The sequence below is a fragment of the Pleuronectes platessa genome, chromosome 20 (assembly GCF_947347685.1).
Source record: "Pleuronectes platessa chromosome 20, fPlePla1.1, whole genome shotgun sequence".
Classification (NCBI taxonomy): domain Eukaryota; kingdom Metazoa; phylum Chordata; class Actinopteri; order Pleuronectiformes; family Pleuronectidae; genus Pleuronectes; species Pleuronectes platessa.
In genome coordinates, this window is record NC_070645.1 from 12,675,959 (window position 1) to 12,817,865 (window position 141,907).

General features: G+C 42.3%; 10 protein-coding genes across 11 annotated transcripts in view; 6 read left to right on the forward strand and 4 right to left on the reverse strand.

Moving 5' to 3' along the window:
- Window positions 1–8,761: 8,761 nt before the first annotated feature.
- On the forward strand, window positions 8,762–15,652 carry txndc5 (thioredoxin domain containing 5). Its single transcript, XM_053412132.1, has 10 exons — window positions 8,762–9,020; window positions 10,856–11,008; window positions 11,398–11,503; window positions 11,605–11,701; window positions 12,494–12,609; window positions 13,169–13,255; window positions 13,428–13,580; window positions 13,918–14,000; window positions 14,465–14,594; window positions 15,177–15,652. Exons 1-10 carry the CDS (start codon window positions 8,833–8,835, stop codon window positions 15,297–15,299), a joined length of 1,236 nt encoding a protein of 411 aa, XP_053268107.1. The 5' UTR covers window positions 8,762–8,832; the 3' UTR covers window positions 15,300–15,652.
- Window positions 15,653–18,461: 2,809 nt separating this feature from the next.
- On the reverse strand, window positions 18,462–58,431 carry bmp6 (bone morphogenetic protein 6). Its single transcript, XM_053412131.1, has 7 exons — window positions 57,483–58,431; window positions 34,174–34,366; window positions 30,128–30,276; window positions 28,427–28,624; window positions 20,199–20,275; window positions 19,030–19,140; window positions 18,462–18,661 (listed from the first exon to the last, which is right to left on the reverse strand). Exons 1-7 carry the CDS (start codon window positions 57,889–57,891, stop codon window positions 18,512–18,514), a joined length of 1,287 nt encoding a protein of 428 aa, XP_053268106.1. The 5' UTR covers window positions 57,892–58,431; the 3' UTR covers window positions 18,462–18,511.
- An 18,738-nt stretch (window positions 58,432–77,169) lies between these two features.
- On the reverse strand, window positions 77,170–92,207 carry pdcd6 (programmed cell death 6). 2 transcript variants are annotated; one of them, XM_053412527.1, is made up of 6 exons: window positions 91,961–92,207; window positions 88,150–88,211; window positions 81,115–81,159; window positions 80,047–80,217; window positions 79,556–79,665; window positions 77,170–78,386 (listed from the first exon to the last, which is right to left on the reverse strand). In XM_053412527.1, exons 1-6 carry the CDS (start codon window positions 92,041–92,043, stop codon window positions 78,288–78,290), a joined length of 570 nt encoding a protein of 189 aa, XP_053268502.1. In that variant the 5' UTR covers window positions 92,044–92,207; the 3' UTR covers window positions 77,170–78,287. The 2 variants fall into 2 exon arrangements, with proteins under 2 accessions (XP_053268502.1, XP_053268503.1); XM_053412528.1 differs by having other exon boundaries at window positions 80,059–80,217; window positions 91,961–92,204.
- Window positions 92,208–93,362: 1,155 nt separating this feature from the next.
- On the forward strand, window positions 93,363–103,152 carry rec8b (REC8 meiotic recombination protein b). Its single transcript, XM_053412758.1, has 18 exons — window positions 93,363–93,418; window positions 93,545–93,613; window positions 93,936–94,078; window positions 94,820–94,895; window positions 95,063–95,180; window positions 96,163–96,238; window positions 96,707–96,774; window positions 97,654–97,735; window positions 98,171–98,237; window positions 99,361–99,553; window positions 100,198–100,332; window positions 100,880–100,955; window positions 101,653–101,822; window positions 102,133–102,172; window positions 102,290–102,365; window positions 102,450–102,551; window positions 102,717–102,823; window positions 103,020–103,152. Exons 1-18 carry the CDS (start codon window positions 93,363–93,365, stop codon window positions 103,091–103,093), a joined length of 1,728 nt encoding a protein of 575 aa, XP_053268733.1. The 3' UTR covers window positions 103,094–103,152.
- A 1,818-nt stretch (window positions 103,153–104,970) lies between these two features.
- Window positions 104,971–106,404, forward strand: si:ch211-196f5.2 (uncharacterized protein LOC556372 homolog). The gene is made up of 4 exons (XM_053413063.1): window positions 104,971–105,170; window positions 105,259–105,358; window positions 105,441–105,570; window positions 106,307–106,404. The coding sequence occupies exons 1-4, from the start codon at window positions 104,971–104,973 to the stop codon at window positions 106,402–106,404; spliced, it is 528 nt and encodes a 175-aa protein (XP_053269038.1).
- Window positions 106,405–107,506: 1,102 nt separating this feature from the next.
- ipo4 (importin 4) lies at window positions 107,507–117,776 on the reverse strand. Its single transcript, XM_053412911.1, has 30 exons — window positions 117,423–117,776; window positions 117,068–117,154; window positions 116,846–116,925; window positions 116,702–116,743; window positions 116,335–116,464; window positions 115,821–116,000; window positions 115,585–115,650; window positions 115,362–115,463; window positions 115,154–115,237; window positions 114,866–115,018; window positions 114,718–114,771; window positions 114,399–114,508; window positions 113,994–114,102; window positions 113,619–113,748; window positions 113,386–113,499; window positions 113,000–113,113; window positions 112,790–112,913; window positions 112,564–112,675; window positions 112,352–112,479; window positions 111,890–111,967; window positions 111,614–111,671; window positions 111,065–111,170; window positions 110,687–110,880; window positions 110,544–110,594; window positions 110,145–110,270; window positions 109,818–110,044; window positions 109,596–109,728; window positions 109,365–109,469; window positions 108,703–108,772; window positions 107,507–108,008 (listed from the first exon to the last, which is right to left on the reverse strand). The coding sequence occupies exons 1-30, from the start codon at window positions 117,486–117,488 to the stop codon at window positions 107,878–107,880; spliced, it is 3,264 nt and encodes a 1,087-aa protein (XP_053268886.1). The 5' UTR covers window positions 117,489–117,776; the 3' UTR covers window positions 107,507–107,877.
- A 3,529-nt stretch (window positions 117,777–121,305) lies between these two features.
- On the forward strand, window positions 121,306–123,364 carry nanog (nanog homeobox). Its single transcript, XM_053412861.1, has 4 exons — window positions 121,306–121,717; window positions 122,258–122,649; window positions 122,744–122,887; window positions 123,056–123,364. Exons 1-4 carry the CDS (start codon window positions 121,306–121,308, stop codon window positions 123,362–123,364), a joined length of 1,257 nt encoding a protein of 418 aa, XP_053268836.1.
- Window positions 123,365–124,144: 780 nt separating this feature from the next.
- Window positions 124,145–130,735, reverse strand: tm9sf1 (transmembrane 9 superfamily member 1). The gene is made up of 9 exons (XM_053412705.1): window positions 130,212–130,735; window positions 128,704–128,915; window positions 128,193–128,324; window positions 127,498–127,620; window positions 127,048–127,406; window positions 126,298–126,452; window positions 125,875–126,060; window positions 125,334–125,607; window positions 124,145–125,095 (listed from the first exon to the last, which is right to left on the reverse strand). The coding sequence occupies exons 2-9, from the start codon at window positions 128,908–128,910 to the stop codon at window positions 124,702–124,704; spliced, it is 1,830 nt and encodes a 609-aa protein (XP_053268680.1). The 5' UTR covers window positions 128,911–128,915; window positions 130,212–130,735; the 3' UTR covers window positions 124,145–124,701.
- On the forward strand, window positions 130,545–136,147 carry fen1 (flap structure-specific endonuclease 1). The gene is made up of 12 exons (XM_053412706.1): window positions 130,545–130,926; window positions 131,190–131,284; window positions 132,295–132,397; window positions 132,555–132,657; window positions 133,047–133,110; window positions 133,283–133,392; window positions 133,649–133,785; window positions 134,291–134,357; window positions 134,605–134,736; window positions 134,826–134,977; window positions 135,454–135,568; window positions 135,858–136,147. Exons 2-12 carry the CDS (start codon window positions 131,203–131,205, stop codon window positions 135,933–135,935), a joined length of 1,143 nt encoding a protein of 380 aa, XP_053268681.1. The 5' UTR covers window positions 130,545–130,926; window positions 131,190–131,202; the 3' UTR covers window positions 135,936–136,147.
- Window positions 136,148–136,633: 486 nt separating this feature from the next.
- Window positions 136,634–141,907, forward strand: part of itprid1 (ITPR interacting domain containing 1) — an 8,274-nt gene continuing 3,000 nt past the window's right edge. The window contains exons 1-4 of the mRNA XM_053412711.1: window positions 136,634–136,746; window positions 138,738–138,940; window positions 139,046–139,563; window positions 139,670–141,907. The exon at window positions 139,670–141,907 is cut by the window's right edge and continues 120 nt beyond it. Of these exons, the coding sequence (XP_053268686.1) occupies window positions 138,739–138,940; window positions 139,046–139,563; window positions 139,670–141,907 (2,958 nt within the window). The 5' untranslated portion in view covers window positions 136,634–136,746; window position 138,738. The remainder of the gene's footprint in view (window positions 136,747–138,737; window positions 138,941–139,045; window positions 139,564–139,669) is intronic.

The window sequence follows — 141,907 nt, forward strand, 5'->3', positions numbered from 1 at the left end:
ATCTTCCTCACCAGCTACGTAATCTCTTTGACACGTGTTTGTTCAGCTCCCTGGACGATTTGTGACATTACACAAAACAAGCAACAGCCATGTGTGTCAGGTGCAGGGTGACACCAACTCTCCACTGCATCAGGCTCAGGTTTGGTCTGGACACAAAAAACACGACGCCTGTTGGGTTCGGTTGCATTTCTCTCATGCTCAGATGGGTTCGGACAGAAAAATGTGTCCCGAGCTGTAGACCTACAGTTTTTAGGTCTTTCCTTCAGCGGATACTTGAGATAAACATGAATAAATCCGAAAATATAAAGGTCCAAGTAAGTCAAAGTCTTCCAAAGGTTTAAAGGGAACAGATATGGTTGCTTGAATGTAGTCCGAATCTTTTCTTGACTCTCATTTATGAATTCACTTAATAGATTTTTACTTAGAACCTCTGCACTAAGTAGTGTCATTGTCTAACAGGCAGATTTGTTCGGAGTACAACAAAGCTCTTTAACAGCTAGGTCAGGAACAGGAGAAGGGGAAAGATGGGAAAGAAGAGAAAATACCTGATAAAGGAGGAAATTAGGAAAGGAAGACAGAAACATCTGCAGAGAGCGATACATAAAGAGACGTAGCAAATGGCAGCAATTACACCAGAAAACTTGGAAGGAAATGAAAGAAGGGAAGAAAAACAAGAGAGGAGGAGGACAGAGCCTTGATGAGAAGTAAAGACACAGAGAAAGGGTTGACTGCTCCCGGGTCTGCAGATGCCGGCAGTGAGCAGCAGCTCCAGGCCGGTCCTCCCAGCACCTGCTGCGGCCCTGCAGCCAATTCAAACACATTATTCCAACAGACGCACCAGTTAATGGCTTCTGTGGAGAGACCTGTACCAGGACCCTGACTGCCTCTGCAGACGCTCTGAGGTGCAGCCTGCAGTGACACATACACACACAGAGGCCTCCTGAAGCTTGTTTATGCTCAGTGCTTACACAGGATGACACATTCGGGAGAGCACACACATAAGCACAACTTTCCTACGTGTGATCCATCAGATCATTTTATTACACACCTGCTTCAGGACAGACAAATCCAGACACCTGTCAGAATCATAAACTCAGTTAAAGGACCAGAGGACCTCGGGAGCACGCATACAATAAGACCCAAGTTCACGATAAAACACTCGATTGCACATATTTTACTCCAGTCTGCCCACTTTAACTCTGGACTCCGTTAAAGGGACCCCGGTTATGCTTGGACCGATATTGCGCAGAGAACCAATCATCCTTAGAAAAACAGCAAACATCTGTTTTGTGACTTGGCCACCTCTCACTGGCAATGTCAGCCTGACCTCAACGAGGCTGGGCCTCTTTTACATTTTCCATGAGAGCCAGCGCAAGTGCCAGTAAGTGGGTGACAGCATCTGTCTCAAAATGAGAAAATAAAAACAAGCCTTGACACAATGAAGGCAGCAGGTACTGGGGTGTATGTATTTTGCTTAGGAAAAGTAAGGCCTCATTGGTTATTGATGGCATTTATGGCTTGCCTCATATAAAATACAGTCCTGCTGAAATATCCCTTTAGTCTCCTACTTGCCTTGTAGCGTGACGCCTGCAGGTGGACGGCGCATGTGAGAGAAACTTTTCCTTGGACACAAACTGTTTGTCATTCTCTATTTAGGAAATGCTGCTTCTTTTCATGTACAAAGAGGAGATGGAAGCATGTCCGTGACTTGCTCAAGGACACTTCAGCAGAGTGGATGCTCTCCATTGTAAGAGCTGTCTATTATTATTTATACCAATGGATGGAGAGTCCTCTAAACGTCTCTTATAACTGGGCTTTGTGAGACCTAAGAGATCTCCAACAAACAAACAGTCCTTTAAATGATTATAAATTAAGATGTTGCATAAAGGCTTAATAAATATATCATGTTGAGGTTCCAAAGTCATCAAATTCAAATGACTCATTTGCAGGTTTTTCTCAGAAAATGTAACCGCTGCCGTGCCAAGAGACTGAAGGCATGTAATTTGGAAACACCGGGATATTCATAAGTTCACTTCACCTTTTCTCAAACTCCCTTGTTCTCTCTACTTTCCTCTCCTCCATCCACACTATTCTCCCTCTCTCCCTGCCCCACATCAACCCCCTCACACTCTGGCCACTACATCCTGATGGTTTTACCAGCAGGAAGTGGGGCTTTTACAGCGATGGCACCGGCCCAAGAAGCATCTGTGAAAGGCGGCCTCTGAGTCGAGTTTGGTCCTGTCACCACCTGTGAAGTCTCACATGTTTGAATGTTCAACAAAGTGCAGGGCTCTGCTACTTTTTGGCTCAGTGCAGAGACCAGACGGCAAGTGATAGCCTGGAGTCTCATGACAGGGATTCTTACAACTGTATTATGATCAGTAATAGCCTTATGTAAACATTAACAAGAAATCTATTTAAGATATAATATGTGATGAGTATTTATTAAAAAGTGTCAAATCAACTAGAACTATTTACTTGACATGTTTTCTTACATTATCTAAAATGTTCCCAACAATGTTTAAACTAAGAGAAATCTTTATTTCATTCAAGGTAATGGGACGTTTCATTTTTGTCGCCTTTTATTTGTGTCATATCAGCTGTACTCATGGCTTTGTCCATCACGGCCATAATGTCCTAGTAAAAACGTAATGGCTCAAGATTATTCATTGGCATACATTGTACATTTGAGAAATATATAAGTAAAAAAAAGATCTAACATCCAACCCTTGCTCTTTTCGACCTAATCTATTTTACTCGTGGCTAAATTTCGTCAAATGTCTCCGGGAAATCAGAATCTTCATAGAGAAGACCAGTTTATTGCACATCAGAGATTTATGGTGAAAACAGGACCAAAGAGACACAAGACAAGTGGATGCAAACAAGCCAAGTCTCCAAAGAATGAAAACGGTTTCAAGAAGACCTCATCTCTGATTCATATTGACTGTTTTGCTTCTCCGGGGAAGGTAACTATTACAGCTGTGCCGTTCCAGTGGTTCTTCTGTTTTTGTCCTTTTTCCATTTGGTTTCCATGTGTTTCCAGCATTTCCTCCTCCCTGATTCCAATGTGTCTGATTGTCCCTCGAAACCTTTTCACACCAGTTATCATTTAATGCAGAGTTTTTAAACATGTGTTAGCACGATAGACTGTATACAAAGATGGATGATGTGACAGCTCCCTTAAAGCTCAAAACTCATTAATCTTACCTCCTCCGTCTATTTCAAAACCATTTCACATCTATGGCTGTTATTCATACTTGAGGTTTTGGGGATTTAACTTCATGACAAGTTAAAACACTAAATATCAATGTTTCTATTTGGTGACAAAACAAATGTGCCACAGGGTCATTTTTGAAGGAATTAGCTTTGTCTTTCAATATGCAACTTGTGTGCAGCGTCTGTGAGGGGTTTCCTGCAGTGGGACGCAGCTGACCCTCTGAGCACAGTGGCCCTGTGGAAAATCATGGTCATTCCAATTGTGTGGATACCTCAGGATAAATGGCACAGACTAAGTCATCTGGCTGAATCCAGCAGAACGTGGTAGAACATAACACTAGGGATCCAGCAGGAGCTCTCAAGGTTATCCACAGCCAATGTAGCCGCCTCATATCATTCCGCCTCCTTCTGCTTTTGTCCACTCTCTAAATATCCCACAGCTTTCTTTACTTTTATTAAACATGACCACTGTTTCTTTCTTTCCCTCTTTTCCTCACACTCTTCCCTTCTTTCACTCAGCTCTTACACTGTCTAACTTCATCTGGCCCTCTTTTAGCCAGCCAGATGAAAAGACAAGGTGCGTCCCCATTTCCATCCTTTGAATTTTTTTTTCTGGGATTTCTCCAAATATGTGGGAGAGTCCTCTCTCCGCTGTCGTTTCCCAGCACAGGTGCCGGCTGAAGTGGATCCAGAAAGCTGTCTGCAAATGACATTGGTTCTCCTCTGTTGGTCACATCCTGTGTCCCGGATATGATACTCACGGCCATGACTCGTCTATGTATTCCTAATGGAAACAAGTCTGGCTTTGGATTTGATGACGCCCAGTTGCATGGAGACAGCTCTGAACAGGAGCTTTGCACCCGTGGGTGTCAAGGTTGTTGTAACACCCGCACTTTAACGGAAACTGGAATCCACACGCTACCCTTCAACACAACTGACATCCAATGACATTTTTCAACATTTTTACTGTTTCCTTTTGTTCTGGAAAGGAAAAGGCAGAAGAAGATTGATTCCTTCTTCAAGTATATGTACACATGTTATTAAAATGTGTTATTGAGGTGTCAATGCACATATGAATACACAAGGACAGATTGTGATCCAATCAGTGTCTTCAGGGACAAATTGTCCTCATATTATTCAACATACCTCTAGATGGAGTGAGGATGAGACCAATCTACAAGCTTCGCTAATGGAGACCATCTACTGTTGCTATCTGTGAGCAGGATGAAGTGTGAGCAGGACGGAGCCATCTGATCCCAGTGGGGAGTCACTGCGTCACCCTAATGTATGTGAATGCTTGTGAGAAAAGTATCTTGGAGTGAAGAGTGGTCCTACAATGTACATATTAAATTTAGTATTATTTGCATAAAGTGAAGAAAATGTACATTCACCTTGAAATGGTATGTTGTGGGTTGAAGGCAGTTATTTGTTGTGCTCACAACCCTCCCTATGACCCCCTCACCTTTGCAGCTCCACGCCTGGTATTTCCCATATGTCTAGAATGACACAATTAGATTTGGTGAGAAATATTCCCTGAGAAATATGCCAGAAAGTTGGAGTTGGAGTTTTTCTGTGGTTTCTTTGGCCGTGTTGAAAAGCAGATTAAAATTACAACATAATACATTAGATAGAGATCTATCTACAACCCACTGCTGCTGTAGCATAATATTTAATGGGTGTTGAGGAAGCGATATCAATGTTCTAAACAGCAAAAACATATACTTTATGATGTTCTCACTAAACAAACAAAGGGGTCAAAATATGGAAATAAATCAGAAAGAATTTGGAAATTTTGTCTTCTCTATGTTTTGTACCTGACCAGTCAGATAAAAACGCATTTTCCATTGATTCTTCAGTTGTGGACTAGGTCATTGACACATTTTCTTTCAACTCTCAAAGACCCATAATATGATGGAAACTACGGCATGGGCTGTTTTTTTTAATTCACACACATGAACAAAGAGCTCCTCACCTGTCACTTCAGACAATTAAGAAAATATTCAGAATGCCCTCAGTTTCCCGGGGTCCATAAATCTCTTCTTTTCTTTTTTTACGCCACAGTACAGCAGGCCTGGCAAGGTGCCTATCCATCAACAATGGGTAACCAGTAGACGCCCACAACTATGCGACCTCCACTTCACTGGGACAAATGTAAAACGTGTCAGTGGCAATTTGGTCATAATCATCACAGCTATATGACATGTTGAGATTAAATAGTGATGGGTGGTTATTGACTTGCCATGGCAACTATAAAGCCCCCCCGTGGAAGACTCTGGCCTGTGGGATACCTTTTGTCATGTGGGGGGAATTAATCTCAAATAAAATGTTCACCCATATTCCACTTGCACTGCGGGACGGATCCAGAATGGATAAGGTTTCTGGATCTAGTCAAGATCTGGTTCAGATCCTATTTGTATGTGAAGCATATGAAGCAGCACATCCAGCCTGGGTCCGATAAGTGCCATCAGTCTTATCCTGTAACTCTCTGTAAATAACATTTACATTTCTCTATTTTTCCCGAAACATCAACCTTTGTCCTGTCTCCCAGTGGCGTTCTTGAGAAAATTTTGGGATTAAGTGTTGAATTTGTGTCGTTGGCTCTCTGTAATTGAGGTCACGGCCAAAAGGTAGAACATTTCATGAAGTTCTTCAAAGAGAAAATACATTTGAGTTTTTACAGCCACAGGTTAAAGATCATTGCATGTCAGCCTTGGGGTCATTGTAGCATCATCTATCTCTGAGAAGGAGTCTCTTACAAGTATATTGCTTCTCGACTGAATGCCTGTACTCCCTGTGGACAAAAGTGTGTGTGTGTGTGTGTGTGTGTGTGTGTGTTTAACGGAGGAATTTTAATGGTTGTCTAGGGAACATGCGGGACATCTCCTGACACTAGGTGCCTTAGACACACACTCATCTACACACAGAGCACATAAACACCTCGGCCTGTAACACACATATATATATATGTTACTCGAGACACCGAGGGTGCATGGTAGGATCATTTTCACCCGCTTTTAGAATATAGACATTCAAGAGCCGCTTTTATGAAAGAGCTTCCACAGTCTGGAAAGTGTTACCATAGTGCCGCTCGGGGTGACACCTCCGTTTCCATGCCGTAACCTCCTCAGTCCCTCTTCCCACTCTTCCTGTTGTCCACATGAAAGGAAAAGGGGGACGATTAAAGAGAAATTCTGTACATATTTGGTTTCATGAAATCACGTCTATATTAAAGAGGAAAGGAAAAGTGAGGACTTGCCAAAGAGCTTTGAATCCAGCGAGGGAGCAGGTACTTGGAACGCTGGGAACCGTCGCACACAAACACATTTAATCGTGGGAATAGACACACGATTTATATTCACTGTCCCCATTGCACAAGGCTAAAGCCCCCACAAGAGGCACTATTTATCCAATGTAATAAATTGGATTGATTGCATTTGCTGAAAAATGTTCTCCAGATGTGATGAGGAGGCTAAGTGACTCATACCTGACCATCGGTGTTGAAAAGCAACTATCATGTGAACCGGCACTAATGGGACTCCCGAGTGCCCATATTTTCACAGCTAATGTAAAATGTTAACTTTGTGCTCTCCAGAGTCTGTTTTCATAATATTTCATTTTCTCCTGGATGTCTTAATAAATTTATAACATTACCTATAACAGGCCAATTTGTTGTAAAAAAGACAGTTTTAGGTGTGAAGGAAAATTACGCTGCCGGCCAAAGAGCCCCGGCCAGCTGGAATTTACCGAACCATTTATAATCAACGAGTTTGGCTTTGTGCTACTACAAGCTCCTAAATGTCTCTCACATTACATCCCAATTATGTTTTTCTCACTAACCTTCCTAGAATGACCTCATTGGCTTTGCTTTAGGATTTCAAGTAATATTTCACATTTGAAGTTTGGTTAACTTCACATTCATAATCTTGATTGTGGTCTTAATTAATTAAGTCCCATGCTAATGAGCTGTGAATCAAGTCAGTCGAGTCGGGTGCCTGTTATAAATCAAGCAGAACGAGTGAAGTCATTGCGAAGGTCAAGTGAGATATATCCCAGTTTCCACAATTAAGCCAGTTAAAAGACAGTGATCAAGGAAAGTTGGGTTGAATTTCAACGGAAAACCGCCGGCAGCTTTAAAACCTGGGCAATCTGGTTGTGTTTGATATTTCACGGCAATCAATAACAAGCCAATGTGTTAATGTGCAATGTCAGATGTGAAACAAATGGTCACAGTTGAACGGTTACATCTGTGGTAACCATCTCGTCTCACTTCCGCTTGCCAGCGTTATAGATTTCAGTAGCATATTCGTGCGCTCGCTCAACCAAGTCACTTTTGTTACATTCTTCATCAGAGCGTCTCAAAGTCCTTTTCATGGCAGCCATTTTGACAGGAAATAGAAGGTAAACACAGGTGCTAGGAATCATATGAATTGATGAAGGTTAAGTCGTAGTTGTGTGTGTCTTTCTAGCTGCTGTCAGACTTGACTCCAGAGATCCTCCAGAGTTTCTGCAGACTTTCTCCGCCCGGCTCCCTAGTCTAAGATCTGCAGAAATTCCAGAGGTGCCGATGTCAGAACACAGCGGGAGATCCTCTGACGGATTCACTGCAACAGGTTGGAGGGGGAGAAGAAAATATCTACTGGAGCAGTGCCACACTCGATACAGACGAAGATGCAGAGAGAGGGATCTCTGCAGCTCTTCTTCCTCAGCCTGCTGCTCCGGCCCTCACCTGAATCCTAGAGGATTTGTTAGTGTTGTGAATGTGTCTGAGGAGAGAATCTCCTGCTGCATTGTACATGTGGGAAAGGCAAATCACAGAAAAAAGGTCCAGACTCAATTCTCTGGAGCTCTTCTGAAGGACATGCTGAGAACAGCTTTTATTTGAAAAATGTTACATCTGTTACAATATCAGGAGATGATCCGGAGTTCTGTGTCTGTCTGAAAACAGCTTGTGATTACTTGCCACATATAATTGACTTGACTGGGTATTTTTACTGGATAAATCTTTGTCTCAGTCTTTGTACTTCCCCCATCATAACTGATGAGTAGCAGACTCCAATAACTTCAGAAAGCATTGAACTACTCCCAGGCTCATAATTATTTCGGTCGTTTTTTCGGTGTCATTTTCGCAACTTGCAGCTCGTTCCATAATTTGCATGTGTGGGGACTTTTTGCAGCACGTTTCGTTAAATCTTGATGAAGCTGTTTGTTAAAACTGAGTTGTTTTTCCATTGAGCATTGAGCTCTCTCGGCCGCCGTACTTCTTTCATGTGGAAAAATATATTTGTTACATGAAATGTCAGATGAGAGTTATTATTATCATCTTTATTTTTAGTAAAACATAGGCAATACAGATTGACCAAACAGGCTTCCGTACTCTCGAGAATGCCGGCACTTGAGTGAGCCTGGACGCGGATCCGCAGATCTACACAACATGCTGACTGCGCTCACAGCTGTTTCTGCACTGATCTCCATGTCTGCTCCTCATCCACAGCGTGCCTGCCTCTAGACTGACTCTGCCGGAGGGGGCGTGCACGAGGACAGTCGGTCTTTTTTTTTTTTTACAGTACACCAGCAGGGACACACACACACACACTCACACACACACACACCCTCACCATGGCTCCTGCACTGAACCGCACACCGGCGTTGTTGTCGTGTATTTATTTAGCTTCGCTGCTTTTCTCCGGTGTGTTCTGCGACGCGGAGGCAGAAGAAGATGAACACGCCAAGCACTCGTACACGGTGGAGATGTTCAACGAGGCGGTGCCCACCGCTCCACACTTTGTCATGTTTTACGCCCCGTGGTAAGTGAACAGTCACCAAGTTTTTCACAACGACGTTAACACGTTGACTTCACGTGTTGACAACAGCCATGCACTCTGAGTTGTGTGTCCCTCACGTGCACAGAACATGTGAACTTGAGGGACTTCTGAAGTTGCAGCTAACCGGTTCGTTAGCACGCAAGCTAGTTAGCACACAAGCTAGTTGGCTTCACAGTCATTTCCCTACCGGCGTCGTTAGCTCAGCTGCTAACTAGCATAGACGGTTTGCATAGCCAACTGCAGCGTACCGGGTTGGGGTACTTCTACACGTCGGGCCTCGGTGCTACCACTTTTCTCTCTGGTGGAATTTATTGAAACTTTCTAGAGAATCTTGATCCACAAACTGAAACAACCAATAGTGTTTGTCATTAGTTGATTCACTTTGACTTGCTACTGTCAGTCACTGTGCAGAGTTGTAAAGTTTGGGGAGCTGCGCTTACGTGGCAAGCACTGATTGACTAGTGAAGTGTCAGCGGTAACAAAAGTGGGGTCCACGGACCCTCCAGAGGTCCCGGATGAGGAACTTGGTCTAGTTTAGTGGGATCTTCTTCTGTAATGGAAGAGACAGGAGATGGTGATAAAGACAGAGTGAAGATGGAGATAAGATCAGCTGATCGACACGTTCTTTTATTGTCAAACCCTGAATACAGGTCATGAGTTTCCCACATCTCAGGTAGCTCCACTACCAAACCTTTGTCTAAAACTCAATACTACTGTCTAAGACTGGTGTTCCCGACATGGATTATGTAACCTTTAGAGTTTATGTAATATATTTATTTAATTAATTAGTAGTAGAACCTGTTGTACTCCTTTTCAAAAAGGCTAAGAATTACAAAACATTTAGCATAAAGACAATACACAATATGTCAGGCAAGTTTTTCCTCCATCACTTTATGATTAATACCGCTCTTATTTTACCATTATTTAATCCAATTTGCCTTGATTCTCTCAGCAGTTATATTAGATCTAATGCAACAGCTTCTATCATATATGTATTGTCAGTTGTCCAAATGCTTCAGCCATCCTCTGAGTGTATGGGAATTGAATATCAATTAAAAATATGTTTGTGTTCCACCCCAATATCGCCCACTATATAAAGCAATATACCCTCATAAGGACTCACCTTGCATGGTCTTGCATTGAATGTTGGCAAATGTGAGAATTGCATCACACTTGTCTGTATCTTCAGAACCAGAAACATGGAAGTGATATTATTGATTTACATGTATACAGTTTAAAGTTTTGCACAGATGACTGATCTGATTTTGATAGATCTCACTGCAACCTAAGTTAATTGGACGATGACGTGGATTGCGGAGATATTCTGGAGAATCATGACTCCAAGGCTTACTCGGGAGCCACAATACCACCATGTAAACAATATCAATTGGGGAACAGGCAGGAAAACATGGACAGAAAGCCTGTTAACATCAACAACAGCTGGATTACTAAGGCAGCGAATCACAGTAGCAGATGACGGGGGAAGGAGACCACCTGTGAAGCCCCTGTTGGTTAATGCTCTTGGCTTCTTGAATACAAATTGCATCAGGGTGCTTGGACCCTGTTATACTTGCCTGCAAGTCTATTTATTCCTTTGTTTCATTCAGAGGAGAGTGGAGAAAGCAGATGTTTGTGCAGTAGGCCACCATCTGCACTGGGATATTTCCAGGAATAGCACGCCTCATATATGCTACCATAAACCAATCAAACCATCATATATGATTGTTATCACAGGGCTATAATGCATGTAATTCTTTAGGAAGTGGGGTCAGTTGAAAAATATATTTTTTGAGAGTGTATACCACTGTTGTGTCCAGGTGCGGCCATTGCCAGAGATTACAGCCGGCATGGAATGAACTGGGAGACAAATACAACAGCATGGATGATCCTCAGGTGTACGTGGTGAAGGTAGACTGCGTCCAGGACACCAAGTTCTGCTCCAATGAACATGGAATTAGAGGCTACCCCACGTAAGTATTTGGCATGGATGAGTCAGTTTAGACAACTGGAATTTTTCATTCACAAACAGAAACTGAAAACTCAATGAAAAATTAGGCACTAGCTGTTATATTTAGTAGAAAAACAAGACTTACATAAAACTAAACAATTATCTTCATCCCTTATTGACAGACTTGACACATTGACCTGCATTTAGTTAATTATTCTCTTTGTATCTTAATGACATCCTCTTATATCTTGGCTATTGCTCACTGCCATACAACACCTGCAAACACAGCAGACAATGGATAATGATTTACAAAACTTTTAAAACAGCTGATTTGTGTATGCATGGAGTAAATCTTCTTACGTAACTTAAGATGGGAATAAAAAAAATGGAAATACTTTGTGTTCTGTGTAGGCTTAAATTGTTCAGGCCAGACCAGGAGGCAGTGAAATACCAGGGGTCCAGAGATCTGCAGTCCATGGAGACGTGGATGCTGCAGACACTCCAGGAGCAGCCTGGGGTGAATTGTTTTCTTTAACTTAAGTTCATAAACTATAGTGACCCTGAACAGTGGTTGAGAACAGTGGTGTTCATAGGTGGTTATTTTTGTGTGTTCTCCAGGAACCAGAGACTGAACTGGAGCCCCCCAAAGCCCCAGAGCCCAAACAGGGCATGTATGAGCTCACTGCTCTGAACTTCAAGGCCCATATAGCCAAAGGTAAAGATCCAGTATAAAATCTGCTGTTTAATGCTTCACTTGAGTACTGTTGTAACAGGGAACTAGGCAAATGAATAGGTAACTTCTTCTTGTGTATTTACACAGCTGTATCCTGCCTCAACAGATAAACTTGTTCTGTTTTGTCTTCATTTTGAAACCTACTTTCGGTTCTTGGCCACACTGTGCAGTGTTTGTGGATCATTCGTTAGTGAATGGAAACTCTTCATTGCCATGATTTACATAACTGACAGTTCAACACAAATAACTGAATCACAACCAGTCATGCATTACCAACTGTAACACCTGTCTCTTGTCACCTCAAGTTTCTGGATTTTCAGAAATAAACAGTGCTTGCAATACTTTTCTCCTTGAAATGATGTTTCTCCAGCTCTGCCTAAGTTGAATATTTGGACTTTTTATGAAAAATAAATGAAAAAGAAAAGCTGATTATGGCAACTGCATGTTGAAACAGCGTTTACATATTTTGGGAACAGCTGCAATAAACGTGGAACTGATTGTGTATAATCTCAGTGTAAGAGGTGCATAATTTCATTTATGGCAGCTGTCAGGAATTTGTCGTGGAGTCAACCTTTTGCCTTGCTCCTTCAGATGAATAATATGAACCCATAAAGTTGTTCAGCCTCATTTTAGTACAGAATTCTGTACTTTTATTGGTCAGTGCACACTAAAAGGTATTTTATGTTTACTCTATATTCTTCTTTTGCCATTTGTGTGGAAATTTCTGGTTTATTATCTGCAATTTCTTATCTTGCTTTTCTCTTCTTGCTGCAGGTGCTCATTTCGTTAAGTTCTTTGCTCCGTGGTGCGGCCACTGCAAAGCCATGGTACCAACCTGGGAACAGCTGGCCAACACCTTAGAGCACACCGATGATGTCAAGATCGGGAAGGTGGGTCCTGCGGATTGTGTAAAGGTTCACAAGATCATACTGCAATGTAACATGGGTTATATCCAGAAAAATATGGACACTGCTTAAAGCACAAATACAACAGAATGTGATAATTTGCAAATTTTGGTTCAAACTGATACACTTTTGTTTTAAAAATACATTTATTCGAACTTGGATGTCTGCAGCACATTCCTGAAAATGTCACATTTTCCACTGTGTTACATCACCTTTTCTTTTAGCAACACTCATTTGGGAAATAAAGACACTTATTATCAAGGTTTGGAAAGTGAAACTTTCTCCTATTCTTGCCTGATATACTTTGTCTTATCTAGTAGTTGCACTCCTACCATCAAACTACACTGTAATAACATTTGCAGAGTGTGACGTGGCATCGTCTTGTTTGAATAATCAGGGATAAAAAAACAGGACATGTGGATGACAGCCTATGTTGCAATAGCCACGTAATCAATTTACATTTCACACAGCGTCTCAACTTCCTGGAATCGGTTGTTTGTACCATTCTACTTTAACAACCCATGTTCTTGTATTCATGTCACAGGTGGACTGTACACAGCACTATGAGGTGTGTTCTGACAACGGAGTGCGGGGGTATCCCACACTGCTCTTCTTCAACAATGGCCAGAAGGTGAGGAAGACGTTTTTTACTTTTAAATTAACTCTGCATCCAATGACATTCAGCTCAAGTTTTTGCCACATCCCGCATCCATCTGCCCTGCAAAATAATTCTGCAATTATATTTATTATTTTTATTATTGATCTCTTCCTAAAAATGCTTGTGTGTCTGTGTCTTTTTGTAGACGGAACAGTACAAAGGAAAAAGAGACTTGGACTCTTTCAAAGACTTTGTGGACAATCAGCTGAAGGCTGCCACTGCTGAGGAGCCAGAGCAGGAACCAAGCGACGAACAAATGGCAAACGAGATCCCCACCGATGAGCCGGCCAAAGAGGAGGTAAAGCTGGACTGCGCCAACAGGAAACATGACACACAAGATCCTTTTCATGTCACTGTTAATGTAGCTACTGGTTTTTGGTGGTGGTTTATTTGTAAAGCATGTTGAAGCTGGATCTACAGAAATCTTTAAGGCAGGATTGAGCAGAAATTCATACATTCTAAATAAAATGGCAATTTTTTTCGATTACTATAGTCCAATCAATATAATCCTACATTCCTACCAATTCCAGGTTATATACAAGCGTTATTTAAAGTGCTTGGCAGATTCTTCATGCAACAACCAAACTCAAAATAATTTAGCACTGTTTAATGTGAGAATCTTTCCCTTCCCACAGACCAGCGTGTTGGACCTGACAGAGACTAACTTTGATGAGTCAGTGGCAAAGGGCCTCACCTTTATCAAGTTCTATGCTCCATGGTAAGGTCACATTTTAAGAAACTTTATTTGCCTGTAACTAAATGAATGCGTCATTATTTACAAGTTATTTTATGCTTTTTGAATTTTGTGTGCTTCATCACCTAGAGGCAAGTTTCCTGAAACCTTAAGAGTCCTATATAGGCTTGTCTCTTTGAGTAATTATTAACAGTTGTAATTTTAACGTTGGAATATCAGTGTGAAGCCCAGAGTGTGTGATGGGCGGATTAACTTCACGTTTTGTGAAATTCAAACTATCGGTAGCCCACCATCATAAAACAAAGTAGTGGTAGGACTTGATGAGTTGCCCTAAATTCTGTTGTATATGATTCTTTAAATGCCTGAAAGGAATTTGAGTCAAACGTCAAGAGTCTGAATCTTGAATTGGGTCAAACCCTCAACTTAAAGTCTCCAAAGTATTTCTGACTGTTCAAATGATGTAATTGCTTTATTGTCCTCCCCTCTAGGTGCGGCCACTGTAAGAATCTTGCTCCAACATGGGAGGATCTTTCCAAGAAGGAGTTTCCTGGATTCACTGATGTCAAGATAGCCAAAGTGGACTGCACCGTTGAGCGCACGCTCTGCAACAAGTATTCTGTAAGTATGTGGACGTCTCACTGTGTAAATTGCATTACTGCCATCAGTGGTTCTCAACTTTGATAAATTCCTTATCTTCATGTGCAGTGTTTTTGAATAAGCCTCTAGTTGCTTCCATGTGCACAATGCAGGGAATTGTGTATTGTCTAAACCAGGTACACAAACACAGCCGTTTTTTCTCAGTACATTTTTTATGGATAGCACATGGTGGAATTTTTTCCCCTCGTGGGTCATGTTTGTGCCGTACCAATGGATTGCAAGTTGCATTAGATTACATAATAATCACAAAAAAAACAAGTTTGTTTTTCCATCTGTCTTTGTCATTAAGGAATAGGATTTACATTTTTTTTGTAAAGAGTAAAATAGCCATGTGAGGTATTTAGATTTTTATTGGTATTAGTTTTTCATTGTAATCCCCCTAGATGCTTATAAAGTGCGACCTCTCTCCCTGCTAAAAATAGACTTCGTAAACTTTTATGGATCTTTCCGAAAGACCTGCCCTAGTTTGCTCCTGTTTAATTTTTTTTCTCCATCTGAGTAAGCACATGGAAAAGCATTTTGTTGTTTTCCCTCTCCTCCCAGGTACGAGGTTACCCCACGCTGATCATCTTCAGGGCAGGGAACCAGGGAGACGAGCACCACGGAGGACGGGACCTGGAGAGCCTGCACAGCTTCATCATGAGGCAGGCGAGAGACGAGCTGTAGAAAAACTGTGAAGTCCGCGCCCACACTGCATATCTGACCAGTAGGACACCACTCTCTCTCTCTCGCTCGCTCTCATACAGAAGCAAGCTCTCCCTTTATCTCTCTCCACTCGGGTTTGGTGGTCTGCTCTATCTCCAGTGTTCAAGGAGAGAATGATTCGGTTTGGGATCTGATGTATTTGTCATTGCTGTTATTCAACCTCAAGTCTCCTAATGGGGAGAATAATGTTTCAGTTGGGTCTGCACATGAAGTAATACTGTGTCTGACATTCACTTGCTGCAAGCACTGCTCAATTGATCGGAAACCAGAATTCCTCAGACAGGTAATGTTTATTAAAAAGGTAACACTGAAAATGTTCCTGGTAAAAAATCAATTGTTTCTGACTTAAACTTCTGTTGCCATTTGACTTTTTATTTTTATTTTTTAAGTACATGAATTTTCTTATACATGGGATCTGTTGTTAAATCATGAGCCATTAAGCTTACGTCACCCGAATGTGATTTTTTTTTTTTTTCTTTTGAGTTAAGTTGCAGGAACCTCATATTCACTCCACTAATGGCTCGTCTGACTTAACTCTCAGGGAAACCCAGGCTAGAGGGCGTTTTAAACTGAGGCTTTGTTGCTGTTAAGGGAGTCGGACATGGCACAGGGACGCAACTTCATTTTTGTCTTTGTGATCAAGAGAAAATAAAGATCTGATTAATTTCTCTTGCTTGTTGGAAAGTACAGAAAATTAGCAAAGATCTAAGTCATGCACCCGACTTCGTTTCCGACTCCTCCAGCCCTCTGCTCCTCCTAGCATTCAGCCTGTCAGGCCTGGACCATGTCGCTCCATATCTCTGTTACTGAACATCTGTAGACTCACTGCTTCTTCTGTTCATTCAGAAACGCCCATCAGACACCGTCAAATGTTTCTGTAGAACTGTCCTCTCAAAATATCGCCAAATTTATGAATGTAATTTTTCCCTGGCACTGTTTTCTAACTCATCTTTACAAGAAAAAGCGTGACAGCTTTTACGAGCTTTCCTCTGCAGTCAGACATTTTTATAAAGCAATGTTATTACTGAAAGAACGTAAGCTCAAAGCCAGCCAGGCTATCTAGCATCACATCACTTCTCTTAAGATGATTTAGTTTTTGTGGTTGAACCAGCTGCATCTACCATCTTTATCATTTGTCCCTAATAGGGGCAGCCTGTCGCATTAGTTTTCCGGAATGCTTGGAACCTTCTGTGTGTATCTCGCACTATCTTGGAGATCCTGAATTGGACGTAGGTGTGATCAGTTGAGTGTAAATACCTGTTTGTGTCTGTGTGTCGGGGTTTTCCCGTCTCTTGACCTGTGTCAGATGGGATTGGCTCCTGCCCCCTCGTTCCCCTCAAGGATAAGCAGTATAGATAATAGATGAATGGTTCTCAATAATCATTCTGATGTTATATTTTCTGTCAGTGGCTGTGAGACCAGTATCTTGACTAAACAGGTGACTGTGTTTAATCATGTAGCGATGTAACAAACTGCATCCATCCACAAGGCCGTGCCCATACCATGCAAAGGCACAATGCAGGGTGCCATTTATTGTCCAAACCAGGTACACAAACAGTGAGACACAGCAGTTCTTTGTCAGTAAAAGTTTTTATGGATAGCACATGGTCTTAAAAAAGAGAACTCCAGTGAGAAGTTTTGTTTCCTTGTGAGTCATGGGTTGTGCTCTTCCCATGGATTTTGTACAAAAAAAGAGTAAATAATGGCAAGTTGTAACATGAGATTTCATAATAAATTTTTTCAAAAATAAGTTTTCATTGTGTTTTTGCATCTGTCTTTGTTATTAAGGTATGTGATTTTTCTTTTTTAATAAAAGGTGCAATAAATAAGCTGAGAATGTACAAGTATTTACAATAAAACAGTCTAAACATGATCACAAATGTAAACAGCAGCTTACCAGAGGTATATTTTGTAATTTTATAGTTGGTTAGTCATGTAATGTAATTTGATTCTTTACTGGTATTAGTTTTTCATTATAATATGGTCTCTAAAAGTCATTCAAAGCTCACAGTAACATGTTCAAATGGAGAGAGTGTTTGCTACTGGACACACATCTCAACATAATTCTACCCTCCAGGTTGAAAAAGCAAAGGGCTAATTTCAGACAGCTGGCCCAGGAATGGTTCTGTCGGCCGGTGTATGCCTCGCTAAATGTTTTTCCATGATGTCTCCCGAGCTGTCCGGGGTGGAACGTTTGTTAACTTTCGGAGGGATAAGGCTGTAGTCTTCAGTTCTTTGGAGGAAAAACACCAGTTTAGCCAGAACATGCATCGGGAGCTGAACCGGCCCGGCGAGTCGCAGCCCAGCGTGAGCCCGGCAAATATTGACATGGAGCGGATATTCGCAGCGGTGCACTGCTAAAATAGTGTGCGGTTACTTTGGTTTGGTCCATATTATATTCTAGGAAGGCAAATATGGCTTGAGAAGAAAATACATCAGTTAAAGAGGAAGGAAATATGAAACAAATGAGTCCAATTGTCAGTCAGTATTAGATTTTTTGGGTTGAAGGCATCTGAAGAGGAAACTGCTCTTGTGTTTTTTTCCATCTGACTCAAACCATTTATTTTATGTCATTGACTACAGTTGAGCCACTTGGTTTTAAATATATATATATAATGTATATATATTTGTATGGGAGAAGGGAAAGTAAGCAGCACTTAGACTGGTCCCCCAACAGTTCAGGTTTGCCCTCGCCCTCTCAGTGAGGGAGAAGGTGCAGTAGCCTCTTCGGCGTCCATACACACTCTTCCATTTCATAAACACTTAATACGCAGAGAGACTGACGCCCTCGCAACACACACACACATGATCATTCATTCACCTGCAGACCCCTGGAGGAAAGACTCCACTCCGGAGCCAGTAAAGAGGGCGATTGACCCTTTGGTGACTCAGCAATGGAGTAGGGGGAAGTCAGACGTTTTCTCAATGGTCCCTACTTAGTTTGATGCCTTGTTGACAAATGAGCTTTTGAGCTGTCCAGGATTATTGGAATACAACGCATAAGGGGCGGACGTTCCTTGCAGGCTGAGGATTTGTGCAGAAAACTGGTGTCTACTGGAGGTCAAACTCACTCAGGAGTCGCTGGTGCAGTTGCAGCCCTTTGCCAACCCCCCCACCCCCCCCCCACCCCTTTTTTTTTATATCAGTTCAAATATTATTGGTCCTTGAATTAGTCAGTGGCAGCCACAGGCCCGTACCACCATATTTTTGTATTTCTTCAGTATGACGTTGGAGTTGTCGTCAAAGTAGAGCACCGAGATGGCGTGCAGCTTGGTGGGGGCGCAGCACGGCTTCGGTACGTTCTCGGGGTTCATTAGGTGCACCTGAAAAACACAGGAAATAATGAAAACATCTTCCTGTAGATGTATGTGTGATACAGCAGGACTCCATCAATCCACGAATAATTCACTTTATTAAAAAACTGTTTTTAATACGTTTTTAAATAAATACGTTTTTACCATCACTTCTACCTGCTTTGTATCCTTAAAAAATCCAGACCAAATAAACAAATATAAGAAGTGCTTCATATAAGAATAAAAAAACAATATAATTACATAAAAATGAAGTAACATGAAACTAATTAAAACTCACAGAGATAAAAGCTTTTTAAAGAAGGAACGTAAAACCCTGTGTGAGTCCTCAAATGTTAGGAGATATTTGGTAGTGGTAACCTCCTGTATATTGGCCTTACCAGTGTCTGCACAATGGCGTGGTTGGTGGCGTTCATGTGGGCGTTCAGGGGGAAGGAGCACTCTCCATCACAGTAGTTGGCTGCGTAGCCTTCCGGAGCAATGATCCAGTCCTGAGACACGCAATGATTAAAAAAATGAGATTAAATCAATCACATCCAGCAAAATCTTTCTGAAATCTGACTAATCAAAGCAGTACTAGGTGATATTCATACTGAGTTTTATTTTAATATTTAGTAGGCCTTCATTTACATGAATGGGATGGAACAAATATCAGTTTTCTCCAATGCAGTTCAACAGCAGCACAAATTTAAAAGGCTCCAAAATAAACGGTCTCTTTTTAAACTGATTAAAAAAAAGTGAATATTATCATCTTCATATAAGAGGATCTGTTATAATGCATCAGTTTAATCTAAATTAAACCTCATAAATTGAGAAAGTGAATGTGTATCAATGCAATCCTTTAGAAATTAATTTGGGTCCAGTGCTGTCTCATCAGGTATCTGATAAATAGGGTCTATTATTATTAATATTTATAATAATAAAAGTTTTAACCTCTAAATTGAGGATGTGGTATTTAACATCTTCTTCAGGAGTCTACCTGACCTCGATGCCTCAGGACACATTTCTGTTCAAACACTAGTGTCTGTGGAATCGCTCGGAAAAGCCATATTTCTCTCCTCCTTCCTCCCTTACTCTGTCGCTCTTTCTCTTCTCACTCATCTGCTTCTCCTCTTTCTGCACAGCTCCCTCCCATTGCCCCCCCCCCCCCCCCCCCCTCCCAATTTGTCCTCTTCTATTTCTTCCTCTGTACATTTCCTCATAACACACACGTACCTGATGCTTAATCTACCCCCTCCTCCTACTCAGGATACTTTAACAGACTTTCTCCCAGCTTTGCTCAGCCTGGTTTGTTAGTACCAGCTTCATATCAGCCACACAGTGGGGTTGATGTGTGCGTATCTTATGCAGTGAGCTGGTCAAATAGCACTGAAAATGGTGTCTGAATATAGAAAAATATGTCATGTATCATGTGTCTATGGATCTGCAATATGACATAAACCAAACTTTATTTTGAAAACTGAAATGTTTTAGCTTTGAGCAAACACAGATAAAGAGAGTCACTGTGAGGATCACTGGTTCATCATGTATACATTAGTATGTTTGCTACCTGCCAGCCCAGCTCCCGGAAGCTGACGTAGAGCTCGTGCCGTCTGCAGGCTGTTTTCTGATCGCTGCTGTTGTAATCTGCAACAAAAGAACAGACATCCTCAGGAAACTGCTTTTTTTATTCTATGAATGAATGTGTGATTCTACATGAACGTCAACTGTCTGGGGCCCTCGGCTGATAGGGGGCCCCTGAGAACGGCCAACTTCGTTTGTCCACAGCAGCAACAGTTTAGTTAGGACCTTCAGAAGCCCATGAGGTACAGGGGGCAAAGTGCAAATAATAATAATTAAATGATAAAATGACAAATACAAAGTAAAACGATAATTAATATAGTGCATTGTTCAGCTCTATTACTCCTGGGATGATGTTCTGGGTTTGCACTTTGCTTCAGTTTGACGTTGGGCCCTGCAGGTCCCTTTTGCCTGGGTCCCACAAAGTCCCTTAAAACAATGCTAATGGGAGGTCACACAGCAATTCAAAATAAAAAATCCAATTAAACCATGTGAAAGTGCCACATTACACTCAGAATCTGCATTTGAATGTTGCATGGCAGGAGCACAAGCAGTGACGCAGTGACGTGTGTGTTTATGGGCTCTCCCGCTCGGCACTTTCTTCTCAATTATGTCTGTTCCACTCTGCAGCTGCCCGGCAGCCGGGGCGGTCAGTCCCAGGTATACGTTTGGTTTTTACAGTCGAGAAGGTCATTGCTGGCATCAGTCAACACACTGTGACACCAACTTTCCACTGACTTTCCGAGGACTCTCTCTCTCTCACTCACTTTCACTGTCTGGCCTTTATAGTTTTGAAAACTTTTTTTTCTTCCTCACAAACCATCCCAGAGAAAAATAAAGAGAGAGAGAAAATGTAGTTTATGGCAGCGACTAAGGTCGTGTATTGTTAAAAGACTGTAATCCAGGAGGGAGTTGTCCTCTGACGACCTTGACCACCTGGAGTCATAAGCAAACCAAGTGTCTTGGTGGCCCTACAATGCCTTAAATAATACTTCAGCCTTGGGCACACAAGAGATTTTATTGAATTGGATTTTTGGACGACACGTCCCCAAAGTTCAAAGTTAATGAAAAAGCTAAAAACTAATGTTTTGGTAGAATAATATGGTTTTATGACTACTGCTTAGGTTGTTGAGTACAAAGGGGGAAATGATCTGATCTAAGCCTAAAATGATGACTTGATTCATTCATTTTATTTGTAATATTGTTTTTTTCGTATAATTTCTTTGTTGTAAATTAGCAATTTAGCTATTTTAGCGACCGTAATCACCTTCTCACAAGTATTTCCACCGACATCTAATTACCCAGACACAATTTTGAAGGGCCACCATCCCTTTATCCAGAGCTTAGAGCCACCACAGACAATTCTGATGGTTTAAAGACATACAAACAAGCTGGAGAGTTTTTATTCCCCCTGTAGCCGAGTCATAATGCATGAAGTCTGACCGCTGTCCACTTCAGTCTGGCTATGCAAGACGAGTGGCGGGCAGAGGTCAAAGGGTCGTATATAACCGTCGCATGCAATCAGGTGTTTCCCCCAGTTTCAGGTTCCTTCCTTTCTGAAAGGAAAGAGAGTTCCCTGGACGTGTGCTAATGTGGAAACACAGGGATTAAATGTGCAAGAGTGTGTATGGTCAAATGTGTGCATGTGCTTATGATGCACATGGATACTGGGTCACATGTTTTCGTCCTCCCTCCCTATGGACTGACTGACCGGCCCCTTCAACAGCTGTAAGAGCCGTATGAACAGATTTACTGTACTGATATCTTCACCAATGAGGAAACAGACTGGTCCCAGACCAGCTGCTGCAGGATTCCACTGATCTTGCCTATAACTATTACACTAAAAATATGTTTCTATTGCAGTGTAAGGTGCATTCTTCAGTTTGTAAAGTGTTTGTATAGGAGGAAGCAGGAAACATTGAAAGAACAAGGCGGTGCGACTTGGCCTGACATGAACTTGAGGTGATGTTTATAGAGAGAGGAAGTGACGCTCTGAGATAATGTCACCTCCGACTTCTTTTCTTTTCTACTGGAAAAGGAATTTCAGTAAAAGTGACTGATATTCAATATTTATGAGCTTCTACTCCATCATGACATGCATCTCTTTAAACTTAACTTATAACTGCTTCATTTAATGCTGTTTTATCCGCATGCTTTAATGAGTCTAATGGGTTTGTGCACCTTTATTGTGTATATGGGTCTGGGTAGAAAACAGGGTCTCTATTTTCTTATTACTTTTAAAACAATATATTTTTTTCTTTAAATCTTTGACCCAAACACACTTTCTTCAGGGTTTTGTTGGCTGAGCACCTGCTTGTCCCATGTGGCCATTTTGGCTGGGTCACTAGAATTCGCTACTAACAGTATTATAGGAATATCTTGTTTTACTTTACCCTGTACAGTACAAGGTATAACATTTAGCAATACATCCCCTTTTCATCTTATTCTCCCTGCACCTCTTAGCCTTCTAGGCCGTCAGCGTTCACAGTTTGTCGGCGTAAGGCTGATATTTACTGTGGGCTTTCATTGAGTGTAAAGGCTCAGATTTGCGGTGCCCATAAACCACATCTCTCCTTCCTGGCTGTAAAAATGTTAAGCCACATGTTACTGCTGAGCTCCGGCTCCCATCAGGATACCACTCGTTTCTTTTTCCTTGACAGAGGGCGAAGGTGGGAAGGAACTTGAAATACTGACTGATAGTGAGGTGAATACTTACATTAACTATGATGCTGATTAAAATGTCCTCCTGTCTATACTTCACCCATTCACCTGGTTCTCATAAAAGTTTAGTAAACATCACAATGTTGACAAAGAGTTGTTAAAAGAGTTTAGAAGACAATCTGTTTTGAAATTAAAAAACATGTTTAAACCTGTGTCTTAAGGTTACAGTTATAAATAGTCTTAATTTTTTGATGCAACTGTGATAAGCCTGTGTTCGGCTGCATTGTCCTTGCGTCGCCACACGGTCTTGAGATGTTCTGCCTCCAGGGGGAACTGCAGAATACAAATTTGCAGCTTTTTTCGGTTGCATGGATTTGCTCAATAAAATGCTTGTTTCTAAAATACTGATCAACTCATGAAGCATCGTCAGAACCATGAACTCTCATTTCACCCCTTTCTTACACTAACGTCCAGACCAAATATTTGTATATTAAATGAAAAGAAAGCAGCGTTGGCACTGAGCTCCACTCCCCCACCGCAGCAGCTTACCTAACTGTGTTTTACCTGGAAATGTTTCCCTGTGAGTGGGCAAACATCCGCTTGGCCGTGTGAAACTAAAAAAGAAACGTCGCACTCGAACCCATTCACATTGAATTCACTGAGGTGGGACACCGGCGGCCCGTTCCCACCCTGTCTATTCAATGGCAGGGGAAACATTACTCATTACTGAACGTAAGCACTGAGGCTCTTTAACACTGAGACTTTTGATGTGCGGCACGGTTTGAGTGTCGGGCTGATATTAACCCTTCGCTGCACTGCGTACCATTCATGAAACACCTGAAACCCTTTCAGCAGCCTCTCTGACGGGAGGAGAAGTAGAACTCTACCACACGTCGTCTGGAAAACACTGGAATCAGATGACGCCAACACAGACGTTATGGTCTGGGTGTTCCACGTAGGAAGTGTGTGTGTGTGTGTGTGTGTGTGTGTGTGTGTGACGTCTGACAGGCCACAATCTCCCAAACCACTTTACTGTAAGTCTATAGTTTGCCCTACAAATTTCTCATATCATTACTCATTCTAGAGAAAAGATTGCAGCTTTTACTGTAGAAATTACATGAACTCCCATCGGGGCTGGTCGGGCGGCGAGAGGAAACCTTCGGGTTCAGACTGTTTAAAATAAAATCTGGGTCCTCGTCACCCGGAAGGAGGAAGGAGAGAGTCCCGCCGGCGAAGAGGACATGAAAGCAGAATGTCACTGTTGTCTCTCGTCTCCCTCCCACCAGCCACTATATACCACTGAAGCTTTATCTTTCTTCCTGTCTTTCATCACAGAGGTTATTAAACCCTGCGAGGGAGCTCCACTACGTCTAATTACTCCAACAGTAAACAAAAGGAGGTCGGGCGGGGATGGAGCGTGGAGAATGAGGAGGAGGGAGGAGAGACAGATGAAAAAACACAGCTGGCGGAGTGCTGTGTTATTATAATTCTTTAAGCGATATTGTTAGCGTGGTCAGTCTTTTAGCCGTGCAGCTAATGACTGGATAGGCCTAATTACAGGCCTCGCAGGCAGCCTGCGCTGCGCTGGGACGTGATATTCCTTCCCTGGATGGTTGTTAACTTCCCCCGCAGCCAGAGCCCAGCCCGACTCCCAGTACCTCCCCGGACTGCCTTTCCCATAAAACCCTAAATTACCTTTTAAAAGGTGTTTCATTGTTCTTTTAGAGGGGCCTGATGTGCAAGCAGGAGAAATCCCTGCCCGGCATCACAATCAGAGGTTTTGGACGCCATGAAAATATCCCTGCATTCTCCTCATCGCTCCAAAGAGAAAATGGAATTTGTAAAAGACAAAAAAGGAGAAGTTCCCCTTTCAAAATTGTCTGTTTAGTGGGTAAAACATGAGACGTGCAGTTGATTCATTACCTCCTTCAGGGAGGTTATGTCTTGTTTTGTCCGTCTGTTAGTTTGCAGGATTATGCAAAAACTACTGACCTGCCTAAAAATGTGGTTTAGGTGAGGAGAGAACCTCTAATCCAGATCTGGATTAGGGGGCGGAAACAGGATTAGCTTTTTCCTTTCTTTAACATTGCAAGATAGGATGTTTTTCAACATTTCCCTTGATTTCTCAGAGACAAAAATAAGGTTTACTTAGCGGCCTGTGTGTGAAATGTGGTGCAGCTCCAAAATAAAACTGCGGAGCTAGTGAATTTAAATGTGGTTTCATAAGGGGACTGTAGGTCCTTGGCACAGGTACATCCCACAGTTCTCTTCTACTGCCCTAGTTGTTGTCCCTATAATCACATTATTAAGACAAATGCTGTAGAAACTTATATGGCAGAATGTTAACTCTTATGACATCTGGAAGACATTTAATATCACGTCATATTGCATCTAAGTCATTAACACTGCGAAATCGAGGAAGACACAAAACCTCACGTGGGTTTGGTGAAATAAGGTTTCTCCGTTGATGCTGAGCTGACACTTAGCTGTGTCAAAGCAAAGCTCTATTGCCAAATTTATAAAAAATCTGAATCACAAAAATAGCTCTGACGGACAAAATGGCAACAAACTCTGTAAAAAAAGTTGCATTAAATTTAGTGCAGTGGTTGACCACAGGTCAGGAGTGTGCAATTTAGCCAGAGGAGAGAAATTATTTTTAGAAAACACACAGTCAAGTAACAGAACGCTGACTGTGTGGAAGGTAGCATGCTGCCGTAATTAAAAACAAACAGATCGCTGCCTCTCCGCCTCAGATCTTCATGTGTTTTTGGAGAAAGTGAATTATCAGTGACACGCTCTTTTTAGCTGGAGTTGTGGTGGTCTGAAGGGGGGGGGACAGTCCACGTTTTGCTTCTCCCCCCATGAGCGCTCCACAAGACGGATGCTCTCCCCATCCATCCTGTCCTCCTCCCTGTCTCTGGAGTGAGTGATGCGGTATTGAAACCATATGCCCTCCTGAATTCCTGGCGGATCCTCCCATCCCGTCCAGTCCCAGCAGCGCTCTCGCTGGCCGCGGACACTCGGCCGCGGCGAGGGGGGCCTCCACGCTTCCTGTGTCGGATCTAAATATTTACACTCCGCATCGTCCCGAGTGGCGAGGTGGAGAGGTCTTGATGTTTTGGGTTATGTAAAGTCCAGTCCTCCAGGATGCGTATTTAACAGATTGTCCTTGTTAGAGCAGATTTCTTTTTTTTTCGATGGAGGGGGGGCAGATTCACTTTGCAGAACGTTTTCTCTCTCATCAAGCAGATACAGTTTGATTCATGGGGTAAAAGTTCACTTTCTTGCAAAATCCCGGCAGGAATTCATTTGACAGCAGTGCAGTGTAACCCACCGGGGATAAAGATGCTCGTAACAAACAGAAAATAGAGGCAACAAATCCAAAGCGGAGGACTTTCGGGGAGCAGCAGTGAAAACAATCCCGACTTGTCCAACAAATACGTCTGTGTGCCACACAGATGGTGGAGCCATTAAACACACGTAGCAGGAGAAGCAGAGCAGAGGTAAATCGTTTCTCAGGTGGTCTGCCAAGTCGGGCCGTTCGTGGCTGTGTCAGTGTACTGAGCCAGCTATGACCCAGATTTGGCTGTGGGTCTAGAGGGAACAGACGTGTGTGTCTTTGGTCGAAGCATCAGCTCCGGTTAACAGAAACCCAAGTTTGTTTATGGTCATTTATCGTAACTCTGACATGGGTCTAGAAAACAGGTGAGCTGAAGGTAAGCTGCTGCTGGGTAAGAAATGTCAAACAATCAATTATCAAATCCAAAGAAATGTCATTGAGGCTTAATATTTGAAACACTAAACTTTATAATATGAATGAAAGGAAAACAGAAAGACAACCACATGTGAATAAATATAGATCATTTTACATAAACTATAAAGATAAATTCCCATCTTCTGTGTTTATAGGTTTTCAGATCAGCAAACTTACACACAGGAACCGATCTGTTGGTGAAAGACGATTTTCAATAGCCAACTAATAAACTGGTAAATAAAATGCAAACTTTGTTGCACTCAGTTTTACTGATCTTACTTGTTAACATAAGAACTGCTTTGACCCAAGAAACATTTAAATCATTGCTGAAGATCCACTTCGTCTGACTGGCCTTCAATTTGATTATTGTGCAACATTTGAATCCATAAAAAATATCAATATTTTCATTGCTTTTTCTATTTTGTATTTATTCTTTGTTGTATATCTTACACATATTTTACTTTGACCAACTGTGTTTTTTTTAAACATGCCATATCAATAACGTATACTTAGGAGCTTATTTCAGCAATAAATCCATCTCGTAAACTGTTAAAGCGTCTTCTCAGCAAATGAAGTGAAGTTTATTGAGTTAAGTTATATTTAATATTATGACCCTAGAGTCAAATATCTGTAGGAATTATGTCTATGTTGGGCAGTTCTATACCACATCATTTTTATCCAGTGTGAATGTTACCGACACAGGATGTAGTGTGAAAGGTGAAAAGCTTTTATTTGTTACAACTGCTCTCTCATTAAACCGAAACCTTTTTAAGGCTTTTAATGAAATCACTGAAGTTTGAATGTATTAACATGTCGAATAATACAGATATTTAACATAAACAGGTGGTTGCCTGCAGGAGACATTTTCTTGACTGCTCCACACAGGGCTCAGCTCTGATACAAAGGCTTAATATTATTAACACTGTGCTTCATCTGTCAAGTTAGCCAGGGATTAGGCTTCATATTAACAGCAGGCGCACTGAGTAGCAGCTTTATGTACAGCGGGAGTCACACAATGAAGCCTCACAGCAGCGTCGAGGCTTTAAGAGATGGAAAGTCTTGCCAGAGTTACACAGCAGGTGATGGGTGAGTGGATTAAGGTTTGATTTAATTTGAAAAGCGTGCAGAGCTCATAACATCAGGCTTAAACCTGCTCTTTGTATGAGCTGCTAAATAGCGAGAGAATGGGGAAGGAGTATAGTCTTTATGTTAAATTATATAATATTCACGCTTTTTTAGCACTGTCTACTTCTTTTCCTATCATACACATTATGTTTCATTTTGGCTGACCCTGATTCTTAAAGTATTTTCTCTACTAAACTTAATCTGACACAATCTATTTTATACTGAAGGTTACTGGTTAAATTTGAAGCCAACCCTCCATCCATCGATCAATCCCCTTCATAATACACATATTTTTTATATTGCAATTTAAAAACTATATTTTGTGTTCAAGATGTAGGTTTCAGGTTACACTTCCAAAGATGGTAAAATCTTTATGGATCGAATAGGACAAGCAACACAGGTAGGATTTTTTCTCCTGTAGAACTGCAGGAACCACACAGACTTAGCCCACACTATAGTACAACAGATTTTGGATGTTACCCCGAGGCTTTAATTTGTTGTTCAATGGGGGGTGATGTTTAATAACAACTAATAACACAATAAAAACTTAATAGGGAGGACTATGCATAACTGAAGGCAAAATATCCCTGAAGCGGGCACTGCCATCCTCGTCTGTCCAGGCACTTTGAGAAGAGGTTGATTAAATTCAAGGTATGTTTAGTTGATGTCAGACTGACCTGTGAGGCTGAGCCCTCTGGATCCGTCCGGTGGTTGCGTGGACCGGTTGCGTTGCTGCTGGCGACGTTTGCCGCCAGTGGAGCGGGCGGTGCGGATGTACACTTCACTGACTTTGAAGAACGCCACCATGAAAGGCTGCTTCTCCAGGGCACCATCGCGTCCTACGAGCCCCGCCTCTTTAGAAGTGATGCTCTGTCCTGTTAGAAAAAGAACAGCAACGTAAAATTAGGTAACAAAAAGTCAATCTTTGAGAAAAACTTGTTGAAGGAGACATGTTCTGCTTTTCAATGTTTCTTTCCTCTAGTTTTTGGTAAGGGTTTTTTTGTGTCCGTAAAAGTCCTGAAAAGTGAAAAACCCCAAGTCTCAGAGTGGGTCAGCTGGCCAATCAGAGGAGAATTGGACTTATCATGGGGGGGCCTTAAAGAGACAGGAGCTTCAACTAAGTGTTTCAGACAGAGGCTGAAACGAGGAGTGGCAGCAATGGACATTATGGAGAAGGTTTTTCTGACCATTAGAGCATTTAATCCTTTTCACGTTATGACTCAAATAAAAATTATGAAGCTAAATATGAGCATAATATTTCTCATTTAATAAAATGTTGCTCACAGTGCTTTGAAAGAAAACAACAAAAAAAGCAAAACTAAAGGAACATGCTGTCCTAAAGTAACTTTCAATAAATAACATATATGTGGTGGAACCCTAACCCTTGCATGCGAGACCTGCATTAAGCCTGTCACCCTGAGACATAACGTGCCTTGTGATGCTTTTACCACAGCTCCTCTCAGCTCTTGTTTCTTTCAGGGGGTTTCTCCCTTCAGTCTCCTCTTCAGGGGCTGACATGTTGTTTTAAACCTTCCACTTTTCGCTCTCGATGATTTGAGTCATTGTTTTGATGTATGATTACATTTATCTCCCCGTTAGCGTGGATCCATTTCTCTGTAAATTGGCACGCAAGAACGTTTCTGTGGACCTCTGAATTCAGTCTGCTGCAGCCATCACCAGTTACATCATCAATACAGATTAGTGAGCACGTTCCAGGAGCAGCCATGACACCACCTCCGCCGTGCTCCACAGATGAGCTTGTATGTTTTGGCTCGTGCGCACATCCTTTCTGCGGTTTATCTTGCTCTCATCCAGAGCTCCCGCGGCTCGTCTCTGTGCTTTCAAATGTAAATTCCAGTCTGGCCCTCTGATGCTTTCTGCTGATGAGTGGTTTGGGTCCTGCGGCGCGGCCTCTGTAGTCCTGCTCTCTCGCTCCTCTTCAAACGATGGATTGTGACACCCTCACCCCTGCCCCGTGGAGATTTGTGGTGATGTCACTGACTGTTTTTGGTTTCTCTCCACAGCTCTCTTTATGTCATCAGCTGCTGTTGTTGTCCTTGGCCGACCTGCTCGATGGCTGCTTGCTCAGTTCACCAGTAGTTTATTTCTTTTTCAGGACATTCCATATAGTATTGACCACACCCAATGTTTGTGTCATGGCTCAAATAGTCTTTTTCCTAGTTTTTTTTCTCACATTGGTTTTCATGTTGTTTCATCCTACTCCAGTCTACACAGGTGAAACCCTAGGTTCAAACTAAGAGTGAAACCAATGGGATTTACCTTATTGTCCCAATAGTTTTTGAGGGGACTGTGTATCCACGTAACTCAGAAATAACTTGAAAACAACACATCTGGACATATGAAACCATTTCTCTTACCGCTGCTGGTCTCCAGGCTGATCTGGAGGCCCAGGTTGTGCATTGGGCTCATCACCCACAGGTTACTGGTGGCGGTGATGTCAAACTCCAGCCAGCCCTCCTCAGCCGCCCACAGGTTGCGAGATTCCAGCAAGAACAGGTCTGGCTCTCTGGAAGAACAAAAGAAACAGATATTACATTAAAACATAGTTTAGCTATAAGAACTTTCCTCTTAGTACTTCGTAGGATGATATGATATGATGTAATTGTAAAAGTCAAACTGCGCTGAGCTAATTAACTAAAGATGCTTTTTTGGCTACTTGCAATTAATACAGAAATATTATGAAAAATATGATGAATAGAAGAGAAATAAGCATATTTCAACAAACCAAGGACTTTAATGTCTAACTGAAGAAATGCACAAGAATTACTCTGTTAACGTTTATAGTTTAATTTAATAGTTAAGGTGATCTTCAAGTTGGTAGGTAATGATTCTGAGATGTCAAGTCATTGACATTTTTAACACCTAAAGATTTTGGAGGTAAAAAACTATGAAGCTGAATGTAGCATTAAATGTTTGGCAACCCAGAAAGTCCGTGGGTCATTATAAACAAGCCAATTTTTTAAAAATATTTTAGTTAAGTTTACAATTTTTTGCTATTGCATTTCCCCAAAGATAAAAGAAAACAGTCAATGTAAAAGAGAGAGGTTGTTTTCAAACTAACCACTGTGAGTTGACTAGTTTATCGAGTTATCTAAGGTGACCTTTAAAGCTCAGAACAGCCGGGCCTCTGAGTAAGTAAAAGACCCCCCGTATTTAATGAAGACAGAGCTGAGGACGTGTAAGGAAAAGACAGAGTGTGAGTGATAAGAGGACACGTCCTTCGGCTGTCCCATTACAGTAGTAATAACATAGCATCGCCTCTGTCGGACCCTCCTACACAGCCGACATCAAAGCCTCGCCATCGTCCAGGTGTTCGGAGAATGCCCCTGCAGTGATGCACCGGCAGCCTCTCCTTATTGCTCATTAATGACAGTGCTTCTCATGGCTTCCGCATGAGCCTCTACCCAAACACAGACACACACACACACACAAACACGCATAAACACACACAGACACACACACACACACACACACAAACACACAAAACCTTGTACTTCTATCTTAGAAGTATGATGACTGCTATGATATGGACCCTAACCCCTTAACAATCTTTTGTGTGTAAACCATTATTTATAAATTATATTTTTATATTTTTATAATTCATCTTATTTATTGGCAGCTATAAATCACAAAGGCAAATGACACAGTGTTCATTCAAAAAGCCTATTTTTTTTTAACAACTGAAAGAAAAGGGGAAGACAAAAGAAAGAGAGAAAAAAAACATATTTCTATTTTTATTTATACTGTTATTCTTACAAAATGTTCCCCTTGCGCTTCTACTTTCTTGTGCTGCTGTATTATTTGTGAATAACACACAAATAACTGTACAAGTACACACACACGAATACACATACACAGTTGTGTCTCCATGACTTCAGAGGAAATAACATTGGCTTGACCATTGATTTAGAGACTTAGTCTAACCTTGACTTGCTTTTAGTCCCCATAATCTAACTGTGTAAAAAGATTTAGGTCCGCACAACATGAGTAACACCTGGACCACACACACACACACACACACACACACACACACACACACCATATCTAAGTGTCCTTGGTCAGGATACTGAACACCAAATAGACAATGACGGTTGAACCATCATTGTGTGTGTGTGTGTGTGTGCATGTGTGCACGTGCAGGCGTGCCTGTGTGTGAATGGCATGTAGTGTGAAGCTCTTTGCATCGTCTATTAGACTAGATAAGTACAATAATAAGATCAGTACATGAACCATTTACACAAACACACACACACACACACACACACACACATACACACACACACACACACACACACACACACACACAGACACACACAGACAGACACAGACACACACAGCCGGGCTGACGGAGTCCGGACGGTAAGAGCCCCGTGCACAGGTTGAAAACTACCTACAGCCTACTGTAAAACCTCTTATTGACTGACTGCTTAAATGAACTGGAATAATGAGGTCAGGGGTCACAGTTGTGTTTTTTGCTACAATAAATCTCCTTTATAAGACTTGTCGGCAGCTGTTGTTAAAATGTGCGGCGGGAGAGCGGAGTTCACAGCAGGCCTGGTTATTGGGAAGGCTTTCATCTTTTTGAGGAGCTTGACAAGCCTATTTGTAAGACTGTTAAACGAATATGTAAGTCGGGCATGTAGGAAGGAAGGATTACAGAAGCTCTTCATACCAGGAGATTCAAACTCATTCATAACTTTATTACAACCATAAATTATCAGATCGTAATGTTAGCGACAGCATCACCGCTGGCTAAATATCCCAGGCCCGCCACATTTTTGACATTGTATTCTCTCACATTCCTTGTCAGCTATTCGGTGAAACCTCCCCAGTCTAATTAGAAGTACAAAGGGTGTCGGGCTAATTAGTGCTCTATCATTACGCCTCAGAGTCAAAGCAGGAGTCAGCCCTTTAACGGGAAAGAGAAATGAGAAAGTTACCCTGCTCCCCGCTGGCTGCCTTATTACCTTAGATGCACAGGGCGAAAAAAATGGGGAAAAACAACGACAAATATTTTATAGTATTGTCTCAAAACCAAACCTCAGTCAAACCAGTGCTTTCACCGCTGAGGAGGATGTAGATAAGAACACGGCAGTTTTTCCCCCCAACCTGACAGAACACCATCCACGCTGTAATTTTCTTCTAGGTAAGAAAAAAACATGCCCTGTAATAATAAAGAAATTGGAGACATATGGGCCCTTTAATCTCCAAATATCTGTACAAATAAAAGGCTTTACCTCCAGGCTGGGGAGCACAAACCACACATTGAAGGGATAAGGGAGCGCAGCAGAAATACACAGCTCTTGATTCTCCAAATATATCTCGCTAGCATCTAGATCTGAGGTTCTCAAAGGACATAAAGTGGATCAGCTTGAACCTGGATCTTCAGAGTGCACAGCTGGTGTTAGAGAGAGCACCTTAAGGTGTTAGGTGGTCTCTCTCTAAACATAAACAGCTTTAAGGGAGAATGCTCGGTGAATAACCATTGATCATCAAATTACACAGGGTTATATATAAGCTGTTAGTCTAAAAATATAAATCATAAACTTTTTCTCACTGGGCACCCGGCTCCATTAAACACAAATATCATTCAGAATCCTTGCCGGATGTTTATCTACCCCTGCGGATGTAATGTAAATGTTTGGCGTGCATTAGCTGTGCTCATTTAGGGGGCTGGGAGGATTTTTTGAAGCTGTGCTATTTCTGTAAGATGTGGTTATGCTTGATTTTACATTATAAACATAGCATGAGCACAGCATCTGTAACACACAGGAAGAATGACAGAGATAGATGGAAACACACACAGAGAGGCAACCTTTTAAATGTTCACATCCTCATACATATCAGTTCCCCTAATTGTGCCTGGTACATGAATTCTTCCCTGAAAGAATAGTGAAAATGTAGAAAAACTCCCTATATCTAACACTGTCCTAGATCTTCCCCCTAATGAACATCCACACCAAACCTTAATGGGTTTTTCCCTGGGCCTTCCCCCAAGGTTTGTGCAAGTACGTGCAGTAGCTTTTGCGTGACCTTGCTTACGAAACAAAACAAAAACACACATGGGAGAAAACATCACCTCCTTGGCGGAGGTGATCATAATCCACAACGCCTTGTGTCCTGACAAAAGTCATGAGCTTGTTTTCATTAACTCCCTGTGTCTTGTTTGTACAAACCTACTGGACCCACCCAAGGGTGGATTAATGCACACGCATGTAGTCGCCTACGGCCAAGCTACGTCAAAGCCTGATGATTTCACTCCAGTTTCCAGTGACGTACAAGTATGAGTATAAAATTATTTAGTGTAAATAAAAATGATGACAAACTGTGATGCTGAGAATAATGTGTGTTTGTGTGTTTGTGTGTTTGTGTGTGTGTGTGTGTGTGTGTGTGTGTGTGTTACCTGTCAGGGTGCTCCTTGACCACCTGGTAGACTTTGAGTAGGAAGGTGTCGTTGCGGAAGGTGCGGCTCACGCACTCCTTGTAGAGACGGAACTCCGCCGCGGTGACGGCCTCGCCCTCGGGGATCTGCGAGAGGTTGAACTTGAACTCCTTGTGGTGACGCCGCTGTGGGGAGAGCTCGCTGTCGTGCTCCACTGCGGGGTGAACACACACAAACACTGAGCGTCACAACATTATCCACACACAGAGAGTGAGAGAGAGAGAAACTACTTATTTACTCTCTCTGCTCTAAATATGATGCTTTTCCAATGGCTCCTCTCACATTCATGGTTCCTTTACCTCAACAAGGATGAAGCTGCATATGTACAAACAGGGCTTCAGTCTAAAAATAGACAGTAGTGATTGATGAGCGGGTATTCTTTTCACACACTGCGCTGAGGTCAACCAAAGAAGCCTTTAAAACGATCACATGATTTATACTTAAGGTCTAATAGGTTCCATGGCTTCCTGTTTCCCTAAATAAACCCCCGTTATCATCAGTCCAAAGCAAAAGCCCATGATTTTTTCAGCGGCAGCGAATTTAAGAGACGTTGTGCGACCACTTCTGACAGAGTGAAATGACAAAAAACCAACACAAGTGTTCCCCTCTATGCTTTTAACTGCAATATGCACCATAATGATACTGTGCTCTACGGGGAATTGGTTTATTTCCTGGCTAGAGGTTTGTTCTCCCACGGCAAACGGCCTGCAGAACCATACCATTTGTACCTCTGTCAAGGAGGTTATGTTTCCTTTATATTTGTTTTTCTATTATTGAGCGGGATTGTGCAAAAACGACAGAACAGATTACCACGTGACTGGGTGGAAGGATGCGATATGGCTCAGGGAAGAAATCATGGAATTTTGGTGCAGATCTAGATAAATGAGCGGATCCAGAAAAATTGTTTTACTTTCTCTGCAACGGTAGCCGGGGTGAAGATGCACGTGCAGGAAGGTCACTCTCACTCGCAATGATTCTACTGTCTGCGTGTAGGGTAAAAACTTAATGGATGATAGTGCAAGCGAGCATGCAGCTATACAATGCAGCAAAGGAGCAAACACTTCGAGATCTCTTTTGTAACCGTCTAGTTTCATGTTTGTTGGTCAGCCACAGCTTTTGTATTTTGTTATCTGGTTAAATTTCCTTCCTGATAAACATAATGACCAAATGTCTAACTAGTCTCGTACCCCTTATATCAACTAATAGGATAAGCCTATAGATAAGCAGACTGTTAAATTGTGAGTGTGTCCTAACGAGAACAAAATCCAAACACAAAACAATTGCAAACACCCCAACAAGCATGCCAGGCCAGTAGGTGGCCATAAAGTCAACACCAATGATCTGTCAAATACTAGGGAAGAACATTGTGAGCTTGGTTTCCCAAACAAATTGTTTTACAATTACATTTGGATACACATAAACTGCAGTTTTTGAAAATGTGCCTTTTGAAAGTCTCTGTCTTACTGACTTAGTGATGAGAGGCCAGAACACGTACAAAGATAATTTTTCAATTTTTGCACCTATGTATACAGAGTGTGAGACGTTGAAGTGAGCAGATATCTGAGATACTCCAAAAAGTAAAGTAGTGATCTATCAGGACAATATATTTATAATTTTCTTTTAAACATTTCATATTATTTTGAAGATTTATTCAGAAACGTTTACAGCCCAAACCTGAGGAGACTGAAATTGAGTTTTGTGCCTCAGCCAGGCTTGTTAAAAACCTCTGGTAATTTTATGATGTGGGGACCAACCCAAAATGGACCAATGACACATTTTATTCCCTGAGTCATAGCCGAAAAGAAAATTGTGTTGATGTGGGAACACTAGAACCAATCAGACTCTCCCAAAAGTGCCGGCCCCACCTTGTACCCACACTCAGGAAGGTCAGAGCTGCCCTTATCCCCCGGACCTTCCCAAACTGTATACACACCGAACCTATATGTAACAAAGACTGCTGTGTGGAGGAGGCAGGGAAAGACAAGATTTGTCGCATTACTGAGAGAATTCAAAATGTGTGTGTGCGTGTGTGTGCGTGTGTGTGCGTGCGTGTGTGTGCTGTGACTTGGTCAAAACAACTGGTGATGATTACAGGCTCTCAGTTCTCAGCCAGTTCTTCTTCTTTGTTCTTCAAACACTTTCCACTGAAGCAGAGGAAACCACCTATAGCGGAGGACATGTTATTCACATCAGCCTAACTGGGACTTCTATCAGACGCGACAGTGACCATTTCATCATCTCGCTCCACGAGCCGCCCACACACACACACACACACACACACACACACACACGCAGATGTCGCAGTGACTGGTCTGGTCTTGTGTTGAAGGGTAGATCGATCAGCTAAGCTTCTGTGAGTCTGTGTGTGTGTGTGTGTATGTGTGTGTGTGGAGGCAGAGGTCATGGAACTCTAAATGACTTTACAACGCTCCCTTCAACACCCCCGAGCTCAAAGACCAACAGCTTTAAATTACATATTCCCTATATGGGAATCTACTGACTTTTTGGCAAAAAGATTCAGGAGGAGTTCCACATGTTTCAAATATTTATTACGTTTACTGTGTTGTGCGTTCATTGTAGAAAATCTCAGAGACCTTTACATAAAAGCTGAAATGCTGGCTTTTGGATTTACCTTTGCTTAGAACTATGAGGATGATGTGAGTCATTTTCCCCACTAGACAGCCCATTAGTACAATGGATCATTAAGGTCATTGTGATGAAAAAAATTCTTGAGATTTGATAATCTAAGTAATATAAAAAGTCATGGTATTCCAAGAAATATGTTATTAAGAAGCGAGTAATATTACAAGAATCAAGCTGTAATTGAAACTCATAATATTACAAGAATAAAGTCATAATCTAATAACAAATGAATGCCTACTTGAAAATAAATGTTATGTTAAGGTGTAATTTAATAAGGATAAAGTCATAATGTTATAGAAACTGTCGTAGTTAAGAATGAAGTCATAACGTAATGGAAAATATTTCATAATGCCTCAACAATAAAGTCATAAATGAGATTATATATAATAATGTCATCATAGACTTCTTAAATAAATGAGAACTAAGGGTTATTGAGAGGAAAGTAGTAATATTACAAGCACAAAGTCCTAATTTAATGAGATGGAATTCTCGTGTGTTTTTCTCAGAATCTCTTTTCTCTCTCAGTTGCCCTAATAGTTTGTCACACGTCTGTACTGTCTGTATAACGTTGTATAAATGCAGCCAGTGCATTCCTCTTCGTCACAGACGTTTTTATTTGTGTAGCCACCACACAAAGTTAAAACTGTGTCTGTTTCAAACACACACACACACACTCACACTCACATACACACAATCTGGGAGTTGTCCAGTGTCACCACAGTCTTCCTGTTCCAGTTCCAGTGAGGTAACAAGGCTGTAAACAGCCTGGTCCCAGAATTCAACTGGCATCGTCTAATACTTTGCATTTCTTTAAAAGAAATGGTACAAATCCTCATAGAGTCATACTAGTGGACTGAGAGAGATTCTGGCTGAGGAGAGAAATGTTTTCACTGAGGTGAAAAATGTATTCACTCAGGTTTTTAAGGAAATCCACAGAATATTTCTGTCAACACAAGAGCTCTTTTTACAACTCACGAGCCGGTTCAAGTAAAAATCAACCAGTTTTTATCATCTCTGACAAGGGAGTCGCTTCGAACAACCAGATGAGGACAAACAATTACTGTAGTACTGTGAAGTCTGAAGAAAACCACAGTCTGACAGTCTGAGGCCTGAGAGCCGCACTAACAAGGATTCCAGCTACGTCTCTGCGTCATCAGCTTGAACTTCAATTGAAAAGGTTTAGTATCTTTAATCAAAGGGAAGTCTTTACACAGGGAGCATAAACACTATGCTAATCCACCATGATGTGAGCTTTGAGATAGGAACAACCACAAGGGAAAGGGCTTTTACTGTGTGTTCAGACGGTTTGTTCAAGTCTTTGAGTGTCCACACGGAGCCCTGACCTGAACCCAAACCCGAATATGGGTTAAGATGACCAGAGGAGATGAAAAAAAAACTGTCACAGAGGAAGACAGAGGGACCGAAGAGAAGGAACAGGAGGTAAAAAGGGAAAGACGCGTCACGATGAGAGGAAGAGAGATGGAGACAGAGACAGACAGAGTGATATCTATGCTGTCATAGGAGTTATTCTCTCATTTCCACCTGAACAACAGATGCTGTTCTGTCCCTGCAGCCACCAAACAAGCTGCCCAGTATTTCATGTGTACATGTTTCATGGGTTAGGGTTAGGGTTAGGGTTAGGGAAAAGGAGCCGGCAACCTCAGAAATCAAAGAACCATGGTGACGTACAGAAAACCCTAACACAAAAAGAGTGAATAGGAGGGGCTGTAAATACCCTGTGCAGCATATAGGCTAATATATATATTCACTATATAAGCTATCATTGCCACATCATTGTTCCATAATTATACTAAAGTGACAGTTGTTGGCAGCAGCAGGACAAATGGCCTTTCAAACATCCATAAAGTTTTTTACCATCCTCTGCAGGCTGGCAGGATTCTGTATGCATGCCTGGACATCTACCCTCCGGAGAATTAACCAGATCAGCATCTGTCCTACATCTTTTTGCCTCATTTAGCTCTTACCAATGAGTAAAAGCCGGTCCATTAATTACTAAGTCCCAAGTGTTCCTGCACAACACACCAGAGTCACACAGTGCAATTCCATGCTTTCCAGGAACACTGTGACCCAATGACAGCGATGCCTTTCTTCCTATTACGCGTTTGTGTACCAGCACACAATATAAATATATTTTTTCTGCATAAAAGTCCAATAAGTAAAACAGTAACACCATTCAACCTTTTCATCATATCTTAGTAAATACTATACTTGCTGAACAATATACAAATTAAAAGGCAATGATCTAAAGAAAACTAAATCAGTACCCCGTTTTCAACCAACTACATTATAACGATTTAAATCTACGACAAACCATTCTGCAGACATGAAACTTAAGCTTTTCATTGACTGAGAGACATTCCCCTTTAAGAGGCAAAGCAAGGACAAAGGTGCTGAAAGAAAGATAAGTGAGTGAAAGTCAGAGCCAGAAGGCTGCATGTGCTGAGGCTGGACGAGTGCACAAACAGGCAAGAAGAAGAAAGATGAAGAAGAGGAGTCTGACAGTGAATGATAATCGCAATCTCTGGATTACCAATAAAATAAGAGAAATTGATAAATAAAATGGGGCGACTTTGGAGGTTTGATGGAAAAGTAAGAATAAAAACAGAGCAGAGAGTGGGATGAAAGCTATAAGTAGAAGAAGGAAGGAAGGAAGGAAGACAGACAAACTCAAATCTTGGACGTGACGCAAAAAAAGCAGGAGAGGCCTGGCGGTGGTTGACTGGCTGGCTTGTATGTGGTCTGTGGTTAGTGGTCAGTGCTTTCGCTCACACTCCTGATGTCGTCCAACCAATCCCTCCGAGAGACAGCTGGCGAACGGCCGTCTCGCATCAAATCCCTCCCTCTTTCTGACACACGCACCACAACCGCAGAGCAAAACAACCAACAACCGCCTCGCCAAAATACTTTTTCACCCTTCATCAACATTAAGTTGTTAAAATTAACTTAAGGGATCGTTATGGATGGTTTTCACAAAGATGATGATGCCGTCCTCTACTGTCCATTTTAAAGGAGGGGTTATTGAGTTGTTGTTTTTTTAAATGAACTTCTCCATTGTGGTGTTGTTGTCGTGTGACACATTCCCACAAAATAAACTGGAATTCAAATAGAAATTGCATGTTCAATTCATTAATTCTATTATTTCTATTCTAATTTTATTCTTTCGTCAAATCTTATTGATAAAATGATTGATAAAGAAAGGTTTCGGTGTTACGGACAGCAGGTCCTTATCTTTCATATGCTTTTTTTGAAATTCATCATGTAACAAAACTGGTGACACACAGAAACCTTGCATTGCGTCTGATTTATTTTTATTACGTATTCAAAATTTGCAATCGAGAAGTGAGGATGATTTTGTGGTCCATCAGGAACAAGGAGAATTGAATCTTCTGATCACGGAACTGTGAAATGATCCTGTTTGACGTGTATTTCCGGATGTCAGCGGTCCAGTTGGACACGCTACCAGCACAGAGGGCACATAGGAAAAAGAAGAAAAACTCCAACCAACAAACAAACAAACGGAAATAAAGAAATAAAGAAAACTGAAGAAAACATCAATATTGGACGACCCCCTGCAAAACCCAAGTTTAAAATTCATCGCCAACATTTCCTTTTGACAGTATGAGCTCATGGAAACTACAGTAGGGTTAATATCAGGGAGAGACCATGGGTGTGCTGAATAAAAAAAAATCCCTAATGTTAAATGCAGGTTTGTGACAGGAGGTGAACCCTGATCTGCCGCTGCACGAAAGTCAGACATGCTTACACAGCCGACCCGCCCGCCACCGCGATCTCCACGGCCCCTATTTTTCCAGAAGCCACATCCTCATCAATCTTTTTACCTCCCTGCTCTATCTCATAATGCACACAAGCCCAGGGTTTACTCTGCCTCTTCCTCTTCATCCGAACAGGAAAGAGTGGATGTTGACATTTGGTTTTGCGAGATGGGTTGAACGCCCGCGCTCGGGTTTACTGTCACCGTAGCGGGCATTTCATTTTTTCCCCTCAGTGTCTCCTGGAAGCAATGGGATGATTGCTGCACTACTGGAGAGAAGGAACCAGTGACCCTGTTGAACCACCATGACAGCAAGACGCCAGTGGAGCTGAAAAAACAAGAGCTTTCTCTGCTGTGCAGCAAACATTCCTGTACCTTCTCTATAACCACTCTGCGTGGGGGTTTTATGCATAAAGCATGCCAAAAACTGAATTCCAAAGACCCTCGTAAAAAAAAGAAAATCTCTGCTTTCTAATTAAATCTGTAATTTAGACGCTATGAAACGGAGACAAATTAAAGTGAATGAGGGAAATGAAAGGCAATGAAAGAAAGGAGACATTTTCACAAACACCTCTCAATTTAACTTTTGCGCACCAAGAAGCTGTCAACAGTGTTAAAGACTTTGCAGATGGCGATAATAAAAAAAAACAAGCTCTGGATGTGAAAGGCATGAGAAGAATCCGTGTTTATGTAATTACGGTCTGTAATCGGTCTGGTTTCTCTCCCGTGATGGTTTTCTGAGGATAGGTCAGAAGCGTCCATGTCTTTTATTTATTGTTAATTCATCTGAAGTCCCATCTCATTAAGGGTTTGGCCTTTCCGGAAAGTTTTGCAGTCGGTCCCGATTCGTCACCGACTGTCACTATTTTATCAAGAGAGGAAAACATCTGGAAATGTTCATTCTGTAATCAACGGTCTTTAGTAAAAAGACTCAAGACAGATTCTATGTTTCAAACCTTTTAACCTTTCGCATTGATGTAGTGAGGAAAGATGGGCACAGCTGTTGATCTTGGCAAAACAGATGGATACTGGCAGGTTATAGTACTCGAACACAGACACACACACATAGACACAAACACACACACACACACACACACACACACACACACACAAGTAGTTGCCACTAGGCTCAGCTGCTACCAGGAGCTTTTTCTACCTTCTGCTTAGTGTTTTTTGGCTCTTTGTAATCCGGCAGCTGGAAGGGTAGCTACTGGGGTCAAGGTACAGACGAAGGTGCTTGTGTAGTCTACTGGGAGTCATTATTAGCAGTGTGTGTGCTTGTGTGTGTGTGTGTGTGTGTGTGTGTGTGTGTGTGTGTGTGTGTGTGTGTGTGTGTGTGTGTGTGTGTGTGTGTGTGTGTGTGTGTGTGTGTGTGTGTGTGTGTGTGTGTGTGAGTCATCCTGTGCTCTGATCTTCTCCCCTGACCCAGCATCAAAGCCGACACACTGAGCACCACAGGTCCAGCCAAGGGCCACTGGCAGGAGTGACAGTTTATGTTCGATGCATTTCAGCAGCACACACACACACACACACAACCACACACACACACCGAAATATCCACAGGCACAGATGTAAAAGTCAAAGCAAAGAATTAGACTTCACACGTACACGAGAGAAGATGTGCACAGTAGGGCCCACACGCACGTGGTGATGCTTCCTGATGCAAACACAGTCCCAGAGGTCAGTGGAGCGTCAGTCCAGAGCGACACCGGTCAATTTGCTCACTGTCAGGTCCCGTTAGCAAACAGAGAACAGAAGCCAACAGCTCTACTGTGTGTGTTCAGCAGAAATCAGTAGAGATATTTTCTACTGTCACGTGTCCCTGACACACAGCTGGGAAAACACGAGTTACCAAAGACACTCATAATTCACGTTAAAGTAACAATGGACAACAGTTTTAGATAAGAACGAAATGTCTGTGATTTAATGTGCAGACTCTTCTGGGGGTATCTCTCCAGGGGAAATTCCTCTGGTGCACAGGAAGTGTGTTTAATGTTTCCAGCATGTTTATTATGATAAATACAAGAAGACCCTAGTACTTAGAGTGAAGAGTAAGAAAGAGCGCCACATAGTGACAATAAACAACATCATCAGCATCATCAGATCACAGCATTGCAATTTTAGCAGTGGTGGAGGAAGCCCTCAAACATTCTACTTGAGTAGGAGTACAAATAAATGGATATATATGTACTCAAGTAACAGTTAAAATACCACATTCACTTTAATACTAGAAAAGTAAAAGTTTACCACTTCCTCTCTCATTATTGACCACTTTTAAGTGAAAAGAACACGAAAATCCATCTACCTAAGTAAAGACACATGAAAAAAATGTACTTATGAAGGTTAATGAAGTAATTGTACTTTGTCACATTCCACCACAGTACTTCAGTTTGATAAGTTACGTAGAAATTCAAGATCCAAGCATCCAAGCACTTTGTATTTCAGATGTGGCGACTAGATCACAGGAGCTCTTAATTTGCAAATAGGTAACACGTTTACTAGCACAGATAGACCAAACATTGGTGTCAGAGTACACAGACTGCTCCACCGGCGTTTGAGAACAAATACCACACGAATGCTGGGCTCAGTCCACAGCCTCTGTGGGAATCTGGGAAGAAATCTGATCTGGAACCTGGATCAGCACTGACGTTCAGCCCAAATGATCTGATAGTGGCCGCAGAGTCGTCGGGGCCATGTTTGATATTTCAGATTAAAAGCGGTGTGATTTCCATCAGTACTTTCCAAGCGGAACTGAGGAGGTGAAGATGGAGCCAAGTGCAAAGGACAGACGAGTTGGAGGAAAGGATTGCTGCTGTGTGTTGACGATTAAAATCTCACCTTGAGTTCTTGTGAAGAATACACAGGCCATGTTGATCCTGTCTAGTGAACATTTCTCTTTCTCTTTGGTGTTGTGTCAAGCAGTATCACGTACTGCACCAGACTCCATCGTGTTTGTTTTGTTTGCAACTTCATCCTCACGAGATCACGTCCGAGAGGTGACGTGAGGTGCTGTGTCGATAATCTCAACAATATCCTGTTGTGTGGGATGTGCCATTATTTTCAAATATTTATAGTGTGTGCGTGTTTGAAATGAGTTAGAACATCTGCAAAGTTTCTCCTCTTGTGCGTGATGCAACCTGATTTCAAACTCGGTCAGGATTTTAAAACTCCTGTAGCCTGAGCCCAGCTTAACAAGGGACTTCCTCAAAGTGTAGAACTCAGGCTGTATTTTCTCCTTCAGCACACGGACACACATGAATCCATGGCCTGGTTATCCAGCCTGCTCTTCTTCCACTACCTCCCACAGGTTACGATACATAATGATCTCACTGGACAGGCATCCCCACAACCAAAGGCCCCATTTGAACCATATAATCACATTTTTCATCCTCCATATAATGCCTGAAAATCCATTTGGCCTCTTCTAAATACCCCTCGAAAACCATGACAGATAATGTCAGACGCACTGTCCCAGGCGCACACAAGCACACACAAATCAGGCGCGTCCAAAGAGGTGGTGCATTGGAGTTTTGTTTCCACCACCCTGAGCTCCATCACCACTGAGCTGCATTCCACGCCAGATGATAAAATGAGGTCTGGATACACATCTATCTTTTGTCATTTTCAGATGTTTAGCCAGTGTGCAATGTGTGTGGGTTTCTGAGTGTGTGTGTGTCTAACCTTGAGGGCGGATAATTAGCTGTAATTGCACCCCTACTGGAGCTTTGCTAACAGATAGATACCCATGGAATGGCTGTTGTACTGTGCAGTATCAGTACTTGCCATCGATGGACTGACAGCTGAGTGGTAGCAGTCGTCAGCTTGTCCTCCAGGTAGCTGGATATGTCATACCTGTGTGTCAAGAGGAGATTTTATTCTAGCTACTGTTTCCAGGGATTAAGATGTGGACCCACTAACTCAGCTCAGACATTTAAACACCAAGTATGTTAATGTCCGTGTTTTGCCCCTTTTCTCTTCCATACAGGAATGTACGGTACCATAATAAGGGTTGGTAACATATTGTGTATTTTATTAACAAAGCATACAGAAATGTCGTGTGAGGTTGAGGTAAGGTAGCATAAGATATGGTAGCATGACGTTATAAGGACAGGTAAGGTTGCATAAGGTAATGACGCCTAAATTCTAGATCGCCACCTGGTGCCTGCCTTCAGTATAGGTCATAAACCTATTCTATGTTAGTGGATCGAACAGTACTAATGGTAGTAGTACTAAAGAAAAAAAAAAAAAAATCGAGTATGAGTTGAGGTTCAGGATAAGAGTTAAGGATCAGTTGCCCAGTTAAAAATCATGATTTTGGAATCATTGCTTGAGGGTCGGAAGGCTCTTGCATTCTAATCCTTTGGTGGCAAATACACCAATGGTTTGATTTCGTGCTTTCATGTTACAACTGCAACAACTTGGGTCAGTTGTAGGAGTGTAGGAGAAGAGCCATGTTGGTGCACAAGTGTTTCAAACCAATAAATGTACAACAGATTAACAACACATGTCTGCCTGACAACTTACAGAAGTTCTGGGTGTGATTTCACCCAAGGCCCCTTTAAAAACAACTGTTTGTTTCACTGGACACCATCCGAGCCAATGAGCTGTCCACAGAAGACGTTGACACATCTTTTTCACATTTATAAGGACATGCCATGAAATCAGGATGGAAATGAGCTGGAAAATAAGCAACGCAGCCATTCCCCTTTTTCCACTTTATGGGATGTTCATAAAAATGGGATTCTGGAGTAGCAGTAGCAGCTGTCACAACAGCCTCTGGTCAGGCGAATATTGGCGTACATTATAAAAACTTCACTTTGAATTAAGTCAGTGGTCTTAAAACAAGAAGTGGTCTCGTGGATGGATTCATATCCTCAGCGGACAGAATACTCTTTACAATCCTTCAGCATCAAACAAAAATTAAGATTGAGTCCTGCTCTGTCGGTCACATAATGGTGACTATACTTAATTTTAAATTGGAAAGGCAGGTTTGGCTTGGTGCATGAGTCCATTTTGTTCCTCTTCCGACATCTTGTTCTCTTTGGGGGCTGCAGATTTTGGCAGAAAAAAATGACTGGCTTTTTCATTTAGACATGAAACAAGAAAATAAACACAACCAAACACTGCAGTCATAAACAAAACCCAAACACTTGCTGCATAACGTACGTGGCTAACGTCAACAGTCCTACAACAGAGTCATTAATCTCACAGTACACTAAATGATACAGTACATGGATTTGCTGTCCCACGGTTCTCATGTGATACGGGGGGGAAACCTTTGGATGACCAGTAGAGGAGAGCTTGTGTGGGTTTGTCACTCTAGTAAAGAAGTGTTGAGCTGTCAGTCACTATTCCCTGGTTACTTTACAGATAGCTAACTAGCGATTCAGACAGTTAATTCCTTAGGACTGACGTTGACAAATGAGAAGTAGGGTCGTTTTATCATAGACTTAGAAAAAGTGTACTTCTTAATGCAACTGCTGGTCATTTCAGAGAATGCAGGTGTCAGGTACTTCTGCATTGGCTTCACTTTCTGGACTACGACTGTTTGTTCATCGGCTAAAATCTGTTTTTCTTTCCGGTGACTGTGATTAGTCTTCAAATATCACAAAAGTCATGTTAATCTTTTTGCACAAATCATATAAGTACGATAAACTTGTGCTTATCACAGATCAATTTATGCAATAATCCCAAACCCAGGAGGAAAATCTCATTGGCTTTTTGTTGAGGGAACCTGGAAAATGCTAAAGTCCAGGTTGGTTGACAAATATCATCCCTTAGTCCCCGCAGCACACTAGAACTCTTTGGTTGCTTGAGTCCTCCGGCAGCAGCCGCGTTTTTTTTTTAGACCCGGCCCTTTGCTGTGTGTTTGCCCATCCTCCCGCCCTATTCAATGATGCACTGTTCTATGAATAAGGGCAAAAATGTCTTTAAATATAAAAGAACCATGTGGTTAATGTCTGCTTTTGGGCAGCAGGTGTGCATGTCAGCGTGTGTATACGTGTTAGTCTGGACTCGGCTGGTCTGGTCCCAGATTTAGAGGAGGAAGCCGGTGTCAGGGCCAGGAGATGGATCTCTCCTGAGGGATCCGATAAATAAGGAAAAAATATCTTTGAAAAAGGGAAACGCAGCTGTTGCCAAAGGAGAAGTCAAAATATTGGTGGCTTTGCATTCCACAGCGGCAAGGTGGGCCAGCTCGCTCTGAGATTCTGCTTGAGTCTCGATTTTCCCCTCGTTCCCACAATTAACATCTCAGTTTCTCTTCCATCTCCACATCTCGGCACATCCTTTCCTCTCTACCTCCCTATCCTCACCTCTGCATCAGACTTCACATGTAGACAGTTGAACCTCAGTGGGATTCCCTTTGGAAAGTCGACGGTGACCACAATGCCTTTCACTGGCTTAGAGTAAGAGCACACGATCCGGTGTAGCCCGGCTTCAATCATCCCCCTGGGCTGAAATATATGTTAGACCCACTGCTTGTTTTACACACAGGCACAGCTCCAACAATAGCGGCGGTAACCAGATACCTGCATGTTGAAAAACAGGTGGAGGAAAATCATAAGAAAAATAATCAATGTTCCTAATAATACATCTGTGTGTAAGGTCAACACAGTACTGGGGAGATGAAAGCGTAGAGGAATTTGGGTTTCTTCATGTCGGGTTTTTCGCTGAAAGCAAGAATAACCACAACTTGAAAAATGGTTTTTCAGTATTATGACATTGAGTGGGAACTTGTTTCATAAACCTACAAAAACACTGCATTAACAGAGGAAATCGGTGTTGAAATCCATTAGAATGTTTTCTCATTTAGGGATTTTAGCATCTCTTTGTCACTACAGGTGGATCTATAGGATCTATATAGGAAACTGGAAAACTAAAGTATGCCGTCTTCAGAAAAGGATTCAGTCCTTTTAAATAAAATGTGTATAAATCATTAACACTGCCTTTGTGTCCATCAGATTATGCCAAAAAACCTATATAAAGATGGATCACATGGCATCTCCAAGAAACTCAAGCTAAACTAACTGAGACAATCATGCCCGCCAGGAAGAAACAAAAAAAATAGGTGATTTCTAAATAAAAAAAGGAACACTGAAAGTATTTGACAAAACCAATGTGATACCCAAAGGAGCAGGGTGGGACATAACCACACACCCTCTTAAAGGGACGGTTTTCAGGTGTCCCTCGAAAATAAAACTTAAAAGTCCGAGCCAAGCAGGGCAGGTGGAAGGTGTCCACAGGCCAGGATGCCGTTGAGCAGACTTGGGGATGAAGACTTCGATAGTTCAAGATCTTCAATGCAATGTAACATTTATAGTAAAAATCATTCATTTAACTGGCTGGATGTTCACATCCTAATTGCTGAAACATGAATCTCACGGCCCTTGGGACAAGTAATTCTGGACCACAACCTGGCCATTATGTGATTTTTCCATTTGGAGCTAATGCAGCAGATAACCAGCAAAACCTATGAAAAGACACTATTCTCATTGATCCTATAACCTGAATGAAGTTATTCATGGGATGGATGTCAGAGTTACATTCCACTGAGAGTGTACACAACACCAGCTGAGCTTAGACAGCAGCTATTCTCACCCGGTTTATTCAGCACATCTGTGAGTATAAATATCTGTTCTGTCCATACCAACCATCACACAACATTCATAACAAAGACACTGGCAAAGAGAAGCAGGCACAAGTCTGAGGGATAAGAGGCTTCCTGTAGGAAAAGGATTCATGTTGGACTCTTAAACACCCGTTCAGATAAGGCATCCCGGAGACTGGTCTGCCTGGAGGTGTGGAAAGGAAGCAGTGGGCAGAGTTTCCCCTGCACATCCTTAGTGATAAGATCCTTTTATCCAGAGCAGCTCACGTCACCAGGAGTGGAGACATTTTTGTTTTGGGTGGTCTCACTGGCAGTCATCCCCGAAACCTCTGGACATATTAGTGTGACGTAGTTCCAACGGGGATAAGAGCACCACAATCTTATTTTAATGGCATCTACATCTTTATTTTCTTGTTAAGTTATACTGATGATATCTCCTCCTTGTGTTTTTTTCATCACCCTATATTTATTTTTCTGGTATGAGTCCTAAATTGTCTCTTTCTGTATTCCACAACTTTTTTCCAAACAATGATGAATTGAAGGAAAATAGTACAAATTTAAATCCAGTTATATAAATCCAAATACTTGGTCCAAGCCAATATAACTGTTAGTTGAATTATGAAATATTTTTATGATTTTAATCTGACATATATATTGGTCTCTGATGAAAACATAATGCATCTTGCGTCTCTTCCTCCGTCTCCTCGTCTTACTCTTCTCATCTCTCTTCCTCCGTGCCTGCCTCCATCCCTCCCATCCCATACTGTTTTCCTGAGTATCATGTTTGGAAAGTCAGCCCGCGGGTCAGCCGAGGGCTTGTAAATTTGTCAGCGGCAGCGCGGTTGAAAGGGAGGCGACTCGCTCGGGAGGGTCAGGGGCGCATCGGCTCTCACACTGGGCCTTTTCTCTCACCGTGAGACCTCTGGTTGTTTCAGGCACGTCCTCTTTGGAGACACAACCGGCCAGGGAAAGTTCGAGGGGCCGAGGGTCGGCGGCTTTCTCCGTGACGCCATGGAGACTTCTTGTATAACAAGGTGGGAGTACCTCGCTGGCTGACGAGTATATTTCAAGCATGCACAGATTATCAGCGCAGACACGCATAAGTCAAGTGTCACATCTGTATTTGTGTACGGCATGAATGAGTGACTACATCCATTCCTTAACCCTTGACCCAGGCCTGAAAGGAAAACTCCACCCTAACACACTTGTCATTGTTAAATAAACATCTATTCTTTGACGTTTACACAAAGAGGTGAAATTTATTTAAGAGCCGCCCACTCACTGAAACAGATTTTTACTTTTGTAACTATTTGGAAACATTCTGAAGGAGCTAGCAGATCTGGAAACATTCAATTAACCTGTTTACATGGACTCCAATATTCTGATATAAGATCATAGTCAGACAAGTGTAGAGTGGAGTATTGTGAACGTAGTCACATTATGTAGATATGTATATGTCCTAATGACATTATAATGGCCTATGGGAGTTTTCACAGCATCTTGCGACTTCCACATACAGAAGTTATCAACTGCTTAACCACCTTTGACCATTTATCGATTACTAATCAGTTCATCTTTGAAGGTTTGGGCTAAATTTGTTGCAATTCCCTCAAGGCGGCCCTGAGATTACAATATCGAGAATAGGACAGAAGCACAGTCTTACTGATGGACAACCTAGAAACATAACTCCTCTGGTCACAACATGGTGGCATTTATATGTATTCTGGCCTGAGGAATCTCCATTTCTCCTCAGGCACGTACCTGGTAGGGTCTGAATCCAGGGACCCTCGAGCTTCCTCAGGTTGTGCCTTTTTGTCTTTCTTTTCTTCCCTCCTTTCTCTCTCTTCTTCTTTTTATTTGAAGAAAGCTAAATCCCAGCAGGCTTGCCAATTGCATCGCAGAAGAATGTGACAGCAGGAATGTTTACCGTGATTTTTACGCCATTCCTGTCAGCCATGGTCATCTCCATTACCAGAGCGAGCAAATGACCGGGTCATTATGATAATTAATGGAGTTTACGTGGCACACAAGGACATGCTGGGTCCGAGTTCAGCGGTTCATGGGTTCACAACCTCTTTTAACACCAGGGCAGGCCGTAAATTCCACAGACATACCGACCAGTGTTTACAAAAAGGTTTGCCTCCTGCGCTGTGTAACCTGACATTAAATGTATCATCATGAAAGCATCTGAGGCTGCAGACCTAAAACACTGTAGCCATGACAGCACATCAACCAGCGCTGTGCTCATAAGGGTTACACAATTCACGGTGGAGATCGGAAATGTTAAGTTAATTATGTTTCACATCAACAGTTCATGTTTATTCAGTTTCCACTAATACCACCTGCTCCTACTTCCTCTCTCTCTGTGTGTGTGTGTGTGTGCGTGCGTGTGTGTGTGTGGGGGGTTGCAATCAAACTTCGGCTAGGGCGGGCGGCTCTGGCTCAGGAGGGAGAGTGTGTTGCCTTCACATATCCTTGGACAAGATACTTGACCAAAAAAGTTGTGCCATCAGTATTGTTATGTTTTGTCTTGTATTGTACTGGAATTTGTCATTAAAAATATTTTAAAAAACTGCTATATGAGTGGGGTCAATTTAATATTCACCCCAAACCACCTGACAGAAACACACCGAAATGCAATTCTTAATATTGACGAAAAAGAAAAGCCATGCACGTAGAAGACACCAGCGAAGACGTCAACTTGTCAATGAGATTCGAGAGCTTGTGGTGATAAGGACGAACACCAGTGATTTGCAGTAAACAAGAACACTGTGCTCTTCATATCAGAGATTAACTGTGAAGTCCTGAAGGCACCGCCCCTCACCTGGATGTTCTGGCAAATCTCCTGTTGTTGTGAACGTGTCTAAAACAATACCATCATTAATATGTTTATAACAGGGTCTATGGCCCAACATACAGTATATTCTCCTTCAGGAGTTCATGGCCTGTTTCTGATCAGCTGCCTCTGGTTGCACAGCATGTAGTCAAGACTCCTGAAGTTTTTATGATGCACTTTGAAATCGAGGACATGCGGTGAGAACGAAATAGAGCAACAGTGTGTGGGGGGGCAAAACTAAAAAAAGTGCAGAGACACAACAGAGCAGGAGAGAACAACAGACGTGAGAGAAGACGGTGCAGCTCTGCCCCGTCCTAACCCCGACGCTCTGCAGAGCCATCAGAGCGAATCCCCCCCCGCCGGCACCCAGAGGTGATAAGTGGGAGTATCGGGTCCTAATCAGATGTTCCGCCAGGGTTATGGTCCAGTGCCCATCACCTCCCCTATCGACTTATCGTCACACTCATCCATCTCACGCCAACTATGACTCCGAAGAGGAATGAAGACGGTGGACGGGAGAACAAACGAAGACAGAGATTTGTAAAAAAAAAAAGCTGTCAAGAAATGTAATCTCTGTACTTAGGCTCCAATCTCAGCCGCCATCTCGTCAAGTCAGACAGCTATGGCTCGAGAGGGCAAGATATGATCAGAGTGGAGGGGCTGGCGGGTGGAGGATTGATATTGTGTGCGTAGTGGGATGTTCTTGCGGGGGGTGTGTGACGGAGATGACTTAGGTGTAAATGGATTGGGTGGATTTAAATGGTAATTCGCCGACCAAGCGTGTGTGTACATCTACATCAATGTAAACACCAATATTTGTGTCACTTGCACTCCTTATTGAGGATAATACAGTTAGGAGGCACTCATACAAATTGTAAGGCCTGTGGATAGAAGTCAGAGAAACAATAGAGACGTCCAGTAACACCTCGTCTTTTATGACAGACTGGAAAAGACATAATCTGGTTAACCGGATATGTTTTTCCCATCAACCCCTGTTTGTTTCTCGGGGCCGCTGTATGTTTTGCCAGGGAGCCTGACAACCAATACAATCCAAACACAAGAAAAAGGAAGCACTTTAAAACACTGTAACTCAATAAGCTGAATTATTTGTATATCTTGGGCCATTCTTGAACGTTGTTGCGAGTTCTGGTGAACTCGCTGCGGCGGTGAAATATCTGATCCCGTAAACAGACGAGAACAGACCTTTGTAGTTTGTTAATGTCGTTTTTTTTCTCACCGTCGCGAGTCTCCAAGTTTCTGTCCCTGTGAAGATTCCTTTACTCAGCTTCAGCATATCTTGAATTCCTCGCTAAACTGCTGGCTAATGCTGTTTATGGTATACTCCGAGGTGGAGTGACGGGTGGTCCTCCGTTCTGGTTTCTGAGGCTTTACAGGAAATATCTCAGGATGGATTTGTGAATTTATTTTTCCAAATTTCATGCTGAAACTCTCCCCTGCATCAAACAATTGACTCTTTGATTTAATACGACTCATTGCTTGATCATACCGGGGCTTTGGGACATGTTTTGCTGCAAAGAAAGCGGCTTATCCAGGCTTAGGCACTCAGAAATGCAACCAGGCATCTTAAGACCAAGAAAAATACATTTAAAGGGCCCTTCGATTCAGAGGGAGCCCAGGGACGACTGAACCCTACTAAGCTCCTGAAAACCCACTTCTTAGAGCTTTCTGGCTTGTTTGCCTTCAGAGTGTGGGAGGTAGGTTGACTGTTGAGGTAAGAGAGTTCGTGACAGCTCAGCTAGAGCCATATGAGAAAAAAGAAAATCAGGAAGGTCACGGTGGCAGACAAGTAGATAAAAGCACAAAATGACTTAATAATATTTGAGGTAGAGGAGGCAGGCGTGATTTAAGTTTCCAGACACCGAAACAGCTTTGAAGTGACAGCCAGAATAAATCCCAGGTGTAAATGCAACCAACGGCACCACCAGCTCATCCGCAGGGAAAGAGAAGCGTCACTATCCGATGGTCTAGATTGCCAGTCCGGCGATGTGCATTGGTGAGAGAAGGATGCAAACGCCTGTGAGGACAAGGAAGACATATTTGCTTATTGTCCTTCTAAAGTCAATCTTAATCTAAACTGCAGAGAGGCGAGAGGAGAGAGGCGGGGTGCACCCTGAACAGGTCTCCAGCTTATTGCACGGCCAACACACAGAGACAGACAACCATTCACACTCACATGCCAACCTACAGTCACTTTAGAGTCTACAGTTAACCTAATCCCATACCTGGAGAAAACCGACAAAAACTCATGGGGAGAAAATGAAAACTCCACAGAGAAAGAACTGGGATTTAAACCGGGAACCTTCTTGCTGTGAGGCGACAGTTCTAACCACTGTCCACTGGGGCAAAACCACCTACTTGATTGGAATTGCATCAGGCGTGTCTATTTTAGGAGTAGCCAAGGAAAATAAAGACACATAGGATAAAATGTGATTGTGATAGAAATATGAGGCAAAGTGTGAACAAAATGAAAGTCATCTGGATTTAATCTGCCTTTCAGTTTGGTGGGCAGGGTAAAGCTCACCTGTTAATCATGAGAGATTTATTCAAGTCAAACGAGAATGACTCTAAAACCGCAGAAGCATTTTCCTGGGTTATTATGGGATCTTTCCTCTGCTGAAACCCAGCGAACAAACAGAAAAGGACAGAAGAGCAAACAAGTGCCCTGATCCCCTGAGCGGCCCTTGAGTGGCCCCTGGACACTTGTCGATCTGCCTGGCACGGCTGAGCTTTAGTGAAGCCAACTCATCACAGTTAAATGGAGATGACACAGGTAACATGCTGGGAGATCCCGTTCTGTGACCCGTGAAACCGAAACCATTTCTGTGCATCCTTCCCTCACCGCAACCACAAGCTAACAGCTCGAACCACAAAACACCAGACCTGATCAGAATAGCGAAATTTCTCCCTCTGGCTATTAAAGCTCTCACAGTGAAGCTTTGGATATTTGTAGAGCAAAACGTCTCTGCCCGTTCATTTACAGAGCACGGAGCACTTGGATTTGTTTTCCACCGGGATGCACCTTTAAAAATATTGGGTTAGGATTTGGGTTAGGATTTCCCATACTTAATATATGACCTTGTAAAAAGGACAAATCAGTAAGTGGAAAGTAAAAAGATGAGATTCTATCTTTTCAACAAATGACGTATTTTTCAATATAAAAAATAAATAAAACTGGACTTTAAACACCACACTGACTATTCAGGTTAAGTTTCGTTTAAGTTCCTTTTTTCATGTGTCACTTCACCTCCAGCTCTGAGCCCATTATCTAAAGTAGTGGGCAGAGGAATGAGGAGGAGAGGGAGGCGATGCTCGATGTGAGACAAACATTTTAAGGCCATTAAAAAGTGCGACACACAATGTCAAGGCACCTCTACTGCAGAGAGCTCCTTAGAAGTTGAGGACTTTCCCCCTCCAGGATCCCCTGAAGTGGGCATTACTGTGGTGGAGGACCATGGTGGTCCCGAGCCACATCAGCTCGAGACCTTGGATCCAGATCAGTTATGCTCAAAGCCGGATCTCTCAGAGCCGAGGCCATGCAAGTGGGAGAGAGAGCAGGGAACGAAGATTATTTGTTAGAATGCTTATAGGTCAAGGTTGATCTTTGTCAAACTATATAATAACATAACAGAAAATGAGCGACATACCCAGGTGTGTTGGTCGGCACCTCAGGGAATGTGTCATGTTCAACCCCACAAAGATTTGTTTTAATAAATTAGGGCAAGAATGTGATATTAAAAACAGGATTAATGTGTTTCATCACAGTACAGTCATAATATGTATACACATTTAAGTGTCTAGTATCACTAATGATAGTGTTCTATATTAAAAGTAAAATATTGGAGTTGCTGGATGTTGTGCTCAAGTTGTGTCTCTCTGAGCCACAAGGAAAACAAAAATCTAAGTTAACAAGTGGGAACAAGCCCTAAACTGTAGTTAACAGTAACTGTTGCCATTACTCGATGTTCACCACTGTGCATTACAGGACATGTTGGAAGCTGCAGCGTGTCACACAGCGTGAGTCATACGGCAGCGCGGTGACACTCCACCTCTGTGGGAAGGGGCAGCGGGGCAGTGATGAACGCGCTATTCTAGGAATGAAGATGAAAAAGGAGCTGGAAAGTATGCTTCTGGTTTTTTCGCTGGATGATTCTGAACAAATGATGAAAGCAAAGCAGAACAGATGAGCGAGCAAGAGGTCTACATGAATCACGCAGATAGGTGGATGGGGTGAGGGGGGTGAAGAGGCACAAGGTTGGGAGAGTGAGCACTTGAGACTGGATGTAACGCAGGGGCTCTTAAATCTGTCCGTGTCCCGAGGGAGCACCCTGAGAAAATGAGCTCTCTATCTGTGCTACTGCTGCAGCTGGCTGTGAAAGACATCAGCGCGGCCCGACGTTTAAATCACTGTCACCGCTTTATTTGCTATAGGTCACTTTAAAGTTTTGCGATCCCGCGTCGACATGTACGGAGAATCTGCTCGTGCAAAAGAGGTGAATCATTTCTAAACCAGATCACCGGTGGAGGAAGAGCGGGCTTCCTCACTCTGATTCGACTTGACAAACAGGGAAAGTGCTTTCTCATGACTAGGTCTGTCGGTTAATCTTACCCGATGTTTTTTCCAATTGTTTCAGACATCTTGTTTGGCCTCCTTTCATTCATCTCGATTCTGATTTCTACTTCGGCCACACGTGATATCCACATTTTTAGGCCGCTTTCTAAACAAGCAGGACCACCCAAGAGCGTTTCAGGCATCTTTCTACTCTTAACATCCTGGGTTCCTGCACACAAACTGCTGCGATGGAGCAAGAGGCACATTAAAAACTAATTGGACGGCGATGACACACGGTAGTCGCACAAGGCCCTTATTCGCAAAGCAGATGGAAAGCCTTGGCCTGGTCCTACATTAATTACAATCACATTCGGGGAGGAAGCCATTCCTCCTGCAGGGAGGCGGTTAGGACTCCGTGTACAGCTGGAAGAGATGGCAACCTAATCCCCCCCGGCCGCCACAGAAATCTGAGGGAATCGTCAAAAGATGCACAGGACGTGATTAATCAAAGTGGAGCGCCAGATGTGCACCATCACAGGAGTCTGAACCCCAAACTGACACAGAAACCACAGACACACAAACACCACGCCATCGCCATCACACTCCCCCAGAGGGAAGCCGACAGAGGATGCTCGGGGCCAGATCCTCAAGCACCTTCTGTCTGAATATCTGCTTTCATCACTACGCGTTGCAACACCGACACCCGGAGGAGCGATAACCGGAGAAGCACGGTCACTCCAACCTGACTCTCCTTCTCATATGTGGCACTGAGTGACTATTAAATGGTTTATAAAGGTGAGGAGTAAAAACACATCAGAGGACTTCCTGTCTCGAGAGCAGAGGAAAAAACATGAGACCTCATACTTCAATGACACATTCCCACATGTTCTCATGACAATGGCCTCAGCTCCCAAGATGGATGACTGTCAATCTGGATTTAAGCCTCCTTGTCCAGCGGCCCCTGACTCTGTTTATCTTCAGGCGCTCTGTTTAGACTCTCCCAGTAAACACACGGAGCTGCTAATGGAAGGAAGAGGCTTCTTTTTTTTTTTTGCTTTTCATGTTCCCAACTCGTTTAAGTGTCGCTCTTCATCGTCACTGGAGCTAATTAAAAGACGGCACTTCCTCGGGTGAAAGGCAAACAATGCGACGCAGAGTTTTTACGCACAGCAACCGCAGCTCGACGCATGGAGGTCAGCGGCAGGAATAGCTGGCTTTTATATACAGATAAATACCAGCGGTGGTGGTGGATGGTTTGCGCTGAGGATATAAGTCTATTTTTCTCGCACTAAAGACATAAATCATTGAGTATATTGCGCTGCAAAAAAATTTGACCGCATGAATTTCACTCCTATAAATGAGCCGGGCTGTGCCAATACGCGGTGAGAGGACGTGTGACAATAAATAACTCGGAAACAAAACGAGCCTCGCAGTTTTTCCAACCCACAGAGCAGATAAGGAAGTTATGTGACCTCTCACAATGAGCTACTTCTTGAACCAACACTACACGTGCGTAATAGACCTGTTGTGCGCTATAGTTGTCTGGTGTGTGCGTAAACACGGATCCAGATGGGGGAAATGGTCGCATTTCAAGATAAGCACAATGCCCTATTCATGCGTAATTAAAAATACACACATTAATAATAATACTCCGATAGAGTTGACATACTTTAGTCAAATCTGTCAGACAAAGTTTAGAGGAGTTTCGACTTCGCTCTTGTTCCGAACACCTGTTCACGCTTAGGCTCAAACACAACAACTGAGATTTTCCACTTCGCATGAAAGTGGAACCCACCTCACAGAAGAACACATCTCTTACCTAAATTGACGAAGCTCATCACCATATCCGCGTCATTCAGAAAGGCAGTTTCTTGATATGTGGCCAGATGAGGGCTCTGCGTCGACCGCGCGGACTGATACCGCTCCAGCATGCCCTCCACCTGGCTCTTCTCGTCGCTGGAGATCGTGTTGTACAAGTCCAACATGAAAAGCGGAGCGGAGTTGTACTTCCCGAGCGACAGATGCGGTCTCGGTCGCTGCGGCAGCCCGAGGATGGACAGGATCTCCTTCTGCATCTCCCGCTTCTCGTGCGTCCGCAGCCGCCGGTGGATGAACCCCGGGTGCACCTCGTTGTTCCCATCCAGCGAATAATTACTCCCCGCCACCGGGAACATGCAGTTATACGCGCTCCACCACAATCCGATCAGGGCGAGCCAGCAGCTGGTCATGGTGCTGTCCCTGCTGTCCCCGCTGAGATCTCGCTCCGGAGTCCCGAGTGTGTCCGAGTCGACTGATCCAAACCCGAAATGAGCGTAACAACGAACAAAAGTCCGTCCAAAGCTGTTGTCCGTCCCAGCCACAGATCAGAAGTGTGGAAAGAGTTGCGTGTCAAGCCATTTGAAAAGCTTCCTAAAGCCAAATGCGCACAGGAGGGTCGGTGATGCTTTCATTTCGGATTCCCGTAGCGCGCTGCCGTGGTGCTTCGGGATAAAGTGCACCATGTGAAAGTGTGGAGAGCGCCCGCGGGGAAGTCGGTCAAAAGACACCGTTTGATACGAAGTTCACCAATAAAAGAATAACGACTCCACTAAAATGGGCCATTTTACGCAAACAGCTCTCCAAGCGAAGCGATTATCCCAAATTGCGCACCGCCTTCTGAAAGCTGAACTGGTCTCAATCACAGCCACCTTCTCCTGCAGGCTGCGTGTGACGGTCTAACAGGAATCAGCAGGTTGCAGTTCATATGTGTGTGCGCGCGTGTGCGTCTGTGTTTGCCTCTACTTGTGTGCGCGCACACACACCGCCCACTCCGCGCGTATTTAACCAGAGGTGGAGCTCTTTTGGCTTCAGGGGCGACTTCAACATCATATTTCCCGTCTATTCTAATAAACACGTCAGTTTAAGTCCTGGCATTTGTATTGGACATAATGTGCATGTGGCTTTATCTCACCTTTTATGCGATACGACTCCATCGGTGCCTTGTTTTGATATTTTGGCCAAATCCAAATAGTAATGTTGATGTATAATTAAAAAAAATGTAGACTAATAATGTTTGTTCTCTCTGCTTCATATTCTAATTTATCACCCGACTATAGAATAACGAGCACTCACATGAATTTGGGCTTTAGATCCTGACTCGTCCTGGATCACCGAGGTGTGTGTCCTCCTCTCATGCAGAATGAATGTCCAGTTGAGGCACGACCCCTGACGATGGAGTGGGAAACAGCAAGCAGTGACCGAACGAGAGGAGATCTGATCCGACTGAATACACTGAAAATAGCCCCAGGTAACCAGATTAACTGTTTGACTAAACAGTGGAAAGGTTAAAGAAGGTACATGATGAGGCCGGGCCATCATTGTCCTTGTAGATGTGGACAAATCTGAGTCAAATGCCTTGTAACGTAGGCTGTACCACACTTCTCCATGCATACATATTTCTAACATTCTGACAATATAATAATATAATATTAAACTTGAGTTGTATCGCACTTTTTAAAAGACAGTTTGAAAGTGATTCACAAATATCATAAACGGTCCAGATGAAATAAAAAGCTTTCTAGAAGTATTGAGGTATGTCTATCTTTGCCTGCAAGAAATAAAAGAGTTGATTAAAAATGAGTAAATAACTTGCATTAAATCAATAAAGGGCTTTCTAGTAGAAATACATTCTGAGGTACTTCTACCAGAACCAGTAAAGTAATTTAAATTTAAATGATTTGAGTAAACAAACAGCTTTTCTCAGAACTTAACCCTTAAAAACCAAAGAAGAAGTTGGATGAGGAGTCCATTTTTAGGACTTTTTTACCCAATTTTACCCTAAATTCAGCTAAATGTAGTATACTTATAATTTAAGAAGCGACTTAAAGATGGCGCTGTCTCTGACAGTTTCACCAAGCATGTCATTCCAGAGCTTCAGGGCCCTGACTGCAATTGTTTATTCCATTAAGTTACTGGTCTCTGGAACAGAGAGAAGGCCTGAGGATCTCCAGCTATGCTAAAGATTCGTCAGCGATTACAAGGTCTAAAATTGTAATAATTATAATTATAAAGAAGTGCCAGGCCATGAAGTTCATTTCAATAATATCTTAAAATCAATTCCTTAAACAAACAGGGATCCAGTGTAACATGGGTGAAACAGATGAATATGATCAAGCTTCTTCGTCCCAGTTAGAAGTCGAGCAGCTGAGTTCTGGACAATCTGAAGTTGTGTCAGGGTTCTTTGGTTAAACCATGAGCAGGAATGGAAAGTATGTGCGCAACGTTTTTTGCATCATCATCTGGGTCTAATTTCGGTAAAATTTCCAAAGTGATCAAAACAAGATTGGACAAGCTCGGTGACATGTTGCTCCCAGCACAAGTGGCTATCAAACAGAACCCCTAGATTCTGCAGGTCTGATGGAATACCAGAGCCTAGTTTAATAGATAAAAGAATGCTGATAAAGGAATTCTTCACAATCCTTATTCCTCTCTCTCCTTCCTCTTCCTCCCTGGATTCTTTTCACCCCGACACGTGTTATGTCTTCATGCGGCCTCGAGACTGCGATGGGCCTGGTGATAAGGCCCCTGAGGTGTCCGTATCTCCCCGTCTCCCTGCCACCGCTGCCACCGCTGCTATCGTGTCTGTATGTGACGAGTGAGATGCAGCATCAAAGAGGCACATACCAAACACACACCTACACACACACTCACGCAGAGAGAGGGCTGAGTGGCTTCCCGACTACACTCCTGCTTCCTGTTTCTCAGTGTGTGGTACTCGCTGCTAAAATCCCTTTATCTTAGACCAGAGCATTAGCCTCAACTCTTTTATTGTCTTGTTTTTTTCACTTAACAGATTTTTTTTTTTCCTTTAGTGATCTTCAGACAGTGATTTATGCTTTTATTACATCTCAACTGGGTTATTGTGATGCTGTATGCATGTGGCTTCACCAAAATGTGGTTACTCTGCTTCAGGGGGTTCAAAATGCAGTTTCCTCAACCAAATCACATCAGCATGGTCTTGTCTCCCTTATATTAGCTTCCCTTCATTGGCAGCCTGTGCGTTTTGGAATTGATTTCAAAATATTGCTGTTCACTTCTAAGGCTCTGCAGGGTTCGGCACCAAGCTAGTAGGTTTGTTTCTAAATCGCCTAATAGGCTGAGATCTTCTGATAAGGCCCTGTTAGATATTCCGGAGTCAAGACTGAAGACCAAAGCTGACTTGGCTGTCAGAGCCTCAACCCACTGGAATAATTCATTTATCTTTTTAAATCACCTCTGAAAATATACTTTTACCAAATAGCTTCTTCTTCTTTGTTCTGTTTATTCGCGGTTGGCAACAAACATCAAGGTGCATTACCACCACCAACTACATTTCTTCTTCACCTTCTTTACTCGGTCTGTCCGCTGGTCTTCTTCATCTTCTTTGTACCAAATAGCTTTTAATTGATTGTTCTTCACTTTTGCTTTTGTTTCTTTTCAATTATGTTGTGCAATTTGCTACCCATGATGCTGTTGTGTTTTTTTTAGGTGTTGTATTTTATGTTGAGTATTCCTGTTTTATTTGTTTTGAAAAGTACTTTACAAATAAAGTTATTGTTCTAAATAGTAGTAGTAGTAATATGAGTAGTAGTAGTCATAATGCTAGTAGTTATACTAGCAGTTGTTGTATTCACGTTCACATTCATATACCATCAACTAAATTCCAGGTCATTGGACTTTCACTTAAAATCTTGCTTTCTTTTCTTCAATAAGTTGCATAGACTTTCAGCATTTTAATACCTGTACTTGTCCTTCACATTTTCGCTTGACATTAAGCAACTGTCTGTGTTTCCCTGAACGCTGAGCAGGTGATGTGTGTGCATGCTGGGTGAAATGGAGGCAAAGGGAGGGGGAGGAAACATTAAACAGAGGTTCTGTGTCCTGTCATCAAACTGTCTAGACAGGACACCTCCTAGACCTAATGAGGTCTTTGTCTGTCTGTATCTATCCCGCGTACACACACACACACACACACAAACACACAAACACACACACACACACACACACACACACACACACACACACACACACACACACACACATACACACACACACAATCGTAATACTCACTATACAACTTGGTTTTAGTTTTTCCTCGGAAAACTTTTTTCTTAAAGAGCTTTAAAAGGTCACAGAGGAGTCCACGGAAAATTGCACGAAGACAACCCAGTCCTGTGTGTGCACGTACGCTTTGTGTGTGTGTTTTATGTGCCTAAGTAGGATGACACACATACACATCTCTCTAACACACAAAATTAAGGGTAAGTGTGCTCCAAACCCATAGGAATTCCTCCACCTGGCACGGATCTGACAGGAGGTGCTGAACCCTCTGCCATAATTATATTCCTACGGATATTAAGTCCCACTCACACACGGGCACGCACGCACATGTACACAGGCCCATACGTCTTATCCCACTTATCAAGTGTTTTTCACTCAGTCAGATGAACAATGGCGAGCCGCTGCAGGTTTTGCTGCTTTTGATGCCTCTGCAGTCTTTTATGATGAATTGCTTTTGTGCCGGCGTCTTTCCTACAGCTCTGCATTATACTGAGCATAAAGATGTGGGAGGGATTTTCCCTAAGGGGGACTGACTTTAAAATACTGAATAAATTAATTTGGTTAAAAGGGTTAAACACAATATCAAATCAAATGTATTTATTTAAATCATTTAAATGTATTTTATGTATTTATAATTCACAAATTTAGAAATTCAGATATTCAAATGTGTGTGTTTTGCATGGAGACATGAAAATGAACGAAGAGGAAATGTCGAGAACAAATGAAGATGTTGAGAATAACGTTTTTTTGGCATTGCGAGTTTTAATTTGACCGGCAGTTACGTGAGCTATGAACTTAAATCCTTGAAAAGTTAGTGTTACAATCCATAACCTTGTAATTGTCCATAACCAGTTAAAATGTAAAGTTAATTACAATATGCAAAATCGTAAAATAACATTTTAATAAATCCTATCCTATTATTATATTCACAACATTAAATTGACAGGGATACGAAATGGACAAAACTAGTCAGATAATTTTACCTACCAAAGCTTATATCCAATAAAAAATACAGCACTGATGTCACAGAAATTTTGAAAATAGAGTAGAAAAATAATAATAAATTTACTCTTCACACACACACTTTTACCCCTGACTCAGACTGATTCTCTACAGAGGAGCACACAAGTCAGAGAAACGTTTAAACACCTATTTTGCTCTGACGTTCATCTGGGTCCTGACATCAGGGGAAACTTTGGTTTCATGGAGAGAAGCCATTATTCCAGTTGTACCTAAGGGAGGGAAAGACTCTCTCAATTACAGTGTGCAAATTACAGAGTGCTCCAAACTCTAAATAAAAATTGTTTACTTTGGTCTTTGCCAAAAGACTTGAAAATTCTTGCCTAAATAATCAAAATGGATCAAACAGGATTTGTTCTGTCACGTCTGTGTTGTTGCCACGGTCGTATCATATCATTATGGTATAACTACCAACACCCTCTTCAGGGGCGCCACGGTATTTTGAATTCATCATGACTATCCGCCTCACTCAAATATTATATTGAGTTGAAGACAGCAAACTATCCTGTGAGTTGCTATTTATTCTTCTTCTGTTGTTTTATGCAGTCTCAACTTTCAGCAAATGGTCCAAAAGTCCAAACTTTCCCAAAAACTGTTGTCACGCAGCAAACGAACCAAACTATGGTTCAGTTTGATCCAAACAGAGAGATCACCTCTTTCTGTTCATTGGTCCGGACCTGGAAGCGTGGCACCTTCACACCTGTTATTTTGGTTCGGACTAAAGTGAAACGTCTGAAGCACCAGACCAAACAAGGCGGGCATAATAACCTTCAAAGTTAAAGACCGTTTCAAACATTATTTAATTTGACTTCTTGAATGCTGATTTTCATCATTATAGACCAATGATCTGGGATATTTGAAGTGATGCAAATCAAACAAATTGCCACGTTTGAGCAACAGGAAAAATGTGGTAAGAGACATTCATGTTTTTTGTTTGCAGCTGAAAACGAACCAAAAAAATGAAAGTAATTCTTAATTGCAGCCACATCTTGCAGAACAGCCGTCTGAGTTACAGTTCTCACTCATTGAAACTCTCTACACCCTCCTGCTGCACTATTGCTCCACCACATTTTGAAATTCCTGCTCCAATGAAGAATATAACCAGACCGTGGGGGTGGGGGACTTACTTAGATTACTTAACAGTGCGAGGTCAGAGGAAGCGTAGGCCACTGTGCCAGTGTGTTGCGTTCAGGTCACTTCAACTGGGTGAAAACAGTTTAAAGAAACACAATAACACGCTCCCTGCATTGATGACGGTTACAGCTGCCCGGGGAGCGACACCCTTCGCTTCACTTCTGCTTTCTTTCCATCGGTGCAGCTCCTCCTTCCTCTCGGCCTCCCTGGACATATTTGCATTATTATTGTGTCTACCAGGGAGAAAGACGGAGGGGAGGGTTGCACGAGGAAAAAAAAAAGAAGAGTGCACTGCAGAGTACGGTAAAGCTTCTGGCATCTGTCCTAATTTCTAAAGAGGACCAGCTGCGACTGGCATACTTTCTTCTGTTCAGCGCTCCCAAGCTCCACGCCGCAATCCCGACTCCCCAATTCCTCCAAGTCGCTGATTCTGTTTGACCGCCCCTCGGGAGCACATGTGTCAGACATGTTTTCATAACCTCGAATCATCGTACTCACTCTCTTTTTTCTCTCCCCCCCCTCCACCACCCCAACCCTCTCTCAGTCTGGCGGGAGTCGTGGAATTGCCGAGATTCTATTCATAATCTGCAAGTTAGTCTTTCTCTCAAATAAATTCAATGGGGATACGTGGAATACCAGTGTTAATGCGCGTGCGGCCGAACCCGGGGCCTGGTCTGGGATCTGACAGTCGGCACAGATGGCTCCATGACGGACAGAACGCTGTGATTAGGTGGGGGAGGGGAGGGTGGGGGTGTTCCGCCGTCTGCAAAATACTAGATTTCACTCAATTTCTCAGTTGTCCCACATTGCAGCACTGTATCCTGCCTAAATATGAATTACTTGTTACACGTCGAGCCGATGAAATGTAAAATAGTTGACACTTTAATTCCTTTTGGTGTAGTTCAGTTCTAAAAAAAAAAAAATAGGCGGGATACTTGTAGCGCAGATGTGTGTACATGTGTGTCTGATTCAAGGTCTTTTCAATATTGACTGAGACAACAACTGAGAGTGTTTCAGCTGCGGTTGCGCTCTGTGGAGCTTTGTCTTGCACCTCATGTTACTACAAGGATGTCTGTTCAGCACAGTCACACAGTCACACACACACACACACACACACACACACACACACACAGAGGCATGGCTTCAGAGGACATTACATTGACTTACGTTGATTTCCTGGAGACTAACTTTAACCTTAACCATAGCTGTCACTTGTCTAACCCTTAACCTAACCTTAACCTAAACCTGATCATAACCTAACCTTAAATCATGTCTTCACCTTAAAATGTTCAAAGGAAGACAAGAGCACAAAATGTGACCGTGTCAACAGCATCCTATTGTTCACTGCTTATCCTTCAGAACTTTGATTTGTCAGCATCTACATTGGCCTTAGACACAGCAATAAAAAGTTTCAAAACACCTTTATCTTATTTTCCATGAAGTTACTGGAAATAGAATTGTGAAGAAAAAGATTTCAGTGGCAAAATTTGACAAATCTTAGACTAAAAGTCCAATGGAGCACAGATGATTTAACAAATTTTGAAAAAAGAAACAAAGAAAGAATAATGGGAATGGAAGTTTTTGACAATCTATAGTTTTTGCCCCTGGCAAACTATTTAGCCGTCTCCGCCCCCGTGTTGATTTTTCACTAACTCTCAATCAAGCACTTAATATTCAGGGGATGTGTCTGACTCTAATACTCACTAATACTGAATCAGTATCTGGATTAATTTGTTTGTCAAAGTTTATTTCAATTTTTAACCACAGTCTTTCAACATAACCCCTGGCAGTTGCAGGATAACCCCACCCATCCCCCTGGTGTGCATGTGTATCCCTGGTTGGGAATCAATCAGCACTGGAGCTCTGACTGGTGCAAAGAGCTTCTCTCTGTTGTGTCCAAATCTCCAACCCCTGATTGCAGCCAAACGCAGTGCGAGGATGAGAGAGGAGGTTTGTCTGTGGAGACAGTAAGAGGCACACAGAGCCGGAATGAAGTAACAAAGACAGAGCCAAGACAGATAAAGAGCCAGGTCGACCCCCCGCCAGTCTGCCTTCGGTGCTGTTGTTGGCACCACCGCTATCAGCTCCCAGAAAGATCTCCCCTCTTATCCACAGCTCTCGTCTCTACTACTTCCACTTCTCTCTCTCTCTCTGTCTCTCCGTCTCTGATGTGTCCCTTCAGCAGGAATCTACACAGACCAGCGCCCACATAAACGGGAGCTGAAAGGTTGCAGGGCACCTCCTTGAAGTAGTTTTAACTCAGAAGGCGTGTTTGGCCTGAAAAGGCAGGCGTAGCTGCAGAGACCCGTGGTTTTCCGATTCCTTGCAGAGGGAAATATTTGGCAGTGATTTGAATTATAATAATGGAACAAGATAATCAGTCAGCGTCTGCAGAACTAAAGTGAGGGTTTGTCTCCTCTGGTCTCCAGGAATCAGCTCAACACGTGGAGAGGAACCCTGCCTCATTGTTCCAGACGGATGAGCTCATTGTCAGGACGGAGGGGTGTTATTAACGGGGATGTACGTGACGCATCAAAGACTAGTGTGTATTAATGCAGTATAAGAGACGCTGCTTCCTGCATCATGGGGCCATTACAGTTTATCTGACTTAAAGTTAGGAGGAATCTGGAAAAGAAAAAGAAAACTGTTTGCATTTGTCTACTCGGTCTGTTAAGTACGGTTTCCAGATCCTTAGCTAGAAATTAACTTGAAAAAATTACATGTTTCCCTCATACCCGGGCCGAAGTGTCCATAGGCAAGATAGGTGTGTGTGTGTGTTTGTGTGTGTGTGTGTGTGTGTGTGTGTGTGTGTTTGTGTGTTTGTGTGTGTGTGTGCGAGCAGCAAAAAACTTTAAAGCACTCTGAGTGGTCATCAAGATTAGGAAAGCGCTTTATAAAACAAATCTTTTACCATCTACATTTGATTTGATGGGAGTGGTAATGGACTTTTATCGTTGATACGGAGCCAGTTGAGAATCACTGATCTACAGGGTCTAATAATGTGAGAACAGAGTGTGAAACAGGACACACACTGAGGTGTAGTGGTTTGCTGCTGGTGCTGCTGCTGGTGCTGCTGGTGCTGCTGGCGTCCTCACCACATCAAAGTGAGACCCACTGAGACCCCCCCACCCCCCCCCCATGAGGGTAATGTGATTTAGTTTGATGTGGAATAACGGTTTCCGGACGACTGCAGACTAAAGGGACAGAGGGAAATGAGCAAACCCTCAGTGTGGAGCTCGCTTTGAAACGGGGGGAAATCAAGGAAATGGGTTGAGTGAGGATGGGTCAGAGATGAGCGCCACGCACTTAATGTGATTTTGTGTATTTAGCTCACTGAGGTAATGACAGGGCTGTGTCTTCTAGTGTTTGCAGGAAACCATAATATATGAGTCCGGGAGGGTTGCTAACAGCCTCAACCCTTTAAAATGGCAGAGTCGTAAAAGTTTTAACATGATGGGACTATCGAGCAAAAACATGTGAACAAGAGTCACTACAATTTGAGCTCAAACATTTTTAATTGATTTTGGCAAACATTTGTTATGCTGAAGCTTTATATGAAGCTACTTTACGTATAACATCCACTTTTAATGTTAATTTCTTTGCTGCGTCTTAATTGGAAACTCAGACGTCCCTGAACTCCGGGCAATCTCCTAAACTTTCGCGAAGAAAAAAGTTGAGAACGCCAACGTTTTTTTCTTCCAGCCGTCCAGAAAGAAACAAAAAAAAATGGCCGGATTAGCTCAAGTGAGACTCACCATGAGCGAGTGGCTGGGTTGATGACATTTCTATGACATTGTATCGGTGGATGCAATTTTTTTTTTCTCAGAATGGAAAAGAGAAGCCATGCACGTAAAAGACGGAGATGTCAGATTGGAAAGACAATCACGAGATTTCACAGCTTTTGGTGATATGGGTCGACGTCAATGTTGACGTCCAGTAAAAAACACGATTGCAAAGGGTCGTGTCGTGTATATTCGTTAGAGTAGATCATGTTGGTATGTGCTAAAAACACAATGACAGGCTTATATTTATGATCCCTGCCTGTTGGACTCTCAGACAGAGTGTCCTCAAGATGCTTGCCTTGTTTGGTGTTCTACCTTTTGGGAATGATCTTTGACTTAGTGTGTTGTTTCTGTCCAACTGGTGGATGGATGCAGAGAGAATGTTTTTGACCAATGTGTTTTTATCTTCGAACACAAAAACGTGCCCTTATTTAGTAAATCATGGGAATAACCAACGTCCCTATTTAAATGTGTGTAAGACCCCAGCACAGCAGATTTCACTATTTGGCTTGTGTATCTCCGGGTTTCTAGATGCCCGTCCTGACCTGTAATTTCTTGTAATAAAAATTCTGTTATACTGAAAGTACTTGGTCCTCGGAGTCCTTCCCTCATCATCAACAACTTCGACAACACTCGGCTGCTTGAAAGATACGACAGTAGGTTCTGGCCAGATGCCCCCCCCCCCCCCCCCTCGCCTTAACCCTCCAGAGATATTCCTGTTGTTGTGAACACGACTAACTCGGACAATCTCCTGTTCTTCGTGGAAAGACTGTCCGCACAATTGGGACAGATTTCCCAGAATTTGCCTTCACAAGCTCTTTCACTTTCTCATTGACCAGATGTTACATCAGCGTTGGATTGAAGTTCATTTTCAATTCAATATGTTCGTTTTTCTTCATGTATCTCTCACCCAGGTTTGAGACAGGCCTCCCAAATGATATCAAGAGGAAAACAGGAGAAACGAATTGAAGGAAGTGGTCTAACAAATGTGAAGTATTGTGAAGCTGCTTCTCTGTTGCCAGCTCTTGTTTTTGCGCTGTGTGATGTTCCAAAGAAACTTCGATAACATGAGGAAATAAGTTAAACATGGTGGTTTTTAATTCACCTCGATCAAAATTCTAAAAGTATTAAACACTGATACCAGTCCCCCCGTGACGCAACCATCCCCGTGCTTCTCATTTCCTTCTTGGCGGGGCAGCGGGACCCCAGACAGGAAGCCGCAGGTTCAGCAGCCAATCGCATGTCAGTAAGCTGTCAGATCCTTGTGGTTGCCATTAGCCCACATCAGAGCGCAGTGCGGAGCGAGTCTGTGAGGTTGTTTTTTTTCTCTGACTCCGCCAGGGATTCCCTCCGGCTGCTGCCATCTGTGCCCAACCCAAGAACAGCTCCAGGATTTAACCATTAAAAAGGAAGTAATCTGTAAGAAACACAGAATCTTTAAATAAACGGTGCATCCCGCAGAGCAGCGTTAAACAGGGGAGAGAATTCACGTCTGCAACCGTGTAAATGTTGGGGAAATTAAGTACATTTAAATCCAGGCTGTGTCTTTTTCCGCTTTAATGGTCATGGTCCAGTGATACATCCCCAAATCCCACCTTTTGTTGGCTAGCCATGTTTTGGGAGTTTCCCTTTTCAGCCATCGCTCGCTCATGATGACTTGGCACAAACTTTTTCTATCATTGGACTCAAAAAAAGCACCTAGCAACAGACGGAGGGACATTTTGGACAAACCATATCTACTTTCCACAGAGGACAGTGACACATCACTCTGCGTCCTCTCTGCTCAGTGAGTGGCAGAGACGCGGAGACAGGACACTGCAGTGTGAGAGACCAAAGCTGCTTTCACACAGGCACCGCAACCCTGAAGGTTTCCAGAGGAGCTGCGAGTGTGAAGGAAAATGTTTAAAAGTAGTCGGGTCGGACACCAAGCCAGCTTTCCTCCCTCGTACAAATCTGTGTAACGTCCCATTGAGCCGATTGAGACAAAGAGCCGTTTCCACCGTTTTCAAATACAACCTTAATTTCACAGGGTGACCATAAACATGTTCCAGATATAAACCAGGTTTTGACCATAGACTGTCTATAAAGATGGACGTCATGTCACCCAGGTCATAAGTCCTGCGTAGTGGGTGGGATATGGAACTAGTTGGTTATTTGATGTCATATAAGCAGGGTAGACCTTGTGATTGACAGTTGACTCCGCTCCATTCCCCCAGAGCTTCTGCAAAGACTCTAAATACGCACGATGGTGGCGTTCGTTTCCAGGATATTCCCACTATCTCTGGAAGGTGGGAGGAAGTGGAGACGTGTCGTGGAAAGGAGAAGATGCTGGTTGGGCAGCATACAACTACACAGCCTATGGGTTTACAAAGTCGTAACCTCTCTGCTAAATGCAGAGCCGAATGAAAAGCTACAGAGGCTTCGACCGGGCTGAGGGAATTTGCTAAAACGTGTTGACAAACAAAACTTGAAGATGTGAGGCAATCAAGAGGCTGTGAATTAATTACAGGGAGGAAATGTGCAGCTTGATTTGTGAAACCACGGTGGTGCCCGTCTCTCCCTCCTAAACTTAGCTTCAAGCCGATGGAGGAGGTTTGAGTGCATCTATTGGATCGACTGCAGAGTGAAGACTAAGACGTTTGCATCTGTTGCAAGATGTTTGTCAGTTTGTGTGCACAATAAACTAGTGGTACCTTGTTTTGTCTGCCTGTATTTTTTTTGAGTTAGTTTGCAGGATCACTCAAAAACTATTCGACCCATTTCCATGCAATTCTATGGAGGGACATGAACTAAGGAAGATCTCCTTGAATTTTGCTGCAGGGGAGTGGATGCAGGATTCCCTTTCTTAAACATTGTGACAGGGCATGATTCAACATTTCAATTGATTTTTTGTTAATAGAATAGTTCATGGTACTTAAAGAAAAATATCGAACATTTTAAGAGGACTAATATTTATGTGTATGTGCACTATGGTGCAGATCCAAATAAGAATCCAGATGTAGTGTTTAGATTAAATCGGGTTTCATAAGGTGAATGCTTTGCCTTGGTGGAGGTATGCACTCTATACTGACTGCTGTATCGAGTGACTTTGATTCTCTTAAATTCGTCCTCTGATCATTTTGTTTTTGCCAGTGATCTATAATAAACTCTTTATTTATTGTAAACAATACTCCTTGATCATTCAACCAGAACATCAAGAGAAGATATTCTTAAAAATTAAAGTGAAAGTAGTAAACATCTAGAAAAACATCATAAGCTCTAATTGCACAAATAAATGACAATATAAATATATTATAATATATCTAAAAATTTGAGTAGTGTCTTGAATAATGATGGAGTGGAACATCCTCGAGCAGTGAGGATTTGCCACTACACAGTTTTGGGTGAATGGACCGATAGACGGGCGAGGGCACTGCCAGGATGTTCTCCTGTTAAATTACAGGCCTGGGATGATAAGCCCTCCATGTTTACACTCTACATCTAGCACTGACCGTAAACTATAATACAACAGCTGTATTTATAAACAACATGGTCATATCTTAAGCCCCCGAGCAGCACGGCTGGAGCAGCGACAGCTATATGCAATGGTTCAGTGCAAGCCACTTTTACGTAGTGAGGCCAAGCACGACTCACTGAGATCAGGATTAGCTTAAAATGTTTACAGCAGAAGATCCAAAGTACTACTTGTTCGTCTGAAGACTATAGCTGAGTCAGCGAGCGAGCCGTGCCAGTGAGCTGCGAGACGCCAAAAAAGGAAAATGTTGTTTATGAGGGAAATTGTGTGACATAAATAATATGTAAGCTGTGTTTGGTCCTGCAGTGGAAACCTGGCAGTCGGATGCTTCCTCTTGGACTTATCAAGACTGCCCAGCAGACTCTCGCCGCGATGCCAAAAGGTCACGGTCGCTGGCGTTATCTCGCCTCGACTCCGTCCTACACTCACAAACTCACAAACAGGAGGAGGATGGGGGGGAGATAACGGAGGACAGATTAACAAAGCCCGAAAAATAGAAACAGTGTGGACTTCCTGGCATCGGGAGACAGATGATCTGTGTCCGGACGCAAAGGAAAGCACAAGGGGTGCTTTCATGGACAGATATATAACTGGCTAAGCAAATACAGACATGCAAAGGGAGCAGCAAAACAGAAAATAAGGCGGAACATGCAGAGATGGTTTAAAAAAAGGCTCCTGGCTCTTCTGCAGCACCAGTGTGAAGCAGCAGAGTTATACTCCTATTATCAGTGCCAACAGCTGAAGGCTTGTAACAGCAATATTAACAGTCGCGGTATTAAAAGAGAAACAGAATGCCAATTACTTTCATTATTTTTATATTCAGGTTCATGATTTTTTTATATATATATATTTTTGAGAATGATGGCTCGAGCCTCCATATGTGGTTCATAATTTCATATACTCATAATCCTGGTTCTTGATTTTCATGGAGGTCATGAGTACTGAGGAGCTGTTGCAGGAATGTTGGGAGCAGTGTTTTCTGTTGAGGACAGAACAGTTCCCTTAACCCCAGACTTACGACCTTTTAACTCTGCGTAACTTTTACCTTTAGTCTATGCAACAAACTAAAGTAAAGGGGAAAAGTGAAAAATCTAATGTCTCCTTAAAAGAAAGAATAAAGAAAGAGCAAAGAGCAGCAGTAGGACTATTGGAAGAGGACGAGCCACTGAACTCACGACTGGACAACACTTTTCATACTTCTGTGCCTCTCTGATTTCCTTTGGTTTATCCACTAAAATGTTCCACATTCAATATCCTGACTCATTTATAAAAAGTGTCAAACAAAAGAGAAACAAATGATCCAAGTTGTAGCCGAGTCTTAACCCCTACCTGATTTGTACATTTTATGGAAACCATGAGCCTCCACTAACATCATGAGGAAGCATAGATATATCCCTCACACACACACACACACACACACACACACAGATCTAACAGCACTCACGATCAGACCGGGACCCTTGGTGACATCTTGCTCCAATTTGAGGGAGGCTGTGTGATTGGCCAGCTCCGTCAGATCATAACCAGCACAGAAATTCCCTCCTGGAGGAGACCACAAAATTACAAAGTAAGGCAGTTGGAAAGTCAGAGAGGAAGGGAAAATGATGAGGATGTAAAAAGCAACAAGTTGAGCTGGAGTCTGAGGGCTGCAATTTGGACAGAAGCTTGCTCTGGGCTGGCTGGCAGCTTCTCTTCCCTTAAAGAGCCGAAGTCCAATGTACCGTCACACATCATCATGCATGTGCAGATCACAAACGCAGATGCACAATAATCTCATTAATGCAAGACTAACATACTCCGACCACAGCCCCTTCCACTGAATTCATGTGGTAATTACAGCATTGCCCAAGAGCCTGACAAACACTATGTCACAGGCTCAGGCGGGGACTCATAAAAATCCTCCTCCCTCTGTAATGTAGCAGGAATTAAATTGGAATGAAATTAATACCGTGAAAACATGTGCCAGCAACACCCATCAGCTGGGAGCTTTGATTACAGCTGTGGGTCAGTGCAGGGCAGTTGTAGAACAACAGTGTGTCATGCAGTTTATCGGCATCGCAATGTGACGGAGCGCCCAAAACTCCCCATGTCCTTAGGGAGAAGAGAAGAAGAGAAGAAGAGCAGAAGAGCAGAAGAGAAGAAGAGCAGAAGAGTAGAAGAGAAGAAGAGCAGAAGAGCAGAAGCTATGCAGAGCTGGTTCAAACCTGCAGGATCTTTAAGCATATTTTAGAGTTTTAGTTTGATTTCAGACGTGAACTCCGGAAAAATGTCCACAAAGTTGCAGCGGGAGACTGTCTGACGAATACAGGACAGTGTTCAGAACATTCAGGTGCTGGACAGTGCCTGCAGAAGAGAGAGCACAATGTATCACAGGTCTTTGTTTACAGAACATCGGGCAAAGGCATCGGGCCCCATCACCAGAAGCTCAAATCTGGTCTTTCCTATAGTTCATCATCTTTTACGTGTATGGCCCAATTGAGATATTTGTCTTCTCCTTCTTTCCCTTTTGCTTCTGTTGCATGTCCGAAGCGTCGTTAACACGCCCACTCACTCGCCGGGGATTTTCGTGCTGTACTTCTTGACATTTTATTTGTGGGCTGGTAGAAAAAGGAACAACTGACTCAGACGTTTGCGTTCTCACATGCTCTCTGAAAGATTACAAGTGCACGGCTGAAAGCAGCTTGAGAGGGATCAATAGGTCTAATCTTATCATATTTGAGGCCTTTATTATTTTACGCTTTATGTTATCCGTTCAATAGTCACTCCTGTACTCTCCACAAGGGGGCAGGTGACCCTTTGTGTTGGCAGGTTGCCCCTGCAGACATGATCAGAAGACCCTGTGTATGAATGCACCTGCCCCTAATTCCCTGATTAGGATCGTGACACTGGAAACTATGATAGAAACTTGTCTGTTCTAATTTCTAATGATGTTTCTGACTCTTATTTTATTAAAATGAGCTGAGATTTGGTTTTATTCTTCACTGGTTCTAGTCCTCAAATGTAATTTGATAACTCACTGTTTTTAGTTGTAGGCTAATTCCTTTGTTTAAATCTTTGTGTGGGTTTTTATAGTATTTTTCTAATGTATGTATCTTTATAGTTTTCACATTGTTTCACGATGTTGCAGTGTGTGGATGATTTTTAATGACCATTTAAATAAAAAGGTTGTGAATCTTCAGACTGGGACTCTACGAATCTTCTTAAAAGCCAAGGGTTGATACACATACTATTTTCCTCCTATTTATTTATTTCTCTCTACTACTTCTACTCCTGCTCCAACTGCTGCTACAGCCTCTTCTCCTTTGAGTCATGCAAATAATATTAATAAAACCACATCAGCTTTTATTCCAGCTAATATCACTCCTTAAAGAAAGACTATGTAACGTGTGCTGTGGCAACAGCGGCCTCTGCAGCCACAAGAGGTAATTACAGAAAGACTTGAGACAATTTCACCTCGGGAAATAGATGGTGTCCCTGCAGTCGTTGTTTTCCACAGCTGGCTGAGAGGAAAACTTTTTGATCCCCAAAAGGGAAGCCAAACCATCTAGGATGACTCCTGGTGGCTTGCTGCAGTACGAGTACTAAATTCAGCCTCTTCCATGTGGCTCGACTGGACATGGGCCAAGCTAAGAAGTCAAAGTACACGTTAAATAAACTTCTCAAGGTTGGTTTGTCATTTTAACTAGTTTTTTACAACATGATGTGTCTAAGAGCTCATTTATTCCAGTAAGTTTGTTGAAAGCTATAAAAACAGACTGTGCAGAGGGATGTTGATAGCTCAGCTCCAGTCCACGATCACTGTTGCAGCTCCAAATGTGGTTAAAAGCGTAAAATGGTGGAACCCGTATCCAAGACTTTAACTTTTTGCAAAACTGGAGGAATTGGAGATCTCTATAGGCAGTCGATATGAACCTGAGTGTTGTGGTATTCTTATCTGATGGTGTAATACTTGTTTTTAAGACCATGGTGTGACTAGTGAACTCTTTACTATGTCGATTTAGTGAAGAGCCCATGAGCAAGTCACTAAATCCTTCAAATCCATTGGTAAAAGGTAAAACCGGATTTTCCTCCATCCTGTCCTTCACAATCCTCTTACCTGTCCCATACAGGACAAACATTTCCAAGTCTTTGTCCAACAGATCCCTCGCTGTCTCCTTCTACGCTGCATAGCACAACTCTGGATGCTTTACCACCACGGTAACCACAGACCCCCTTCAACCCTGAGACCACATTCTGACCTGCAGCTAATGACGGAGATGCACAGACAGAAACCAATATGGACCACAACACTCAAGAGAGGCTGACCCAGAGACACGAGGTTAAAACCTCACAGTGGGAGGGACGGAGGTGGAATGTGGATCGTCTTATGTGGGTGAAAGAAAAGAGGGAAATTAGACAGTGAGAGAAAAGGTGTGGGTTAAGGGGGAATGGCCTCGGCTCCCGCTCCATCTCCGAGTGTCTGTGAGTGTGTCTGTGGTTGTGGCAGTTGACCCTGACATTGTTCAGAGTCGTCTCAGGGAATCCAGCTGCAGCCAGAAGCAACAGCATCCAAGATAGCAGAGCGTGGAAAACAGATTCAGTGGATTCGCTCACACAGGCTGTTCCGAGAGGTGAGGCTGCAGGGTCACGCAGATTAAACATGATGATCACAGCTGTAGCATTTCATTTAAATACATTTACAATCAACCTTTTAATCAAAAATTTTAAAGTTAAAAAATGTATTACTTATGAAATTGGTCAATTTCAAATAACCAGCTATTAAGATATTTCAGTGTTTGTTTTTTATAGCACTTTTCTAAAAGTTAAAAAACAATTTACTCATATGTCCGAATCAGAGATGAAGCCATAAAATGACAGACAAAATTCCCAAAGCGGAAAAAACAAATGTGAATCAAACGTTCCCTAAGAAGAATAAAAAAGACAGCATTACGTAAAAGCTGAAAATACAAATAAAAGGAATGGAACTATAAAATGAAAAGGACGATGTAACAAAAGCAACTAAATGCTAGTAAAAAGTATAGAGGCAATAAAACACAAAGATAACAAAAGATTAAGATGGCATCACATTAAGAAAAGTCTAGAATCTGCCTCTTCTCATCTGGCAGCATCTCTCCTACTTGATCCAAACATTTTTTGGTTTCAGCTCAAGATGTGAAAATTTTAATTTTTTTCCTAATCTATATAATTGTCAAATTGAATCTCTTAGCTTTAGACTGTTGGCAGAGTTTCTCACTGTATTCTTGACATTTATGGAAACTAAATCAATAAAAGGAGAGTATTGGCTGTTTATAATTTAGTTTTACTACTTTCCTGACCTTGTTGTCCATATAAGCTTAATGGAGCTGAACACCAAGGTCCAACCTGTCTCATACATATTATGAGTGAAATCTTATTGTAAAAATTGTTATGTTTAAATTATAAACTTTGTAAATGTTTAATGAGGTTTATTTTATGCTGTGCTGACTCTAAATTATGTTATTTTGCTTGTGCTGACAGTATGACAGCCTCTACTGCCTCCTATAGACATTACTGCGCCACTACCCTGATGACTATATTGGTGTAGTCACCCTTTTCTTTCTTGTCAGTTTCCTCTCAAATAGTTGTATACCTCTTGTTTTTATTCTGATCTATTTTAACTCATATGTAAAACCATGTCATGTATTTTTTTTATCTATGCTTTTTGTCATGAAGCACATTGAGTCTTGTTACATGAAATGTGCTGTATAAATAAACTTTACCCTGACTTCTCCATCTGTTTTAGTGTTGCGGGATTTTACTGTAAACCAAACTAACCAAAGCAAACCTAAGCTTAAAAAATAAAATGAAAACAATTTGCAATATTCTGTGATAGGTGCACTGCAGTGGAAAAGACCGCAAATATACAGCAGAGGGCGACGTTTAGCTGCGTTGACTCCCTGGCTTCCCCCTGAAAGGCAACGTGACTTTAATGTCCCAAATAATAAAAAACAGACTCCACATCAGATGTTCTTACTTTTTTTTTTAATAAAAGATTTCTCTTTTGTGTTGTTTTTACACATTTTAAGGCATCATGCACAAAAAATAAGCCATACTAAAGGCATTATGCTCAACCGCTACCAAAAAATCCTATGTTCTAACATTTGGAGATTTGCAGTTAAAAATGTTTGTACAAATATGGCATGTAAGCTGGCATGTTAGTGAATCTCAAAGCAGAGCGTCACCTGCTTTCACAGTTTTTGTAAACATGGCTTTGAGCAAAATAGGGCTGAGGAAAAAAGACGAGAGATAAAGGGAAAGCATGCTTCAAAGTGGGGATAAATTTCCCTGATAAGCATGCAATGCATCTGAAATCATATTTACAATGCACCATTTATATTTTTCATCAATTTAAAGTTAAGACATTAAAAGGTTTGTTGACAATAACACTTAGACTGACAAGAAAGACAGATGTGTCCATAAAGATTCCCCCCCACCGAGTCCCCAACACGGACATCGTTCATGTCGGTGAACGAACTAAACACTACAAGGTTTTTTTTAAACTTCAAGTTTTAGATTCCCGGACAAATCTGTTCATCAGGAGGGTTTCGAAAAAGAAAATTTGCAAAGAAATTGGCGTACCTGTTTTATTGAGATAGGTTCCAGGGTTCCCACATATTCTGCACATCACATTTAAGGACTTTTCCCAATTCCCTCAAATTAAAAGGACTCAACCTGCAGAGTTTGAGTTAAAGGATAAAGGTATCCAAAGGTATATGAGAACTAGCAGCTCACAGAAACCAATGTAAAAGAGACAGCTTATGTGTCGAGGACCCGAGAGATGGTGGGAGACGCACATGCATTTATCCTGTTTACTTCCATAAACTATTTATTTATTTTTACATAATTAATGTATTTTCATAAAATACATTAATTTAAGCACCTACAATAACCTATTGGAGGCCTCCCTTTTCTCCCCTGGGAACCCTAAGGTTTTTTAATTTTGTGTGAAACAGCCCAACTGTTCTGAAAACCCGGTTTAAAAAAAAAACTTGTAGTGTCCACCATGGCAGACATTCGGTTGCCGGGAGCTTTGGCACAGTTGGGTCCAGTTGTGCTCTTCTGTTGTGCTCCGTGTGCGTTATACGATATTGAAGACCATGGAAAGATACTGTTCATATGAAACCTGGATCCAGCCGTCTTGGTCTGTATCGTACCGCCTGAACACGTCAGTCAACCTCTGTGAAAAGACAGGAAAAGACATCATTTACTTTTTGAATATTACAAAACCAAACTGCTCTAAAGCCTCAAATTCTACATCAGCATACTGCATGGATTTAATAGCAAACCAAGGTGATTAGCTGACACGTGTTGAGATGTTAAATGTTAAACTACGTACCTGAAGGGTTTATTGATCATATCTTTAACAGTTAAAGGCTGCAGTTACATTACACTGCCTTGATGCAAATGCTAAGAACATCCTTTATTCATGATATCCTCCATTACATCATTCGAGTATTTCTAATTATGTGGTGGTCAGTGTTGATATTGTGGCGGTAGGCCGTCCTTCATATGTGGCTCAGGACACATTTACGTTAACTTCACACAGCTAAAGAGGGTGTGGCCAAATGCGTCCAAGACCACCCCAGAATATGTTTTTGGTCTCAGGACGCATTGAGGATGCATTTAGCTGCGTTCACACAAGGGGAAACCTCCTCAGCATCCCTCCACTCATCGGGCCTTTCTGGTTGAGTAGCTACACTGAAGTCACTTTGTGTAAAAGGAACATGACAGCCTGTTTGGAGTTTGCCAAACACCATTTAACGAACAGAGCATGAGGACAAACATTCTCTTCTCTGCTCTAATGGGACAAATATTGAAGCCGTTGGGCAGAAACACCCGACACGGCTCATCAACTGGTTAATACCATCCCTGTGGTAAAGCATAGTAGTGGCAGTGTCATTCTAAGGGGGGCAGGGACAGGAAGCTGGGTCAGAATTAAAGAGAGAGTGAAGGCAGCATGTGAAAAAAACCTGCTCCCTAGCACATATGACCTGAGACTACTTGCAGCAGGACAATGACACAACTGAATCTACTGTGGGACGAGTCCCTCACTGTGCTATAGTGGCTGAGCCGACGCCCAGACTTAAACCCCCATTGAACATCCAGACACCGAGACTTCAATTTGACAGTTCAAATATGCTTTCCATTATATATGACAGCTTGAGAGGATCTGCCAGGAAAAATAGAGTTAACTACCCAGATCCATAAGTGCAAACCTTATTGAGGCTTTCCCGAGAAGATTCAAAGCTTTAAGTGCTTCCAAAAGGGCTTCTACAAAGTGAATTAATAGCCTGGATACTTTTGAGAATGAGATCCATTTTTTATACATTTGCATAAATGTGTCACCTGTAGTACAATACAGCACTGGATGAAGTCATCGAAGGCCACCTGTCCCTTCCTCTGGCGGTCGAACTTCTCTATCAACGTGCTGTAGAACTGGTCTGATAGACGATAACCTGTACATGACAACAAATATGATGTTTTAAACATTTCAGAAATGTTTTAACATTCCGTGTACGCTCTGTAAATTTTCCATAAGTTAATGCTCACTAATCGTTTTGGTCAACAATAAGTGCTGTAGATTCCAGCCAGGAGCTGCTTGTCAAATACAAATAATAGGATTCATGAGAGTGAAAGTAAAGCTTTAGCAGCGTATTTACTACACAATGAAGTATAAAGTAGATATAGAGTGTTCTAATAGCATGCTGGTCCATACAAACGCACAGAGGAATTGAAAGGACAGAATCTGACCTTCTAATTCAGAGAAATGATTAGTCATCTAAACAGCCACGCAGCCCACCACCACAGCGATTCAGTGTAATTATATACCAGCATACTTCGTGTCTCACCGAATCCAGTCAGCGCCTGTTTAAGCTCGTTCTTATCAATGAAGCCGGAGTTGTCCCTGTCGTAGTTCCTGAAGATGTTCTGCCAGTCCGTGATGTACTTCCACACACCAGCAAACTCGTTGAAGTTCACGCCGCCTTTATTTTCCCTATCGAACATGGCTGAATGAAAAAGGGAGAGAAATATGAGAATAAAATATAAAATGTAGTATTCACTTGATGTCTCTCTCACACCCACTCATACATTTACTCAAAAGTCTAGAAGTGATGGATGAAACATGTCCTGAAAGCAATCATGCTAATACATATGATCAGGAAGGGACGCCCCACACTCGACTAACTCCTGTTTCATAAGATTCAAAACACCACAACACTGGAAGAAGACAGTTTGATCCCCCTCAACTTTAATCCACTCCTCACTCCCCTGTGGTTCAATCCAATTACCTCCACACAAAGGGAGTGCTATCACAGGATAGGCTTCTTGCGGGGGACTTTTAAACAAAATGATTGACTGAGCATGGCCCTGTGAGAACGGGAGGCAATGGAATTATAGAGATTTACTCTGCAAGTCACACAGCAAAAACATACCAGGTTATGCTATGCTATGTTATATTAAGAAACAAAAGCATATTAAAAACCAGAGCGAGATATCATGTTCACAAGATGACATTGTTATGGTGGCGTAATAAATTCAATGTTTGTAGTTTATGTGTATGGTGAAGTTAAGTCTGACCTACAGCACTGAAGCTGCCAACAGAGAACTGAACTAAAATGTATTTAGACGTATTCAACATCAAATGCATAATGCAACTGCCTTGAAAGTGGAACCGGGTCAATATTTGGCGTCTGAGGCCACCGACAGGTTCCTTACGATACAAGCTTCCCCACTTCCTTCTTGGTGCTCTCTCGTCCTCCCTTTAGTGTTGGCTGCAGGTTTCCACTTGAGCAACACCGAGGTCTTTGTTTGAGCCTTCGTTTTTTTCTCAAAACGTAATCCATTTATCCGATCGTCATGGAGAGGAAACAAACAAACAAGTGTCAATCTGAGAATTTACTTACATATGATGGAGCGGACTGTCACCGGGTTGAAAGGAGTCCATGTGCCTGCAGACAGAAAAAATACCGGTCACATACCAATGCAATGTGGGCTGTTTTGGTATGTGAGCACTAGAATTATCGCACTTCAGTTGTATGCCTCCAACAGTGCTGTTTCAGTCCACATATCTTTCTATGACAAGACTCATATGAGGTCACTGTGAATTATTAATTTTTTTAATCAAATCTTTTGAATTTTGAATACATTTCCTAAAGGCAGACTTGAGTTCAAAAGGCCCAAAAAAACAATGTTTAGGCTACAAGAAGAATTGGAAGTACAGCTGGATAGACAACCCAAAAACATAATGACTTAAACAATGATGATAAAAACATCTAAACTAAATTATCTGGAAGTTAAAAATACATGAGTGGTACAGGCAAACAGATCATAGAACTACAAAAGTATGAGTGAATAAAGGCTTTACAGTGCTGGAAGCTTGTCAGAGAAAATGCTGTTGTCAAAGTACAGAAGCTGAGAGGAGCTACAGCCTTAATTATTTTCCTCAAGGTATTGACAGCATCTCCAGTAAATAATCTGTTTTATTCTCATCATGACTTTGTCACCAGATTCTCTTAGGATAATTTCTGTGTCTATATCTATTTTTAGAAGGGACCACTACTGTATCTCATAATAATAATTTAGGGATATCATCTACAGTTTTTTAGCCCTGGATTATTCACTTTACTATCTTGGGATAAGAAAATGCCACCATGTTAATATAGTGATCTTGAGATTAACAATATTGGTATTAATATTGTCAGATCAACTCTCTATGTTCCATTTGTACTGTGTCAGTTTGTGGGACAGGATGGACCCATAATCAGAAACCATTTGCACAGATAGAACACTACTTGAGATGTTTTGACACGTCACACTAGGTAGTGCACTACAGTTCATTTGAGTTTCCAAGTTCTATTGTTCTGATCAGGAAAGAATAGTCCTTTAGTTTTTAATTATAGAAACTGAAAATATTCAGTGTCCTTCCACATTTAGGGGTTTAAAAGTGATCAGCAACATCCTAAGATAGTTGTTGATGTCCAATGGACACCAGCGCAAAGAAGATCAAGAACAAACAAAAAAAAGAAATTCATGATTCCATTTTTATCTCGCATCAAACGTCTTTCACAGAGAAGTCTTCTTAAAAAGGAAAGAAACAGTCTTGAAGGCAGTTCTGTGACAGGCCCTTTTTTCCCCAAACACAAGAGAAATAGTTATTTTTCATCTACAGGACAAACTGCTGTCATCTCTATGGCCAGAAAACGACTGATGGGTACTGAGTTGAGCAGGGTGTCTATACTTTACAGCCTTTCTTCACACACTCAGTTCTCAACACACTGAGATCTATCGGGCCATCTAAATCCTTGCTGACTCACCATCTCACTTCATTACAGAGGCCCACAGTTCACGGCGAGAAACAAAGGAGAGTGACTGAGGGAGGATGCAGAGAAGGGAAGAGACAAGAGAGAAGAAATAAGGAAAAGAGCAAGAGGGAAGATAATGAACAAAGGGAACAAAAGAGTAGGGACACAAGGAAATGAGAAGGCCCACATAACATTTGCAGATTGTTTTTTGTTGCCATTACTTGAACTCTTTGGCCTACTTGTGATTGCTCCCTCAAGCTCTATCTGCAGCTTTGTAACACCTTGATGGCATAGTGTGGAGCCTTTTTCACACCGTGCTGTTCATGACTGGTAGATTTTCTTTTCCCTTGCTCTGGCAGCAGTGAGCAGGTTTCCAGTGAAACAAGATTAGATGGTTCTGTTTAAAACCGTACAACTAAATAAAAAGGTATATTTTATCTCAAGCAAACTCCATAAATGATAGCCAAGATTTTGGCACAGAAATATGTCCCGCAGTGTTTCAGAGTTCAGAGGAGATACTCGACAGCTCCTCTCTCTGCCTCCGTTTGTTTTATTGATGGGTGAGGCTGTCTGGGACAGTGGGTGGAGCTGTTCTGGGACCACATGCAAGGTCTTACTGGAGACAGCGTTCAAGCCAAAATCTATATCCCGATAATGCTGCTCTCAAGCAAAAAACAAAGCGATTCATATGCGTATTGATGTGGAATTAATTTGCAGAACCCCTGTCACAGAGTGCTGTGTTTTTGTCTTCAGCTGTGCAGACCGATTAAAGGCTCGTCTCCCTAAGCATTTTAGAGACTGGAGAGTGGCTACAGACTTAGTCTCAATACATGTCCTGAACACATCAGGATGTATGAGCAGCTGGGTCTGTAAATTTGACAATTTATATTGTTGATTTGATAATGATTTACTAACATAAACCCTGTGAGCCAACAGGAACCATCATCAAACTGATAAGAAGTTCAACAATGGCCACATTCAAGTGAGCAATTTGAGATATGGAGAACAGAAAAGTGTACACAAGTAAAACTATCTTAGATGGGTTATTATATCATGGATAATGCTAAACTAATGAGCTGAGAATATAGTTTTGTTTTCTCAAACAATCTAACATATAACACAATTTCTCTCAAATATTTCTTTCTGTGCTATAAATCTCAAGCTCGAGTCAAAGATTTTTATTTTCTGTACTGAGATCCGACCATCCCAGAAATCCCAGTAAAAGTCAAATTTAACCTCAACTATTACTTTTAAGATCATGAAATTTGCTTTCTACATGTGTTTCTACATTAATTACAAACAGGAACGTGAGATTTCGTCTCAATTGTGTATAAATCTGCCTTAAATCTTCAAAATGAGCAGACAGACAGACCGCGGCTGCCTGGTGTGATGCAGTCTGTATGGTTGAGATGTTTGTGTTTGCTGATTGCCAAATCGGACAATACGACTTCTGTCCGGTCCACACACTGCGCTCTCTCAGGAGAAGGGAAGAGAGGGGCGATATAGGAGGTGAGGAGGGAGGCAGACTTGTGGAAAAACAGTGTGAACAGACTGCAACGTATACACATATATATAACAGGTTGCACTGGGGTTCAGTGAGATGCTTGTGTAAATACACTTGACATACGTAAGCATAAATGGATGAACTTTTAAACACAAAACCACACAAAGTAGTTTCCCAGATTTCAACCAAAACACACTAACTAAATAGTGTTTAAATTTAAAAAGTAACAGTTTAACCTTGAGAGGTAAAAGGAAAAACCTACAAATCAAACATTATGGAGGGATGATTAGTTGAAAACCTTATATGTCTGATTCCAGTATTTCACTTGCGATTTTTTTAAAAGGCGTGAAAACTTGGTATTGTTAAAGCAGAGGAGAGTTTAAGAGGAGATACTGGTGAACTGAGGACTCTGGGTCAACCCATTTGACGTCATTATGAAAACGTAAAATGGATTGTTACAGTGACCCCTAGAGGTCAATGAGTGTTAAGATATATTTTTTTCTTGTGTTTTTTTGCTGTCTGAGTCAGCCTGACACTTAGCAGAAGAATAGAAGAATAAGAGCAAGAAGCTTGGACCCCTGATAACACTGGGATTCAACCAAATCATTGCTAATGAGTTAAGAAAACAGAAACAATAAGTAGCCAATGACTCAGCAGTCAGCGAGTGGTTCTCAGTTTCTGTTTATGGTTTATGCCAGATAAAAATCTGTCACATGAAACAGTATGTTCGGAATCCAGTCAATCATGAACAGTAGGTGCCGCAGACAAATTAAAGGGTCTCACATAGTGAGTGTATAAGGCATCTCATCCACTGCTAAAGTAGAAGTGGCAAAGCAGAACTGTTGATATATAAAATGAGGAAACTAATGAAATTGTGCCGCACCTACACCTCACTTACAAAACACTTCAAATGTAGGGTTGTCAAGGAAGGGATTGCTGAACAAGCTCCTTGACTCCTGTCATTTAGTCAGGTTTGCAATCTGCACAGCAGGCTGGTGCTCCCTCAGCTGTGGTTAGTTTTAATTAATTAGTTAATTTTCATGGCTATTGCTACTCCAACACACTTAAATAAATAACTCAAGGAGAAGTGGATTGCATGCAGTAGAGCGCATACCTCTGCCAAGTCCCAACAGTCCCCTTGAATTAATCAAGCCTTATAGCTAAGACCATACTACCTTTCTCCGCTACACATTGGTGGTAGTTACAGGTTTCTAGCCCTATTTGTTACTGTACAGCGGCTGGTAAAAATTATGGCCCTATGAAACCACATTTAAATCCACTAGATCCAGATTGTTATTTGAATCTGCACAACATTGCACACTCATTGATACCAACCTATAAAATATGTTAGATTTTTTTTAAATCAAGATTCACTAATAATTCTGTAGAAAATCAAATATAATGTTTAACAAAATTCTCTTTCTGACATTATGAAATGAACAAATTCCTTGATGTGACCCCTGATCTAGGTCAACATCAAATCTAATGAATTCCTCCTTGTCTCCCATTGCATCCTTCCACCAAGTTTCGTACCTCAGAGGGGGTATTAATAAATCTGTGAGCACAGGAGAGTGAATGACAGTTGGGTATGATATCCACCCACTGCTGAGCGGAGAGAGGCCAAATAATTATATTAAATGGTGTGGCTACAAGGCAGAGGCAAAACAACAACATGCATACACTTCAGCAGCACTGAAGCAATCACTGTATTATTGAGGATGATACACTTCCACAGCCAGGAATGATAGAGGGATGGAGAGGTGGAGGTAAAGAAGAAGAACGAGAGAGAGAGACAGAGGGAGAAAGGTGAGGACTGAGTAGGGGAGCATGGGCGAGAGACAAAGATAGAAAGTCGCAGTGACGGGAGACCAAACCGTCCAGATGACACAGCAGGTACTGAGCTGATGCCAGTGAATGGGAGAACATGTAATTTTGTTAGTTTGTAATTAAGAGAAGGCAAGTAATCCTCTGCCAGTAGGAAGCGATATAAAGGGAAGAGATATTAATGCTGGTTGAAAGACGACAAAAAAATGGCATCCTGACAAAGAGCATACAGGATCAGAGGAATCCAAATGCTGGATAAAAGAGAAACTGGGCTGGAAACCGTTGAAAATACCTCATCCTGTGAGCAGATTTTCCGCATGCGCAACCGGGAAGAGGAGGCTGACATTGATTTGAAATCTACTGATGGATGGCCGAGTACAGAATGGAGAGATAAGAAATCTACCAGCCACAGCCTCACCTACCAGTGCCTTCCTCCTCACCGTCTGAGCATATGTGGGGACATTAGAGCGGCAGCACACGGACAGTGGCAGGTCTGGCAGGTTTAGCGTGCAAACCGCAGGACAGGATACGGCGCAGTAAGTTCAGCTTCACTGGCTCTGTGTCACATCACAGTGAGCCTAATGAACTGGCGGAGAGTGAACCAGGCAACCTGCTGTTCAGTGCAGGCACAATCACAGCATGGTGTACCCAACACATCTACGTACATACAAACAAACAACACCGATAATTAAACACATACACGCAAAGTAAAAAACATCAACCCGAAACAAAATAGATGAAAAGAATAAGACCCACGTAGATAACCACACATTCTAATGCACACACAAACACACACTTGCACTTATCAGTACGCTGAGCCAGAGCCGCTGTGGAGCCTGATAAAAGCTTCTTTCTCTGCAGCTGCTGGCTTCCACTCTTCCTCTTCTGGTTTCCTCTGGAGGTGCCCCTGCCCACACATAAATGGGCTTTCGGAGGAGAGTAATCTGCTCAACGGTCTTCGAAAAGACAACCGAACAATTCAGTTATAAAGCTGATGAGGAGTACCTTATAGTCTAATGAAAACACAAATATTAAACCGTTATAAACCAGAGCTTCAGCGCAATCTCCGCTGTGATATACAGCATATGTCTTATCAATCATTCTCCATGTCACATTGAAAGCAAGGTCTAGACGCAATGCTGGTGCAGTGTTGTGTTTATGTGGGGGCACGAACATAGATTTGACCAGTCTGATGCCTTTTGGAAGCTCCTCTCAGTCTGAGCGAGAGCGACTTGAGCAGAGGAGATGGCCTGTGACATCTATTCAACACTGCCCATTAAACTGTCTAGAAGAATCAGGTATTTTCTAGTTCAGGAAACCAACTAGGAACTGAACTTGTAATCCTGTTCGAGTCCCTCTGCTCCAGATCATCCTCCTGGAAAGAGTAGGACTCCATCACAAGAAGCTGTAATCTTTATGTTTTCTATCCGGGTCCTTTTTATGCTGACTTGTTTTATATTTTGAGACCTCTATCAGATGAACTCTCATTCACCAGCACTCTCTATTGGAAAACGTCTTGAGATAGGTGCTATATGCCTGTCAAGCTTTCTATTCTCTTAAGCTAACTAGCTAATCAAGCTGACATGAGCTTGTGTGGTATGAATTGGTTGCTGAAGCAAGTACAGGTCATGGGAATCTGACAGCCGAAACCTGAGGGAGGTACCACATGGGCATTTGTGCTCTAGCAGGTTCCTGGTTGGAGTCCCAGCCAGCCCGACCATAGATTGTATATCAAGATGGCGAACATGACAGCTCCCAAAAGTGAAGCCTTTTGATCGCCCTCTGGTGGCTGGCCGCAGTTTAGGTCATAAATCCAGGCGATTCAGTGTTAGTGGATGGCGAATGGATTAGATAAATATGTTTCGGTCTCGTTAGGTGGTTCTTAACAAACAGATGTTCAAGTCTGTATTTGTCCAGGAATGCTCCAAATGCGCAAGATGGCAGTGTTCCTCTATGGAGCATATTTTGGCTTAATTTCTGGATAGTGGGAGGAAGTGAATAGGGGCATCATCCATGTTTAAATACATTCTATGGTCATCACAAAGGCAGCAAGGCATCATGGAGGGTGTTCTTAGCTCCACAAACTATATCCTTTATAATGATCACTAGCTCGAATCAATGAATCTCTAAAGTTACATTATCACCTTGATTAAGATATTATTTATTGCCAGACAGCTGTATTAGATTGCATTGGTTTCAGCAAAGGGTGCCTAATAAACTGCCAATGGAAAGAAACAAAAATGGAAGTGGCAGAGATTGAGAAAGTAAATAGAAAAGTTATTTAAAAAATGTGCGACACAGATACATACCATTCGATAAGGCCTGCTGAAGCTCTGAGTCTGATATCACTCCACTCCGGTCCTTGTCAACCCTGGGGAGGAACACAAAGATTAGATAGTGCCTGCAGTAACCATTTTACACACCCACACGCTCAACAGCAGCGGGCAGCAGCACTCGTCAGCTGAAACCTTATCCTCCTGAGCGTGTGTTAGTACTTCAACAGTCAACTGGGACTGAATGGAGGTCTGTGATAGAGAAACACGAGGAAGCATGTACACACGTGTCTCCCCTGAGAGCAGCTAGACAGGCTGGGCATGTGTTTGTCATAGTGTGAGTGTTGATCCTCAGCAAAGTGAAACTGAATGTTGGCAACTGTAAACATTTTTGAAGAAAGACACAGAGGGACTGGTTACATTATGTCTTTGCTCTGTCTTTACAAATGGAGGCAAAACTATGTAAGCTCCTTTTAATATTTAAAAATGTCACTAAAGAGCTTAACAAATTACTGTTTTTACTCTTATTTGTTGTCTTTTAGCTCTTAATAGTTTTGGTTGAGCTGTGTTTTCGCTCCTATTCATTGTGTTCGTGCTCCTTTATATTCAAACATGTGTGGATTAAAGTGGCGACATATCTTATTTTACACTATGTTATAACTTTAATTGGGGTTTATGTTTATCTTCTTGTGTTTGAATGAAAGTAGTAATGATTTTTCATCATCCTGAGACCAACACCCATCTGTTAATCATTGGTAATTGGTATTGATGTGCTTACTCTTTCTTTTGATTGTTGAACCATCTAAACTTAAATACAAGTTAGCTGAACATGTAAGTTTCCAGATAAGGTTTAAAATCCTCAGCTCTATCTCAGACAGGAGTCCTTCTCTGTGTTGCGGAAGGAAAAACATTAACAGGCTGGACTATGACACGCATAACAGGCTCCATAGTTCGAAAATAATATGGACTACACTCATGTAGCTTAGTCAAACATCCCATGAGTCAGTTGTTCCTTAGCAACCGGCTAGGCCCAACCTATCAACACAGAGCTAACTGAATAAACACACGGTGAATACCAGCAGAGAAGAAGCGGGAGAGGAGACGGGAAACCCCCCAAGTAAAAAAAACAAAACAAAAAAACATACACATAGGATCGTCCCAGTGCCAAGTGTGTGGGCTGAGTTTCTGCTCCCAGTTGGTACGACATCATATCCTAATATCTGCAGCATTCATAGCTTTCTTTACAGTGATCAGATATATGTCGCTGTGTGTACTTGCTCCCAGCTAAAAAAAATAAAAATAAACCTTACATAAGGAGACCTTGTCCTCTCTCCCTGGGGAGAAACACAGCTCTCAGCATGCCTCCATAAATGAGAGCTTTGTCACAGTGGTGGTGACGAGTGGTTAGGTTCGAGCCGGGAGTGGGGTACCCAACCTTTTACAAACACCGACAGATTAACTCAAAGACGTGTAGTGTGTACATCTGCTCTCCCTCTTTCTCCCCCAGTCTTCCCTCCATTTACTCATTCACTGAGTTTCAGGTAGAGTCACCTCACCAGACTTTTACCTAAAAAAGTCGCTAAAACTTTCTCTTCTAGCAAAACAGTCTAAATTCACGAAGTCAAATACAACACTGGGAGGTTAACAAAAAAAGGCAACATAAAACATCATGGCTGAGTGGGTTACTGTGCTCAGATTTTCCCATGTGTCACTATGTCCCATTAAGCAATGAGGTTAGAATATGGTTTCTGGAACAAAACTCGCCCTACTTTCCACATAAATAGGTCCAAGAGTAAGAAAATGTCACCGTTGCTTCAAAGGCCAAATTAAAGCTGCATTCACAAAACCTTCCATGGAAAGCCCATTGTCCAAGAGGCAGTTTCCATTGCTACTATTTCTAGACTCACTGACACTGAAGTCATAGACAGCGAGAAAACATATTTTTCTTGAATAGAAATGAATCTGCGTTATGGATCTAATCCAAACTCAAACCCTGAACCCCTCTGCCAAGGAGGTCGTGTTTTCCGCTGTTGATCCATGGCTTAATTTATGGATCTTGATTAAAAAAAAAACATACTCAGAGGCCTGAAATCTATGACCTTAATAAGGTTCAGTTGAATTTTGGTGGACTGTTTGGCCTTGGCCGAGGTATGTGCTTCAACAAGTTCTATTTGTTGTTGACTGGTGAAGGGATAGGTGCAAACATTTTAGTAATTCCAGCATCAAGCACTGGTATGTTGGCACAAAGATGAGATTGACTTCTTCGAGACTCATTCTCACGTCAAGTCATGGAATTTAATAAATAGAAGAAAACAAACAGTCAACTTAGAAACCGAATGACTGCAGTCTACTTTTACCATTCCCTGTGCCAAACACTTGAGAATGAATGCCTAATCTGTCAACGTGTCAACATGTCCAGTCAGAAAAATACAGATTCATGATGAGACAGGATACACAGAGTTAAGGGCTGTGACCTGAGCAGGTTTCCAACAGCAGGACAGTGAGTCATAGAAGGGTAGGGGGTGTGTGCATGTGTGTGTGTGCGTGACACACAGACACAGAGAGACCTCCCAGTCAACTATGCTCTATTGAATCTGGTCACATGACTGAGGGAATTCCAGCACTCCTCTGCCAGATTTTTCCCAACAGGCAACGCATGAGGCAGCGCAATGCTCATGTGAGAGACGACAGTGTGTGAGTGTGTGTTCCTATTGTGAGAAGCAGAGTGATGATGGCTCTGTGAGCACACAGATGTAATAGTCATCTGTTTGTGTGGCTTTTAGCGAAAGCAAAAGATACGTAAGATCAAATATATACATCTGACCTAATTTCTAAGGGGGGTTTGCACCATACATAAATAATTCATTAAGCCGGTTTCAAAAGCCTTGCCATGCCTGCAGCAACTCAATGTTGTAAGAAAAAAAAGCGGGAGGAGGAAGAAAAAAAAATCCTCTGCAGTATTACATAACTGTATAGTTAACTATTAGCAGGGACCAAAGCATTTCAAGTGTTTCCCTCACTGCCTACAACCGGCATGACCTTCTAAGATGCTGCCGACACACTTTTGACTCAGGCTGTTGTGAAATGGATGACGGTGAATGGTTGAACGCCGCCACTGAGACTAAACGGAGACAGAAAACAACACAGGTTACAGTAGCTATATGATCTTAGAATTGAAGATCTGGTCTCTGGCATTCATGTCAGCCTGTACCCTGCGTCATATACACCTACAACTGGCAGGTTTCTGAAGGGAACCCCATCTTGAAAGGGTTTTACTATGCGGGCTGGGAAGAGAGGCGATAGCAGAAGAAAGCATGAATGAAATATTTCCCGTTATATGTGTATTGAAAGGAGAAATCTTGAATTGTTGCAGGGAGATCCGGGTAAGAGGCATTCAAGGACTCCTGGAGGTCCTTGGAGCCCAGTTTTGGAAACTGGTGAAGGGGAGATGGGTTCACGGGTTGAACGGCAACAATAAGACAACTGAGCTAAAGTAATGCACCGATATGTAACGCGACCTGCTGAGTGACGTGTAGCTTCCAGATGTTTCCAGGAAGCTGCGAGGAAACACGAGAGCTGACAAATCCCTCGTTTCACTGCGGAGCCCCGCTGTCACACACACGCACACGCACACGCACACACACACACACACACACACACACACACACACATACTCATGAGGAGTAAAGACACAACCGCAAAGACACACACAGCCCCACACATACACACTCTGTCATTTTGCCGACACACACAGTCTCACACACACACACACACAGCCCCAGACACACACTTTATGTCATTCTGCCGACACACAAAGCAAAGCACAACCCGCCCTCAGCTCACTCACCTCTGGAAGATATTCCACAGGAAGCCCTGGTCCGGGGGAGCGTTGGTCTGCATTGGAGCTCTGTACGGACTGTGATACGCCATTTTAGTTTTTTTGAATAAAGAGCCAGGCAGGAAACGTTTGAGTCAGACCGACACACTGCGTCTCTCCTGCCGCCGGAGTTTGTAGTTCGAGTCCCTGAGCAGCAGCAGCAGCTTCTCTCCGACAGCGACGCGCCCGTCCGACGTCAAACGCCCGCCTTCTCGCGCACAGGGGCGTGGCCAATCACTGACCACTACCCGGAAGGAAAGTGACGTCACACTTTCCTCTCCTCACTCAACGGAGTAAAAATAGAAAAAAGTTTAGAAAAAGAAAAGAAAAATTTGCATACTGAAATGAATGGCTGGACTCAATTTGTTCAGATTTTTATTAAATATTTCTATTGTTGAAAATATTGATTTTGAAAACACTGTGTTGTGTTATTTATCTTATTGTAATAAAGGCACAATTCCACATTCATCGTAAAACCACTGGCAGCAGGGAGGTCAGACACTATTCAGTTCGATATTCTACAAAGCAAAAGTCATCAATGCCATGACAGCTTGTAACGAATTAATAATAGAAACCAACTGGATTAGAGCATAATCTGATTTCCCAACCAAAAACAAAAACGAAAACAGTAAAACATTGCTGTTCATTGGCACAGGGACTTTAAATAGTTCAAAGCTACAGGCAGTCAAACCAGTTTGCAGCTTTATGTATTTTAACTATGTCAATTAGGCAGGAAGGCTTCAAGGGACTTTGGGGCCCTCAGGCAATATGGATCTGGGGCAAAAGGGAACTGTGGCATCTTACATCCAATGAAACCATTCTCTACCACACATGATACCAAATGATCCCAATCATCAAACAATTATATAAGTATCAAAATAATAAAACGTGCAAACAATGCTTAGACATAAATCAGTGTAGAGTAGTCTATTTTAAGCAGACTGTATATAATTAAATAAATAAAGAGGCATTTTACCAAAGTACCAAACTGTAGTTGCAATGAAGTAGATGTCTGCTGTAGCCCATGCTTAATTAAAAAATAAACAATCAAGGAAATTGTACACACATAAACCGTTCAAAAAATGTAAATATACAGTTTTATTTTATCACTAATGTTACATTAAAATCAATAAATCACTTCTCCGAACCTTGAAAACATCATTCCTGATTACTATTATCTAATAGTTCACGAACGCATCATTAGCTTCCACGTTCAAAATGATGAATGTCTAAATCTGATTGGTCCGCAGTGTTTAGAGGCGGGGAAACTGCAGCGCACTTTCTTAACTTTGCATATTTTACACTTTTATAGATTCATAAACTTTTATATTTCCCTCCTCATTGCGTCTGACATTGACAGAAACGTGGAATAATGTTTTATTATCCAAACGTCCTCCAGCGCCACACCGGATGTTTCTCCACAATTTGGTGAGTTTTTAAAATAGCTAGTTAGCTCGTGCTAGTAGCTACAACGCTAGCGCCCGACAAGACACGACAGAAATAACTAGTGAGCTAAAGTTTATTAAATGTAATAAATGTGTTTTTTCTGTCCAGGTTAGCGGCCACCAGAGGCACCAGGGTGACTCGCAGAGAGCTGCTCAAAGTCAATGTCAAGCTAACATGGTAAGAAAAGGCTAATGCTAACCTGTCTCTACTTGAATAATAATGTAGATCAGATGAAAGGTGGATAAATGTTGTGTGTTGTAAATCGTTAATATCAGCTCACATGTTAATTTATCATATCACTCATTAATTAAGAAAACTGATAATTTTGTTAATGTTCATCTTTAGCAGAGAAATGGAGGTTAGAGGTGGCAATAAGATAATACCCCCTCTTTGCTCTCCTACTTTCAATATCTTATATGCAGCCAATACTAATTTTAACATTTAGTTATTTATGTTGGCATTCAATGCATTTTTAATGCATTTTGATCAATGTTTACAGCGGGGACATCCAGGGCTACGTGACCGCTCAGGTTCCTGCATCGCAGCCCAACCTGCCGATGCCTCGCTTCTCTCTCTACCTGTCGTCCCAGCTGCAGTATGGAGTGGTGGTCGTCTACCACAGCCAGTGTCGCTTCCTGCTTGGTGAGAGAAAAGGAGCGAACGAGAATAGAAAGACCAGGAATAGAAAATCACAATCAAGTCACAACTCTCCTCTTATCTACATCGTTGACACATCATACGCTGTGACTTCCTGCTATTGTAGGTGATAGAGACGACAGTAAGAGGAAGAGAGAAAAACATAAGAGACTTTTTGTGCAATATAAAACCAACATACTTTACACTGGCTGTTTCCCAAATTAACCACATTACCTTTGACCCAGATTCTGGTAAAGCTTGTGAAAGCTATATTATCAATCACAGCTCAACAGTCTCCATTTATCTGGTTCTAAATTACACCGATATTGCATGTGACAGATTCATGATCATGCAGTTTGATTAAAATCTGTGAAATACCGTGCATGATCAAAAGCAGATCTAGATGCCAAGGGGGTCTTGGATTCATCAGTGCCTTGCATTTAATTTAATCCATCTGTAAAAAACAATACAACCCTATGTCATGAGGTAATTCTCACATAAAATCTAAAATAGGGTTTAGTTTTCCATAACAATTAAATTGGTTTGTGCATAAGAATGCTTATAAATGATGATAAATGCTGAAAACAATGTAATTACATGACCGCCTTATTTCATTCAGTGCCTCCTCTTGTGTAGAGCAGAAGCAGAATGTACACATTTGTCATGTCAGATATTTTAAAACTTGATTTACATGTGATACATCTTCTGGCAATACCTAAACTTCTGTGTGATATCCTATTTTTTCAGAGGAGATCCAACAGACCATTGACCGCCTGCTGCGTGCTAAGACAGGCTCACGCATTGACATGGCTGAGTCTGACAGGTTTGCACACACCGAGGGGAAAATACACAGTGGAAGGGTGTTAAGTAGCTTGGGGAACATTTTATGCAAAACTGTGCAGAGCTTGTTTGTATTTGTGGTAGACTGAGCTATATTTATTTTGAATATTTTTGGTAGTAACATTGGTGTGTCTCCCCTTTATCCGACAGGCTGGCCCTGAATGTTCCTGACAGCCTGTACCTGATGGAAGAGGCTGAGGGAGCCCAGGACCCCTTCTTCGGTCTCATGGAATCACACCAACTCCTCAGCCCCTATAAAATACTCCAGGTACAATTTATGAACGGGTACAGCCATATGCTGTATGTGTTTGTGCGGCTCTGAAGACCAGATAACTTCAACGGGTGTGAAACTTAATATCTGTAGTGTAGCACATCACCATCCCCACCAGATTCCAGGATTTCATTCCCACATCTGAAGAACAGTTAACAAATGAGAGAGGGCTTCTTATCTAACAAGATTTACGACTTTTGGCTCTTATCTGCCATTAATGCTTAAACCTTTGACGACCAAAGCAGCAGTAAATCTGTCATCAAATACAATTGGATAGCAGTAAGTAGATTACTCTGACTGTATTTAGCACACACAACATGAGCCATCAACTCCTGTATGTGAGTCATTGCTTCATTACCTTTCATACACAAGTTTAGGTTACCCTCAATCTGCCATAGTATTTTTGCATGATATCCTCCCATACAAACCCTTTGTATTGTCAGACAGAGTAAATCATAGCAGATAGCTTTTACCTACTCACACAGTTCCGGCTGCTGGAAATCTGGCTGACATGTCTGAACTTTGTCCTCCTTGTAATCTTTTCCTGTGGAAATACCACATGTGATTTAGATTTAGCTCTGTACCAAGTGTTTCTAAAGGACAAAGAATGGTTTCAAAATATCAGAATGACATTTACATTGCACTGGGACACTAATATATATTTTATGGTTTACTATTTTAGAGTTTAGCCTCACCATGGTAAATCAGAAATCGCTACATGTTGAGAGTCATTTCCTATTCACTATTTTAGACATAATATATCAGATATTAGTTGTCACCCTGTACAGTTCACCACAGAGCAGCTTTTATGACATGGAGGCAAAGAAAGACAAAGAAAACATTTTACTATTGAAACAACCCTAACCTCATGTTTTAAAAACATTTTTATCCAGGCTCAGTTCATACTCTAAAATCGTACAAAAAGAAAAATAAATCAGTTTAACAGTATGAAATGTTTGTAATGTTTATTTATTTGTAGACTGCGTTTACAAGTGAAGATGTGGGTCCACAGCACTCCCTGGTGCCCAGTCCCCGCACCACACTTGACAACGGGGGTAAGTTAGCAGTGTCTTATCGTGGTGGCAGCTGATCATGGATTATGATTACAAGACTGCTTGATATACAATATGCCTACTCACATATTCAACCATCACTGGCAATAACTCCTCAATTTTGATTGTCATTGCTGCTCCCTTCATCTCAATCAGACAATTTCCTATGTATAAATAAGTATTCTTTGTATTTCCCCCCTGTTAATAGGGCTTTTTTGTTAGTTTTTCCCTTGTTGCAGGTTAAGGACAGGGGATTTCGCACCTTGCTAAATATAGTTTTACTTTGTGATCTTGTGTTAAAATGCATCAGTCATGGATAAAGCCAGAGCCAGAATTCATTCTCCTGGCTATTTTTTCCCTTGGCACTATCATTCAAGTGCCAAAAACGCAGGGGAATCTGACCTAACGCTCACAGCCCTCTAGTGCTACAAACATTTGTGGCTCTGAATTCCTCCTGCTGTGTTAAACCAGATTTCAGGTCACCCTCAGTCGCCATCACGCTGACAGAGAAGGAGCAGTTTGTCATCACCACTGCTGAGGTAACCCCTTTTTCAGCGTCCAGTGACACGAAACCTCACAGTCATCATTTCTATATGTAGCAGGCTTAATATGATTTGAGAACATAACAGCAGTGAACGCACCAAATTTGAAAGTCAAATGACATAAAGACAACAGAAATTTCTCACTTTTATCAGTGGGATGATGTACTGTTTAATTCCACTGAGTTTTGCTGGAGGTTTGGGTTTTTCACTGCTAAAGAAATATATCTAGGAATAACAAATGTTGAATTGATGCACTGACATCAATTATGGTGGAGAATGTGGAAGTGAAATACCTGAAGCCTAACTGTTTGTTTTGAATTCACTGCTCAGCACGCACAGTGCTTAGGGGAAAGCAGTAGTACATTATCTTAGTCATATAAACACAGCTGGTTCACAACAGTAAATCTCCTCCACTGCTGCACTGTCAGCCTCCTTACTGCCTCACTTAATGACTCATTATTTTCCTCCTGAAGCATCATGAGCAGATGAAGGCTGTTTTGACTTGAGAAGATCTGACTTAATTACATCAGCTTCCACTCCGTTCCATCACAGAGACATGTGGCTGACTGGTCTCGTCCTCTTCTGCCCTCCTGTTGTCCACTTGCCCTATGGATTTATTTTCGCTTTGCATTAAAAAATTAAGCACTTTCTTTGATTAAAAGTCTCTTGTCCCTGTTTTTTACTGCTCAGTTCAGTCAAGTCAGATGTATTTGAATAGCACATTAACAGGAGTTACAAAAAAGATTTTGCATTTGCAGAAGTGGGACAAGACATAATGTGAAGTTGACTTATATTGTCCAACTTTATTGCTTCTGTTCTTTTTAGCCTTTTTCCTATCTTGACATTTCATTCTGTGACTGTCTCTGTCTGTATCAGAATTTCGAGGGAGAGGATCTTCCTGAGGTCACAGACAGAGAGCTCGACTTGCTGATGGATCAAAATGACCAGTTCTGTAAAGGTATGTGTTTCTATCTCAACCACTCATCATTCGGTGAGCACTTCACATGTATGTTAGCAGGTTGGTGTTATCACTGCCAGGAAAGAAAAGCTTCATTTTCTGGGGATTTTCATTTCAGGGTTACCCTGAGTAGAATAGAGTGTCATGTGTGAATCCTGCTTTGCTTTAAAAAAGATAAGAAGGAATATCACACAGCTGTCTACCCTAAGTAGTATTTTAATGTAAGTAGCACATGTTGAGTCAAGTAGAGTTTAGTTAGCTGTGTGTTCACTTCCTGCATTATAACAGCAGTAAATGAGTAGCAAGCTGGATTTGTTAATGTTGGGTATAACAGTGTAAACCAGTCTGTCGTAAACCTTTTGCTTATATATATCTCTGTGTATGTGAATATCTCACATTGTTTCTCTGAATATTATTTACACGTGTTCTCAACAGAAGTGGAGCAGCAGCGGAGCTGGGACAGAACCAAAGAGCTTGAGGGAGCCATGTCCTCTTTTGACCAGTGAGTCTTGTAAAGAAACATCAAACTGACCAATGATATTCAGTCCCAAAGTACTTAGTATATAACAGAACTGAGAGCATCAAAACCACCTCTGATTTCTAATTAAAGCTCATTGCATGTATGTTTGGTATTGACCTGGTCACAGTGACTTCACAGTTCCAACCATGAAACATGGAGATTGGGGTGGGCGTGTATATTAAACTATATCTTTACACCATTAGGACAATAGTGCCTGTGTAAATCCACAGATACTCCCTTCTCTCTCCAAGCAGTACCCAAGGTCAGGTTATAGATAAAGGGGCAAACCAACAGTACAATGTAGTGTCTACGCTCAGGGACTTTCATATCTAACTCAGATGCCCCAGACAGAGACACTAGCGCAAGCAGTAAGGACACTGATTTAGTAAAGCATGCTTAAGGCTTGATTATCCAATAGGATGCAAACACCTACATGTAAAATAGAGAGTAACAGCAATTGTAGCCATTCATGGATGTGCTGTTAGAATAAGTAGAGGGAGATATAATGGGATGTTGTGGGAGACATCTTCAGGCTTGGAGGTGACAAATGCTCATGTTAGTCTGTTGGCATTTGTTTCTGCATAAGACATCAGCTGCTGCCTGAGTTCTCCTTTCTCCAGCTTCCAGAAAAGTTCCATAACAGCCATGATCCTAAATGCACTGTAAAAGTGATTCAGAGATTGGACATTTTGATCACACTTCTCCATCACTGCAATAGATCAATCAATTGTACTCCAGTTATTTCTGACATCACAAAATGGAAAGACAAGGGGAGTGTGTATGAAACTGATGTATGTGAAGATTGTCTGTTGTTAAAAAAGTCCACAAAGTTCTTGCTCCTTTCTGCTTGGGCTCACTAACAAATTACCATTAGGTTAGTTAATGTACCTTAACATGTCATTAATGCAGAAGTAGCTCAGAGGAGTGAGTATGTATATTCAACACCCATAGATCTGAACTCACTTTATAGGGTTTCCAGGAAGACATTAAACAAGTGACTAAATCTTAATCATTATTAAGTTTTTGTTTGCTTGGTAACAAGCTAAATAAATAAATTTGGTATAGTGTGTGTTTACTGAAAGCATGTGTGTGTTCTTGTTTCAAGGTTGAATAAAACCGCAGTGAGAGAAGAGCGGGACAGTGTGTTCCTGCCGGATGAGGAGTCGGGTCAAACTGTGGACGTTACTCTGGCATCTCATGGCCTAGAGATGACTCCACTGCGGGTTGCTATGCCAACCCCGTCCTCTGGGGCATCCAGGACAGAAGGAGACCAAGGGACAGAACATTCAACTGAAGAGGTGACGCTGTCTAGTCATGACATTGTTCAGTATTTACTGTCAGATAATTCAGACCATACAAACCTCTAAACATGTTTGATTTTCCTCTTTAGCTTTGTCTAATGAGTACCACAATAACTAATCATTAAATAAAAATACAATAAAATGTGTTAATCTATGAATAAATAGATTACATAAAAAATGTATTGACTGTTTGGTCTTTTAAAGGGCAATAAGAAGAGGGATTATAAAAACTATATAATTTTAAAATATATTAAGGAATCAAAAATATATGAATTAGGTATATATTTTAAATGAATATTGTTCAGTGAAATTATAATAAATTCAATTAAATACAAAATATTTAAGATAAAATGAATGAAAAGCTTCATAACTTGTGGTCCTCCATGGCTGTCAAACTCTAACATGAAGTAAACACCTACAGTGAGAGAGTTGACGTCGGCTTTGATTTACATTCCACAGTGTGACTCATGAGAAGCTTTTTGTGTTTGGTTTGGACACATGTAATGGAAAGTACGTGTGGGTGTGTCAACACACAGATTATAATTTCCAGTATGTGTCTACTAGTTGTGATGTCCTTTCACAGACCCAGTGCTGTGAACAGGTCGTGTGAAGACGCTCTGTGTTTCTCTCCCTGCCATCAGATCTTGGTCTGTCCAATCAGGAAACCTGCTGGAAGCCGCAGACGTCAGCTGGTCTTTGCCGACCCTCAGGTCCAGATTTCTGACAGAGCAATGAAGGAGCAGATTGTAAAACCACTGGCCGAGACACTGGATCTGGTACAGAAACACACTGGGATGGTTTCAATCAGCAATACAAATTACAGTCAATGAGCACTTTATTAGGAACGACTGTACTAACATACACACACACACACACACACACACACACACGCACCGTTTGTAGTCTATATATATTGTATGGACCATAGACTGGTTATAACTTGTTTCACAATACTGCCGCTCTATCCCTCGGCTGTTACTGTGGAAACTCTGGCTCTGTCATTTGTGCAATATGGCAGTGTTGTTATCTGGGATAGTCAATGGTCACTAATGAATACACATTGAAGAGGATCAAAGCTTCACGGACACTGAACAGCTGATGATCAAAGACTGAACCTTCAAAGTGTCTCTTCATCAGGGTGTCAGTTAATTAAACTCCAGTTGTCCACTGGAGTTGTAATACATTGTTTTTATTCTCCTCCTTCTTTCCTTTTTGTCTTCATTCCTTTCCTCTGAGACACCATCATTAGCTGTTACACCTCTACTCAGTGTGCTTCTATTTGAAACGGCTGCATCACTTTACTATTGTGTTTGTTTCTCTCAGTCCGATGTGTTGCTGAACTTGCCCACCTCGACCAAGTGGGCCACACCTGCTCAGCTCTTCAGCGCCCCCTGTGAACGTCAGTACCATGTGCTACGATTCACCTGTAAAATGATCTATTGACTATAAATCTTTTTAGAGGTTTTTCTTGAATAAGGAAATGCTGGATAGATATATGGATTATATAATACTGTTAATGAGGTCAGAAAAGAAGAGAAATAAAGTAAATGATAAAGAAAGAGAGACCAGTGAGATGTGTGAAGACAGGCAGGGAGCAGATCAGACCTGGTGGGAGGCTTTTCCACAGGCACCAGTGTCTTTGTCCATAATGGGCCAGGTTAAATACTGAAACAATATGGCGTCTGGATACAGTCTACGTCTTTATGGTGGTATCGTGTAATGGAAGGTTTCCTAGGAAGGGGAAAAACACCAAAAACGTTCCCTGTCATAATCAAGGGATTCGTACTGTACCTACCAAAGTACCCCCAATAAAAGTAATAAGGATTGGAAATCTTTAAAAGCGCACATTTCCATAAGGAATTATACTGTCCATGTTGCAGGAGCTCAACCTGCGACCTCTGTGATTTTAGAGATACTAGGACAGAAGTCATCAGGAGGTTTCTAGATGTTTTCTATCAGCGACGACCTTGCAGAGCCTCTGAAACAGGCTATTAGTATCGATTACAGCTCAGTGAACATCATTGACTTCCAACAAACTCATCACGTCAGCTCTTGTGCAGAAAATACAAAATGGTGACCAAATTCCCCGTCTGCAGCCCTCCCTCATACTGACCTCCAGTTGCTATGGAAACAGTGTGCCTTGCTCACTGCCCTGCCTGTGCTTGGGGAAAACCAAAGTGGGGAGATGGAGGAGGAAGAGGAGGAGGAGGCGAGAGGGGCGTCTGAGCAGGAGCAAGAAATACTGAGGCACTCGAGCATGAAGCAGGTGGGTTCAACCGACTGAAGTCTTCTTTGTTGTTTCAGGTCATTGTCTGATATCCACATGATCTACAATCAAACACAGTATCTGGGAGGTGACCGGCGAGCTGATAAACAATCTCACCAAATTCCACTTTTGCTCGGATGCCTATATAAGAGGCAGCACTTGTGAGGCTATCGCTAGAATAATGAAGGTTACACAGCTCGCCTGCAGTTGTGTCCTGCCAACTGAGTGTGTTCAGTTCAGTGGTCAGACAAATTAGATTATAAACCTTGTGTCTGTGTCACGAAACTCTGCCTCTCCCTCTCGCTTTAAGTTATCCAGTGAGTCAGGACTGCAACCCGCTGATGGCTCATGTAAGAACTCTTCCCCTCTCTCTCTCTCTCTGACGCAAACATTTTCAGATCCTGATACACAAATTGTTCATTTCAAACTGTCAGCGATTCATTGTGTGTTTTTTTGTGTGTAAACAGCTGCATTAGATGTGATCCTGGACATTTCCAGAGAGGACAAGTCTGTAAGCGACGTGATCACCCCCGTTGGGAGATGGTGAGTCTATTGATGTTTAGACAGACGGACGACTTAATGGATAAAAAGACGGATAAGTGTGTGTGTGTGTTTGTGTTTGTGCAGGTCTCCGCAGGAGGACACTCGGCTCCTAATGGAGCCTATAGCAGAGGAGAACATTGAAATGCCCGAGGCGCAGACTGACACAGAGAGCAGGGACATGCTGAGGTGCCTCAGACACACACCTTAGAAAAACCATGATTTTCCGCCAAATTCACTAGTGGACAAACACAGTATGAACACGTCAACACATAATAACGGAATCTTTATTTATAACATTAATACTAGTTTGAATCATAACCTGCACTTCTCATATTTGCTCCTCTCTCTCAGCTGGATCTCCTCCGCCCTGGAGAGGTTTACTGAGGTCACCTTTGACTCTCTGCTGCCCCCCGAGGCCGACCGCACCACTGCAGCTCACACGCTCTACAAACTGCTTGGTGAGGAAATCGACATTCAGAAATTAATATGTTTTCAAGATAAATCAAGATGTTGACTGGAGAACCAATGGAGCTGTTAATTTGCACATCAGAACACTTTTTGTCAGTTGAAGGTGTATTTTACCATCTTTGCATCCAATGAAAATACAGATGACACTGATTTAATCTGCAGCTTCACATTGATGCTTCTCCTCAGAGCTGCTCTCTGGCAGACACGTGACCGTCCTCCAGACTGAACCCTACAGCAACATGACCATCAGCTCTGCCTGAGACTCCGACCTCTGCAGGAATCCACACTGCGGCCTCATGTAGACAGAATTAGTTCCTATGCCCACTTTGTTGAATCCTGTCAATTTTTATTTTCACACAGGACACAGTGTGACACATGAGATCATCAGTTCTAACACTGATAGTTTACCTGTATTCGTTCTTTTTTAATCAAATGTTTTATATGAATTTTAATATTGAGGCGTATTAATTAGCTTCTTTCAACTGTTATTTTTACATTTTTAAAGGTTTTTAACCAATTTTTTTATAGGGTTTGGATTTGTTCATGTTGTGAATTTAAAAATGTTACACATTTTAATGTTTCCAGATCTTTACATGTTATATTGACGTTTTTTAAAGTCTTTATGAACTTGAAAACTTTATTTTACATTTTGTGGTTTCTAACCTCACGATTTGTATCTGCTGTTTGAATTTTTAGCCTTTTAATTATTTTAAGGTGCATTTCTATTAAAGGTTTTCATGCTCAGTGGAACATATGATCTTTGACTTTTCTCAAGCTCTACATATTCTCAGAGGGTTATTTTGATTATGACTGTACAACACAGTGATAAACCTCAGCAAAATCAAGTGTGTTCAGTGGTATTGGTCAATGATGAATCCCAGAATAATGGCACTGAACACGAGGCTTAAAATGTTGTTCTTCTGAGCTAAAAAGTGAGTTAAGAGTTTAATCTCCAGCATCAAAGAAATTGTGGTTTGAGAACATCAGCTCCGCCATCTCTCATCAGGACCATGATGTTCCTCCCATCAAAAAATTCCTGCCTTGCCTCATGCCTCAATAACTTAACAATAACGTGCTGGCTGATCTCACTGGGAGAGCGTGTGTGTACGTTGGACCACTGTGGCACCTCATTGCCAGCTGCAGCCATAGGGACACTAATCCTGATTTATATCAACACATAGTCAATGTGTTGATACGACTTGTGATGCATTCAGGGTATGTCGGTAAACGTCATTCTCACTGACACGTAATGTTCTGTTACAAAACGAAAACATCTCGTTTTGTCCATGATTGTGTCCCTCATTTATTTCAGCTTCAAACACTAACAGACTGTTTACATCACCCCCCTGCTGACGTCAGGTCTGTGAATGTGTTTATTATGGTTAACTATGGAATGTGACAAGTCCAGGGTGGTAGTTTAAGACCCCTGCAATGCAAACAACACACATGTCCAACACATGTCCCATGTGCTGAGGTCTTTGTTAGTTTCATCGAGAACTAAAAATGTGGTGTGACGCAGTGACGGGCTCATAAATCAACATTCTGTTCACCTAGACTGTCGGGCGGAAAGACAGTGATGAGCAGAGGTGGAGATTTGTTAGATGATCTCATTACACAGTCGTGAATGTGTCGTCCATGCTGATCCTCAAGTGACCTCTTGACGCTTTCTCACATGTTGTGTGGGCTAATTTATCTGTTTATCAGTCATAAATATTCCGTTGTAGAAAAACATCAGAGCACATACCACCTCAATTTACAGCAGAAACAAATACACTCCCAGTGATAACACACACACACACACACACACACACCTCACAGTACAAACTCTACCATCTGTCCGTCAGGCTCCTGACAGTTTAATGAAACTCACATCTGAGCGACACATAACACACATCCTCACCAGCTGCTTATATCAGCCAGGAGGGCAGAGCGTGAGTCTGTGTGTATCATTCTCTCCACGAGCATCAAGCTTTGAATCATCGGCCCTGAGAGCAGAACAGACCAGGAGGTGTTTACAGGGAGAAAAGGTTCAGGAGTCACAGGGGTGAAGATCAGACGAGAGAAGAGGCAAAGGGATACGTCTTGTCTTTTGTTTTTTGAGAGTGATCTAAACATCAAGCTGGCGGCAGATGAGACCATGAGCTTGGAGGAGGAGGGAGAGGCCGCCGGAGGCCGGGACAGCCCAGCGGATAAGGAGTCGCACGGAAAGCTAGTGCGCGTTGAGCTGGAGTGGGACATCCCCATGGCAGTGACGCTGCCCGTGCAGGTGCAGCCTGACCCCGCACACCAACCCTTCCCCTTCCTGGAAACAACACTGGCCGACTTGGGCATCGAGGAGTGAGTGTGCTGTGAGGAACCCTCAGAAAACAGATGTTTCAGGTAGATTTAAATATATGTGTGTGTGTGTGTGTGTGTGTGTGTGTAGGTCAGAGGTGAAGGAGAGGGTGGTGTGGGTCGACACCAAGAAGACGCAGGTGAAGAACAAAGCAGGGAAGCTGAAGGAGAAGGAGATCACCATCCTGGAGGTACGTCTTAAAGATGATAGGAGCCCAAAAATTCTGTAATGTAGCAAAGTGCCAAAAAAGCCCTTCTGGTTTCTTCTCGTAGGTGCGAGTGAAAGCCCAGAAGGCTGGAGAGAAGGAGCTCCAGGAGGTGTTGTACAGCACTGAGGCCCACACTGACCGCTCCTTCTGCCGCACCGGAATGAACATCCTGCCCTGGAAACAGAGATACACAGGTCCGCAGAGAGCTTTCACTGATTTACCATCTTGAAGTGCTTTTACTCTTCGTTTACCAGGGGGGCTTGTGCATCACTTGCTGTTAGCGTGGCTTCATAAAACGTAGGAAATAATTGTTTTTGTGCAACCAAGTGGGATGTGGATCACAACACTGTGCTGCACCCTGAGGCCATGAAATGACATCATCCCAAACATGACATGAGCGTCCAAATAAAAACACTAAACTCAGAACTTGAGAAATTTGTGAAAAATCTTTGTGACGTTGCTCAGTGAGGTGTTTTCACCCGTAAGTTTCTTTGTTTATGACCAAAAATCACTTATCGGATTTCCGCAAATCTCAGTGGAAGGATGTTCTGTTCAGTTTTTCTTACTTTCTTTAACATTGTGTGGGTTTTTTCATCCTCATTGTTTTCCCAGAGAAGGATTCGATACGGTGGCCCTGAAAGCTCAACGAACGGCAACTTAAGAAAACACATGCAAGTTGACAAAACACCTGCCAAAAGAGAAAAGCGCTGCAAATACCGGAACGAGCTGCAAATAGAGAAACGCGCACCGTAAATTCGAGGATAAATTAGACAAAGACACAGACACACTGATATCTTTGTGTCTTCGATGCAGCTTGTTTTTATTTTGAAGGACTGTTAGGTTGTTGTGTGGTGAAACAAACATCAAATGTGCTGTTATTTCCTCTTGAGCATGTCAGTGCCCTAACAAACACCTCTGTGTCTGTGTCAGGGGAGAATGGAGCGACGGCTGTGCAGATGACGAGGGCACTGGACATGGAAAACGAGCAGCCGGACTCGACTGAGGCAGACGGACAGCGGGATATCTGAAGAGAAGCACCGACATCTCAGACCTGAAGTGTGTTTTGATATAAATCACCGAGCTGCACATTTGCTTCCTCTTTAGAACGAGGGCAGTATAGTTGTTTAACTAATCCTTTGCAGAGTTTGTATTTGTTTAGAGGATCCAGAGTGTCGTCAGTTTCTCGTTCTACACCAGGATTAATGTCTAAGTTTGAAATCTGCCTGAGTTGAAAGATTGTGTGAAATTCTTTGCTAAATTGCTGCGTTTGTAAAAAGATAAATAATCGTTTGCACTTGTCGAATGTGTGACAGGAAACTTTTGTATAGTTTTGTGTTTAAAGTAGAATCATCACCTCGCAATTGCATGACTCCACCAGCCAATCATGTCTGTCCGGCTCAGGATATATGTGTTGTGACGTGTTTGTGCAGTCGTCATTATTCTGACAGAAACTTTATAAATCCCCTTAACCATGACCAATTAATGCCTAACCTTAATCCAATTAAATTCACATCTTATCCCAAACCACAAACTCTGACCTGATGTGAAATGCTGTTACATTCTCCCCAGTTACTGTGTTGAACTTCATGAGTCACCGTGAAGTTGACATTTGACCTTTGACCTTTGGGATGCAACACATCATCCATCGTCATGTTATCCTCTAAAAACATCTGTGTGAAATTCTTTTTGTAATTACCCGGTGGATTCTTGAGTAATAGTCGAGAACTTGGTTTGTTGACGTTACAGTGACCTTGACCTTTGACCACAAGTACTACATCAGTTTATGTTTGAGTCCCAGTGAACGTGTGAGAAATTTCTCGTAAGGCATTCCTGAGAGATGAGGCTGCATTCCGACCACCTGAACACTTTTCCTGCCCTACATGGTCACATGTCGAGTTGCTCACCTTTAATAGTTTACTAAAGGTATAGAAAGCAGTTCAATAATTACAACAAGTGTTATCTCTTAGTTCAAATGTGTTTAGTTACAGAGCTCTGAGGGTTTTCAGAGCTTTCACAGGATCACACATCTGAGATGTTGAGCCATTAGATGAATCCCTTCATAAGATTAAAGCAGAACAAGTGGAGGATCCATGCAGCCGCTGACTACAGATTGTAACTGGGAATGAAATATTATATTTAACCGGAGCTCAAATTTATTGCTACACATTTGGAGCAAAGCCAGAGATCTGTGTGAACAGCAGCAACAAGGGAACAGTAGCAGTTCTGAGTAGTGCTTTGCAGGAATGACAAGAAAACTAAATACAAATGTAACCAAAGGATGGTAAAGAGGGAGTCTTAAAAATAACCAAAGTTCAAAAAGGGCATGCAAATAAGTAAATAAATAAATGGTTCATACTCCAGGGGAGAGCTCCTGAAGGTAATAGTAGTTACTGTAGATATCTGAAGTGCTGTACTTAGATCAGCTTTACGGAACCTATGCAATATCAGTCCCATTTTCCACCTCCAGTATAAAAATGTTTCTTTGCTGGCCTCCCCGTCGGCTACGCTGCAGAGATGGCGGCGCTGAGTTTGGCCTGTTGCTCCACAGCGAGAGGGATCACAGCTAACTGGAAGTCTGCCAAGTGGCGCTGGGCAAATTCCCTCATCAGCAAGGCCACGTTGTTCTGGGTTTCTGTGGACGAGAGACACAAGCTTGTTTTCAGACGTGAACTAAAATAAGTCAGGAAAACTGGGTCTGGATGCAGGACATGAAGTACAATTTAGAGTAAAACCAAATTTTGTGTGTCCTTGCCACACTGGCCATCAAGACCATGACCTGGTGGCATTGCTTTTAAGTTTCTTTGAGTCTTCCATTACAATTTCCTTTGTTTGTATGATACCTCAGTCACATATATGTTTGCAATTTGGTTTTAAATGAGAGTCTCTTGCCGTCCCTGCAGCTTCTTTGAGAATTTCTGTGTCGGGTTTTATAGCCAAAAGCTCTCGAATGGCCCCGTCTTTCCAAATTGATAACTTTGTCTGTTTTTCTTCGTGTATTTAGATTTTCGTGTATCGTAGATTTTCCTGCTGTATTCTCAAATGTGCTCACCCTGACATTTTTGGGATATTTTAAGAGTGTGTTTGTATCGTTTCGGAAAACGTCCAGAGTTACTGACTATAACATTTGCATCCTTACATACAACGCCTCTGGAATATTTCAGTGAAATGTCTGGTGTGAAAGCTGCTCGAAAACCAGCAGATAGTTTACTGTTGATTTCAGTTAGAGTAAACATTAAAATAAACTAGATTTGCTTTCTTGCCGTCTGTTCAGTTTCCATGCTTCACATCTTGCAGCCTGAATCTAAATTTTAAGCAACAATATTCACCTTCATTAATGTCCTTGTTGCCCAACACATCACTGGATGCAGCAACTATGGGCTTCATTAACTTCACAACCTGAAAGGAAAAAGAAAAAGAAAAAATCAAAACAAGTCATCAGATGTGACATATCCTCCTAACACCCACCCAGGGGTTGAGTATACTCCCTGTCAACAGAAAGCTGTGTGATATCTTTCTGTTGCTTATTTGTAAAAGGCTCTGAGGTGAGAAGACTCAATTCGGCCAAGTTCAACTTACAGAAACTAATTAAAAATTCAAGAAACACGTAATATTAAAAGACACCATTTTACTACCAGACTGAAAAATCCACATGGTTACTCCTCCAGACACAACTTGTTAACAGGCATATTGATCACTGTATCCAAATGCACACATCACACTAGGTGTCTGAGTGTAATACAAGCATGGGATGTTTGCTCTGAGATCCAAGTATCTGCTTGTAGATATATTGCACATTTTCCCTTCAGTGTCTATTTATACATCTTTGCAACTTCCTAATTTTTCAGGGAAAAACACTTCCAGACCACATGAATACAGAGACGGTATATTTTCGTATATCAAGCTTCCCAGTAGAGTCACAATCTCAACACACACGCTCTCTCTGCACTTGGAATGTTAATAGTGAGTGTTAATGAGCTGTGTACTGTACCAGATCAGGACTGTGTGTGTAGAGCATGGCCAGGCAGCTGAACACCGTCTTGTTCTCCTCCAGGTCCTCTTTGAGGGGAAGACGATCCACCAGAGCTGGAACCACCTGTCACACAGCACAACAACAGCTGATTTCACTCAACAACAAACACACTTCTGTCATTAGCTGAATGTTCTGCTCACTAGTAGAGATAGAACCATCTTGAATGAGAGGTGTAAATTGTATCTGTACCTGCTCCAGAGGAACAGCTTCTATATTGCTCATGATCATCCTGCAGAGGGCAGCACACAGGTTGTCGATCACCCTGAGGTCGGACTCTTTGGTCAGCATGTTGGAAAACACCGACAGCATCATCGGAAAATCTCTGGTGCACACTTTGCTAAGGAAACCCCTTAGAAAACGATTATGACACAACTAACTCCAAACAGAAGGGCCAACGGGGGAAAAGGATACGTTACAACGATGGGTCCAGCTGCCTGGGCCAGACATCCCAGTCCAAACACGCTGTTGTTGCGAACCTCTGCGTCACTGTCCCTCACTCCGGCTACCAGCACGGGCAGCAGCCGGTTGGACAGCCGGCCCGCCAACCCCCTACCCCCAGCTACGCCCGCAAGGGACTCCAGGATTTCTCCAATAGTGCCCAAGGAGAAGGAGCGTTCTGCCACCGAGCACGAGGATTTCTGTTGAACAAGAACAGAATCAGTCAGCCTCTGACCAAAACCAGTAAAAACTGTGTTCGAATATTCTGATTCTAAAAGTCGTCCGGGCTTCCAGACTCACAGCTTTGCTCATGATGAGAGGCAGCAGGTCATTGAGGAACGGGGCGAAGCTGTCTGCAGGGACAGAAGCGGCCACTAGGGGAATCCCCTCCCCGGCAAACTCCTGTAGCATGCCGTCATACTCGGCCTGCAACAGAGAGCACGCAGAGTTGTTACGGCAGGGATCTGGTTACGAAACAAGATCCACCCAGAGAGACGGATCAAACTGAAATGGTCCCTGCCATTTTTCTAAATGTTGCCACAGACATTTTGTGCGTTATCATGTAGATTGATGTGAATACAATTCTGACACTACCTTATATAAAAATACTATTTATTTACTATAACATGACAACAATCACTTGTGTATGACATGTAAATATGGACTGAAATCTTCATAAGCAGTGAGGAGGTGTTTGACCTGTTGTTCCTCGTCATCAGCTTCATCAGCCCCCCCGTCCTGACAAACCATCTGAACAGAAAAGAGAGAACAACAGCAGAGGGTTATTAGCAGAATTAGCTACTGCAGATGACGTCATCTCCTGATCCCCTTTAGTCTCTCACCTTCTTCTTCAGCACATCGCGGATGATGTCGCTGATCTCCTTTAGGCGTGACGGATTTCTGAAAACCTCCTCCTTGCAGGTCTTCATAAGGTTGTTCATGGTTTCCAGGACCGCCATCACAACCGGGCGCTCCTGCTCTGTCCGAACCGTTTCCAGGAGGCAAGGCAGCACCAAGTCCAGCAACTTCAGAAGGGCTAAGCAACGGAATACAGTTCAAATAAGCTGAAGGTGAATACATTCATACCTGTTGTACGGTCTTAGAAGATAAGGAAATCTGTAAGCTAGCTGACCTCCACGTTAATGTTTGTAGCTCTGCACATTTCTGCGTTTCCTAATAATAACATCAGCAGTTCAGAGCTCCTGAGAGTAGAGCTTTACCCTGGTGGTTGGCCTCAGTGGGACTCTCCTTCCACGCTTTGTGCTGAGCTCGACAGAACTGGCCCATGGCTCCAAATGCTGCCCTGCGGACGTCCTCATGGGGAAACTAGGGAGGTAGAGGAGTGAGGGAGCATAGAAAAGCATCAAGTTATAGCAACGGGGAAAGTGTTACTCTACTCTATATAACAGAGGACAAGACAGCTCCCCGAAGTGACGCCAAAGTGTCTTGATTGTCCTCTAGTGGCTGGCTGCAGTAAAGGTTAGAAACCCTGGCTCCTCTATGTTAGCTTATTGACTAATATTTTGTATTTTGCAAATTTCCCAATTAACCAGAGACTATAAATAAATAACAGATTAGCAATTCAGAGAAGTCATATTATATATCTTTTAAAAGGTCAGTTTAATAACTGAGAACATGTTGCAAGATAAAATCTTGAAAGTCTGAATTCGGCCACATCCATTTAAACCCAGACACGATGTAAACACAAATACCGACCACAAAGTGCACAGACCATTAGACAAAGAGGGAAGGTTGGACCAATGACTTACATCTCTCATCTCGTAAACCTGCTGGAAGCTCGACTCCAGGAAAGCTTGAAAGGCAGCTCTGTCAGAGGAAAGCACAACAAGTTCAGAACTACTGACCGATATTAATATACAGGCTTTTGAGGAAGATATGACTGAATTAGAAAATTAAATTCAAACTATGAATCTGCAGTTATGACCATTCATTTGCCTACATGAATATTACAATAAAATGAGTGAGTGGCAGTAAATATAATATAAAGGATGTTAAAATGTGTGAAACTGTGGTAAAGATCTTACCCTGTGTTGAAGGCGATCTCTCCCAGTGCGTCACAGGCGTCCTCCTTCTCATCGATGTAAGAATTCTCAACACTGAACCTGAGAGACGGAGAAACGTGGTGTCAGATGGGTCGATAGCAGAAGATGTCGGGGTGGAGATATACTATATATATGTATATATATTCCAGAAATCTCTGACTGTGGCTGACTTATCCTGAAAAGTGTCGAATTTGGTGCAATTTGGAAACACAATACGTTCAATATTTATCAACTTTAATTAAACAGGTGACCTGGGACTTGAGGCTCTGCGTACAGAGTCAAGCTTCTCTGAACTTTGATTAAACCAGTGTACAGCTCTCCCCTTAATCCATATCTGTATGCTTGCGACTATATTTTCATTTTAAACCGAAACTGTGTGAATGTGCAAAAACCTTCACTCTGTATACCTACGAGTGCACGTGTGTACGTGTGTGAGACTTTTACCCTGCAATATCGTTGATATCCGCCTCGGTGTCATCTTCTGTAAAATCAGATACATCTTTTTCTTCATCTTCTTTATCGTCGTCTTCATCATCCAGGAGCACGAACGTCTTGTCCTCCTCAAGGTGAGCCTGAGGAGACATGATGGAGAAAAGTCAAAGGCTGTATAATACTCATATCGTTGAGGAGCCGCAATTACAATATATAGTTTTTACCGTGATGCCTTCATTAGACTTGAGGGCGAGCAGCATGACTGTGGTAATGGCAGTGAGGTGAGGAGTCAGGCATTCAGGGCTGACTGTGGATACAGCAGAGTATAGACCGTACCTAAAAGAGGGATAGAGAAGCATATAACATTATTTCAAAATAATAGAAAAAGCACCAAAACAGTTGTGGCAGGAAGGAGACAATATGTATTCAGGAAATAATCTAGCTACATACGTGCAGCGTCTCAGATCGGGGTCATCGATGGTGTCCGTGAGGTTGAGGCCCAGCTGAATACACTCTGCCGCAAGAGGACTGAAGACATCTTTGCCAATGGTACGAGCCAACACAGACAGTGTGTCTGAGAGCAACAACACAACACAGTCAACATCCAGTCATCCAGGCTACATGCACTCAGGGTGTTGTTGAGGCAGATGCAGTACCTACCCAGCGACTGAGTTTGTAGGGACCTCATTTCCTCCGTGGTGGTGGTCAGGAAGCCCTTAAGGTTCTCAATTACAGGAGGGAAGTACGGAACCAGCAGCTCTTTGGCGGCATTGGCTGAGAAGAAAGTGATTCAAATAATTATCAGCCTTTTAACCAGCGTTGAACTGAAATATTGTTTGGCTAAGGTGTAAACCTGCCGTCTCTCTCAACCAACAAATAGTAAATACTTTAGTAAAATGAACCCATACACTTGCAAAGTGATGCTGTCCTGTTAACTGTGACAATCGTTTTTTATGTGTGTGCTTGAATTAGGGAGGAAACTGAATACTTTCAAAGTGAGATGGTGTTAACCTTAAACTTAGATTTGTGAATCTGGGACCTCTTACCTATGGCGCCGATGGCTGACACAGCGAGCTCCCTTATCTTGAGGTTTTCAGTGTTGTTGAGGGCGGACAACATGGTCTCCATCAGAGTGGGAAGGTACGGTTCAATATCTGACCCTATTAAGGAGAGAACAATTAAAGAACAGGTAGCTGTGCAGTTTTCTGATTAGCTTTACGTTGTTTTACTGGACAAGATGTGCAGGTTGTTCTGGATCAGTCAAAAATCTTTAGCTTACCTAAGTTCTCCATGAAGTTCTCGAGGGCGTAAAAGGCCTTGGTGACGTGGCCGACCTTGGCCTGGTTCAAGGAGGAGAGGTATCCCAACAGCAAAGGCATCAACTCCGAACAGAACTTACTCACTTCAGGCTGTGAAGAGGAAGAGGTGGAAAAAAAAGTTTATAACCGGAAACAGAGAAATCTATATTACTTTGCAGGGGTGTCCCTACATTAGTATTATCATATCAGGTAAGCAGATCTAATATTGTTCTGCAACTTCCGATATACACTATCCCAATGACATAATCAAAACACTTAGCAGTGTTGACTTTCACATGGGATAAAATAGAATGCAGGATATGTACTATTGAATGATGCTGTTTGTCCTGACTCACCTGTAAGTGTTCAGAGAACTGTCCCAGGGCAAAGAGGCCGGCACAGCGCACCACTTGATCACTGTCAGAGAGACTCTGACACACGGCCTGCAGCATTGGTGACAACAGCCTAACACAGGTACACACACACACACACACACACACACACACACACACACACACACACACACACACACACACACACACACACACACACACACACACACACACACACACACACACACACACACACACACACACACACACACACACACACACACACACACACACACACACACACACACACACAGGTTAATACTCAAATCTTAGTGACTGATGGCCTATTAGTTATTATCATTGTGGAAAACAGACATTATGGATCCTCAAAGAAAAATAAATAAAACAAATTATGTCAGATAAACATACTTGGTGCGTATGTGGTCAGCACATCCTTCAGCCAGTACTGCAAGGCACAAGAGACCCCCCTTCTTCTGATAGGGGTTATCACTGGCGAGACAGGACTGAATGAAGGGCATCTGAAACACAAGATACAACACAGGGCATTGTAATGAAGCAGGCATGTGACTGTGGTCTCTTTACTAACACTTCACTTAAATCTGCATAAAAAAACAAAAAGAACTTCAACGTTCAAGATGTAACGTCAACCGCTAAGAGTCTCTCAATCAATACAATAACAAAAGACCGAGTTTGATGACATCATGAAGGAGCGTGGGAGTTAACTAACCAGTTGTTGGAACAGTTTCTCTGGAGGCATGTGGAGCGCCATTGTGTCAATGATCTGGATGTTCAAAAGCAAATTAACAAGTTCAATCTTATTTGGAAGTACACGGGTGGATTTTGTAAATCAACCCCACTCATAAACTTCTCCCCACCTGTGCAGCGCAATGTTTGGGATTGTCATTGTCCGTGTCTCCGTTGTCGTTCTCGTCGTCCTCTGGGTCGTGCTCCCCGGGTGGTGGGGCTGCCACGAGGATGGGGAAGATGGCCTGCAGGCAGGGGTTCAGCAATTTCTGCTTCAGCACAGTCTGGGAAGTAGAGGAAAATAAGATTGATGTGAATTATGGAGCTTCTTCTGAGCAGCAGGTGGCACCTTATATCCATCCCAAGATATTTACTCATTTATTTATTATTTATTCCTAGTGGCCAAGGAGCAACTTTACCTTGCTCTTCAACTTGATGAGGAAGGTGACGCAGGAGAGACCTTTCACCCGCAAAGAGTTACTCAGTGTGGTGTCACTGCCCACCTGACACAAACACAAACACACACATGGTGAAATTCAGATTACGAACATTACATGTAAGCTACAGGGGCAAGTTGAGAATACAAAATTGCAGAGGACAGATACAATACAGACAATTTGCCCCTACCTCCAACCAGAAGCGGATCATGTCGGCAATGTGAGGGACGATGACGGAAACCTCGCTCTCCATGAGCTCATTGAACACCTCCATGGCCTCGCTGGCCTGGTCCTGTCAGACAAAGAGAAAAACAATGAAAGAACAGGTCGGATTTATCCATAATCTTTAGTACACTTGACCTACAGCAGAAACAGCAGCAGTGATCCAATGTCTTTAACATATCACAATTTACCTGATCTGCCTTGATGAGGATTTTCAGGGCCGCAATCAGACTTGGGATGATCGAACGCATCAGGTGCTGTGGAGCAATCAAATGTAACTTCAGACATTGAAACCTTTCTTCAAAAGGACCTAAAGTTAGAAACAGTTTAGGCCTTTGATTATAGTTTGTTCAATAATGGTTTGTCTATAGATTATATGAAGCTGTACTGGCAACATATCGAGTGGAAAACAATGAGGCTGTCCCACCATCTCCTCTGAGCCGGTGTATGCAGTTATGGCTGTGAGGGTGAGGATGCAGTAGTACAGGGCGGTCGGGTTGCTGTGGTCCTGCAGTACAGCACTGAACAGCTGCAGCAGCTGGCAGTAGTGGGGCTTGAAAGACTCCGGGTTGGAGTCCATCACCTTGTTCAGCAGCAGGAGGCCAACCTGTCGGGACACAGGAGATGGGATTTTATTGACAAACACAACACCAGTCTGATTTCTTATAAATATTTCACACTGGATCTAAAGCTGCAGTTTAGCTTGATGGTTTGGTCATTGTGCTCCCAACTGTGCCATCAACACGTCACCACTGCATTTCATACTTGTACTTGATGCAGAGTGATTCAGTGTTTTCAGTCTTCAAAATGCAACCACACTGCCAGAAAAAGGCAAATAGGAAGAGGAAACACAAACAGAACAGTTTCCACAGACTCTTCTTGCCTCAGGCTCAAGTGCAAGGACACGAACAGCGACCACAAATGGACCTGACTCCCTGTACCTGTCTCTCGTGAAGGTTGCTGCTCTTGGTGGACTGATTGAGGAACTGCAGCAGAGCAGGCCAGCGGTCCGGTGTCTCGTGTTTGACCATCACTGCACAGAGCTGGGAGAGCGAGTGCTGCACCGTGTGTCTAAGAAATAAAGATACACAGACATGACTCCGGACTTATCCATTCATAAACGTGCTTTCAAGCTTTAGGGAACAACTGTATCATCTGTGTGTCTAGACAATGTCACTTTAAACACAATAAATCATGAAATCCAGAGTCAGAATAATGACACTAGACAATACACGAGTGTTTTAAGGGCATGTACATCATGATGATTCAGATATAATAAACTATGAGTGTAAAGACTGAATAACTCACTCTGTTTCCTGCACGAAGGCCTGCAGCACCACCAGCTTGAGGCTGTCAGAGCAAAGCAAACGTCACCAATTACAAGTTATGTTCAACCTCATTTCAACTCAACAAACGGTGTTAAAGTCTTCATTGAAAAATTTACGGCCGCACCTCTCTCTGTCGCCCGGGCTGATCTTGCTCCAGTGTTTCTTCACTCGCATCCTCAGCATCACTGCAGCTGACTGACGGACCTAAGAAGTCAAACAAAGAGATTTGAGCTGGTTTCTGTACAAAGTTAGACACAGAGACAGGAGCTGACACCTGTCACTCATCTGTCATTCTGGAGATGATGCTTAGATTTTCACTTTTTTCATTTTCAAACACTTTAGGTACCTCAGGGTTCTGGGAGCCGGTCATGACAGCACACAGGGCTGGGACAATGGCTGGATCTTTGAAAGCCTGCTTCAGCTGGGCTGTGGCCTGACAGTGGACAAAAGAAAGAGTGATCTCACCAGGTCTGGCTTCCTGCCACAGTCACATAGCTGCAGCAACACATGGCTCAGCCTTAACTCTCCATCTTTATGATGAGTTACTGCACTGAGAGCATAATGCTGAACACAGAGCTCACTCCTGCTAAACACCATGAGCAGGGTGTTTTACAGTTTGCAAGCATTAACTTAGCTGGGTTAGTTAGCTAGCTAACTTCTTGCACTGATGTTAACTTGAATAAAGTTGGGTGGGGCGTCACCTGCTGAATGACGGCATTGTCAGGCTGTGTCAGCTGCAACAGAATCTGCTCCAGTTCTTGTGTCATCTTGTTCGCTCCAGATGTTTCACCTCCGTTAACCTGCTGGTTCTGATCCACCTGGACTAAGTGTCACTGTGTTGGCTGACTCGCTGGTGTCCGGCCCACATGTATACACGGCCTCTGTGTGGCTCGGTTCGGCCGCGGTCAGCCGAGTTAACCTGCACTTTGTAAACTTCTTGAAGAGTCAGACGTGTCGTGGAGCTGAGGGGCCGATGAGGTGGAGCTGACAGACACGAGCTGCTCGGTTAGAGCCGACACGAGGGACAGAGGCTGAAGCGAGTCACTCGTGGGATAAGTTAAAGCGACCTGCGGGTCTTCAGCCGGGTGGCAACAAACAGCGCCCTCAGCTGGACTGGAGGTCACAGCACAACTCGTTCAGAAACTAAATGAGAACTAGAAAATTCCAATAAAAAAGTATCCCTAAATTCAAATTAGGAAAATCAAAGAAGTTGTTGATAAAGTGAAATCTATCTATCTATCTATCTATCTGTCTATCTGTCTATCTGTCTATCTGTCCACAATATGTAATGGTCCAAAGTGATGTGCTCACATTTCAGAGGCTGGAACAACATATATCTATAGATATACTTAACTACTTTACTTTACTTTACTTGATTTAGTAAAGGCATACCAAATAAATAATTTTATGTTCAGCATGTCTTGAAAACGTAATTTTTACAGTTCTTTCTCGTCCATATCTGAGTATATGGATTTGAAGTAGGCTGATATCAAGTAAATCGGTTGGTATTGATATATACAACGTCTGTGTGTATACCAAACTGCAACATGTGATTAAAATGTAGTGACTACTTAGGAGTGTAATGTGATATCTCAGTTTTTCCTTTTTAATAAATTTGAAAGATTTCTAAAATCATTTTAAGCTATTTTCATTATTAGATATTGACTGTACATTTTTAAGGTGTAATTTAATCTAACAATCTAAAGATAAGGTTGCAACATATCCGAATGTGAACAAAAGGATTCTGAACTGTATAAGGATAGATGAGTTTTAGAAATGCAAATGTAATATAGTGCACCATAATACTGAAGCGTCATTGAAATAGCAGATCCATGACAGTGTAAACAAACCTGTTCTTTTTGTATCTTTCCATTGTGGTACTGCTATTTACCACCTGATTAAAACGTCCTCTCACTTAACTCTAAATACTTCATGCCTTTCACACAGTGAAGAAAGGCCTTGTAGCAGGTCAAGGTTAACTGGGGAAGGGTGGGACCTCAATGGTCTGTTTTGAGAGGGCAGCCTTTTGAAAGGTCATTTGCAAGCAACAAGACAACAAACGAGAGACTGATAGCCTCACACAAAACACACACCCATTAGACGTGAAAACACATCTGAACTGAGTGATCTGCTCTCAGTCCGCAGAAGAAAGGAATGCTAAAGAAGACAATTCCGTTTTCAGAGAAATGCCAGATCCAGCCCTGATTTTCAAGTGTACCCCCGAAAATTCAGCTTATTCAATTTTTACTTTTTACTATACAAGGGGGTAAACATTGTGTGTTTATGTTCTATGGTTCTTGCCATGACTGCACAAAAACATCACAGATATACAAATAATCCATAAAAATAAAATACAATTAAAGTTACACTATTGTTTAGCTATTGCAACATGTTCTTATGTGTGTAGTGTGATCCTCAAATTGCTTTTAATTGTTGGCTTTTTATTTTTACTGATGTAAAGTTTCTTGTAACCATTTTTTTTTTTTTAGAGAAGTGCACCTTGTCAAATTCTCTGGCATAAATACATCTGCAAAATACAGTCCATAAGCTCATAGTCACCAAAGGTAAATATAAAGTCTTCTCAGCACATACCAACTCAAACGCTCTCTCACTTCTATACCCATCCTCCACTCAGCCGTACCTGCAACCCCCCTCCTGTATGTTCATGCTCGTAAGACATCAGACAAACACACCCATAGATCAGTAGGAATGCTAATGTGCCCATTAGAGCCAGTGTTCCCACATAATGCCGCCACTAACTGAAACATTACCACATCAATACGCGCAGGGTTGAACACAAACAGCAGAAAAGATGGTAACGTGCAGGCTAATCTAACTCATCTTTCTGAAAAGGATTGCAAATGTGTGTGGAAAGATCTCTGCATCAACACGTTCAACCCAGTGAACCCGATGGAGGCCTGCTGGGATTTGAAGCTACTGTCTTTGCACATAACTACAGAAATGAAACCATTAAATAGTGTTTTGAAGATCTAAATTAGAGGCTAAATGTTTCCTCAAACAGCCCCTTAATACTGTAAGTGCTCACACTGCCTTAGAATACATTTTGATCATTTACAATAAGGCTTAGAGTTTTAAGTGGTTTTTAAACTATTCATGCTCTTAGTTTAAGAGAGTGAATCTCATTTCAGTATAATGAATTATGTCAGTAAGGGATAGAACAGACTCATGATCAAGGATTGGATACTAGATCCTGTTAGCTGACAACACAGTTAATGTTGACAATTTAATTTATTAATAATCAGAAAATAACCCAAAATTAAAAAAAAAAATCAAATTCAGTACAAACTGATGACAGATATGTACTATAGTAGAGAGCAAACTGATACATTTGTCACCAGTTCCTTGGATCAATGTTTAAAATGGGGCTCTTGTATAATATATGCCATTTTGTATTATGGAGCTCAGTATAGAAACATTTACGAATTGAGCAGAGCTATGAATCCGGCATTGATCATTGTAAACTGAATTTATAGCAGAAACTTTGTGTGTGTGTGGATGTGAAGGAAAGACAATGTTGCCTGTGATAACAGTCATATGACTGTAAGGAATTTATCGATTAAAAACAATAAAGAGTCAAAAAAATTACTTGACATGTCCCACGACTCCAAAAAATAAAGAAAAACACAACAACAGCAGTAACTAGTGGAGCCTGAGATCCCTCATCAGGTGCTGTTAATGCTGTCAGACAATTTTATTGAATGTGGGATTTGGGGATGTGACTAATTATTGTGATGTAATTTTCATTAATGGCAATACAACAAAGGTGGAATATATATTGATATAATGCTGAATTATATCCAATATACTTTGACAAAACACAGTGAGGAGGTAAACAAATAATTGATCTTTCTCCGATTTGTCAAATGTGTTGTTGTTTATCAGGTATTTGTCATTCTGTGCTTATAAACAAGAGTTTAAATCGTCAAACTTCACTCATGAGCAGATATCAGTGACATTTCTCGTGATAATTGATATATTGATGCTGGAATGTTTCTATTGTAACATCCCCTTTGGCCATATCGACCAGCCCAATGTGGGAAAATGCACAATCTAAAAGTTTAACTAGTTTTTAGTTTTAATTATCGAACTAAATGCTATATGAATTAGATTTCTAACTATTTATCGTGGATTTCTTTTCCACACTGGGTCTCAAGATACAGTAGATATCCAGTATTTATCTATATATAGCTTAAGCTCACTTCAGTGATACAAGAAGGTACTTTAGTATGATTTAAAAAAACCTTTCTTCCTTTTTTGGTCCTCAAACATGTAACAGCGTTTGAAACCATCGTTTGAACTTGGATGACCAATCAAATGGCCTCACAGCCTCCCTGTGATTGGTTGAAGTCAGCTCACCGCCCTACCTGTGTACGCCCACACTTCCCTCTATAAACACGCTCCAGGTAAGGGCCCCACTTTAAACGTCTGATTGGCTCGAGAGTGTGAGTTTGCCCGGAAGGCCCCGCTGCTTCGTGTCGTTTGAATTGGACAACATTTTGGCCACAATCGTCGGACATCGATCTTTTTTAAAGTCATTCAATTCGTGAGGATAAAATAACGACCATGACCGACTGGAAGACGCAGATCGGCTACAAGTACAACCCGTCTTACCATGCCTATGCCTACGGCCTCATGTACCAGCCGGGTCCCGAGCAGAACCACGGGAACCACATGAGCTGCTGGAGCGACTCCGGAGTCACCGACCTGAGCAACTACAACGCCGGGGTTCCGCAGGCCTACTACACCCCCACCCCCGCCAGAGCCCGGGAGGAGTCCCCGCCGGGCAGCCCGGAGCAGCCCGCCGCCGGCGGACAACGACATTACCAGGGCTCCGGGGTCGTCTCCCTCGGGGACGCCCAGGCCGGCCGCCTGCTCCACAGCAATCACCGGTCTGCGTACGACGACGCGCGGGCGGAGGGAGTCGGGCAGGTCGGGAGCCCCTCCACCAGTGACTCTGATGCTCACACCTCACCAGGTACGTCTGCCATGGCAGAGTAATCCCACCATTATCCGAAACTGTATGGCCACAGTCACCATAGGTCTGCCCAAGAACGAATTTCTGCCTTCATTGTTTTAAAGTACTGAAATGTATCAACTTATATAGTTGGTACTATTTTTAGCAGGCTAGATGCCTGCGAATGCGCGCAGTTCTCCGCCAACGCAAAATGAGCATAGCCAGTCCATATCCCAACAGTAGTAGTATAGAGGATTGTGGCTGATTTAAAATTGTGTATCTACAATATAACAGTATTTGAAGATCGAAAAATAAATCCTACAATAATGTTGATTCCAATTTTAAAGCAATCAAAATGACCAAGTGTGCGAATCTGACTACAATGGAACTTATTGCTGAGGCCCAGCCAATCAAACTACACCGAATTGAAGTTTTAAAAGCATGCTGGCTCTGTAGTAGTAGTAGTTGTTGTAGTGTTGCATAACCCTGCTAACCATTGACAAACGACAAAAAAAACCTATTCAACCTAACTTAATCTCGTCTCAACTAACTTTTTCCCAGACTCGTGGAGTTCAAGGAGCAGCAGCAGCAGCAGGGAAGGAGGTCTGCCCCAGACAGACCCTGCTACTTGGGTAAGGAGGGATCTTGAAAGTGAGGCGCGGGACGAGAGTCCCATTTCCAGCAAGGACGTTTCCAGCTCTCTTGTGGAGGAGCCTGAGGTCTTCACCGCCACAGGGAACAACGGCGCTGCAGACATCACCCCTCTACAAGTGCCCGTAGCTCTCCCTAATAAGCCAAGCCCTCCTGCTGTAACCAAACCTAAAGGAAAGGTGCGGGCAGCCTTCTCAGAGAGTCAGATGAACACTCTGGTCCAGCGCTTCAGGGTTCAGAGGTACCTCACCCCGGCTGAAATGAAGAACCTGGCAGAAACGACCGGCCTGACTTACCAACAGGTGAGGTGTCCACGCGTTTGCTGGGTCACAGATGCATTACAATTGAATGCAAGTACCGGTCTGATCAGTTGGGGCCATCTTCATCTCTTTATAGGTGAAGACTTGGTTTCAGAACCGGAGGGTGAAGCTCAAAAGGCACCAGAAAGACACGAGCTGGGTGTCTGAGCAATACACCCTCAACAAGGATGGTCCAGCTCACGGAACCATGTACAACAACATTCCTCCACATATCCCACCCGTAAGTACTCCGCATTATTTGTAGTAGAACTTGTTTTTTAAGCATACACTATACTTAGGAATATGAATACTTGAATACAGAAAAAAACTTGTGTGTTTTAATGTTACATGCAAATTCATATATGCAGGTCTTGGCATACAATAATACTATATTGGTTTTATCTTTCAGTATCGGGGAGAAGCCCAGTCCCAGCTCAAGGAGCATTACAACCAGCACATGATGAATGCGACTCCACAGAACCTGGCCTTCTACCTGGCTGCTATGGGTGGAGCCCAAGGGTCTGCTGGCTACCCCTCCTGGTCCGCCGCCTCTTCCCAGACGGCAATGCCAACCAGGCCCCCAGCAACCGGCTGGTCCATGCCGCCGAGCATCAACCATTACGAGTACAACCACAATGCGTCCAACGCATCCACGGCAAACAACACCGGGCACAATACGAGCTTCGAAACCAAAGACGAGGAGCCTGTCAACAGCTGAAACTTGAAAATACTCATGGTACAAAACAGCAGCCTTTAGTCCCACATGTACATTAGCCTTCTCTTAATGTTGACAGTTATGTTTGCCTCATGCTCTTCAAGTTTCGTGACTAATTGGCAAAGGACTGGGGTGGTTATGACAGGCTGGGTGTACATATTCCTTGCTCAGACTCCTGATCAAATGTATTTTACGGTTTTATTTTTATATGCAACTATTTAATGTATGTTGGTGTGTTTGCGCTTTGTGATGCTAGATGGGTCCAGTTTGGATACATTATTGTATTAGTTTTTTTTCTATCTTTTTTTTACCTTTTTTATGTGCATTTTCTGATACAATTCTGATGTGCACAAACTTGACACTTTTTTTCTTCTATAAATATACGTTCATATCAGCAACTTGAAAAATGTGTCTTCATTTCACTGATTGGTTTTGCTCTGAGCACAATGGCAATATGGTTTACTATTTTCCTTTAATTTCTTGTGAATAAACAATTGATGTTACTTTACCGTTAGTGGCTAAATGCTTACATCTGTTGTGACAATGCTTTCTGCACTGTGTCCAAAAGGGGAATTGGTAAGCTAAATGCATCTTGATTCAATAAACTAGTCCAAATTGTAAACCTCAAGTGTAGAACTACATTTAATATTAGTTGTGATAACTGGTGCTTCCAATATTTATTCCTGCCTAGTTACAAACGGCTTACTGTAGAATCTGTAAAACCAAAATAAAAGGACATTAACTAGTCGTTGGTTTAAATGATCAGCAGAGGGTTTGTTGGCATTATTGTATTACAAAGAACTTTATTGAAAAGACAATATGTACAATAGAACCAAAGATCTCAGTGGTGACAAAAACGTACAGTGACAATATTGCTCCCATCACCAACGTACAGCAGCCGCTATTAAATCTACAAGGCAGGGTTCATGTTATCCTGGGGAGGACCATGTCGCGCACAACAGCATAGGTGCAAAACTCTCGTTTGAATAGTCTGGTGTGTGTCGGGGTAAACAACTAGTAAGAGTTGTATGAAGTAAAATTAAATCCTGCCAAGTACTTCCCTGAAGTACATCAGAGCAGATGCTAGACTGCATCGATAAATTATGAATTTCAGTCAATTTCACAACCACCTGATGATTTTCCCTTTATTTTTCCATCCATCCCATAATATCAATATCTCCTACAGTTCAAATCAAGGGTTAAATGCCCCCGTTTCTCCTCCCATTAACCAGGCAAGTGTTTTTCTGGGTGGGACAGATCAAGAGAGGAGAATAAAGATTGTCCGTGTGTGCTATGAGGAAATTTTTGTTCAGAGCCGAGTGGGTGAGCACGTTTTGTGTCTAGTCCATCTTGAGGCTATGGTAGATGTATCTAATAAATGCCAGCGAGGCCCAGAAGGAGACGCTGCCCAGCATCAGTGAGAAGACGAGTGCGGTGAGCAGAGAGTAGCCAAAGAACTCTGTGCTCTGAACCAGGCCACTCATAGACGACCGGTTGTGGTAGTAGAAGACGGAGTAGACGAAGATGAAGAGGCCGGTGGAGCCTGTGCTGAGCACGCTCCTCCACCACCACCGGTAGTCCTCGCCCGACAGCAGGAAGTAGGTGAGGGCCACTGAGATACAGGCGCCCACCGAGAGGAGGATGGCGTACACACACAGCAGGATGCCGTAGAGGGTGTAGTGCTCTCGGCCCCAAACAGTGGCGAAGATGTAGTACAGCTCCACTGAGATGGCACTGAGGGGAAATTGAAGGAGAAATAGTGTGATGAAAATTTATTTTAAACAGCTGTTCTTTTTCCAATGGGGTGGAGAGATCCTTAAATTGTTTGAAGTGCACATTGATGACTGATTTAAGAACATGTTGGGCCTACATGAAAAATATTACAAAACCTCAAAGGTCCTTTGATTACATTACTACCTCCACCAGGGTTAGCTAAGCATCACTTAGTTCTAAACATTGGACGCCAGCTCACCTGAACGGCAGGAAGCCGCCGATGGCCATGTGCACAGCTGTGTGTTTGTACCACGGCTGTGTGGGGATTTGTCGGGCGATGTTGCGAGTGCGGCAGGGTGCCTGGAAGTTGCCGGCTCGGTTCTTCCCCACGATGCCTCCGATGATTGTGAGGGGGAAGCCCACCAACACCCAGGCCCCCAGCAGGAGGAACACGGTGGAGGCCGGCAGGGCCTGGGTGGAGCCGCACCACCAGTGGATGGAGTTCACGATGCTCCACGTCAGGAAAAGAGGAGCTGTGGGGTTGAGTGATCAGGTGACTTAAGATCAGACATGGTTTTGATAACATCTGCTGATAAAAATGACGCATCATATCAGTGCTTTTTATAACTAAAATACAATTTAATAAATAAGAATTTTGTTCCAGAGGCCAAATATAGCCTCAACCTAATCCTAAAAGAAAAATCAATAACTGAGCAGAGCTGCATTGTCACAAGCAAGGTTCGACCCTGCTCTGACAACCAAAGTGGGACGTGGCGACAAACCCTTCACATCAGACTCACCAGAAAAGAGAGACGAGGTGAGGATGATGTTCCACACCCAGCGCTGGCCATTGATCTGCGTGTAGAAGCTACAGGAGACATAGCCCGACACACAGCTGGTCAGAGCGTACAGAACAATAGCTGCCGAGTTGATGGCGCCGTGGCGGTGTACGTTGAACATTCCCAACAGTGCCATGATGATGATCCCTGGAAAAAGACAGAGACATTAGGGTGGGATTTGCATCTGAGGTGTGTTCATATGTACAGTGTCACACTATGTAAGCCTTCCTTTCTCAGGTTTAAGTACAAAGATGGCTGCTACGGGTCACTAGTGCTCACAAAATCAGTCTCCTCGATTTTCTAAAAGGCCATTAGCAGTGCTGATACTGTTTCGGAATTCATCAGTGTGCGTGTGCGTTTGTGTTGCTGTGTTTGTGAACTCACCCGTAGCCAGGGTAAGGAACTGGGCCCCTACTCCCAGCACAGCACACAGCAGGCTTTTGTAAGGGGGAAACCTGAAGACGTCAGTGTGAATGATCTTCCAGCCGTTGTCTCCCTGGTCCAGATCATCACAGCCGCCCTCCTCCTCCACGTTGTATCTGCAGGCGAAGGGAAAAGAGACGTTATATAAACCGAATAAATGAAAGACGACAGGGAAATACTCTGTACAGTTGACCATATCAGTGGTTTTGCATTTAAGACCAATTATCTGCTAAAAACTCTGATTATTACCACACACTTCCACGGCATGCAGCCATATTTAGCTTTTGTATATATTGCAGAATAATTTAAATGTGTGTAAAAAGGAAAGGCGGTTGAAGGAAAGACTAGAAATGATGTATGATTCACATCTTTATATCCAAAAGATGATATGCCAACATTAAGACCTTTTAATTGCTACTTATGAGTTAATTTAAACCAATTCCTTTTAAAGTAAAGATGAAAACTAGAGCAAATTATTTTCAATACAGCTTAAGATTTTATATTATAACTATTTTTTATTATTATTTCCTTTTTTTCTGACATTTGCTAAATAGTGGACATTCCCCGTTATGAAAATACACTTCTACATATAGAAGATAGTCTTTATTTCCCCCCCTTCAGGTTGGTATGTAACCAGCAGTATTTCTAGCTGGCCTTTTATCCAGTTTGATATGAAATGTATATCTTATACAAGCTGCTTTGCAAACTGACCTTGCAAAATCATTCTTGAGGACCCGCATGAGGATGATGATGACGAAGCCCAGCAGCAGCACCACCAGCACCAGCGAGTTGATGATGGACAGCCAGTGGATCTCCAGCGTTTTGGGGAAGAACGAGTAGTCCCGGAGGCGCTCGGCTCTGCGGGCATGAGGCAGAGGGGACTCGAACCAGTGCACGCTATAAGTGTGGGTGACAGTCAGGCCGCCTCCGCCCAAACCGACGCCACCGACTGCTGTGCCCGTCCCCTCCTCCAGGGGGACGGGTTTGACGTCTTTTACAGAGACGTTGGCGAAGATCACTGAGTCACTGTTGTACTCGATGTTGAAGTCGAGGTGAGTCCACAAACCCACCTGGAGGCAGAGAGACAGGTTCAGGATCAGAATGGCTCTCACGCATTTCAGTCGGCTCCAAATATCTCACAAACCATCACAACAGGTTTACCTTGTGGCTGTGAGGCAGAAAGCCACTCTCCTCAATGTATCCCACAAAACCCCAGATTGGAATGTCATCCAGGACAAATTCAAAGTAGTACAGCTCCTCAATGGCCTCCCGAAGCTGGTCCACCTGGCGCACACAGAATACACCGTGGATCACACATCATGCTTCATGATACAGAGAACAGACAGCGTTCCACTTACAACCTACACTCTATATCAGAGGAAAAAAGGAATCCCAACCCACTCCATCCCCTGGATCCAGACCACCAACCCCAGCCGAGTATCACTACAAAAGGTCCTTGACGTTCTTCAATGGGGAGAACCAAGCCTCTATAACTGATCTTGGTAAGTTATACAGTACTCAAGGTTTCACAAATAACACGATATGTAATCTGTCAAATCTGTCATACCAGAACTTTGAAATATCTCAAGAAGGAGATAAGATCAATTCAAATGTTTCTATTGTTGTAATTTGGTCCAACCAGATGCCAATACCTCTGATGTCCTTTGCTCGTGTGTTTGTTTTAATTGTGGTTGTGTCACTGTAATTACGTCTTGTGCTTTTCTACATGGCATAGATTAAAAAATTGCAGGATTTGAAAAAGTGCATATATTAAATGGTCCTTTTCTTACAACAGCCACCATCAAAAATGGCTACTAATGCTCTCCCAGACTTTGGTAAACTTAAGACACAAATACCTGTTTCTCTGAAAGAGTGAGTTGACAGAGAGTCTTTTTCTCCACGTTCTCTCTGAAGCGGATGTGATATAATGACTCAGCCATTCTGTCTCCATCCAACACTTCTCCCAGACTCAGGGACTTGTGGTTTACCTGAGGGAGAAACATTACAATAACATACAGGGTGTGGTAGAAAGTGAAACCAGCATAGAATATAGTGACACTGTATCTCTGCATTCTCCTTGTTGAAGTATTATATCATATAGTGGTGGATGATAAGTTATTATTACTACTGTAATGTTGGGCTTGTGTGCGTAACAGTATAACACCCATGAGCCATGAAGTAAATCTTGACAACAGCAAAACATAGAAAACAAGTTAACAGAAGCGAATCAAAGTAGATGAAAAATGATATGTTATAACCTTGTGTTTTTGGTTATATTATTCAAAGTTTACATGGCAAAACTACAATTTGACATGTGTTTGTGACAACCGTCCAGAAAACATTGTGAAACAGGGTTTAGAGTCTGACCTTCTCTGGCCTGCAGACCGGCAGGGTGTAGTAGTGATACGTCTCTTGGGGGTTATGATAAGGGCCCACTTTGTTGACATAGATAGTCACGTTGTCCCCCTGCTTGAAGCCTGCGATGCAGCTTGAGACCAAGCACAGGACCAAGATGCATTGCAGCCCCATCGTCTTCATGCAGCCCCCCTGCAGGTGTCCGATTCCGCGCTGCATTACCCCTGCAGGAGAGATGACACAGTCATTTAAAGAAACTAATTTATTTTTGGTAAAGTACTGATGTGCAACAACGTTTACGTCAAGTCACAAAGACTTTTATGCAACGTCAGTTCGAAAATTTAGAAAAACTACCATTGTGTAACCACCATGGATTAAAATGCATTTCATCAGTGGATGCTTCTTTGAGAGGAATTAGTCAAGCACTGCTACTCTATTATGAACAGGAAATTAGATATATTGCCCAGAGAACCCACAATCTATGGGTATGATAAGTCCTCAAATCAATTTTTAAAAAGTTTGTTAGTGAGTGCCAAAATAGCCGCACAGCCAAGTAAATATAGACCAACACAAAACAAGGAAGTTAAAACGGCTGCATCATGGAAGCATGAACATCACACGTATCAAAGTGTGTATTCTGCAGATGTAATGCAATTCAAATCTAGTTGATCATATTCTCTATCCCGCACTGTGCTCCATATACTTCCATTTACCACATACAGCACAAGCCAGCCTGATGGTTATGTTACAAACATAACAAATGCATTTGCTGGTGAAACTAAAATCAGCTGGTTTCAGAATAAAACAACTTCACACTGACTTGGGTGAGCTCTCTCTGGAGTTTAAGAGGAAGGCTTGAAAAGCGGATCACTCATAACTTATCTCACTGTCATCGGTTATAACTCTCATCTTTATCATCACAACTGGGCCTTGGGATTTTTGGTTCTTAGAACCAGGGAAGCCACCAAGACTCTGCCAGGAGAACAGCAGTGTCTGTGAAGTGGATGAAGCTTGGAATCACCAGGTCTCTTCCGGGAGAAACTTGCTCAGCCAAACTCAACATGGCCTCTGTCAACCAGGCCTTTAAGGTTGGGTGGCTGTTAAATAAACTCCACAGAGGAGTGTGTCTTAACGCTTCCTCACTGTGGGGATGGTATGAGCCAGGTGATGAGCAGCGTCCGGTGAATGCTGGAGCTTAGAGATCTCCTCATGCTCTAAAAAGCCACAACAAATGGAGTCAGTCTTTTTTTAACCATTTGCACTAAAGTGTAGTGAAGTCAAAATAAGGCCCTTCCCCAAAATACAGTAGGAAGGGAAAGATCAGATTTTTGAAGGTGCCACAGATTAGTGTCACTGCTTCAGTAAAAGGACGCTGGACTTTGATGAAGAGCATCATGCATTTATATCTAACCAACTGATCAACAGCAGCAGTATTGATATGCAATCTGTGGTTTTAATAACAAGAGACATATCAGCCCTCATATTACTGCGGTGGAGAGGTTAGCCAAAACTTGCTCTACCGGTTTATCAGCGCTGTCACGTCTGCTCCGATGCCACCGATCCGACTATGTCTGTCCGCCGGATTCCTCTCGACTCTAGGCCCCGACTCTCTCCCACGAGCTCCGGTACACTGGCGCTCAATGTGCAGATTTACAGGTGAACATCCTGGAAAGCCTCGGTGCGGTGTCCTCCATCCATCCCGTTCATATCCGGGTACACCGAGTACTTTCACTGACACACGAGCCCTGAAGAAGGGGTTCGACTCCACGTCACCTCAGAAAATAAAAAATAACGACGGATGGCTGAAGTCTTCCGGAAGGGGCGGAGAAACAAGACACAAACACACCTCATGCGTTACCGCTTGCTCTCCATCCGGTGACACGCCCCTCTCACGGGCTATTTGCAATGGATCTCGTTTGTTTTCGGGATTTAACGACGCCTAAAATGTGTCATATTAACGACCGAAGCTGCGACTTGAACGACGATCATTTAGCTGTGTTGACCGGATATCATTGAGCCTCGACCAGCCAATCAGAAGAATCCCTGGACTTCCTCGTTCGAAGTCAGACCAGTGTAATCGCACCTGCACCATCGACTTGCTCCTTCTCAGGCCCCGTCAGGGACGGTCAACTCGACAGATCGACAGGTAATGTCTGCTATTTGGTTTCCCGCGAACGAAACGCAGGTCCCCGCGCCACAAAGCGAGTGAAGGAGCATCAGAGCTGCAGCGAACACGTGAGTCCACTTTAAACAGGTTTTAACCTAATCCAACACGTGCAGTTTAAAATATCAGAGGCTACTTCGTGCTAACAACAAACCTACCAATGCATGTGTGCTATTCATGTGTTCAGCCCGTCTGTTAACCCCATTCTAGCAACATTCCCTCACTCTACAGCGAAGATGGCGACCTAGCTCTGTATCCCATTAGTTCTCCAGGCCATAGGAAGTGCTCAACATGAAATGAATGTGACATAATGACATTATAAATATCGCTTCAGACGTCAGACCACCATGGGAATTCACGGGCTCACCAAGCTGATCGCGGACCAGTCTCCCGGAGCCATCAAGGAGCAAGACATCAAGAACTACTTCGGTACGAGTTTTCATTCACAATGCAGCGACTTTTAAGTTTGTATCTCTCATGGGTGAACTGGATCAGTCGTGTAGCAGGTGACACTGGCATTCAGCAAACATGGAAGATGGATCCGGACTCCAAATAAAGCTTAATCCTTTGCAAAACAAATGGCAGCCATGGCAGGTTGTAGTCAGTCAATCAAGCCAAGGTTAAAACTGCAGTCAAACTGCCCCCTGTCAAAGTGATGCAGTAACAGAGTTAAACTGAGTTAGATCGAGGTTACAAACACAATGTCTATTTATCCTAATGCAACTCTGATCTTAACTGTAGATACCCCTTCAGTAGATGTTATTCAGTGATACCAAGCTGAATGTATTAGTGTTGTTGTAAACACGACATCACTTAAATCTATGGAAATCAATTATACATTTTATCTTTTAGAATGTACCAATATCTTATTCCATATTCATAACATTTCCCGTGAAATTGCTCATATGTATTATATAAATACAATGTCTATATTTTTATAATATTGTATAATGTACCTGTCTATATATTTGCATATTTGCCTATGCCTATAAAAGTCTCTCTCTATATAATATTTGTAAAAACTGTGCAATTCTAATTGTGTTAAAAGGTATAATTAAAATTATATCTTTTAATACAGTGCATCTCATCCTGTGCAGTTGTACTTTGTTCCAATACCTTATCCACCTGTAATATTCTGCACTTAGATTTATATATTCTGCATATATTCTTTTATTTTATGGTCAATTTATTGTATTTCATTCTGAATCAAGCTCTCTTGTCTTATTCATTTTGAATGATTATTGCCCCCATCAAGTGAATTTCCCAGACGAGAGATCAGGAAAGCTTATTTTACATAATTTCAATTAAATAGGAGAAAGACCACAATCAGGAATTGAATGAAATGATTGTATGTACTTGATGCCAATATTTTTCTGACAAGCTTTGCTTTGTTTTTTACACATTGAATAACTTGCTGATTGTTTTTCTTAACTCTACAGGCAGAAAAATTGCCATAGATGCCTCCATGTGCATCTACCAGTTCCTGATCGCTGTGCGACAGGACGGAAACGTTCTGCAGAATGAAGATGGAGAGACGACCAGGTACAGCCCCAATTATACACGCTCTTTCAAAATTCACACTGAGGAGTCTCAATAGAAAACCTGGGAGAAATGCAGTAGTTCTTGGTTTGATCCCAGATCAGGCAGTTTGAGTCTGGGCACAATACTGATGTGTTTGCCTCCTGCTTTCTCTCCTCAGCCACCTGATGGGAATGTTCTACCGGACGATCCGCATGCTGGAATACGGGATCAAACCTGTGTACGTGTTTGATGGCAAGCCTCCACAGCTCAAGTCAGCAGAGGTTGGTGTGGGCTCTTGTCTTCCTCTGGTGCTTTTCCCATGTTAAAGTGGCAACCTGAGTAAACTCGCATTGGACGTCACCTGTAGTCTTCAACGCCAAAGTGTCAAGCCATGTGGTTTTATCAGTGTTTTTTTAGATCAAAGTTAAGCTTCTGAAAATCCCCCTCTTTATCATGTTTAAGTATCATCTTAGTCTCTGAAATTCTGTTATTTGTCTGATGAATCACAGTTTTAAACTGACATGTTTTCATTTTCTATTTAGAGAAAAAAATCTGGCCACACCTTACACACAGTTTCATTTGCTCTCAATCTCTTATTTATAATGATTAATGATGTTATATATCTTTGTAACTTACCTCTTTATCTGTGTGTCCTTCTCCTCACCCCCAGCTGGAGAAGAGAGGCGAGAGGAGGGCAGAAGCTGAGAAGATGCTCGCTAAAGCTCAGGAAATGGGTATAATTGTCACACTTAAATAATAGTCATGAGTGGTTCTAATCTGTGTTTGCAATATTAGAAAATTGGTATAAAGGGTGGGATTGACCTTATTGTACAAGCTAGATCTACACAAGAGTATAGGTTCATGATTTAGGTTTTATAATAAATTGTCTTTTTTTCTTCAACCCAGGGGAACAAGAGAATATTGACAAATTCTCCAAACGTCTGGTAAAAGTCACCAAACACCATAATGACGAGTGCAAGAAGCTGCTGACCCTGATGGGGGTCCCCTACATCGAGGTCAGATCCAGATTCAAATTACTCAAACTTTCACTGGCTTTAAGAGCATGTCCACATTTGTACTGACAGTTTTACAAGCTGGTATAAATTTACAATTATGGCATTCCAATAATAATATGACCAATGCACCATTTAGTGTGGTAGATAATGTTTATGAATTACAATATGGAAAAAAGCATGAAAAGTGTTGCTTTTCTCACCTGTAGAAACACTGAAGTCTGTGTCAATAATAACGAGAAATGTAATTGTATTCTAGGCTCCGTGCGAGGCAGAGGCCAGCTGTGCCGCTCTGGTTAAAGCAGGGAAGGTGTTTGCCACAGCAACTGAGGACATGGACGGTCTGACCTTTGGCACCAATGTCCTGCTCAGACACCTCACCTCCAGTGAAGCAAAGTAATGTAACACACTGGATTGTTGATATTTCACTGTCAGCTGAAGAACTAAGATGTTTGGAGTTTTGTGTAACTTATGACTCAATTTCATTTCTATATTTAATGAAATTTTCCATCAGTCGGATTGGATTATTTGTAATTGTTTTAGTGGCAAAATAACCTCTCTCAATTCAAAGGTGTAGTGGATACAAACATCCCATTAAAACATAAAACAGATGAAGATGTTATTCTTCTTGGTGTAAGCCAAGAGAAACTCTGCAGTCATAAACCAAAATATTGAGTCGTATAGAAAAACCTAGATGATGGCAGAGTTGTTTTATTTTATCATCAGCACCTAACATTAATCATCATCAGCCTTTCTTCTAATTAAACCATTTGAGGTTAATATATATAATTGTATTTGTCTAGAGGAGTGGATGTTTTGCTCAGGGCGACAAAAGAAACTGTAATTAAATCTAGCAGTAAACTATGCACCTAATAAAATATTACTTTTTTGTTTGTTTCAGGAAACTTCCAATCCAAGAATTCCACTTCAATCGAATCCTGCAGGACATCGGCCTAACCAATGAACAGGTTCAGTTTTTTTCTGACTTGAAGTAAATCCTTATTCTTTGTAGTTCAGAGCCATTTTTCATCTGGGTTAAAATAGAACAAAATGCATCCTCCCTTTTCATAATCATTTAGCAAATTTTCATATAAATGTCACAAACCAATAATGTCATTTTAATTACAAAGTATGTGCTGTGAAAGTGCCATCTACACCAGGAGTGATATTAAGCAACTCCTTGCATTGACACCTTCTTTCTGTTTTCCCTCCTAGTTCATAGACCTGTGTATTCTGCTGGGCTGCGACTACTGTGGCACCATCAGGGGGATCGGCCCCAAGAGGGCCATCGACCTGATCAGGCAGCACGGCTCCATCGAGGAGATCCTGGAAAACATTGACACCAGCGTGAGTGGATGTTTGCCACGATCCTGTCACTCAGCTCCAGAACAGAGGAGCCTTGGTTCTGATTCTGTGTCTCGTTTGCCTTCATGCAGAAGCACCCTGTTCCAGAGAACTGGCTGTACAAGGAGGCCAGGGGCTTGTTTCTGGAGCCCGAGGTGGTGGATTGTTCCACAGTGGATTTGAAGTGGGTCGAGCCTGATGAGGAAGATCTGGTCAAGTTTATGTGCAACGAGAAACAGTTCAGGTGAGTCATAACGTGTTGTGCATCATTTGACCAGTAGGCTGCGCTGTTTGACCAGTAGACTGCATATAGTTATTTCTCCAGGGCCCTTTGCATGAGCAAAGTCATATACATTCTTCTGAGTCTTATTCTAGTTGCGCTTTCAACCTGTCGGCTGCTTGGGCTTTATTTTTAAAAGCAGACAAATTGATTTTACTGTTGACACGGCAGTAGTAAATAAAAGTAAAAATGGTCGCACTGTGGAGTAAAAGCAGAGATTATTGTCCTGCCGTCAATGAGGTTCACAACCTTTTGTAAATATAATATGAGGTTTAGTGTTAATATTCATTTGGAGCTAATTTGTTCTACATTGCGTCCTCACATTGTCTTCATCCCGCCTTTAAAACACTGAAGGAAACTTACATTGAAGATAACTTAGAATCAAGGATGAAATACAGCTTTTTATGTATTGAGCCATTTATTTGTGTATCTGTTTGTAGTGAGGACAGGATTCGTAACGGCTTTAAGAAGATCCTGAAGAGTCGACAGGGCAGCACACAAGGACGACTGGACTCGTTCTTCTCTGTCACTGGATCTCTGTCCTCCAAGCGAAAGGTACCTTAATGAAAATACTCTCGTCTCCATGTGTTTCCAAACTAAATGATCTTAATTAACCAGTCACTGACTGAACTCCCTTACAGCAGTTGGTTAATTTGTTACCTCATGTCTGTCTTTTTCCTGTTTTACCGTGAAGACAAAGTTACATATTATTAAATAAGCTGCTTTATTTTGACGCTTGTGTATATTATCATCTTTTTTTCTTGGAGTTGCTGTTGCACATTTTCTGTTATTTTCTAAATCTTGAACTCGTTTGATATTTTTATATCTGCTTTGTCTCCCTTAGGAACCTGAGGTCAAAGGATCGGCGAAGAAAAAGCAGAAGACTGGAGCCACACCAGGCAAATTCAAGAGGGGAAAATAGACTGAACACGATTATAAATAATTCATGTGCTAATTGAAGAGATGTAAAAGAAACAGAGTAGGAGGTTGTCTGAAATGAAATGATGAGTTCAGCTGAACATCTGTTATACACAAGTTAACTTGATGATGTAAAAACTATTGTTTTAATTGACTGTTTAAGGGTTTTGTCTAAGTTTGTTTTCTGTTAAATAAAGGTAAAGTTTTTTTTGTACAGTAGCTTGTCATTTGATTTAATTTACTAGTTTAGAGTGAATGTAAAGAGGGGCGACTTGACAGTTCTCCTAAAGTGGAGCCAAAGTGTCCCTTTCGCTCCCTGGTGGCTGGCTTGAGGGTAGGTCATAAATCCGGACTCCTCCATGTTAGTGGATGGGACAGGGACCCAACATGTAAAAAGTACATGTGAAATAAGTAGTAGTAGTTTTATCACACGTTTGTTAAAATGTTTATTTCCCCAATTACAGTTTGGTTTAATTATTTATTTGATGCTTTTAAACAAGAGGATCCATCACGATTGACTGAGAATGACTCACGGTTGGTGGAGTGTGTGTATTGGCAGCACCTCCCTGAGGATTCGAAGGAAAAACTACCACTGGTCCAGCAAATCAGCGAGGCACCAAATGTGGGTTGTGTGTGTCCGTGGCCTCTGTCCCTCCTCTTCATGAAACTTGACCTGTGTTTGCTGGGGAAATGCAAAGCACTGGCTGCTGAGGGAAGCTGCAGGTACAAACCAATGGGAATCCTCTCTATTGCGTTGAGGTGCACGTCTCTTAATGTGTCCTAATGGTCTTTGTGGGATTTGGTGGTGCATGATGGTGAGTACGTTGTGTGTTTGGCTCAGGGCACTTCTGTCGAGGCGTTTCCAGCTTTTAGATGGAGTGGAATGAGGTGACGAGTGAAGCCATGACAATGAGCAGCTTCCTGGAAACAAAAAAAAAAGTTGTAATTACAAACCTAGACTCTATGTAAGCGCAGTTTGAAGGGAATAGAGTGGCTGCTGCTTCACTGTCAAACACTGTTACATAAGTCCGTTGAATCAATTTGGATGCACTTTAACCTAACACATTCTATATTAGTTGGTGGTGTGCTGTGTAAATTAACTGAAAAAAAGCTAAATCTTGTTTGTCTAAGCTTGTTAAAGTATTTTTTGCATGTGGTCGAGTATTATAAATCCTGCCCTGAGCCCATCATGTGCTAACAGCATGCAAATGGTGGCCGAGGAAACCATGGGAAGGGCAAATTGCTCTTTTCCCTCTGTCCACTCCACCTCCTTCAGCAGGGAGGGAGCATCTGTGGCCTCCCTGCTGCAAACAAGAAATCTGGATTAAACTTCATAATTACGTGATTATGTTGTTCCTGAATCCCTCCCTCATCACACACCTGTTGAATTCATTTTAAGAAGAGATCTATGGGGCCATTATTTTACAAACACTATTGACAAATGTGAGTCTCAATCCTTTTGTGTGTTTGTGAATGTGACAAGTCATAAATTTCTGCTCAGGGGGCCTCTCAATTGGTTCTTCAGCTGATTTTGCATTTAAATTGTTTGGGATTGAATGAGTTTGACTAGTGTTGCTTGTTTGTTTGTGTGTGAGACAGAGGAAGAAGATCAGCAGTCATAAAGACATTAAGTATAATGTGGTTACAAAAACCAAATGCCTGTTGAATATCTGATAAACTTATGCAAAATGAGTGATAAACGACACTTCAGTCCCTGTACTGTAATAAGTTCTAGACATGAGCTTCACAGAAAGTCTTAAAAAAAACATGTTACTAATATCATGTGTCGTATGATTTTTGAAGTAAACAAAAGTTTTGCGGTCAATTTGAACATTATGAATAGGCCACCTACTAATGCAGGTTGTCTCTCAATGAGTGTTGTTGGTTTAATGCTGTGGTAACAGCTTCTTGACAGATGGACATACCGACAAGTCATATTTACCTGGCAAATAAGCCTCATCTCCCCTCTGTGCACGAACAGCACGGTTTGCATAGATTGTGAAAGGATGTGACGTAAGTTATTAGAATGCTCCACCACGGCACAGCAAATATCAATCAGCAGAGAGCAGCTGTAGTTTAAAAGACAGAGTTATGAACGGGAGCAAAACGTGAGTATTCGGCTTATCTATTATGCATAACTGCATTATTTTCTCTTATGTGTTGTAGGTCTGCTTTAATTCAAACTTTAAACCATTTTTAAACAGTTGGTTTCTTTGTTTATGTGCTTGGAGAGAAATACAAAGACAAGTTGATTTTGAAAACTGCAGCAGGATTGGTTAGTCTACTTACCATTGGCTATGAGTTATATCAATCAGGCAATAGGTTAATAAGAAAGATCCCACATTTCATGAAGTCTTTGTATCCTTATGCATCATTCAAGGGGTTATGATTATTATTTAATCTATAGATTTACAGTAGCCAAAAAGGTTCTTGATCTAACAGTGTGAACTTAAAAATTATTGTTTACTAATTTGTTTAGCTTATGTCCTATCTGCTAACATGGAGGAGTCAAGTTTAGGACCAATGTTGCAGCCAGCCACCAGCTTTCATGTGATCCATCAATTTTACATAAATGTTCAATCTTCATTTAGTTTCATTTTTTTAAGGGTTCAATAATTTCGTAAATCAGCTGGTCACACTAGCGTCAGCAAACGTTTCTCAAGAGGAGGAATTACAGTTTTTCTCAGGGCAGGAAAACAGTGAAGCTCTATTGCCCTAATGTATAATATTTATCAGGCTCTGGATACGTAGAGGACAGATGTATTATCTTCTATGAAAAGCTGTATTGCCTTTCTCCTGTTGGCAGAATGATGGATGTGCTCAACCTGTGGAAGGATGACCCAGTGGAGCTTCTCTTGGAGCTGGGCTTCGGCCGCGATGAACCTGGTCTGTCCGGACGCATTCCCGCTCGATTCATCAATTATCAGTCTCAGGCGATAGGGATAAGTCTCCAGGTGTTCTTGGAGGCCCAGAAGAATCGACTGGACCTGGAGAACCCAGATGTGAGCAGTAAGTCAAAGTTTAAGTACCACATGGGTGCAAAATAACTTCCAGCAAGGAATACAGGGATGATGGGGTTTAATAGTATCAAGACGATTCTTTCTTCTTTTTCAGATCGTTTTAGAGAACTCGAGGTTCTCCAGAATGTTACGACAAAATTCTGTTCCTTGGTGGTGTCATCATCCTCCTCCTCTCTGAGAGCACCGGTGGAAAAGCACATGTCTCCCGAGGCCCGGGAGAGGAGGAGACGCATCGGCCTTCGGTTCAGACGAGCATCAAAAATGTCACTCGGCCAAACCGACAACCATAAAACCCAGGAAATATCTAAACTTACTTTGACCTGTGATCAATACACTGCGCCTGAGTCACTGCCACCTCCACCCAGCCTTGGAGAAGAGAAAGTCCCCTTAGAAAGAGTCAAACCTGGACTTCTGGAGAATGTGAGTCCTCTGGCAGACGGAAAAGGAGCTGGACTAAACCCTCAACTCCAGCCTCATGTGGTTTCTTTCGACGGCCAAGAGAGAGCACTCAGTCCTGGGCACCTGACGGAAGGTCCCCCCCTGACAGCCAACACCTTTTTAGAGAGACAGAAGAGCCTGGAGCTGGCCAATGAATTGTTTGAAGTGGAAGTGGTAAGTAAAAGCAACAATTAGGACATCAGGCCCAAAGACTACATCAGCCAAATTATTAAATCCAGTAGCAATTTTCTGACTGCTTGTGTTGTTTGCTTGATTGCAGGCTCTGCTAGATCCATTAGGAAGGAACCCTGGCAGCCAGAGAAGTGAGATGCTGGACTCTCCCTCTTCTCGCTCCCAACATAACTCCTCACCTCATCCACTTTCTCCATCTCTGATCTCGTCTGGTGGTGAAAAATGTCACCTTCCCTCACCCTGTCCTTTACCAGAGCCATCAAAATATTACCCGCCATGCTCGGAAATAGAGATACCAGCAGATCGGGTTTTGTCCTCACCTGCTTCATCATCCAGATTGGAGTACCTTGATGTACACCACAGAACTCGCTCCCAGTCACCCACTCTGACTTCTGCTGCCTTATGTATCTCTGTCTCCCCTACTGCCTCCTTCATACAAGCTGACTCTGAAGACAAGAATGCCCCATACCCCTACCTCTCTACTCTTCCTCAGGACTTAAAAGACATAGCATGCCCTACCTTCACAAGTGTCCCTCCATCTCCATCTCCAAATTTTGAGTGTTCACCTTCTACCCTGATTGCTATGCCTTCTACGGAGTCTGACTTCTCCTTTGGGAGCCCAGGGAACACAAAGTCGGAATGGACTGAGGTCCTGCATGAAAACCCTCTAGCTGTGACCGGTAGCTTACATGGTAGCTTATCATCTCTGCTTCTCTTTGCCCTTGACGATTTTCATTGTCCATCCTATTTTGCTTCTTCCCTTCTAACTGAATCCTTCTCACAGATTCCAGAAAACCAGTCAAAAGATTCAGTTTTCTCACACTCGGATGGAATAGGTCTCTCTGAAGAACCTACCAATACACAAAAGGAACAGGAGGAAACATCCCTTTCTCTCTCCTTTCAATTAGAAAAGGAGGACGATAATTCCTCACATCCATCCCTTTCTTTTCTGGACTCCTTTAAGTTTGAACTGTCCAAACTTTCTCGTGAGGCTTTCATTCCAGTTTGTTTTTCTGCTCTATCCTCACAATCACATCCACACACAGATCTGATAGATCCAGCTCCTGTAAGAAAATCAGACCTAACAGAGCCGTCCATCCCCCATCGGAGCCAATCATGTTCTCATGATGATAACACAGACTTTATTCCATCCTCTACTGTCCAAGATGTTATTTATGCAAAGATGGATCAGCTCTTGTGGGACACAGAGGGGAGCCCACAGAGAAGGAGAAGGGGGAAGACGCATTCTGACACTGTGCAGACTCAAGATACCGCAGATCTGACAGAGGGTTTTCAACTAGCCTCGGAAGAAGTATGTTACCAAACAGAAATGGATCCACAGGTCCTCTCTTATAGTCTATGTGATGAGTTTTCAGCTGAAACCAAACAGGAAGAGTTTAGTGAAGAAATCAATGGAACAGAAAGGGATTCACCAAGACGTTATTTTGTTTTAAACAAACTTCCAGAATTACAAAGAAGAACCGAAGTGGAACCAAATGATCTTCTCGAAACTGAGGACTTAGATCTGGTATTTGAAACCTCTGTAGACGGCTTGGAGGGTGAAAGCGTGGATGTGGACAAATTTTTACAGCAGCTTGAAACTGAAGGTCGGGTCTATTGGGCGGAACCCGTTCAGGTTTGGAGTCCAACCCATGAGCTCAACGAGTCAAGCGTCTCTGGAGCGGAATCTCCTGAGAATTCCTTTTGGCATATCGGCTCAGCTGCTCCGGATTCAACTTCGTCCACAGTCAAAGCTTCATCTTTACCGCCTTTATCCTCAGCAACAACGAGCACTGACCAGAACCCAGAAATAAAAAAACCTGCATCCTCAGATACACCCCCCTCCTTGGCTGTAGCTCCGCTCGTATCCTTGCCTGCGAACTCAGACCTCAAGCTATCAACCCGCTCAGTGTCTGTTCAGATGTCTTCATCTCTGTCTTCTCATATTGTCCAGAGGAAGGATGTTCCTTATGTCGATGAATCTAAACGCACCTCTCCTCTCCCCAGTGTTTTCCCTTTGGACACCTCCAACCCCTTTCGTGCTGTCCAGGTATGGACAGACGTGCAAATTCAACGAAAACTCCAGAAGTTATCACGTCAGGCTTCTCATACCGTCCCACGTGAGGCGACCATAACCATGCAGGCCTCAGAAATGACACAAAGATCTACACTGACCTTCTCTTCATCTCAATCTTTCCCTCTGATGTCTACCGACTCTCAGTCTTTTGACATTTCCCCTGGGGTGACTAAAGATCATCGGACTGTGTTAGCCTCTGTGGATACAGCACTGTGGTCTGATAAGGAGGAGGAGGTGGACAGGAACGGA

What these genes read in the sequence shown, in the direction of transcription:
- txndc5 (XM_053412132.1), top strand. Translation starts at nt 8,833, where the DNA reads ATGGCTCCTGCACTGAACCGCACACCGGCGTTGTTGTCGTGTATTTAT. An exon ending in GTCATGTTTTACGCCCCGTG is followed by an intron (nt 9,021 to 10,855) that starts GTAAGTGAACAG and finishes TGTTGTGTCCAG; the next exon opens with GTGCGGCCATTGCCAGAGAT. An exon ending in CACTCCAGGAGCAGCCTGGG is followed by an intron (nt 11,504 to 11,604) that starts GTGAATTGTTTT and finishes TGTGTTCTCCAG; the next exon opens with GAACCAGAGACTGAACTGGA.
- bmp6 (XM_053412131.1), bottom strand. Translation starts at nt 57,891, where the DNA reads ATGACCAGCTGCTGGCTCGCCCTGATCGGATTGTGGTGGAGCGCGTAT. An exon ending in TCCGGGAGCTGGGCTGGCAG is followed by an intron (nt 19,141 to 20,198) that starts GTAGCAAACATA and finishes TGCGTGTCTCAG; the next exon opens with GACTGGATCATTGCTCCGGA. An exon ending in ACGCCATTGTGCAGACACTG is followed by an intron (nt 18,662 to 19,029) that starts GTAAGGCCAATA and finishes TGTGTTTTTCAG; the next exon opens with GTGCACCTAATGAACCCCGA.
- pdcd6 (XM_053412527.1), bottom strand. Translation starts at nt 92,043, where the DNA reads ATGGCGTATCACAGTCCGTACAGAGCTCCAATGCAGACCAACGCTCCC. An exon ending in CTGTGGAATATCTTCCAGAG is followed by an intron (nt 88,212 to 91,960) that starts GTGAGTGAGCTG and finishes GTTCCTCCCCAG; the next exon opens with GGTTGACAAGGACCGGAGTG. An exon ending in GACAGTCCGCTCCATCATAT is followed by an intron (nt 80,218 to 81,114) that starts GTAAGTAAATTC and finishes TTTTTCATTCAG; the next exon opens with CCATGTTCGATAGGGAAAAT.
- rec8b (XM_053412758.1), top strand. Translation starts at nt 93,363, where the DNA reads ATGTTTTATTATCCAAACGTCCTCCAGCGCCACACCGGATGTTTCTCC. An exon ending in GTCAATGTCAAGCTAACATG is followed by an intron (nt 93,614 to 93,935) that starts GTAAGAAAAGGC and finishes CAATGTTTACAG; the next exon opens with CGGGGACATCCAGGGCTACG. An exon ending in TTGTCATCACCACTGCTGAG is followed by an intron (nt 96,775 to 97,653) that starts GTAACCCCTTTT and finishes TGTCTGTATCAG; the next exon opens with AATTTCGAGGGAGAGGATCT.
- si:ch211-196f5.2 (XM_053413063.1), top strand. Translation starts at nt 104,971, where the DNA reads ATGAGCTTGGAGGAGGAGGGAGAGGCCGCCGGAGGCCGGGACAGCCCA. An exon ending in AGGAGATCACCATCCTGGAG is followed by an intron (nt 105,359 to 105,440) that starts GTACGTCTTAAA and finishes TTCTTCTCGTAG; the next exon opens with GTGCGAGTGAAAGCCCAGAA. An exon ending in CTGGAAACAGAGATACACAG is followed by an intron (nt 105,571 to 106,306) that starts GTCCGCAGAGAG and finishes TGTCTGTGTCAG; the next exon opens with GGGAGAATGGAGCGACGGCT.
- ipo4 (XM_053412911.1), bottom strand. Translation starts at nt 117,488, where the DNA reads ATGACACAAGAACTGGAGCAGATTCTGTTGCAGCTGACACAGCCTGAC. An exon ending in CCGGCTCCCAGAACCCTGAG is followed by an intron (nt 116,926 to 117,067) that starts GTACCTAAAGTG and finishes TTGACTTCTTAG; the next exon opens with GTCCGTCAGTCAGCTGCAGT. An exon ending in GCTGGACCCATCGTTGTAAC is followed by an intron (nt 109,729 to 109,817) that starts GTATCCTTTTCC and finishes AGTGTGCACCAG; the next exon opens with AGATTTTCCGATGATGCTGT.
- nanog (XM_053412861.1), top strand. Translation starts at nt 121,306, where the DNA reads ATGACCGACTGGAAGACGCAGATCGGCTACAAGTACAACCCGTCTTAC. An exon ending in TGATGCTCACACCTCACCAG is followed by an intron (nt 121,718 to 122,257) that starts GTACGTCTGCCA and finishes ACTTTTTCCCAG; the next exon opens with ACTCGTGGAGTTCAAGGAGC. An exon ending in CCGGCCTGACTTACCAACAG is followed by an intron (nt 122,650 to 122,743) that starts GTGAGGTGTCCA and finishes ATCTCTTTATAG; the next exon opens with GTGAAGACTTGGTTTCAGAA.
- tm9sf1 (XM_053412705.1), bottom strand. Translation starts at nt 128,910, where the DNA reads ATGCAGCGCGGAATCGGACACCTGCAGGGGGGCTGCATGAAGACGATG. An exon ending in CGGTCTGCAGGCCAGAGAAG is followed by an intron (nt 128,325 to 128,703) that starts GTCAGACTCTAA and finishes TTTCTCCCTCAG; the next exon opens with GTAAACCACAAGTCCCTGAG. An exon ending in GGCGGCTTCCTGCCGTTCAG is followed by an intron (nt 125,096 to 125,333) that starts GTGAGCTGGCGT and finishes ATTTCCCCTCAG; the next exon opens with TGCCATCTCAGTGGAGCTGT.
- fen1 (XM_053412706.1), top strand. Translation starts at nt 131,203, where the DNA reads ATGGGAATTCACGGGCTCACCAAGCTGATCGCGGACCAGTCTCCCGGA. An exon ending in AGACATCAAGAACTACTTCG is followed by an intron (nt 131,285 to 132,294) that starts GTACGAGTTTTC and finishes TTAACTCTACAG; the next exon opens with GCAGAAAAATTGCCATAGAT. An exon ending in CACAGCTCAAGTCAGCAGAG is followed by an intron (nt 132,658 to 133,046) that starts GTTGGTGTGGGC and finishes CCTCACCCCCAG; the next exon opens with CTGGAGAAGAGAGGCGAGAG.